At 29.4% G+C, this 115,591-nt stretch overlaps 9 protein-coding genes across 12 annotated transcripts; 8 read left to right on the plus strand and 1 right to left on the minus strand.

Annotated features, from left to right (window-relative positions):
- Positions 1-1,843: 1,843 nt before the first annotated feature.
- Positions 1,844-35,277, plus strand: futsch. Its single transcript, XM_070647910.1, has 10 exons — positions 1,844-2,157; positions 2,330-2,906; positions 14,528-14,626; positions 17,048-17,220; positions 17,331-17,553; positions 17,676-17,834; positions 17,900-29,917; positions 29,976-30,524; positions 30,588-30,893; positions 30,957-35,277. Exons 2-10 carry the CDS (start codon positions 2,681-2,683, stop codon positions 31,124-31,126), a joined length of 13,923 nt encoding a protein of 4,640 aa, XP_070504011.1. The 5' UTR covers positions 1,844-2,157; positions 2,330-2,680; the 3' UTR covers positions 31,127-35,277.
- A 4,673-nt stretch (positions 35,278-39,950) lies between these two features.
- On the plus strand, positions 39,951-42,047 carry LOC139096157 (uncharacterized). 2 transcript variants are annotated; one of them, XM_070647820.1, is made up of 5 exons: positions 39,991-40,028; positions 40,175-40,255; positions 40,349-40,533; positions 40,598-40,708; positions 41,884-42,047. In XM_070647820.1, the coding sequence occupies exons 2-5, from the start codon at positions 40,196-40,198 to the stop codon at positions 42,017-42,019; spliced, it is 492 nt and encodes a 163-aa protein (XP_070503921.1). In that variant the 5' UTR covers positions 39,991-40,028; positions 40,175-40,195; the 3' UTR covers positions 42,020-42,047. The 2 variants fall into 2 exon arrangements, with proteins under 2 accessions (XP_070503920.1, XP_070503921.1); XM_070647819.1 differs by having other exon boundaries at positions 39,951-40,255.
- A 2,956-nt stretch (positions 42,048-45,003) lies between these two features.
- On the plus strand, positions 45,004-48,525 carry LOC139096173 (uncharacterized). The gene is made up of 4 exons (XM_070647847.1): positions 45,004-45,396; positions 47,519-47,909; positions 47,975-48,199; positions 48,273-48,525. The coding sequence occupies exons 1-4, from the start codon at positions 45,198-45,200 to the stop codon at positions 48,523-48,525; spliced, it is 1,068 nt and encodes a 355-aa protein (XP_070503948.1). The 5' UTR covers positions 45,004-45,197.
- Positions 48,526-49,210: 685 nt separating this feature from the next.
- LOC139095758 (uncharacterized) lies at positions 49,211-50,690 on the plus strand. The gene is made up of 4 exons (XM_070647224.1): positions 49,211-49,481; positions 49,543-49,984; positions 50,150-50,374; positions 50,438-50,690. Exons 1-4 carry the CDS (start codon positions 49,211-49,213, stop codon positions 50,688-50,690), a joined length of 1,191 nt encoding a protein of 396 aa, XP_070503325.1.
- A 1,101-nt stretch (positions 50,691-51,791) lies between these two features.
- LOC139096155 (uncharacterized) lies at positions 51,792-57,125 on the plus strand. Its single transcript, XM_070647815.1, has 7 exons — positions 51,792-52,005; positions 52,359-52,746; positions 52,903-52,959; positions 53,022-53,249; positions 53,345-53,766; positions 56,197-56,307; positions 56,737-57,125. The coding sequence occupies exons 2-7, from the start codon at positions 52,555-52,557 to the stop codon at positions 56,870-56,872; spliced, it is 1,146 nt and encodes a 381-aa protein (XP_070503916.1). The 5' UTR covers positions 51,792-52,005; positions 52,359-52,554; the 3' UTR covers positions 56,873-57,125.
- Positions 57,126-58,555: 1,430 nt separating this feature from the next.
- On the plus strand, positions 58,556-59,495 carry LOC139096212 (cilia- and flagella-associated protein 298). Its single transcript, XM_070647907.1, has 2 exons — positions 58,556-58,694; positions 58,759-59,495. The coding sequence occupies exons 1-2, from the start codon at positions 58,556-58,558 to the stop codon at positions 59,493-59,495; spliced, it is 876 nt and encodes a 291-aa protein (XP_070504008.1).
- A 694-nt stretch (positions 59,496-60,189) lies between these two features.
- LOC139096118 (uncharacterized) lies at positions 60,190-62,414 on the plus strand. 3 transcript variants are annotated; one of them, XM_070647755.1, is made up of 4 exons: positions 60,190-60,265; positions 61,368-61,525; positions 61,587-61,974; positions 62,113-62,414. In XM_070647755.1, exons 2-4 carry the CDS (start codon positions 61,384-61,386, stop codon positions 62,396-62,398), a joined length of 816 nt encoding a protein of 271 aa, XP_070503856.1. In that variant the 5' UTR covers positions 60,190-60,265; positions 61,368-61,383; the 3' UTR covers positions 62,399-62,414. The 3 variants fall into 3 exon arrangements, with proteins under 3 accessions (XP_070503856.1, XP_070503855.1, XP_070503854.1); XM_070647754.1 differs by lacking the exon at positions 60,190-60,265 and adding an exon at positions 60,710-60,793; XM_070647753.1 differs by lacking the exon at positions 60,190-60,265 and adding an exon at positions 60,850-60,897.
- A 624-nt stretch (positions 62,415-63,038) lies between these two features.
- On the plus strand, positions 63,039-64,024 carry LOC139096120 (uncharacterized). Its single transcript, XM_070647756.1, has 3 exons — positions 63,039-63,389; positions 63,449-63,622; positions 63,683-64,024. Exons 1-3 carry the CDS (start codon positions 63,166-63,168, stop codon positions 63,978-63,980), a joined length of 696 nt encoding a protein of 231 aa, XP_070503857.1. The 5' UTR covers positions 63,039-63,165; the 3' UTR covers positions 63,981-64,024.
- Positions 64,025-76,080: 12,056 nt separating this feature from the next.
- nAChRalpha1 (nicotinic acetylcholine receptor alpha1) lies at positions 76,081-114,480 on the minus strand. Its single transcript, XM_070647225.1, is given in 18 exon segments — positions 76,081-76,365; positions 80,432-80,658; positions 86,514-86,725; positions 86,786-87,083; positions 87,148-87,154; positions 87,685-87,696; positions 87,768-87,785; positions 87,868-87,993; positions 89,183-89,212; positions 89,435-89,507; positions 89,728-89,805; positions 89,965-89,991; positions 90,070-90,152; positions 92,432-92,461; positions 92,532-92,546; positions 93,251-93,312; positions 93,674-93,818; positions 114,146-114,480. Coding segments are annotated over 17 exon segments (1,710 nt in total). The 5' UTR covers positions 93,801-93,818; positions 114,146-114,480.
- Between the last annotated feature and the right edge of the window lie 1,111 nt (positions 114,481-115,591).

The following is a 115,591-nucleotide window of genomic DNA, read 5'->3' on the forward strand; positions in this document are numbered from 1 at the left end:
AAATAAATATTTAAAACTATCGAAGCTGCATATGAAGACATGATAGCACATATTGAAAAATATTGAAATTGAAAACCAAAACATTTTCTCATCATCTAATATCATGTCGTTTGCTGAATAGCTGGAAAAGAAAGATGAAACAAGAAAATCAATAGAATCAAATTGATTTTGAAATTTTCATCTCCGATTATGCATTACAATGTCATTTGATTGAATAAATGCTTTTAGATTTTAATATAAATATTTATGGATATGCATCATGTTGTTTGTGTTAATTGTGTGATAATTGAAAAAGGATAGCTTTAAGAATAATTTGGTTACTTATTAAAGGAGAAATAAATATTCATACGACACAAATGAAGAAGGCTCCACTTTGGAGTTTTAAAGGTTACGCTCCTCTTTTATTAACACCTAGTGGATGTCGCCTCCATATGGATGCCATATGGGAGTCATTTGGATTCTACATGGAGGCGGCCAAAAGAATTAGTAAGGATCAAATAAAATTTACGGTATAACAAAATTAAAAAACTCAATATATGGATTTATATTCGCAATGTTTTAATATGTTGTTAGATAAAATTTAAAATGATCCCTGTGAATGTTAGTAAATGCAATTTTTAAGGAAATTTGCTGTGTAATACTATAGCATTACACAGTGTTAATTAAAATACTAGTGTAGAATCATGTGTAGTAATGTGTAAATGAATATTTCTCTATGGAGTGTAATTTGTGTGTTTTATGATACTTTAATGGCAAAATTTATACTAGTGAGTAAACGTGGAACAATTTGAAAAATCATATCAAGCAATAGCTTATGGTATTTGCATTTTCAGATTTACAAAATCCGTTGCTGTGTTGGAATTAGAATTGAGGATATTACAATGAAAATTTCAACAGATTAAACAGACATTGTTATGTGAATAATTAATTTGTTAACCCAAACTCAAATAAATGTTTATTTAAAAGCTTTGATTCTATTAACATGAAAAATGTATGTTTTGAAAATAATTTATCTTTGGTGTAGAGATTTCATAATTCATGCGAAAATTTACATTTTTATGGAATATCAACTTATCTCCTGATTTTTGCAGATGTGTTTTTAGTACATTTTCATTTTCACTTGATAGTTCTCTCTTATGTCCATATTTATGTTGAATTTCATGAATGATGTTAATAAAAATACTTTTATAGCTATGTATATACGCACTACATAGTCTCCTATTATTATATTCATTTGATGAATGAATGTAACTTTTTGTGAAGATACTAGGAAAAATGATAAATGATTTTGAATCGGTTTAACGGTTAAAGGTTATATACAAAGTGGGGAAATTTCGTGTCATTGCGTCGAAAATTTTCAATTCGTGAGCGATCGATGTTGACATATGCAGAGCTTTTTTACAACGCCTGCGTGCAGGCAAAAGTCAATACAAACTCGTGTAAGAAGGATAGCAAGATGCGTAATGTTAAAGGAGTTTAAATATATAGCACAAATAAAATTAAAATTTATGTCTTTAATAATTCACGATTTTTAAGTAAATTCTAACTAAAATCGATGCCGGTTTATAAACTATTACATACTTAATGCTAAGAAAAAGTTTTTTATTAAAATTATAAAAATGATTAAAACGTATTTCCATGGTTTTATCATAACAAAAATTAAACCGGCAAATTTTATTCCGCATGTAAACATCAACAGCTGATTATGTAAATTTAGACGTGCGCATGCTTCAAATCCCCACTAACCAGCGCAATAGAAACTTTTGCAATTCACAACGAAACTCAAAAACCGATTGCATTTTCTCTCAAATTTTCGTTATTCCATTCCTCACCGTGGTTAAGATCAGACACGTTTTTAAACACCGGTCGAAAAATTTTCACAGCAAAGAAGAAAAAAAATTTCCATATAAAATTTTCTGAAAGTTTTCAAAAGTAATTCTGGTATTGTTAATTAAATTTGCGGTCTAAATTAAAGAAATCATTTAGCAAACGTTAAGACAGTTAAAGATTATCCTATTAAAACATTATTTAAAGGATAATAAGGAAAGAAAAAAGAGAGAAGGAGAGAAGTGAAAAATCGATAATTTCGTCAAAGGAAGAAGAAGAAAGAAGGAAAAAGGAAACATTGTTGTTGGCGAGAGTACATTTATACATATTGTGAGTGTTGGGTAATAGCAAAGTGCTGTGTGCTTTTAGTATAACTTAACAGCCTGCGAGTGTGAAATAGAAATAGAACATCTACTTACAAGCGATCAAATTCAGCTGTTCTTATTCAATATACGTTTTTCTTTCTTTTCTTTCCTTTTTCGGGTGCGGCCATTATATGCAGACATAAATTTTCTTTTTATTTTTACTTCTTTCTTTTAACTGAAAATTTTCAAAAAAAAAAGTCTTTAAGTTTTACTAATACGTTTGGTAACAAGAATAAAGAGAGAAAAAATAATTCGGTTACGTTGTTGCAGTATTTTTTAAAGCTACCAACCTACTTGTGCTATATTGATTTATTCATTTCGTTAACTTAACGAGCAAAGCGAATTAAAAAAAGTAAAAAAAAAGTTTCTTTCATACCATAGAAAGAATTCATTGTTGAAGACGAAAAAACAATAAAAAGTTTAAAAAAAATTTGAGACAGTTTAAGTTGCAAAAGTTTAATAGCACGTTCAAAGCAGGAATCCATTAAATGGATACGATGGCCGAAGATAAGAATGACTCGATTGCAGTTCCAAGTGGTGGGGATGCGATTGGTGAGAATACATCACTGATTGAAACTGCATCAGAAGGACCTACATCTTTAAACTTAGCAGTTGGTCCACCAAGTCCATTAACTGGATGTTATCTTCTTATTGTGATTGGTGAACCTTACTCTCGAGAGCACAAGGATATTATTCTTCAAAAGCTATTGAAGGGTGAGTTTGATATAACATTGACATAATATTTTTACTTAATGATGCTCATTTACTTGGTATTATTAACTGATCCAAAAATATTTTTACTACATTTTCTAAATGCCATGTTTTGCCCGTTGCCAAAAATTTCCAATGAAATAAAGTTATTTCGGACTAATTTAATTTAATCTTTAAACACAATCACACATTTTCTTTCATTCATTCTTGCATTTTTACTAACCGAAATAACAGTTCTAATTTGCATAATTTAGTATGCCGCATTAACGAAATATAGTTATTTGAATCCCTTTTTCAACTTCTTTGCTTTACTCATTCTGCCTTTAGATTTTAAAGCACATTCTGAATATTAATATGGAATTTCTTATAAAAAAGCAGAAGCAATGATTGTTTGGAAATATTAAATAGCAATTTTACTTTGAGCGATTGAATGTCATTTTTAATGCAAAATTTCTTGCTACGATTAAATAACATTTCGTATTTACTTTTCTCGCATAAAAATAGAGAAATAGAAAATTGGATAAAGTGGAAAGGTAAATTTCATAAGTGTTTGCTCGAGAAATTGATCTGCATGAGAAATGATAAATAGGACGAAAGAAACTCTCCTTGAACTTTTGAACTATTTGATTTTTGTGTCGTAATGTGTATGTAATGGAATTGTTCATCGTTCCCTTTTCGCTTTAGGTGTGGGTGTTTACTTAGGATTAGAATCTTCATTTTATGTATTTATTTCTGTATTTCAATAACTACATTTCAGATAATTTTAACCCTAATATGTATATCTCCAAGGGTGCAAGCACAAAAATTCTTCCAAAAGAAACTTTTTTATGCAAACTTTCTACACGACCGCATTTAAAATTAGTGCTCGACATTTTTTTGATTTCATATTTCAACAGAAATTAACATTAAATTTATCTTATAAACTTTAATAATAGCAACATTCCGTTCCGTTCGTGAAAAATTGTAATTATCGAGCTTTCGTTTCATTCAGCTTTCCATATCTCTATCTTATAAAAAATATATGGGTTAGCACAAGTTACTTAATTATTAAAACTAATTATTTAATCTATAAATAAACTGTAGTATAAACCCATTACTATCAAGAATTAAATTTTCGAGAGTTTTTCGACCCGAATAATTAATCAATAAATTTTAATAATGTCTAAATGTCAATTAATCGTTCTGAGCAGAATGTTTTTTGAAATACCAAAAAATATTGAATTCTAATTTAATTATTTACATGAAAAGGCTTGCCTTCACACCTAAAGTGTTTAAGTATTGTCCGGAAATTCTCTAACTCTGCGTGAAACTTAACGGAATCTATTTAATTTTCTACACGCATATCTCTGTTAAAACGATTCCTCAGCATGTCGACTGCATTAAAAATCAAAAGTCAGGTAGAATTATCATTAACAACTTTAATGTCAACAATATTCGGACATAACTTCATGAAAAGTTTCACAGAACAAGCATTAGGGTGTAACCTTTTCTATAGCAAAAATACACATCTTGTATGCTTTAGTGAAAAAACATTCATGATTTTTCGTACATTAAAATTGTCATTAAAGGTCAATTTAATATGAATTGTACCTTCGTAATTAATTACAGGAAGGGAGCAATAATTAGTTATTATTTTATCACATCAATTATTTCATTAAACTTTTAACAATTTAATCATGTCATGCAGTGAAATATGTGGGGTAGTATGATAAAAAATTTAAGAATTTTTTATGAATTTTGTGTGGCATTTTGTCGAAATATATCAGCTGTCGGAAATATAGCAACAATTGCATGGATTTTGAGTTTTAAAGCATTTCCTATAGGAAAAACTTAACTGCTTTCAAAGATCAAAATTGGTTCAATATTATTTTTTTTTTTTATCTTCATGAACAATCGGGAACAATCATTTTTATTTCTTAATACTTTTTTGCATTATTTCACAACAAAAAAGAACTGCATCTGATCCTACTGCATCATTTTTATATGCTCCCATTCTCACACCAAGTATATTGATATTTAAGTTAGAGGTGGAAGTTTTCAGTATTCCGCTGTCACATAGACTAGAGAGCGACTTTCATTTCACATTTTGTTGGCAAGGTATATTGGATCGATAGAGTCAGAATTTTTTTTTTCAGAATGTAAGAAGAGAATGAAGCGAACAGCCATTGCTCATACATGGAATATGCTCATTTCACAGAGTATATCGGATTTATTTTTATAGTCTTTTTCGTCTTGTATATTTAATGCCTCAATTTGTCTCTACATAGGGATTGAACTTCAGAACAAAGTTTTTATATCAGAATTATTGACATTTTTATAAAGGAAAAAAAATGAAACTCCAGACAGAATATGTTACGTGGTTTGAGAGAGAATTTATAATATTTTTTATGTTTTCAAACCCATTTTCAAATTCTCATGTCAAATAATTTCCTAAATTTATTTATAGTTCTCAAAGCATAAATAAAATCATAAAAAAGAGAGAATTGCGTGAAATTTATTGTAGGCATCAAAGCAAAACTTTCCAACTCAGTGATTCCATCAACCCTGGCTGCTAAATATACGCCAAAAATTAGGAAAGAAGAAGTAATGAAATGAGGAAGCTTTTATGTACTTTTAGTCTCTTTCAAAAAGAAACAATTGATTTATTTGTGCGGCTTTTTGACTTTGAAGGATGACATATCATTTGCTAACGTATTAAATTATAACAAGTTGAAATACCTACCTGCTAGACAGAATTCTATTTCTCGATAGTTGCGTAATGTAATTTTTCATTCTATTTCAATTCATTTCATAACATAAATCAGTGGTTGGCAACCTGTGTGTCATGGTGCACAAAACACTTTAAATATGCCATGAAGCGTATGTCATGTTCTGTTCATGGCTTATCACTAAGGTGTGCCGCGAAAAATTAAAGGTTGTACACCTCTGACATAAATATGTAAACTATGTAAACTTAAGGATAGGTCAATTATTCGAGCTTAGTTTGCATTTACCATTGATTCCATATTGGATAGCTTTTTCTTATAAAACCATATGAAAATTTGAGATTCGATGAATTATGATGAGGAAATAAGCTTTTATAAAATAAATGAAACTTTATTTACTAATGAAATATTCAAAGTGGGTCAGAAAATTTTCATTTTGAATTCAATGCAGAAAAGTTGGGTTAAATAAATCTGCCGATCTAGTAATAGTCCTGATATTCTCATACAATAGAGAAACAAAGTCAACATTTTTCAATTGGCGACATTGAAGGATAAAAAGAGATTTCATAATAATGTGATTTTGTTTTCTTGGCATTAAAGAAAGCATTTTATTGCTTCCTATCTCTAAATATTCCATTTTTTCTTCTTTGAAATCTTTCTCCTTTCTTTCCGAATAAAATTGATTTTTTTCCTCTGTCATGAATTCTTACATCATTTATTATACTAACATGATGCGGCAGACACAGACATACTCCTTCCATACATTTCATTTCCTATTTTATGCTTTTTACTGTTGATGATTTTTCACATCATAAATTTATTCTTTGTATTCTTTTTTCTGGTGAATGAGTCTGTAACAAGAGGAGATATTCCTAGTTGTCCTATTAATATATATTTTCACTTTGAAGGCGTAAAATAAAATGTTGTCAAAGAACAATTATAAAATTGACATACAATTGTAAGTTCTAGTCGACAGGCATTTGATTGTCTAAAAACTTTAAATGTTTAACAATTTTTCAACAGATTTTACACCATCTCAATTTACATTTAATGAAAAAACTTTCACATCATGATGCATCATTCTAATTGAAAAGTTTTTTTTCCCATGCTATTGTTGATCTGTTTTCATGCGAGAGGAAACAGACTTTTCCATAACATTTGTAGGCATTCTGCTATTTTTTCTCATTTAGCCTTTATACTCCCTTCTTTATCACATCACACGATATATTCTTTTTTTTATAAAATTCCTTTCCTTTTAGATTCCAGCACTCAGTATGAATGTTTTTAATGCTTCAAATAAAATGAAAAGAGGAAATATTACATAACTTATTTTCTATGCAATTTTTTCGTTTATTTCTCTTAAGAATGTAATGAAATTTTCTTGTTTACTCAATGAGTGAATGGAAAAATAAGGAATTTTTATGAAATACTCAACAAGGTATTCTATAAAAAGCAAGTAAATTTATTTTTCTGAATTTAGCTTGAAAGCTTTACCTATGAGAATTAATTTATGTTTTTCCATTAAGCATGGAAGTTTCAGGTATAATACTTGAATATAGTGAAAATGTTAAAGAAAGTTGAGAAGGGTAAAGATTTTAAATTTCTAAATCGGAATCTTTGAAAACAAAGAAGGGTTAAAACAAAAAGTTACCTTTTGAACTTTAACACTTTCCGATTCTTTTCCATTCAAAAAGCTTGAATGCAGCACTACTTCTGCCTGAAAATTCTTTTTAAAGTATCTCCTCAATGAAAAATTATTATTATCTAAAAAAAAAGATTATGCGAGGCATTTATTGCCATAACCAGACCGCAATTTTTCTTTTATGCAAGCACCATTATATATTAACAAGGATAAAATGCTAAATTGACCCCTTTATATGCAATCAATAGTAGTACGACTTGTGCTGATAAAAAATATGGAAAATAAAATGTGAAAAGATTTTCTTTTCATCCGGTCTTTTATAACATTTTATTAGTAGAATGATAAAAGCCAGACGACTTTTGTGTTGAATTAATCAAAGTTTCTTCATTATAGTTTTTCTTACATTACTTCTTGTTAAATCAGAATTTGCGATGGGAGAAAAAATCACTTCTGTACTTAAATTTATGTTCATCGTCAACATTGCCCTTACAGACAATGAGCTAACTCACGTGATTGAGCGTTCTCATGAGTATACTCAATTAATATAATTAAAAATATTCAATGATGTGATAATATTCCAAGAATACTCATGAGCATGCTCCTTGTCTGTTTGGGTTGACTAATACGTTTATAGAAATATTTGACATTCATAAAATGTTATTTATGAATAGACTAAACACTTTATCTTTCTGGCCGACAAGGGTTTTTTGTATCACGTTCACAAGTTCTGAAATTCAACGAAGCTTATGCTTTATAATAATATGGATCATTGAGTTTAAAGAAATGATGACAAAAAACTCAAGAGGAGGAAGTAAAAAAATTCTTTAGAACCCCTTTTTCCTTGTCTGCGGCATTTTAATAAAAAAAGAAGAAATTTTCCTTCCTTTTCTCTTTATGCCGGAAGAAATATAATGAAGAGAATAGATATTAATGTAATGACATTTATATAACCTTGGACTTTTTGATATTAAATGCAAAAGTTTTCATATTTTCATTTTTTTTATTACTTAATTTGGCTATAGTGCGAACAATAAATTGTAAATGATGTTTCTGCAAAAAAAAAAAGATTTTATTTACTTTGAAGCATGAAATGGCATTGATATATTTCCGTTCTGTTTTATGTAACATTGTTTACATTTAAAAATGTAACTTGCCATTTCTCTTATGTTTATTACATTAATATTTCAAGGTTTTCTGCAGTTATTTAAACTTTAATAAATTAGCAATTTATTTATGAAGAACCTCATTTGGCACACCAAAATTTTTATTTTATTTAAATTGTATCGAAAAACATTTCAAACGAGTAGGTTTAAATTATGTTTGTGAAATATTTTTCGTGGGATTAGAAAACAAGATGGAGGAATGAAGAAGATAGTCCTTTGAAAACATTAGCAACCTTCACATTCTTTCTGCTAAGCACTGATAATTTCCTTCAGTCTCTTTTCTTGTCGTTCTTTATTCTTCTTATCTTTATTGTAACATTAAACGGACAATCTCCATCATACTTAATGTTCATAAGAATGACAGAATCCACTTAACTTATTCCTTTTTAATCAGCTGAATTTCGAAATATTTACTAATCTTGATTTAGCTAGTTTTGATTTTCCGAATTTTTAATCGTGTTAATAATTGAGTGATAATTTTTTTGCTCCACTTCTTCCTTTATCTTTAACAATACTCGTACACATTAACTGTTATATTTTATTTAATTACTGTCGTGAGCTTGTTGATTAATTAAGTGCTTGCCTTATTCTCAAAAAATATGTTAAATGAAATATATTTTTGAGTAAAACTGGTAAAATAAATAAGGGAATTGCGTGCCGTCATAGAAATTTTGCTAAGCAATTGTGTTAGCTTATCAGTTATGAGAAAAGAGAAAAAATTGTTTTATTTTCGTACAAATTTACATAATTCAAGCTATGAAAGGATTGAAGGCATTTCATGAATTGTATACATCAGGCGACGATTAATGTGTGGAGGTAGATTGTGGATTTGGGCTGTTACGCACGCCATCACAGAGGTATAAAATTCTAATTTGTTCAAATAAATGATGAAAAATTTAATTTAATCATGTCAAAGTTATTCAATATTTAGATTCTAGGATAATATTTCACATAATAATAACCAAATGAATAAAACTAAAAGAGCAAATGAAGGTTTGAGAAAGTATTTTTTGGACTAAGATATCGAGTTTGGGCACAGAAGAAAATCATTCGACTGTGATATCTCTTCTCTCAGCCAACGAAATAAAATGTTAGAGAATTTTATCTTCTTCTTAAGCATGGATTAATTTTAGAAACATTCGCACAGCTGTTCAAGGTTTTTGGGTCTCAGTTGTTTGTCGTCTTGACAAAATCCAAATTTAGCAATCAACACATTAAAACATTCATGTTTAAGTATCAAACAAACTAATTAAATGTAATTTTTACATTGACTAAAATACTCTTAAAATAGAAACAAATGCTTCAATGGATTTTTGTTTAAAGCGGTAACATGTTTTGTATTTAACCACATATATTGTGCATTGAACTTAAATTACACACAATTATCGGCATAAAAAAATTCGTGGCCAATGCAATTTGCGAATAAAATCTCTTTTTTAATATTGCAAATCCATTTGTTATTTCTCTTTAAAAGAAAATAATTTTTTTATTTATATTTCCAACAACCAGATTATTTAACATTTGCAATGCTAACAATATGCTTTGCAATTAAATTTCAATTTGACCTTAATTTTTAAAAAAGCTTTTCGAAAGTACACACCCGGAAAATGAATGAAATTGAAGTTGGTTCAGAGATAATTAAAAAAAGTTCTATGCTTTTACAATTTTGGCTTGAATTCTTTTCTTCATTAAATTCTATTCTGAATTGCTTGTATTAAATCAGAATTTGCATTATGAAATTCCATATTCATATTGTGCAATTTACATCACTTAGTTCTTCAATTAAATTTTTTATTTGGCATATAGGATGAAGGATGCTTCATAAAATCTGTTAGAAAATTGTCTGCTGGAAAAGTGCACTTTATTAATTTAAAATTTTATTAATCTTCAGAAATCAAAAAGTTAAAATTTCTTTTTTGATATGAATTATTTAATAAAGCAAGAATCACAAGTTTTATAATTTTCCTTATTAATATTTGATTTTTTAAAAGTTAGAAAATTGTTCCTTTTACTGTTAAGAAATATCGATTTTCTCATACATCATACATTATGTATCCATACACCAAATAATGATATTTTTTCAGAAGACATTATGTTTTAGGAAATTTTTTAGCACTGCTTAAAGTAGGATTTAACGTTACTATTAAATCTAATGCGCAATGTGCAAATGTCGGATGCAACAAAATGTGAAATTATAATTGCATTAAAAAGAGCTAAAATAAAATCTATAAGATACAGTTCAAAGCGTTTAAACATTTTTAAGTGAAAGCTCTCACATATTTAACCACTTGTGCATGTTCATGAGTGTCCTTTGCTTTGATTACAAGAACTTAGCAAATTATCAATGTCGAGATTTTTCATATTTCATGTATGTATTTATGCAGAGAAACTGCAGTGTGAATTTTATTTTAAGTGATTTTGATGAAAACGTTTAAAAAGTAATATTATTAAAATTGTATTTTTATTACCTCACAACTAACCCATATTATTGAAAATGATGATGATATAAAAATTCGCAGTGAAAACTTTAAAATAGTTTATGCGCATGTATGAAAATAAATGATTTTGGTTTGATACTGTAGCTGAAAAAACAAAATGCGAGAAAGAATTAAATAACTGAAAACTGTTGATTGAGATAGTAAACCTTTATAAAAATTTAATTCCAATTAAGCTACATTATGAACGATAAAAACAGAACTGTAAATTCTATGAAAGTGTAACTTTCGATTTCAAGACGATACAAATAATGCAATACTTCATTAAAATGAACAAATGTGTACAAATTAGATAATTAAGAATGATCAAATGAAATTATGCGTTGAGTGTATTTTTGCGAGATAAAGTATTAATAATTTCGTGTACATATCATGCAAATTGTAATTTTATCCAGACTATTTTGTCGTAACGAAAATTAAATTTTCATTTGAATTGACGTCAAAGGTACGTCAGTTGATTCAAAAGAATGTCTGGATTACCTGAAAACTCATTCTGTCCTATTCATCTTTCAGATTCATTTTTATTCATATCAATGGGGCATGTTCATTTTAAAAAAATCATTCATTGATATTGATGTCACAATATAGAAAAGAAAGACTGATGCTGCTTCTGAGGATAATTGAACGATGACATAATATTTAATTAAACGATTCCCATAAGAATAGATGCAATTTTCTTAATTGATTTTTTAATTATGTAAGATAAATAAAATAAATATCGGTATTTTATGACCGAAATGCTTTTAGTTTGAATTCTAATGAACTTATCAAGCAATATGGTAAGATTGAGTTTCTCTATTGGCTTTCAAAGTATATTATTAACAAAAAATCAGTCTTGAATTTTAATGGGAATGTAATTCGAGAAGTATTTGGAGAAAAAATATTTTCCTAATTAAAGAAAACTAAATGGTTTGATTTCAGAGATCAACTTCATTATTCATAATTTGAACTGGAAGCTGAAGACAAATTTGTACCATTTGTAGCTAAGCATAGCAATTTCGGCGAATTCTGTATGAAGCTTTAATACCACTAATCAATCATACACATACTGCGCTTGTCATACTTGTTTATGTTTTATATCTTGGTTTGAAAATACTCAATTTTCATGCATGATATTTTTCTAACAATTGTTTGTTTTCACACGAACAGATTCATTTAATATTCGTCATGGGGATGTTATATTATAATTGAAGTAGTTATTTATTACCACGATTTAAATGCTTTTAAACAATAGCTGATGTCTATTAAAACAATATTCCCTATTGCCCAAATTTTTGGAGTATGTATGGATAGTCAATCAAAAAATTTTTGACCCGATTATATCAGTTACACTCCTCTTAATTTTAATATCTGTATAGATGACGTAAAAAAGTTTGGGACAGCAATATAAAAGCTCTGGATCATGGATATGGAATAAATTTTCTGCTTAGAACAATGCAGATTTTTGACTTAAAAAACCAGCTTAGTCATAAAAAATTTCATGTTAACAGTTGGGTTCATTTTCTAATAAAAATCATGCAATGAATTATGAAATCTAAGTTTGAATCATTTGAAGAACGGGTTCTTCCAGTGTGTACACGATTAGCATGACATTTTGTCGTTCCTTTTGTTTCTAGTTATGAATCGTTTTATTAAATTCAAGCGAGACTCAATTAAGAATTCATAATTCAATGTTTGCAGTAAAATGCTGTAAATCTGAAATAAAATGCTTAATAATTACTTTCGTCAGATTCCATTTTTGAGACGGCATGAAAGCGAATTTATTGTTTTAGCACTTAAATAGCCGACAACAGTGGCAACGGAAGTTTTTTGCCCATAACTACATTCGATCTTCATTACGTGATTTTAATTTTAATAGAATAGTCATCAGTTTTCTTTCTTCATTTTGCCGATTTTGCGCAATTTTTTCATGCTGCATTGGCATTTTTCTTCTTCTTAAATGTATATTTTCAAAATTTATTTCGCAATGACGCAACTGAGCTCTAAATAATATTATCAATTATGATTGCTTTAATGGCTCTGTCAGATGAAATTTTTTCATACACATTCTTTTTTGTTTAATCGTATTTAAATTCATATTTAATTTAATTAATTTTTTTTACGGAACAGCAAGAATATTTAGACTTGAATCTAAAAATAGTAGAACAAAACGACAATTTAATTTAATGATAAATTGAAATATACAAATTGAGGCGATTTGACAAATGAAAGTTTAATTAAAATGGCCTGATTATGGATATATAAAAAATGATCTACATATGAGTTTAGTAAGGTAAACTGAACAAGAAGACATCTTGAACGTTATAAATTTTTTGATTGAATGATGAAAAAAATTATCCAATTAAAATTCGTAGACAATTATAATTTCACCAAATTGAATGAGATTATCATTTAACACAGTTACAGCAATAAATTGCAATTTATTCAAATATTTTTTATTCATGAATAAATAGACATGCTTAATACACTGGAGAATTATTCATGATATTTTTCACATCAGCAGGAACGTGTAAAATGATTGATAAAACAAATGAAATGTTTTTCATATGAGTGGATTATGGATAAATTTAGTTTCATAGCTTTGCATCATCCATGCATCAATAATCAATGCCCTTTATTTGTTACATTGTAATTTAATATGTTTTTGAATTCAATGGATGAAAGCTTCTGGAATTTTTGAGATATGTCGGAACTCAGAGAATCTCAAATCCCCACATATCCTTGGGGAACATTCAAATTAAAACCGTCCCGAGGGTTTTCAAATTAAATACCACGCTTGGTAGGGTTATATGGTTGTAATAATTTAAATTACTGTAATTATTGCTGCATTCTGACATTTTTAAATTTGATATTTCCATGTGCTTTTTATAGCATTACTTTGGTAGACTTAAATAAATTTAAATAGCTTTAAAATCAATACGAACCGCTATATAATTTTCTAGGCTTACAAAAAAATCTCGGCAAAAGGTTAAAGAATAAAGTAGAAAAATATATACCATACACGGAAAGCCACTTCACGAAAACGAATTAGCGTGAAAACAAAGTGAATTATGCATGGCTGTTCCTATTAAAATAAAGGAAAACATTCATGCTATTTTTAAATTACCCAAAAAAAAGTAAAAACTGAAAAGTGCACTATGCACAACAACATCTACCGGTGGAGGTTGAGATGTCGGGTGGATAGAAAATTTCTCAAAAGGCATTATCGACCATTTTTATTTGTTTTTTGTTTGTCTAACAGTAAAAAGCAGCTATTACAGAATGTTTTATTATCAGAAAATTCATTTGATGTCAGTAGGTGTATACTCAGCCTGCAAGCGAACGTTATTGAAGAGAAAATACAATTTTTGCCTTAGCGCCGCATGTATACACGTTAACCCAATTAGCATTCTATTATTTTACATTTAATATGAAAAAATGGTCGAAATGAAATTTAAGATTTTTATGGCATTTCACTGAAACACGAAAAATGTTAATTAACTAAAAGTGAATGAAAAAATCAAGTAAATGAGCAAACTGTGAATTTTAACAATGATAAATTTTATTTTCCCTAATCATTCAATAGTTTCATTTATTACAATTTAACTAAATCTAAATTTGCTATTTTATTATTTGATAGGACTCTTGTCATGGAACGCAGCAGACTGTCATGTCAATTTGGAAGAAGAATTGAGTACAATTACAGCTTTGGCATTGGAAGGTGAAGAAGGAAAGAATGGTAAGATGAGATTAATGTTATTTAGCAATTTTTTACTATACAAAAAAGAACTGTCAAATGGTTACAAGAATAGAATACAACAAACAGCCAACAAAAAAAAAATCCAACAATCTTGTATTAAATTGAGGGATTTAGATAAAAAATTTATTTACGTCATTTTATTTCTCATTCATTTTCTGAAGTTGATTAATTTCATTTTGTCATATAAAGAGAACATCTAAAGAATTTTGAATAAACTGCGATATAAAGGGCTATACAACTTTTTTGGGGCTTTTTAAGCTTTTTTGATCTTGTTGGAATAAATTCTCAAGCTCTTTTTAGTTAAATGGTCGGACAAACTTTTTGAACTGCGATACCACATTTCTAAAATTGAGATTTCAAGATTGAACTAATGATATAATATGTTGATGTAGAACATTCTGATGTTTTAATATTCCGGAAATTGAAATTTCTGCAGAAGATTTACACAAAAATATTTCAATCAATATATTATATTTAAACCAGATTTTTCTAGATACCTAAATAAAGTATTCAAAACTTTACATAAAGATGTACGTTTTTTCAAATGCCTATTTTTCATATACATGAATATGAGCTTTCAATTATTTGAAATGTCTCTCAGATGTGTAATCCTAGCTCTAACATACGTGTTCGTACATATCTGATCAATATTTTCATGCATAATCGATTTCTGTTCAAACGATTAAAATGTGTATTCTGTGTTTTTTATTCTTCATTTATTATTTTCCCATTTTCCTTTTCCTGTTTACGGAAAAATTATTGCAGGTAATATTTCATATTAATTTCCAAATTTCTTCATACTTCATTTCCAATTTCGTTTCGATCTGATTTTCCTTTCAATAAGTGTAGTATTGTTGAAATCGATAAGATAAACCGGGAAATATTGGAATTGATATAAATACTGTTTATGGATAATTTTTAACGATAAAACACCTTCTTATTTATTTATTGTATTTCATTTTAACATCTTCTTCATAGGCAGTCTTTTATCAATATTTGGATTTTTTTCATCTTTCAACATCCAACATAGCTTTCAATGCGAAAGAAAAGATATCAATTTATTACAATGTTTCTTTTTATTTCATTATCTTCGTTAGATGAATAGAGCTTCTTCTTATTTCCAAAAAAATCAATAATAATGTACACGAAAGTAAAGAAAGACTTTATTGTTTGCGATAAAAATTCAAAAACCTAAAAATAAAAACTGCAAAAGAATAATAAAACAAATAAAAACAGTAATATGCTGCTTGGATATCGAAATAAATTTGTCGGAGACATAAACGATTGACTTCCTGTGACTTATTTATCAAGAATTATTTATAAAAATATAGAAACACAAGTAGGAGTAATTTCAAATGGCGAAAGCTTTTCTTTCTCAAAGTTTATTTCGACCTTAATCAGTGGTGCATAACTTTTTATCTACGCAGCACACTTAGTAATACAGCTCGGCTGATATGTTGTAGGGTTCATGACTTTTTTTGAAAATTTGACAGTACACTTGTGCATCGTGACACAAAGATTGCCCACCACTGACCTAAATTAGGAATTCTTGAGCTGTTTCAGATATAAATTTTTTAGCAATATTTTCGAGCAAAACTTTTTGTTACTTATAGGAGAACGGAGACAACATTAAATATTATTTGCTTAACAAAATTTTGCGTGTGTAGTTCATGTAAAAAATGATGCATATTTTATTGATGTCTTCACGTCGTCTCCATTTTCCCACGCAAAATTTCACTTTCCGTTAGACATTTTCCCTTACTCTCTTAAGTTATTTATAAGAAAATGAAATAAATATAAGATATGTGTATATTTTAACACATGGTTATGTTGCAGGCAGGCTTGCGATAAGAATGAGATTTTACATTAGCTGGATTATAAATGTTTAATGGAACAATTCGTAAATCGGATAGTATACAATTCTTGTTATCTTTGAACAGTCATCTCGATTTGAGTACAAAAGTAAATCATATTTTTTATGAGAATATTCATGCTTAATGTAATGTAAAGTGAATTTGCCTGGAATAGAATCTATATTCAGATCCAATTCTCCTTTATGTATTTAGCAAGTATTAAGACTTTACCATATTATCTAGTTTGAGCTCATCAGCTAAACTTTTAGGTTTCTTTTCAAAAGCTCCTTGATATCAATTTTCAAAAGTTTTTTAGATTAACATGATCTAGATATAATTTATTGCGAAAGAAAAGTCGATGAGAATAACCTAAATTACAAAAATGATGTGACAAAAAGTAATTAAGTAAAAAGAAATAAAAATGAAATTTAATCCAGTTGATAGCATTAACCGATGGGAGAGTGATTAAGAGATATAATGGACAGAAATAATGCAAAAGTTCTATTTCAAATATTTATTCTTATTTTCTTATTTCGTACCCTGACAGGAGAGAAGCTCATTCAGTATGCAAGCGAAAATTTAGTCACGGAGATATTAATACATCCTCAAACGAATACATTTATTCAATGTATGCGTAATTTGCTGAGTAGCTTCACTCGACACCGTCACATTGTTCATGCAGGATACACCTTTACGGGTAACGGCTCATGGATTTTACAGGTATGTTGCATTTTTTGAAACAAGAATTTTAATTGTTATATAAATACCTCTACACTTAGTGGGGTTTCCTTCCAGTAATATTATAATTATAATACATTTATTACTTCCAGGATGGAACATTTTCCGTATTAGATTTCTGTGATGAATTTCTTCAGAATGAAGTTCAGAGGGTGTTGCGAGCATATCCAGATACAATTTCAATTGATATTCACTGTGCTCAATTAGGACATTGGTCTGCATTGCCAGAAAAAAACTTCACGAAAACTTGCAAAATTCGTATTAATCCTGTTGACGTCCTCGACTCGGGAAATGAAAAATTAAATGCTTTTATTGGTAAGTTTAACGCGTAAATATTTAATGCTTATCTAATAAGCTGAGATTTCACTTATAATACTTTTTGATCTGTGAATTCATTAATCATTCTTTTCGTGTCTGCTTTTTTCTACTTCTTTTAGATTATTTATCAGTTATGGTTTATTCTGGAGACTTGTACAACCTACTTGAAAGTTCAGATGTCGTTGGAAATATTCGCTTCAGTCATCCAACACTTTATGTCTTCCCCGGTGGACAGGGTGATGCCGCTCTATTCGGTATTAATGGCTTCAATATGTTAGGTATGTATTACATCTATGCGTAACTTCTGTATAAACACTCATGAATGCTTCTTTGCTTATTGTAGTTGATGGAGGCTTTGCCAGAAAGGCATGCTTTTGGGATTTTGTGCGACACCTAGATCGCTTGGATGCAGTTTTAATGACGAGAATAAATAATAGTAACATTAGCGGTATGAGTGCTGTGATTGAACGTAAAAGTGGAAATTATGTTTATCCACAAATTGGACATTTCTTTGCAAACATTCCTGCAAGCCGTGCCATATCAAGTCCTGATGGTGACAAGGACCATAATTCTTTAGAAATAGATTTGATTGAGGAAGGTAGTCGATTAGTTTCAAACCTTAAGAATATTAATCTTAAACCTCAAATGTGTTATCGTGATACTGAACCTATAAATCTTTATCATAAAGTTGGTCACGGTACACTGGATATGTATATAATAAGCCCCTCAAAAGATTCCAAAGAAGTTAAAGAATTTCTACAAAAGTGGCATGCTAATGATCAAAAACTATTTGCATCAAAAGATTCCAAAGAATTTACATTCCCAATACAAAATATTGTGTCAATTTGTGCACTGCTTGTTTGGCAACCTGCAAATCCTGATGATAATATAACCCGAATTCTATTTCCTGGTAGTACACCAGATTCAAAAATATTTGAAGGACTTGAAAAAGTAAAAGCTTTAGAATTTTTGAAGCATCCAATTTGCACTGTTAAAACAGTTACTCCTTCACTTTCAACAAGCATCTTATCAAAAAAGGATTTAAAAGCTGAGAGGATTATTGATTCAGCTCCAATAAAGCCAATAAAAGAAAAGGATAGAAAAATTGAAAAGGAGAAAATAGCTGATGTAGCAGTTGATGAGAAAACATCTCAACCAGATAATCGATTAATTGAAGAGCAACAACAGCAACAAGAACAACAAGAGCAAACTATAATTGAAAACACAGCTGCTGTTACAGGAGAGATAATTAAAGTTGAAAAAACTGTAACCAAAACTGCTACAAAGTCAAGAACTACTGCAACAAAACAGAGCAAATCAGATGTAAAGAAAACAGAGACTAAAAAAATTATTGAACCAGAACAGACTGCAACAGCAAATGAAAAGGCTGCGTTAATTGAAAAAGAAAAAGGTGATAATAAAGAAGAGACTGATGCTAAATCAACGGAAGAGCCTGAAAAAGTTACAGATGATAAAGAAGAGAAGCCTTTGGCAAAGAAGGAAGTAGATGAGCCTGAAATTAAACCAAAGGCAAAGGTAAATAAACCAAAATCCGATCCAAAATCACATGTAAGATCTCGAATTGACTCTCGTCCACCAAGATCAATTAGTGATAAGAGAACGGCTGCTACAAAGAAGGAACAAGATAAGGATCAAAAATCTTCGCCAACAACGCCTAAGAAAACAAGTGATAAATTAGCAAATGGATCAGTAATGACTGGAAAGGAAACAAAAGAAGAAAAAGTCATTGAGAAGGTTAAAGCTAAGCCACTTGCACGTACAATAAAAGAGAGCCCAAAAAGCACACCGGCAAAAAGCACAAAAGATGCTAATAATAGAAAAGTACTTGAAGCACGTCAAAAGCCAACTACAGTTGCAACAGCTTCAACACGAATAAGTAAATCGGCAACGACAACTCATGAAGAAAAGAAGGAAATGAAAACATTTGAAAAGAAAACAGTTGCAAAAAGGACAATGAAAAAAGTAGGAAGTCCAATGAAAAGCTCTAGAAAAGATGTTAAAAAGGTTGTAAAAGCAGATAAAAATGGCACAACAGATTCTAGTTTGGTATCTACACCAAGTGAAGATGTCCAAAAGAAAATTGTTACGGGTACTGAAACTGATGTTGTTAAACAGAAGGAACTTAATGAATTAAAAGAGGAACAAGATGCTGTTCGAGAGATTGAGGCTGTTTTCAAGAAAGATCAAGAAAAACGCCGCTCACATGGAATTATTTTGGATCATCGTGAATTACATGAAAGCACAACCGAGGCTGAAGAAGAAGAAGAATATTTAATTATAGAAAAAGAAGAACTTTATACCGAAGATTCAATTAATGAACATGAGAGTCATAAGGATGAGGGTGAAATCCAAAAACTTCAAAGAGATCACGACGAAAATGAAAAGAAATTAAAAGATGATTCTAAAGAAAAGGAACCAATACAAACAGATGTAGAAGAGAAGGTCAATGAAGAAGAATTTGAAGAAGACAATGAGAAAGACAATTTAAAGGAAGAAGTTCAAGTTGAGGTTCAAGAAATAATTTCATCAGCAAAAGAAATTGCTATTTCAAAAATGGAAACAAGTGTTGAAACCATACAAAAAACTGAAGATGATGATGATCGTATTAGCAGTGCTAGAAAGAGTGAAACCAAAGATGATGAAATTAAAGATAATGCGAAAGATGAAATCGATCCAATAATGATTGAAAGTCAACCAGAAGAAAAATTCTCAGCAACTTCTGGTGCAACCACAGCTCCAACAATGCCTGAGGATGAGGTAAAGGAAGGTCCACCGCTCGATGAGATCAAAGAAGACTTAGCAGTGGAAGAAAAATATATTAAAGAAGAAACCAAAGAAAATGAAACCCTTATTAGAAAACTACCTAAAGTTTTTGAGCCACTTAAAGGTGATGGTGGTAAATCCGATTTTATAGCTCAAAGCCCACATTTAAGAGATATTGTTAAAACTCCCGATGAAGTTGCTGATTTACCAATGCATGAGGTAGTAGATTATCAAGGATATGTTGAATATGGTGGTAAAAAAGTAGAAAAAACCGATGAAATTCCAGCTGAAGTAACACAGAAGGAAATTGAGGCAAGAGAGGCTGAATTATTGAAAGAAAAAGAACAAATCGATGACGAAGAAGTAGAAGATGTAAAAGATGATACCAAATTGTTACAAGGTGAAGAAGAACACGAAGATGTAAAAATTACTGAAGCAAGGGAAATTGTTATTGAAAAACAAGAAGTCACTAAAGTTCAGCAGCAATCATATGCTACAGAAATACGAGAGACTCATATTACAACTATTGAATCTCCATCAATAGATGAAAAAGCAACTGATGTGAAAAAATCATCATACCAAATTGAGGAGATTAAATACATGACAATTGAGCGTGAAGACTCTGGATTAAATGACATCAAGGAAGAAGATGAATATGGCGTCTCACCACCAAAACATGCAGACACAGAGGAAAAATTGAGTATATCACCAAAATTACCACCGCGTGCACGCACACCAGAAGATGTTATGAAAATTGTTAGTAAAGTTGCAGAAGTATTAAAAACTGATAAAGATTTAGAAGACTTGGTACCAGATTTTGATGCGAAAGAATTTGAACGTCGACTTTCAAATAAAACTGTTGAAGATCAAGAATTGGGACAAGAAGGTGCCGTAACAGTTCAAAGAATGTTAGTAACAGCAAGCAGTGAAGATGGAGGTGTTGAAACAGAAATTTGTCCTCAGGGAAGCATTAACTTTATGTCCTCAAGTCCTGAAAAATTAGCAGAAATAATTTCACCAACAAAAGATAAAGAGGAAAAAGATGTAAAAACGCCAACATCATCAGGTAAATCATCTCCTGAATTAAAAACTTCAACTACATCAGTTGAAGAAAAAGACAAAAATGAATTACAAGAAAAGGAAACAATTCTTTCAAAATCCCCTGAAACTTTCGTCACAAAGATTCAAAAAGAAGAGATGGACAGGTTAAATGAAATTCGTAGAGAATCAACCACAAGCTTTCTTAGCGAAAAAGATTTCACTAAAGAAGAAAGTTCCATTGTAGTTGAAAAAATTCAGTCTCGAAGCCAATCTATATCGTCAACAATTTTAGAACTTGAGCATGACGAGCATGAAAAAGCAGACCATGAAAAACACGGTTTCCATGAAGAAACACAAAAAGAAAAAGAAATATCAGAAGATCAAAAGGACTTAATCCTCTCAGCTAAGTCCGAATTAATGTTACAGGATGAAAAAGAGGAATCAAGACCATCATCACAAGCCAGTGTAGCAAGTGAAAAAGCAGCTCCAGAACATGTCGACGGAAAGTTGAGTTCAGTCAAGGCTGATGACCGTAAAGAATCGATTGCATCAGTAACATCAGACAAGAAATTAGATGAACCAAAAGAAGACTCACGACCAGTATCTCAGGCCAGTGCAGTAAGTGAAAAAGCTGCTCCAGAACATGAAGATGAGAAGTTGAGTCCAGTCAAGGCTGATGAACGTAAAGAATCAATTGCATCAGTCACATCTGAGAAGAAATTAGATGAACCAAAGGAAGACTCACGACCAGTATCTCAAGCCAGTGCAGTAAGTGAAAAAGCTGTTCCAGAACATGAAGATGAGAAGTTGAGTCCAGTTAAGGCTGATGAACGTAAAGAATCAATTGCATCAGTTACATCTGAGAAGAAATTAGATGAACCAAAAGAAGACTCACGTCCAGTATCTCAAGCCAGTGCAGTAAGTGAAAAAGCTGCTCCAGAACATGAAGTTGAAAAGTTGAGTCCAGTCAAGGCTGATGAACGTAAAGAATCAATTGCATCAGTCACATCTGAGAAGAAATTAGATGAACCAAAGGAAGACTCACGACCAGTATCTCAAGCCAGTGCAGTAAGTGAAAAAGCTGTTCCAGAACATGAAGATGAGAAGTTGAGTCCAGTTAAGGCTGATGAACGTAAAGAATCGATTGCATCAGTAACATCAGAGAAGAAATTAGATGAACCAAAAGAAGACTCACGACCAGTATCTCAAGCCAGTGCTGCAAGTGAAAAAGCTGCTCCAGAACATGAAGATGATAAGTTGAATCCAGTCAAGGCTGATGACCGTAAAGAATCGATTGCATCAGTTACATCTGAAAAGAAATTAGATGAACCAAAAGAAGACTCACGTCCAGTATCTCAAGCCAGTGCTGCAAGTGAAAAAGCTGCTCCAGAACATGAAGATGAAAATTTGAGTCCAGTCAAGGCTGATGAACGTAAAGAATCAATTGCATCAGTTACATCTGAAAAGAAATTAGATGAACCAAAAGAAGACTCACGTCCAGTATCTCAAGCCAGTGCAGTAAGTGAAAAAGCTGCCCTAGAACATGAAGTTGAAAAGTTGAGTCCAGTCAAGGCTGATGAACGTAAAGAATCGATTGCATCAGTCACATCTGAGAAGAAATTAGATGAACCAAAAGAAAACTCACGACCAGTATCTCAAGCCAGTGCAGTAAATGAAAAAGCTGCTCCAGAACATGAAGATGAGAAGTTGAGTCCAGTCAAGGCTGATGACCGTAAAGAATCAATTGCATCAGTCATATCTGAGAAAAAATTAGATGAGCTAAAGGAAGACTCACGACTTGTATCTCAAGCCAGTGCAGTAAGTGAAAAAGCAGCTCCAGAACATGAAGATGAAAAGTTGAGTCCAGTCAAGGCTGATGACCGTAAAGAATCAATTGCATCAGTCACATCTGAGAAGAAATTAGATGAACCAAAGGAAGACTCACGACCAGTATCTCAGGCCAGTGCAGTAAGTGAAAAAGCAGCTTCAGAACATGAAGATGAAAAGATGAGTCCAGTCAAGGCTGATGACCGTAAAGAATCAATTGCATCAGTCACATCTGAGAAAAAATTAGATGAGCCAAAGGAAGACTCACGACCAGTATCTCAAGCCAGTGCAGTAAGTGAAAAAGCAGCTCCAGAACATGAAGATGATAAGTTGAGTCCAATCAAGGCTGATGACCGTAAAGAATCAATTGCATCAGTAACATCTGAGAAGAAATTAGATGAACCAAAAGAAGACTCACGACCAGTATCTCAAGCCAGTGCAGTAAGTGAAAAAGCAGCTCCAGAACATGAAGATGATAAGTTGAGTCCAATCAAGGCTGATGACCGTAAAGAATCAATTGCATCAGTAACATCTGAGAAGAAATTAGATGAACCAAAAGAAGACTCACGACCAGTATCTCAAGCCAGTGCTGCAAGTGAAAAAGCTGCTCCAGAACATGAAGATGAGAAGTTGAGTCCAGTCAAGGCTGATGAACGTAAAGAATCGATTGCATCAGTAACATCAGAGAAGAAATTAGATGAACCAAAGGAAGACTCACGACCAGTATCTCAAGCCAGTGCAGTAAGTGAAAAAGCTGCTCCAGAACATGAAGATGAGAAGTTGAGTCCAGTCAAGGCTGATGAACGTAAAGAATCGATTGCATCAGTAACATCAGAGAAGAAATTAGATGAACCAAAAGAAGACTCACGACCAGTATCTCAAGCCAGTGCTGCAAGTGAAAAAGCTGCTCCAGAACATGAAGATGAGAAGTTGAGTCCAGTCAAGGCTGATGAACGTAAAGAATCAATTGCATCTGTCACATCTGAGAAGAAATTAGATGAACCAAAAGAAGACTCACGACCAGTATCTCAAGCCAGTGCTGCAAGTGAAAAAGCTGCTCCAGAAAATGAAGATGAGAAGTTGAGTCCAGTCAAGGCTGATGACCGTAAAGAATCGATTGCTTCAGTAACATCTGAGAAGAAATTAGATGAACCAAAGGAAGACTCACGACCATTATCTCAAGCCAGTGCTGCAAGTGAAAAAGCAGCTCCAGAACATGAAGATGAAAAGTTGAGTCCAGTCAAGGCTGATGAACGTAAAGAATCGATTGCATCAGTAACATCAGAGAAGAAATTAGATGAACCAAAAGAAGACTCACGACCAGTATCTCAAGCCAGTGCTGCAAGTGAAAAAGCAGCTCCAGAACATGAAGATGAAAAGTTGAGTCCAGTCAAGGCTGATGACCGTAAAGAATCGATTGCTTCAGTAACATCTGAGAAGAAATTAGATGAACCAAAGGAAGACTCACGACCAGTATCTCAAGCCAGTGCTGCAAGTGAAAAAGCAGCTCCAGAACATGAAGATGAAAAGTTGAGTCCAGTCAAGGCTGATGACCGTAAAGAATCGATTGCTTCAGTAACATCTGAGAAGAAATTAGATGAACAAAAGGAAGACTCACGACCAGTATCTCAAGCCAGTGCTGCAAGTGAAAAAGCAGCTCCAGAACATGAAGATGAAAAGTTGAGTCCAGTCAAGGCTGATGAACGTAAAGAATCGATTGCATCAGTAACATCAGACAAGAAATTAGATGAACCAAAAGAAGACTCACGACCAGTATCTCAGGCCAGTGCAGTAAGTGAAAAAGCTGCTCCAGAACATGAAGATGAGAAGTTGAGTCCAGTCAAGGCTGATGAACGTAAAGAATCAATTGCATCAGTCACATCTGAGAAGAAATTAGATGAACCAAAAGAAGACTCACGACCAGTATCTCAAGCCAGTGCAGTAAGTGAAAAAGCAGCTATAGAACATGAAGATGAGAAGTTGAGTCCAATCAAGGCTGATGAACGTAAAGAATCAATTGCATCAGTTACATCTGAGAAGAAATTAGATGAACCAAAAGAAGACTCACGACCAGTATCTCAAGCCAGTGCAGTAAGTGAAAAAGCAGCTAAAGAACATGAAGATGAGAAGTTGAGTCCAATCAAGGCTGATGAACGTAAAGAATCAATTGCATCAGTTACATCTGAGAAGAAATTAGATGAACCAAAAGAAGACTCACGACCAGTATCTCAAGCCAGTGCTGCAAGTGAAAAAGCTGCTCCAGAACATGAAGATGAAAAGATGATTCCAGTCAAGGCTGATGACCGTAAAGAATCGATTGCATCAGTAACATCAGAGAAGAAATTAGATGAACCAAAAGAAGACTCACGACCAGTTTCTCAAGCCAGTGCAATAAGTGAAAAAGCTATTCCAGAACATGAAGATGAAAAGATGAGTCCAGTCAAGGCTGATGACCGTAAAGAATCGATTGCATCAGTAACATCAGAGAAGAAATTAGATGAACCAAAAGAAGACTCACGACCAGTATCTCAAGCCAGTGCTGCAAGTGTAAAAGCTGCTCCAGAACATGAAGATGAGAAGTTGAGTCCAGTCAAGGCTGATGAACGTAAAGAATCGATTGCATCAGTAACATCAGACAAGAAATTAGATGAACCAAAAGAAGACTCACGACCAGTATCTCAAGCCAGTGCTGCAAGTGATAAAGCTGCTTCAGAACATGAAGATGAAAAGTTGAGTCCAGTCAAGGCTGATGAACGTAAAGAATCGATTGCATCAGTAACATCAGAGAAGAAATTAGATGAACCAAAGGAAGACTCACGACCAGTATCTCAAGCCAGTGCAGTAAGTGAAAAAGCTGTTCCAGAACATGAAGATGAAAAGATGAGTCCAGTTAAGGCTGATGAACGTAAAGAATCGATTGCATCAGTAACATCAGAGAAGAAATTAGATGAACCAAAAGAAGACTCACGACCAGTATCTCAAGCCAGTGCTGCAAGTGATAAAGCTGCTCCAGAACATGAAGATGAAAAGTTGAGTCCAGTCAAGGCTGATGAACGTAAAGAATCGATTGCATCAGTCACATCTGAGAAGAAATTAGATGAACCAAAGGAAGACTCACGACCAGTTTCTCAAGCCAGTGCAGTAAGTGAAAAAGCTGTTCCAGAACATGAAGATGAGAAGTTGAGTCCAATCAAGGCTGATGAACGTAAAGAATCAATTGCATCTGTCACATCTGAGAAGAAATTAGATGAACCAAAGGAAGACTCACGACCAGTATCTCAAGCCAGTGCAGTAAGTGAAAAAGCTGTTCCAGAACATGAAGATGAAAAGATGATTTCAGTCAAGGCTGATGAACGTAAAGAATCAATTGCATCAATCACATCTGAGAAGAAATTAGATGAACCAAAGGAAGACTCACGACCAGTTTCTCAAGCCAGTGCAGTAAGTGAAAAAGCTGTTCCAGAACATGAAGATGAAAAGTTGAGTTCAGTCAAGGCTGATGAACGTAAAGAATCGATTGCATCAGTCACATCTGAGAAGAAATTAGATGAACCAAAGGAAGACTCACGACCAGTTTCTCAAGCCAGTGCAGTAAGTGAAAAAGCTGTTCCAGAACATGAAGATGAGAAGTTGAGTCCAATCAAGGCTGATGAACGTAAAGAATCAATTGCATCTGTCACATCTGAGAAGAAATTAGATGAACCAAAGGAAGACTCACGACCAGTATCTCAAGCCAGTGCAGTAAGTGAAAAAGCTGTTCCAGAACATGAAGATGAGAAGTTGAGTCCAGTTAAGGCTGATGAACGTAAAGAATCGATTGCATCAGTAACATCAGAGAAGAAATTAGATGAACCAAAGGAAGACTCACGACCAGTATCTCAAGCCAGTGCTGCAAGTGAAAAAGCTGCTCCAGAACATGAAGATGAAAAGTTGAGTCCAGTCAAGGCTGATGAACGTAAAGAATCGATTGCATCAGTCACATCTGAGAAGAAATTAGATGAACCAAAGGAAAACTCACGACCAGTATCTCAAGCCAGTGCAGTAAGTGAAAAAGCTGTTCCAGAACATGAAGATGAAAATATGAGTCCAGTCAAGGCTGATGAACGTAAAGAATCAATTGCATCAGTCACATCTGAGAAGAAATTAGATGAACCAAAAGAAGACTCACGACCAGTATCTCAAGCCAGTGCAGTAAGTGAAAAAGCTGTTACAGAACATGAAGATGAAAAGATGATTTCAGTCAAGGCTGATGAACGTAAAGAATCAATTGCATCAGTCACATCTGAGAAGAAATTAGATGAACCAAAGGAAGACTCACGACCAGTATCTCAGGCCAGTGCAGTAAGTGAAAAAGCTGTTCCAGAACATGAAGATGAAAAGATGAGTCCAGTCAAGGCTGATGAACGTAAAGAATCAATTGCATCAGTTACATCTGAGAAGAAATTAGATGAACCAAAAGAAGACTCACGACCAGTATCTCAAGCCAGTGCAGTAAGTGAAAAAGCAGCTCCAGAACATGAAGATGATAAGTTGAGTCCAATCAAGGCTGATGACCGTAAAGAATCAATTGCATCAGTCACATCTGAGAAGAAATTAGATGAACCAAAGGAAGACTCACGACCAGTATCTCAAGCCAGTGCAGTAAGTGAAAAAGCTGTTCCAATACGTGAAGATGAAAAGATGATTCCAGTCAAGGCTGATGAACGTAAAGAATCAATTGCATCAGTCACATCTGAGAAGAAATTAGATGAACCAAAGGAAGACTCACGACCAGTATCTCAAGCCAGTGCAGTAAGTGAAAAAGCAGCTCCAGAACATGAAGATGATAAGTTGAGTCCAATCAAGGCTGATGACCGTAAAGAATCAATTGCATCAGTCACATCTGAGAAGAAATTAGATGAACCAAAGGAAGACTCACGACCAGTATCTCAAGCCAGTGCAGTAAGTGAAAAAGCTGTTCCAATACGTGAAGATGAAAAGATGATTCCAGTCAAGGCTGATGAACGTAAAGAATCAATTGCATCAGTCACATCTGAGAAGAAATTAGATGAGCCAAAGGAGGACTCACATTCAGAATTTGATGTTGGTGCTGATGGTGCTAAAGCTACTCAGTTTGTGAAAGAGTTAGAAATCGAAAAAGATGATGAATGTAAAGAATCTGTTTCAGTAATGACTTTTGAAAGACAAATCGACGAGGTGAAGGAAAAATCATTTGTTGAATCTACAATTTCACAAACTACTGAATTGAAACAATGTATTAAAACCAAGCCTGTTATTGTTGGATTTATCCGACCAAAGTCACCAGCTAGTGATGGTGAAGAAGCTGAATCTAAGGACGGAGAATTATTTGTTGAAGAAATAGTAATTGATTCTTATGAATGTCCTTTATCTCCTGGAAGTGTATCAAGTCAAGTATCAGAAAAATCTAAAAGTGATAAAGAGAAAGATTATGTAGATATAAACATACGAAGGAAATCATCTGTCTCCATTGCATCTGATATTGAAAATATTGAAGAACAATTCTCAAGACCAGAAACTCCATTAAGTACTGGACATGAAAATGAACATGAAGCACCAAAAGAAGAAGAAGAAGAAATAAAGGCTGAAAATGAATTTTTAGACAGAAAAGAATCATATTCAAAAACAGAACGGCTGCTGGAGTCAAGAAAAGATGGTCAAAAAACTCTTGATGATAGTGTTTGCTCATTTCCGATAAGTAAAGAATTTGATATGACTGAAGATAAAATATTTATGAAAGAATCTCGTTCAAAATCAGTGTCTTCAATCTGCTCTACATCCAGTAGATCAGAAGATTTTGGTAAATTAAGTGCAATCGAAGAAATCATTACAGCCTCACGTGAAGATATTAAAACATTTACAAAAATTCAAGAAGAAGTTTCAAAAATTTCTACAACTCAACATTCACAGTCAATAGAAACAGAATCAATTTTGACAAGTTTTCCATTAGTAACTGATAAATCTGTACCGACGACAATTTCACAAGCATTCCCTATTTTAGATGAAAGCTCAAAATTCGAGACAGTATCTGAAAATTTAATACAAAAGCAAACTACAACAATAGAAGTCACACAAACAATTACTGAAAGTGCAATTGAGAAAACAGAAGGCAAGAAAACTCCGCCAACGGCTCCAATCAGTCCAAGTGTTCAAAAAATATCATCTCAAATTACATCACAAGAAAAAGAAATAACAAAAGCAACAGATGTTATATATGAAAAGTCATATGAATATTCAACTCCACGAGATTCTATTCATTCAGGTAGATCGAGTCCAGACAGTGCCGCATCAAAATCAATTGTATTAGGTCAAGGTTCAGCAGTTGAATCACCAGAATCATCCCCAAAACCCACATCACCTTTCCCTAAAACAATTGATGCTTTAAGACATGATTATGATCATAAAACATCATCAGGAATTAGTACACCTGATATGACAAGAACGTCTACACCTGACACAACCGAGAAATTTGTAGAGTTAAAATCGGGTTCAACAAGTGCTATTAAAGAGGAAAAATCAGAATTTATTTCAAAAGTACACACACAAGAATACAGTTATCATACAGATTCAAAAGAGATTTTCCCCGATCAGACTTCATATCACACAGAATGGACAAGCGGCTTTAAAAAGGATGATGAAGATAATGCATATGGAACTACAGAGCAACAAATATACGAAGAAGAATACGATGGTAAATTTAATGTTCTTATTTTATACATATAATTATAATTTATATCTCCTTCATTCAGATGACGATGAAATTCCACCTCAGTATGACAGTGAAGTTGTAAAGTCCTCCATAACAATCAGTTCAAAAGCATTCAAACAATCGGATCCAATGAGTACATCATTCTATGGTGCCCTACCAGAAACAACAACTACAACAATCGTCTCCACAATGACATCTGAAAATGCTAAATCCGTGCCAATTCCAATTACATCAACTGTCACACGAACATATACAGAATATACTTCAAGTCCAGAAATAGTCGGCTCAGAAGCATTAAGTAAAAAGTACACAAAATACTTAGATGAAGCAGATTTAGATTTTGAAAAGACATTCCAACAGCAGTCAGCCATTACCACAACAGTTCAATCCTTATCTTCTGAAATGGCTTCCACATTATCATCAACATCATCGTCAACATCAAAAACCACAGTCGTAACATCATCAGATATTAAAGAAAGTACCTCAAATTTAACGTCCACTTCAAGTACAGCCACGACAACAATTTTAGAAAGTTCAAGTACTAGTTCTAAGAAAGATGAAACAGAAAAGCTTTGGGACAAACCATTAGGTAAGGAAATACAGGAAAATTAATTCGAATATAAATTTAAACTTTATATTTTTTTATCAAAAGGTTTGCCATCACCTGCACCTGAAAATGATATTCGAACAACCCCAAAGAGGGAGAGAAAAATTCTCGCAAATAAGAATAAATTAAATTCACAAAAGCGTTCACAAAGTCCAATTGCTGGAAAGAAGCTTGCTCCAATTTACATGGACTTAGCATATGTACCTCACCATGGAAATTCATATTATTCTCACGTTGAATTCTTTAAGAAAGTTCGTGCACGTTATTATGTATTTTCTGGAACTGAACCCAGCAAAGAAGTCTATAATGCCCTCCTGGAAGCAAAGCAAACTTGGGAAGATAAGACTTTAGGTAAAATATTTTTGATCATGACATTTTTCAAGACTTTAATTTATTCTAATTTATTTAAAACAGAGGTAACGATAATCCCAACATATGACACCGATGTACTTGGCTATTGGGTATCAGAGAATGAAGAACTTCTAGCAAAATATCACATTGACTTATCTCCATCAGCAGCTCGATGCACAATAAATCTACAGGATCATGAAACATCATGCTCTGCTTATCGTTTGGAATTTTAGGCGACGGGTATTTTCGTACAATTTCCTATATTCCTCAATCCTTTAAATATCCTTACAGAAGAAGTTGAAACAACTAATAAGAAGCATAGTTTGACAGAGTAGAACTTTTTTTATAAAAAATTTAATATTGATTGATGATTTTTTTATTTCAAATCCAATGATTGATAGTTGATCAATCTGAATTCTTTTTGTCAAGGACAAATAATATAGATTACTACAGAGAAATGGTAAAAAAAATGTAATAAGACATGACCCAAAAATCAAAACCCCTTTTTATCCAACTACATATAGAATTTTAGTATTCAGTGAACTTTTTTATTAAATGTATCAGCGATAACATGTTAAAGAATGATAGTCGAGGATGCAGAAATTTTTTTCAGGTACCTCTGATCAATTTTTAGAATAAACGAGCTTAGTAGTAAACCTATTCTATTATAGGAATGATATTGTAATTCAGGCAAATTTAATTTAGTTTCTAGCTCATTTCCATAATAGTTCTCCAAAACCTTTGCTTTTATTTTCTATTAATAATAAAGTGACGATAATGATGATGCATTTATAATGATAGCGGCTAATGATGGATAATGAATGATACTATCTTGAGAGAAATTTGAATTCTTTATTAAGTTTTTATAGTGAATCTCAATTTATCCAATTCTTTCCAATTATTGGATATCAGATTTAATTAAAATAGGCAAATTAATTCATTCCATACTTTTGTCTAGTTTGAGTCGCTCGAGAACATAATAAGTACAACATTCTCTAAAGATATGTAATATTCATTAAGATGTAGTTTATATACCAAAAACATAGATTACCATAAACAATGTGAGCAACAAATGGCTCCATAAACAGCTTTTGTAGACGATAATATAGAAAGCATAATGAATGAACGTGAAAAATTATTCCGAGATTTCTCAGTGAAAGATAGAGAGCTAATTTTATGAAAACATATACAATTAAAATGCCATAAAAGCTAATGTTAAAGAATCTTCCCAAAAATATAATTTTCACTTTGGAATTTATAAAGATACTCAAAATAAAGACACATGAAAAAGTTCATGCACATTCATGCTTTACTAAATCATTTTCATAAGTCCAAATTATGAAGAAAATGCAGTTTCATTTGCATAATTAATCATCGATTTTTGAATAGAAACACTATTAATTTAAATCATAAAGTATTTAACTAGTTTGCAAAATGATGAAGAATTGAAATTCACAAGTATTCATGCATTCTTAAAATTTAGTTTAAAAAAATACAAGCAAAATTAAAACTTTTGGAAAACAAAAAATGTATAATCATAAGTTTGGATATTACAAAAAAGAGCACGAATTTAAGAGTTTCTAGTAAAAAATTAAAAATGAAAGTCATTTTGGAAATGAAAAATTACTAATTGGTTCAAATATGAAATAATAAAAAAAAGTTATTTAACAAAAGAGAAATATTTAATTAAAGTAATTAATTATTGACTCAATGTTACATGTTAAATAGATCAATGAAAAAGTTTAACAAAAAATATTTAAAAAATTACAGTACGATTGGTAAAATGTATGGCAAGGAATGAAGAATAAACTTCATTTTATGATGAAAATATTAAGGAACTGAGAAGTTGTCGGAACTACATCTCTTAAATATGCAAATGTGATAAGTTGCAAGCCAATTAATGTTTTAGAACTGACATTCATTAAATTTTCAACAGCATTGCCAACTTCAACTTCAGAACAACAATGTTCTGTTTAGTTCTATAATTTTACTAAAATAGTACATATAACTTATGATACAACATCTTAAATTTACATTCTAAGAATGGACGCATGACGACAACATAAAAGTTTTCAACATAAAATGAAGTTGATTTTTATTTGATGGAAATGATGCGAATGTAGTAATGATGATTATTATTGATAAAATTCATGAACTGGAAAAATATTTAACTAATTATTCTTTATGCAAAAATAGGAAAGTAGATAACAGTTTAAAATATTGAGATATTAAAATATTACTTAATACAAAAATAATTAAAAATTAACAAAAAAAAATCCCCTCAAAGTGCACAAATCAAGCAACTTATTATCATGGAGTGTTAAAATAGACAGTAAATGGCCATAGAATGATTAAGGAAAAAATGAAAGTTTTATAATGTCCTATGATTATGAATGTTTCTAGAATATTCAATACTTGTGATACTCACATATTATTTTTCCTGCAAGATATAAATAAAGAGACAAACGATAATCGTGATGGTATGGAATTTGAAAAAGAAATAGGATACAAGGGAGTGTATTGTATAGGTGTAAGACACCAAAACAATTTAAAAACTCTTTAATTTTTAATATTTTTTATTTAATAATCGGGTCAATTTTATTTAAGTTTGCTTATTATAAATGAAGATGTAATTAAGATGACCAGGTACAATAAAAATGGATATGAACTATGTGCATGTATAAAATCAGAAATAAAAATTGGTAGATAGCATATATATATGAAAATTTTCTCATTATTTGCATTTAATAGACAATGAAAATTATGATAAAAATAATTAAAATTAGGAAAACCAGGAAATATGGCCTTTAGTTAGAAATGAAAGACAGAAATTATTAGCTTTTATTTTAATTTATGGAATACGGTAAGGACAATGAAATCGTTAAGGATCTAAAAGTCTGCAATTTATGATCAGCTTAGCTTATTTATTTAACCTTATAAGAAATGGATGAGTATAATCATAGAAAATGAATGAAATGAATTACAGCTTTAAAGGGATGAGAACACTAAAAACATTCTGTCACTTTTTTATGCCATAAATATGTATCAAGTTTTTAAAATAAATCAGTGACTACCCATCATTACGAGTATGCAGAATTTGTAGCATAAAATACTTATGACTACATATTTTCATGCTCTAAGTTTTTATAAGTCTAAATAACTCATGAAATATCACTGAAAAAGCGTTGATACATAAACACATTCTTCAAATAACCAATCCCGCTTATGCTTGGTACCTTCAATATAAAAATAAACATTATTTCTCCAACAATTTCAATAAACATTACACGCACGTATTTCATACATACAAATTCAAATACCTTTTACATAAAAGCATAATCGCTGCAAAAGTTTTCATCCCTTGGAAAATAAAGTTTTCAAATGAAATATCTTTCAAAGAGCAAAGTATTAAGAAACGCTTTAAATGTATTCTCTGATTGAATTAATCAAGCAAGATAATATTAATAATATGAGCATATACTATAGCCATTCTATTAAGCAAAAAAATGAAAAACTCATCAACTCTTTAATACTTTCTTAATGATTTCACAATAATTTCGTTTCATGGAAATTAAATAAAAAATAAAACAGGAAAATAAGATTTGATAGAATATAATGCGAAAAATAGGATTGATAGGTGCTAAATGATGATAAACCTAATAAGGACCTGCCTTTTTAAAAAATGAGGAGTAATAAATGGATGTCGTAAAAACTGATAATTGAAAAAAAAAATGCAATTAAGCCAGATGAAACCCTCATTACCACAGTCATGCAAATGATCATTTTTCTTATTCATGACAGAGAGTGACAACTGGATGATTTTGGTATCATGGGGGAGCTTTTTATTTTTCTTGTCTCGAACAGTCTTTTCTTTCGTTTTTTTATGTGTTTCACAACTTTACTTGACGAATATAAACCGTTCCTAATATAATCTGATTTTGTAATTTAAAAGTTGATTTGCGTCATCCAAAATTTAATTTATAATTTATAAGAAAATAAAACTTTGAGAAACTTTCATCTAGAAAATTTAGAATAAAACATGAGATTTGCTTGAAAATTATTTAGAATTTAAAATTGTATTGTTCCAAAGGGTATTACTTGCAAATTTACTAAGTATAAAATTTTGAGAAGTTTTGAAAATTCATCCTGAATTTCTTCTTGAAGAATATATAAAAAATTTAATAGTTCATGAATTTGAGAGAAATTTTTTAATAAATTTTCTGTACAAAAAGATTTTTTTTATATGAAATGGAAAAAATTTAATATTAAAATCGGTGAGGAAATGGAAAACTTCAATAATTTTTTCCAGACTAATTGAAATATAATTTTCTTTTGCAGAAAATTTATTGAAAAATGAAAATTTTCTCACTATATTAGTAATTTGCTTGAAACTTTTCTGAATTTATCTTTGAAAACATATTAAAACTTTCTTCTTAGCTTTGATGTTGAACTAAAAAGGAAAAAAATCTTTAAAAGTATTTAACAAAAAAATAAAGTTTATTAGCAAACCTGCTGAAATTTGCATTAATATCATATTTATTCTCAAAAAAAACAAAAAAAAATTATGATGTTATTCAATGTAATAATGAAAAAAGAAAAATCAAATAAAAACTTCAAAATGTCTAAAAAAAAACATTCAGTTTCTTGATAAGTTGAAAAAATATTTCAGGTGTGTTGAAAAAATGCTGCTAGCCAAGTTTTATTTAAACAATTTAAAAAGTAAGTCATATATTAATACACATTATTTCTTCCTAAAAAGTTAAGCGTCTTCCATCATGCGCTGTTGGTGTGATGGGTGAGCTAGTGGGGATATTTTTTTATTACTGCAAAATTAAAATTTTAATTCAAGAAAAAACCACTATATTTAATTTTTCAGTATTAAGTGATCATAAGTTGACCAGTTGAGTTGTACGAATGTGACGAGGAAAAAATGTTGAGTGAGTACAAACAGCAGGCCAGAGACGATGAAACCTCACACATTATATTTTTGTTTGTTTCGTTTCAATTTTATATGAACAGTTGTTACTCCAATGCTCTTCACATTTCTGACAACCTAGTATTAACCGGACGAAAAACAGTTTGTTTTCAAAATATTTTCTCATATAAGCATTATACGGCAGGCGACAAAAACGGTTCATCGTTTCTCATACTAAATGTATACGATGGGAAAATTAGCCAAATGGTCATCGATATAATTTAAATTTTGCTTTTGTTCAGCCATGAAAATTTGATTTTTTTTTAAATAATTCAATTTAATTTTTATGTACAACAAGGAACAATTTTCTCACATTTACCAGTCATTTAATTGATGCAAAAAATTCCGAACCTTATCTCCTTAAAAATTCAGTTATTTATTTTAAATTAAATTGATATGAGAAGAGATTTATATTGATAGAAAAATACACATTGGCTGTAAAAAATAATGTGAAAGAAAGGCATCAACATTTGTTTATACATATCAAGTGATGGGAAAATATACAGTTAGTAACACTAACAGTTACATGCACTTAAAAATGCATTGACGATCAGCATGCAATGAGCTTACTTGCGCATTATATTTTATCCAATATGAACTCCTAATCCATTGCTGTAAGTTTTTTTCATTTTCTCGCTGAATTTTCCCAACCTTTTTTAATATTTTCAAAAAGAATTATATATAAAGTAAATGAAACTTCTTCAAAAGTCTAGTTTTGACGCGATGCGTCCAAAAATTTTATGCGGCCGACGGTGATAGGCAAAAAGGTATTTCCCCAAAAGTAAAGTACATTTGGAATAATTCGCGGCTTGATGTTTTTTAAATAACAGGCACACATGAGAAACAGCACATTAAATTTTTTCTATATGAAGGAATTTTTTCGTCTTGTGCGTCGAACTGTGCGCAGAAAACCAGTATAAAATCAGAGAATATCTTGCGCGCTTCTAGACGAAAGACTTTTAAGCATGAGAAAATAGACATGCGGACATGAGGTTAGCTGAAAAAAATTGAGACCAATGTCAAGGAAACACCTCAATATGTGTCTTGGCGACTTTGCTCTACTGACATTGATGTTGGCAATGAGACTTTGCTTTCCCAAGGATTTTCTCAATGCCACAGCTCAGGGTGACGTTCAGTTATTCGTATATGAGAGAGAAGCAAAAATCCTTGAAACATTTAGAACTTCAATGATACCGGGTTGTAAGAACATTTCGCATCATCATACTGAATTTTTTCTTTGATTGTTGGCTGTATATTTTATTTTACGCATTCGAATTTAACAATATTTCAGAATATTTTTGCAAGTTTTTTTTGCTTCTCTTTATTTTTTTTCTTATATAGCAAGAATGAAGTAAGGTTTTATGGAAATAAACCAAAGAAATGTTTATGTCGAAAGATTTCTCATTCGAGTATAGATAAAAAGTCTACTTTTTCACTTTCGTTTTTTTCTTGTTCAGTCTTCTTGCTACTTACCACCAGGCTCACATGAAATTAAGCAATGCAATCGTGTTCCCTTTTTCATTTCCCTTCATAACTGAACGTTTTTTTACTACAACTGACAAAAGGAACAAAACACAGAGAAGAAAAATTTCATTTCAGTTTCACTACTCACGAGAATCGATGTTGAAAAGAAAGATTTGAAGCAAGCCTCGTTTGCTTGAAATGTATACAAAAAATAATTTTCTACGGAATAATAAAATTGCATATTTGTCACTACAATATTTTTATTCAAGCTTCTTTCAGAGGTATAATGGATTTGGTTGTCCTTGGATTCGAAATGAAATGGATTAATAGGAGTACATGAAAAACAGCAGGTTCCGTTGGTAGAAAAGTTTTTCAAAAGACTATGAATAATTTAAAAGTCATTAAATCCATACGGTAACGGATGTTTTTATTGACTTTTATAAAAACTCAATACAGTCTTATAAGAAAAATGTGGCGCCATCTATTAGAACATTTCCATTTATAGTGGATGTTAGTATAAAATTTTTTTGACCGTTTGTGAAAACATCCAGCTGTTAAATTTTAATTTCAAACTTTTTCCTCGCACATTCCTGTCCTTGTTTTTTCAGTCCATAGTTTACTGTCTTTTTTAAATTTTAGTGGTATGTACGTTCCTTTGCTTAATAATTGTACATTGATTTTTCTCAAAATTTTCTACTTTTAAAAGGTTTCCGTCACAATTGATAATGATCCAGACACGTCGGCTTGTCTAAATGTAATTTAGTGCGTTTTGTTATATTCGAAAAAAATTAGTTAGATATTATTTCTTGTCTTTGTCGTGGAGAGAATTTCTTGATGTTCTCTATGTTCTTTATGATCTTAAGGCTTATGAACATTTTCAATTTTTAGCTTTTTCTTACGCTTAAATTCTAGAGATATAGACAAGAAAAGTGGAAGTAAGATTAGGAAAAAAACGCGTTAAATATAAAATTCGTGAAACTTGCCCAGAAAATTAGAACAAAGAAGTCACGATTGAGAAGAAAAAATATAATTATATTATCTCCAAAACAGAGAAAGTAATTTGAAGTGGGGATTTCTTAACTCAATAAATAAAATTTTATTATCATTCATAGTCGTTTTAAAGTCATTATATGATAGAGTGGAGTTGAAAAGATGATAGAGAAAAATAAAAGTTTTATTATTTTTATAGCATTATCTCTTATCCTAGCATTTGCAATTCATTTATCCTTGAGCTTTGAAACGAGTGATGATATGAGGGATAATTCAATAATTCCAAAACATAGAGCTAAACGTTTTTTACTGTTTCAAAATAATTCAAGAATTTTAGTGAGTCAAAATTATACAATATAATATTTAATAATGTGATTAATAACATTAAATTTTATTAATTTTTCCAAATCTAGTTTCGTGTCAATATCAAGGATAATATTATCAAAATTAATCAAATTTTTGCACATGCATATGGATTTCGTGCTAATATTGATATCCTTGCGCCGCCTCTTCCACATCATCATGTTCATAGAACCAAGCGAAGTTATGTTTACCAAACTATAGAGCAAATGATGAACCAGTAAATTTTCTGATGAATTTTTCATTCGTTAAAATAAAATTAGCATTTTTTTATTTTTAATAGACAGGGATTTAATGGAAAAGCGTGCATTTATAAAATGTTTTGTGATGCTGTAAAAGAAAATGATGAGGAAAACGGGATGTTTTCAAAACTTTTCAAATTAATTTTTACGTGAGTTGAAATTTTCGTTTACATTCTGTTCCTTTATTCTTTCCTGAATATCAAATATTTCAACGTTTATTAAACTTCATAGAAATTCTTTAAAATACCTTTAATTTCTTAAAAAGTTGTATGAATTTCCAAGCTACTTATTTTTACAACAATTTAACTAATTCTTATTTGAGAATAATTCGGATAAATGGATCAAAAAGAACTATTGCAAAAATTTGCATATTTTACATGCGTTCCCGAAAAGTACATGACGAAAAAATGAACCAAAAATCAAACATAGACCGATTTGGCTATGAACTGTTAGCGTCACGCTGACCAAGGGTCGGATTTTCGGCCATTTCTTCTTCGTGTACCTTTCAGGAAACTTATTTATTCAAAAGTAATAATAATTATTTTTTTTACTTCACAGACATAAAGGATTAACTGAATATGGAGGTGTAAACATTCCATTTTTGTTATCCGATGGATGCAAACATCTTGAAGATTTCTGTCCATTGACATCACTAACTTTATCTCCATACACTGATATATAAATTGACATGCAATTAAATTAAAAAGTTTTAAAGATGTTTCCACAAAAAAATATTTATTCAACTAGAATTTGAGCGTATTATGCAACTTACTAAAAATTTAAAAAAGTTTAGATATATTAATTTAAATAATCTTGAAGTAAAAATACAAATTTATTCAAGTGTTATAAAAAATTTTAAATGTAAGTATTTGAACCAATGTTAATCTTCATAGTAAACAATGTTCTTTACATTCACATTCATAAGTTCTTAGTAGTAGCCACTGAAGAAGCAACAGTAATCAAACGAAAACATTTAAATATGATTGAGTAGGGATGCTAATAGAGTAATTGAATTCAAGAAAATAATAATACGCATCACTTTCAAGTACAGTATTGCAACAAGAGTGTTGACATAAATATAATTTTGTAAACCTGTGATAAAAAGTAATTTTTATGCTATCAAGCAGTTCCAAAAACAATTTGTTCAAATAAAGTTAGACAAAATGAAAATACAACAAAATTCATATTCCTTCTTATTTGTCATGATTATAATTTTTTTGAATTCTAATCGAGTACACTTGTCAAAACAGGAAGCAATTTCAAATTCCACAATGATTGTAAAACATCGCATGAAGCGACAGTTAATATTTCAACCTGGTACGAGAATTATGGTAAGAAAGTTTATCTCGTTCCTTTATACTTCCTTATCAGAAAATATGTAAAATGAGGAAATTTTTTGCACGTCACATTGTTTGACTTTACAGTTCCGCGTGAATACTAAAGATAATATCATCAAAGTCAATCAGATTTTTGCACATGGATTTGGATTTCGTGGCAACATAGATTTGACACAGCCTGATAATATTAATCTTATGACACCAGAGCATCGCATGAAAAGGAGTGTTACACGAAGGGAGGTTTATGAGACTCTTGGGGAATTGATGAATCAGTTAGTTCTACAGTCTTAGATTTAATCGTATTTTTTTAAAACAAATTTTATCATCATTCTGCAGATTTGGTTTTGAAGGTCGTTACTGTATTCAAAGGATGATCTGTAGCGCAACTCACAACATTCCGTTGTCAGCAAAAGGAATTTTTTCAAAAGTTTTCAAGTTAATTTTTGCGTAAGTTGTTCTTTAAAATCTGCAATTTAAACTAATCTTCAATTTTCAACTTTACAATGACCGTAAATCTAGAATAGAGAGAGACAGAGACTGAAATTCAATTAAACTTTTTCTACAGTTAGTCCATGCAAAAAAATTATCTTGATGTATAATATGTAATAAAATGCAGGGTTCAAACAGGAAGTCGTGATATTTGAATTTGAAACTAAATTTTTAATTTCTTAAAGTTAAATTAAAGTTTGAGAAATGTCGACTTCAAGTCGATTTGATTCAATTCTAAGTTCGAGTCGACTTCAATCACTGATAACAAAATATTTAAGGGAAAACATGATTGCATGTTCAACACTGTCAAAACATCCCAGAAAAAGGTTCACCAAAGCATTCGCTTCTATTTTAATACTACAAACAATCCATGAGAATGAATAGAATGGAATTATTCATTCTATTATCTCAAAATTTCAAATAATGTATAAAAATTTAGGATTTAAGTTCCGGAGGGCAAAAAAAATCAGAGTGGAACGTGAAAGGATCAAAAATATATGTTTATAGACAAAGAATAAGAGAGTTAAAGCTTATAAGCACGGAAATAACTCCTTAATTAAAATTCACTTTATCATCCTCTCCATGAATCAATTCAATTTACCATTAAAGTAAAAACAAAAGAAAAAGTAGAATAAACATTTGAGGTTGAGAAAAATAGTGCAGATAATGATGATCTGTAGAAAATAAGCGTTACTAAAAAAATCGAAGCACGAATATGTTTCGGTTGGTATAAACTTACGAGGAAGATATAAAACAGAATACAATCGGGAAAGAATAAAATTGAGGAAAAAACTAAAGGGATGGTAATAACAGATATGAAAAGCTTGATTCAAAGAAAGGAAAAGGATCGAGAAAGAAAAGGGTGAAGCTTTACTTTTGCTTAAATTACAAGAATTTTAATTTAATACGTTAACACAAAGAGTTAAGGGAATAAAAGCTCGATATCTGATATTGCAATTAAAATAATTTTCGGCAGTAAAAAAGGGTATCTTTAAACTTTCGGCTTTTATTTAAACTTTTAATTTAATTATTGTTATTATTGTTTTTCTATCTCGACTCAAACATAATTTGCAATTCAAATGATTTATGTCTGTACAGTATATTATTCTGAAAACATGAATTTATATTCGCAGCGGAGGCCAGTCAACAAAAGGCTTAAGGAGTGACGATGAAAAAGATTATCCATATTTATCCTCTGATGATTGCAGTAAATTACTACATCATTGCCCCTTACATCTATTCGATATATCTCCATTTACGGACATATGATAATTATATTATATTAAATTATTGTTAGCATGCATTCATAAATATTAATGTATCATGTTATGATAATTCAATAAAATTATTAAATACATAAAAATCAATATATGTACTTTATACACAAATTTTGTAGACTTTTTTCCATGGCAAAAAACACTATTTTAAGCTTTTAGGCTTCCGCAAAATTGACTTCACTGGAGTGTTAGAGGTAGATACAGATAAAATCTAAGCGAGTTCATCACAATTGATTTGTCTGGTCAGCGAAATAAGTAAGTCATAAGCAATTTACGCTTTCACAAAACAAGAATCCATTCCCGATGATGGAGGTAAAATTTAATGGGGCTTGATTACTCACACGTTGAAGGAAACCTATAGATACAACGTGATAAGCTTAATTCTGTAGAAGAGGATTTTTATTGGTTTTAAAAATCACAGTTACTTTTTGTCTATTTAAAAATAATAAAGGTCCAATGATTTCTAATAAATTCTAAATAAAGAACTAATAAATGAAATTTGTGCTCGACTTTAACCTTAAAAATTTTTATTTCTAAAGGGAATCGTTTATCCTGATTGTAACTTTTTAAAAAATTTCAGAAGAAAAAAAGTATTCCTTTTGATGAAAACGAAGTCTATTTGCATTACATTAAAAATTAATACAATAGAAAAACGGATAATTAAGGTTAAGAGCTCGAAGGTGGTAAAAATTTATTCTTTAATGATGTCTCGATAGACACTATGGTAAAAAGAACGAGCTTCAAGCATTTGCTTTATTTGGCATTTCCTTTCATCTCGCAAGCATTCAACGGTGTTAATAATTTATCACTATGCAAAGTGGATAGGTTTGAAGACTAAAATGTGGAACAAGGGAGATGAAAAAGTAAAATGTACGAATGATCTGGTGAAAATTTCATGAAAGAACTTAATATAAACATTTACTGTCTGACATCAATTTTGATGTTTGTTGATGTTCTCATTCTTATTTGTCTCATCAATTCTATTGAGACTGATGGTATAGCTAAAATATTTAATTATTAATTCATAACATTTCAATGTGAGACATGATTTTGTTGAAGAATAGTGAAAATCCGCGTTAATTAACTTAAGAAATTGCTAAAATCTAAGGAAAAAACCCTTGGGTAAATGTCTACACTTATTCTAATGAGAAGTTTTCCTGTGAATCATTCAATTCTATATCCCACAATCATCTGTGATATCTGTTTATACCGAGTTATTTCACACAAAAGGGAAATAAGTAATGAACTTACGAACGAATGCTATCATTTTATGTCTCATCATCAATTTCTTTTCCTCTTGTCTATCTCGTCCTAAGAATATATATATAATCTCTTTTGCTGATACTATGTTTCATTCCATTCTTTATTCGTACAATAAAAATAAAACACAACAATGAGAATAGAGTGAGGAAATGAAGAAAATGTTATAAATATTTCACTAGATGTAGTTTTATGTTGAGCTCATATGTAGTAATGGTTTAAGGTGAATGTCAGTCACCTTCTCATGACTTGTGCTATTCTTCATCATTCTATCTGCTTTATTTCAATAAACTAACTCTGTTCATTCATATTATTATTTACATAAAAAAAATTTGTGTCAAGTTTAGCTAATTGTTATAGTCGATATACATGACAAGTAAAATTTGGACATAAAATTTACAACGTTAAGTTTAATCAAGAAGTCTGAATAAACAAGATTATATACCATTGGGAATATGATACCGCCAATTTGTGTGAAACAATAATCTTTGACTATAACAAGTGTGGGGCTAGTGCTACTATCGATTTTACAAGACTTATGAATAATGTTCAACAAATTTATTAATTGAACTCTAAAATAAAATATGATTTGATTTCTGCAAAATACAAAACTCATAATTTGAAATATATGTTTTTTAAACAGCATAATGCATTTTATAATTTATGATGATGATTTAACAAATAAATAAATAATTATCATCCTATAATTCTATTTTAATGATTATGAGTACTTTTTGTTTTAATTTATAGCATACATTTATTTCCAAGAATCATTCTTGGTATTCAATTATCAATACACCTAATACACTTTCAAATAAATAAAATGATTTATTAAGTTCTTAACAAGTTTTTAATTAGAATTAATAAGATTAGAAATTTGACTTGAACATTATGAGAACTCAAGTTATAGAAAATAAAGAGGAGCAGTTCATTGACTTTAAAACCGAAATCTCAGTTCTTGTGGATTTTAGGTCATCTAAAAGGTGTAAAATTTAGCACCAAACCTTATATATGTTAGAAAAACAAGAACTAGTTTTCTAGAAGTATATGTGAATGTTTAACACATACATTCAAGGAGGAAAAAGTTTAGCACTACTTCCTCACGATTGTTCTACTTCGAATTTTATTCGTTATAATTCAATTTTTCAATTCAAATTATTTTGATTGCTCCTGATTATTCTAATTAATGCTTAAAATGTATAATGAACCAATTATGACATCGATCTTTTGTGCCATTAAAATATTTTCGTGGGAAAATTGCAATAAGAGGAAAGGATTGCTGGGATATAAAAGTCATTTTATTTTCACATAGTAAGTGAACTGCTCTTAAAAATTAAAAATAAAAAAATTATAATATGTACTCTACGTATATTGTATTCAACCAATATCATCAACATTATTTGACTTTTAAATTTTCGACATTTTGATTCCAATGAGTTGTCCCGCTACCCAATAAAAATCACAATTGTTGCTACAATTACACTCTCAATTGCTCGTATTTTTTTCCGTTTTCTCCACTTGAAAGAGTCAAAACATGTAAATGTACAAGTAAAATTTATAAATGGAAGAATTATTCAACAATGCAGTTTGACAAAAAATATTCAGAACCAGTAGTACTTTTTTATGTTCTGTTCTCTTCTGTTTGTTAAAGTGGAAAAAAATTCAAAAAGCGAATTTAAAAGTGTTTCTTTCTTTTTAAAAATTGTTGAGGTTTTGTTGATAGCAAAAAGTGCAATAGCAATAAATATGAAAGTGTTTTCAAACGGAAAATGTTTGTTGTGTTTTGTTGCAAAAGTATATAATATGAAAACTCTTTGAATGAAGTTAAATTAAATGCCTCTGTACAATATTTATTCTATGAAATAAAATACTACATTATTATTAAAAATTGTGATTCCTCAACATTAAATATGGTTAAAATGCGAAAACGTCTGTTGCAAATATTCATATTTTTAATCATTCTGCTATCTCTTGTACGCAACTGTGAATGCAATTGTAAACCCAAAAAATCTTCAAATAATAGAATTGATTGTGGAAGCGATGACAATGTACTACTATCGAGAAAAAAGCGTGCACTTACATTTCCTCCAGGCAGCTCCTTGCAGTTAGGTACGTGAATATCAGATACAATGTAGTCTTCATTCGGGAATAAATTCTTTCTTATATATCAATTTTGTAGTTGTCACTTTTTTATTTCGTAGCAGATATAAAATAAATTTATCAATAGAGTACTGCATGAAATAGATACTTGATTTTCTTTTCTGTTGCATTTCTTCATTTCTTGCTTCTTGTGTAAATTAATTTTAAATTGCACTCAAGGAATCACTTATTCAGAAATAAAAATGAGATTTTATATTGGAAAGATACGAAAAATGTCAATGAAATTTCCACTCAATAAGTCCTGATTGAATTACATCTGACTCCAACGAATGGCTCAAAGATGTAGAAACAGAATACTTCCTCATATTTCCTGTAATGTTCACCACTATTAGAGATGAATCCAAAAGGATAAAATACAGGAAGGAAAAATTTCAAATTTCCGTTTTTATCTAGCATTCAAATATTGCAGCTGTATGTCATGCAACTCTTTTCAGATTTGATGAACTGAAAAATTGTGAACACGTAAAAAATCTGGGTGATACCCGTTTATATTTACTTACTTCGCTGGTCGTACAGATCAATTGCAATCCATGACTTCCCTTAGTCATCAAAGTTGGTTCTATCACTGGTTTCCGTCAGTCATTTACCGTTACCATCAACAAAATTTCACATAAAAAACTTACTTAACGGAATTTCACATGTCTCCTAACAACATGTCCAGTCCACCGGAGCCTGTTAACCTTGATTCTTCTAACGATATCAGTTTATCTATAGACCCTCGTCTATCGCATGTTACAAAATTTTAATTCGCGATTTTGAAATAATTTGGATCATAAGAATCGGAACATAGTCGACACTGGTTTTCCTAGTACAAAAGATGACAAAAGAGACATGAAATTTATAACTAAATATATTTTCCAATATTTAATCGCCAATTTTCTGCTTCACATGGTTCAAACTAGCTGTGATAACTTCATGCTTTTGTGAGCACAAAGAAAAGGTAAACAAGAAATGTTCTAGAAAAGGAAAAGAAAGTTCTGATCAAGTTCTGTACATCATTCACTTTTTCTGTTAAGGAAATTCTCTCAAAACTTTGTGCGCTTTTAAAAAAACACATTTTTTGATTAAAAAATTCTATTTGCATAACATAGCAATGTTAGCATTAACATTGTATACGACAAACACAAGAATTTTTCATGCTTTTTATCTTTTTACTGATTTTTTTACACGAGAAATTTTATCGTAGTTCTCGCTCTGCTTTCAATTGTTTGTTAAGAAAGTATAAAATGCAGAAAGTAAGTAAGAGACGGAAAAATTAAAACAAGAAATGAAATGAAGAAATAAAGTCGACATATGTGCCATAACAGCACACTTTTAATGTTAGGAGCAATGTATGAACAATGATGAACTTTAATAACTGAATGATGAAGAAAATAAAAAAGATTGCTTGTAATTACTCTAATTATTTAATTTTTCATTCTACTTTAGAGTTCTACGAATAATAAATAGAGAAATGAATGTAAACTTTTAAAATGTTGTGTGAACAGATAAATAATATGATGATGAAGATGATTTACTTAATTGAGAAATCAAAATAAAAACAAATTTCTTCCTTATACTTAAAATAAGGATAGAAAGTTTTTTGAAGAAATACTCAAAAATATGATAATGACAACATGTGCTTGGAAATGAAAAAAATCATTCCTAACTTTACACACATTAATATTTTTCCTTCAAGCATAGAACACTAAAGAAATGCTATGAGAAATTCCTTCCTTTGCCAATATATTTATAAAAGGAATAGCAAGAATCTCTTTTAAATATTTTGTTTTCTTTGTTTGCCTTATGGGCATGTTCTGTTGTTTCTTATATTGTTTTGTAAGGCAAAGGATGTATGATGTTGTGTATGTAATAGAACGAATATTAAAGCTTATATTTCCTTGAAAATGGCTTAAAGGAAAACTGTAAATACTTGAAAATGTTTATCAAACAATGCTGCAATAACTAACTTTTATGGATCCTTGCATCCTTTGTAAATTTATTCAATAAAGAAATTTTGTAAAGAATAATATGAAAATCATGAGAACATAACCACCATCAATAATATAACCATTAATTAAATATTTTTCAGCTTATGACCAGACTATGCCTATAGCTGCCGCCCAATTATTATTCACGATAGGAGTAACTGTTGCTTTAGCATTTGAATTACCAGATAAACCTATAGGTCGTATTACACAAGAGCTACGAGACAGTTTGCAAAAGCGTTTGCATCCTTCATCAACAACAGCTGCTCCTGATACAAGCAACAGTAGTGATAGTGATCATAGTCGAATAGATTACAACAGTAATAATTTGAAGTACATTTACAATAATAAGCAAGCATACTACAATAATATGAATAAGCACAAATATTATTATGGCAATTATGGATTTAAGGATAGGATAGACGACAATAAACCTTCAACAAATAAAAGTGCTATTAATGATGATGACGTTGAATCTAAGAAAGTAGTGAAAACGTATGTGAATCTTTAAAATACTTTATGTTCTGTTACTCTATATTGCTTTATTTATCAAACTCTAGCTATACAAATAAGGATGGCCAAAAAGTCATCACAATGAAAATCAAATATGGAAAGAAAAAAAAGAAGTTAGGCAATTTATTTTTAAGAAAACACAATCGAGTTTACCCAGTTTTTGGAAAAAGAAGCATTGATGATAATCTAACGCATGATAGAATCTTATATTTGGATCATCATCGAAATTCACGATTTGATGCTTATGAAAAGATTGAAAACTTCCTCATTGGGTAATTTAATATTTTGTTATACCTAATTATTATTAATCTTATTTCTTTTTTTGTTTAAATTGATTTAAAACAGACAAGGTAAAAATGGTACAGGATGTGTATTACGAGCACTTTGCGAGACAGCACAAAAGAATCAGAATAATGAGAAAGCGCCATTTTTAATTGAAATTCTGCGAGCAATTTTTACTCTACCGCATCAAGTGATGCCTTATAAAAAGGATTTGCATCATGCTTATGATGATGCTCATTCGAATTTGTCTGGTGACTGTGCGGAACTATATCCACAATGTAAGGACAGTATATGGTCTTCGGATTTCCGTTTTTAATGAATATCTAATTAATATTTTAAAATTTAGAAATAAATTTAATTCAAGCTATGAAAATGCAGTTTTTCTTCTCTGCCTTGAAATGATAGTATTAACAGCTCATTCCCACTTGACTGCTCTATTACACTCTTTCTCTTTTCAGCATTGTTGCTATAAAAACAATAACTATGTTTTACAGTATAACGCTAATGAATGTGTCACTCACGCGATTCTTTTGTTTTCATTTGTAAGATTAGCTATTGAAGTATTTACAAAAAAGAACATAAACGTAAAGATGAGCAAGTGAAAATTATAGATGAAGTATGCAGTTAAATGAAAAAATATTCAGAGGCCAGCAGCAATTTTTATGTTGTGTTCTCGTCTGTTTTTTGGCTTAAAGTGAAAAAAAAAATCAGAATTTTTGAATACAGAGGTTAAAACATTTTGCTCTAATTGGCTTTTAAAAGCAACAAAAATTGAATAAAAACGTGTAATAAAATTGAACAAGTTTTTAAATAAAATGCAATTGTTCAACAGTTATTGTTTTTAATTGAATAAAAAAAACTACAGTGCAATACAAGAATTTCAGTGAATAAATTAAAAAAGTTTATGAAATCAAACATTCCGTCAATATTTGACGTTGATTCCTGTTCAAAAAGCAAACCTTAAATTCAAATATATTTATTAAAAAATTAGTTAATTAATAATGTGGAATTTCAAAACAAGAAACACATCTTCAGTAAAAACATTAAGTATTTTAAGGATCACAATAATCGTCATCATAACTTTACTATGTCTTCTACCAAATCATAAATGTAAAAGTCATGATCTAATTGAAGAACCTGAAATTGATTCACACACCGAAATTGTCTATATTGAAGACGATGATGATGATGATGTTGAGGATATTTCAGATGTTCCATTATCAAGGAAAAAACGAGCACTTACATTTCCTTCGGGGAGTTCCTTACAATTGGGTAGGACGAACTGTAAAAAAATCTTTTGATACCAATCTAATTTTTCATTTCTAAATCTTAGCTTATGATCAAACTGCGCCGATTGTAGCTGCACAATTGTTGTTTACTATTGGTGTAACAATTGCTCTTGCATTTGAATTACCAGATAAGCCTATTCACACAATTACTGATCAATTGCGTCAAAATTTTCAAGAACGATTGCATGGAAAAACAACACCTGCACCAGAGCATAATAGTACCGATTATATTCATAGTACTGATTATATTCATAGTGGTGAAGATATTCATAGTGCCGAAGATATTCATAGTCGAATAGACTACAATAGCAATAATTTGAAATATGTCTACAATAGTAAAGATGCATATTACAATATGATGAATAAGCATAACTATTATTATGGTAATCACGGATCTAATGACCGAATAGATGATAATCAATCAACAAGAACTAAACCAACAAATACCACAAATGGAGATATAATTTCAAAGCAAGTTGTCAAAACGTAAGTGTCTATTTGATTCTCTTAAATTTTCTTAGCTTGAAACTTAAGAGTTTGATTGATTGATATAGTGATGCTTTGAAAAAACCACAAAGTTTGATAATATTCAGCTTTAATGCAGTACATCTTTTATTGATTTAAAATAACTCAATTTTCATTAAATTATAGACATTACAACAAGGATGGAAAGAAAGTCATCACTATGAAAATTAAATATAGTAACAAGAAGAAAAAACTTGGTAACTTGTTCATGAGAAAGCATCATCGTGTATATCCAGTATTTGGTAAGAGAAGCGTTGATGATCACATAACACATGAAGATTTATTTTATCTTGACCATCATCGGAATTCTCGTTTTGATGTGTATGAAAAAATTGAAAATTTTCTCAACGGGTAAGCTGAAAAATATATTTTTGAATTATATATAAAAGTTGTTTAATATTTGAATTATAACAGGCGTGAAAAAGATGGTACAGGATGTGTATTGAGAGCACTTTGCGAGACTGCACAAAAGAATCAGGAGGATGAGAAAGCGCCATTTCTAATTGAAATTCTACGAGCAATTTTTACTCTACCACATCAAGTTATGCCTTATAAAAAGGACTCTCATCAAGTTTACGATGATGCTCATTCGAATTTGACTGCTGACTGTGCAGAACTCTATCCACAATGTAAGGACAGCATATGGTCTTCAGATTTCCGTTTCTAAAAGATTCTATATTTTTTGTTTTGCAAAAAAATGCTTTTTGATTAAAATAAAATTTCCTTTTTCGCTTGAAATTGAATTTTTTAACATTTTCTGCTCTATTTTCGCTTTATTTACCAAAAAACTCGGATATAAAAATATGATAAGCGTTGTGATGAATATTTTTATATATGTAGCCCTTAGCTAAAAAAAGGCTTTTTTATTTCAGAATTGTTGCTGCATACTTATTGAAGATATTTTGAGCAGACAGATAGTATCAATATGCCAGATGTTGCATCTTACATTTTTTAACATAATAATGTCCGGATATTTTTATCCGACTTTTTACAACACCCTAATTTTCGGAAAAATATTAATTTATTACGACTTCTATGGAGATTAAGGGCTTTTATGGAGATTTTGGCACTTCAAGAGAATATAGGGCTTTTATATTATTGGGGCCGTTCCCTTATTACGTTTCTTACATTGCGCCGTTCATTCCTTACCCTAAACGTAATGGGTTAACTGCCCCATATCGCAAATGAAATTTGCCACCTCCGTTTGACTTCTATTTAGTGTCACTAAAAGATGTTTGACGAAGCCTTTAAAATTCCATGATGGAGCGTTCTTCATTTGTGTTGCTCGGGGACATAAACTATTCTAAGAGCGGTTAGATTCATATTTCACTCATATTCTTTATGATAGATGTTGATAAATTTCTTTAAATTTGTTTCCATCTCATGGATTTGATTAACATCTTCAACTATCAAAAAATTAGTTTTAATTTGATATTAATAATTTGAAAGCTGTAAATACTTCACAATTTGATTCAAGCATTTTCAAAGAATTCAGAACAAGAAAAGTAATAGAAAAGAGATCGAGATTTTGAGAGCAGACAAATTAAAAGTTTAAATAAAGCATCAACATCAATTGACACCTTTCACATTCTTTTCAGTTATACACTTTGCTCATACAGACAGAGAAATGCGTAAATGTGTTCGAATATCAAAAAAAAAATCTACAGCAAACCCATGTTTTTTTATATATTTTTGAATCATCTCAGCTGCTTGTTGTCATCATACAAAACATTCTTGTGAAAACTTTTTCGATTTACTTTCCTGAATCAGCAACAAAATAAGGAAAAAAAGGCTAAAGCAAGAAATCTTAAAAAAAAGTAAAGTGTACTTCAATCAATTCCTGTCAAGAATCTTTTTTTTTTGTAAGAGAAACAGAAACTTTTTCGTCACTGAGGAATTGATTCTAGTTCGAAATGTTCAGATTGTTATATTGTGTGGCATATAATTTGTAAAAAGTTGTGGCAGTTTGTACCAATTTTGCTGTAATTGAAGTTTATGTTCTTATAAGTGAAAGAAAAGTGATAAAAATTTAAAATTGAAGTGTGAATTATTTTAAAGCTAGTGAATTAAAAGTTAATAATTCTATATTGCTATAGAAGTTAAGAACTGAATCAGAAAATCAATAAATCATTTCATTTTAAATTTTTATGTGGATAAGGAATCATTCATTTTTGAAATGCTCAAGTTAAATGAAATCATTTTCTTTACATTTCGATATGATATATGTACCCTTTTCAATTTGTCTATTCCATAAAATATATTTCCTTGTTATCCTTTTCACACTCATAATTTCATGTTTTCTTTTTTTCATTTATTTTTTTATTTCTGTAAAAAGACTATTCGTGCTTCGGAAATAAATATCGGTTTTGAAAGCGAAATAAAGATTTCATTTCTTCTTCATCATTACTTTAGTAGACATTTTTTTCTCTACTTTTTATGGAAGAAGGAAAACGCAATTGTAGAAAAGGAGAAAGAGAGGAAAACAACTAAAGAAAAGAAGAAAAGAAAATATAGGAAGTTAATCAATCACAATGAAAAATAAATTATTGAATTTTACAATTTGTCAAGCTCTTATCATAATTGGAATGTCGCTATTATGTGTAAAGTGTCAAGAACAGAAGCTATCGGCATCTAAAAATGTGACAGTATATGATCGATCTTTCCATAGAGTGCTGTCGCGTCGTAAGCGATTCCTTTTATGGCGACCTGGAAGTAATATTTTGGTAAGATATATGTATCTTTACTTGATGTGTGTTTGTGTGTATGGATAACCCAATGATATGAAAATTAAATTTTATTCATTTTATGAGCATTTATAAATGATGAATGATGAGTGGCATTTTTCCTAGTAGTATTATATCGATTCTTCTTATATACAGCTCACAGCATCTCTTGTAAAACCTTTGGCATTCACACGTCCAACCGGACATAATTTGGTAATGATAGTGAATACTTTGATTCATCTGTTGGTACTTATACGTTTAACCTTTATCAACAGATTTTAGAATGGGATATATTCTATCCATTACCTAGTAGTTGGCGTTTACCAAAAAAACCAGAGGAGAAACCTCATACAACGGAGATACCAATAGAACCAGTAGAATCGTGGACACCACCAGGAGAAGTTTGGCAACCTGAAGGTGGTTGGACGAATGATGTTATTGAAGAAATCAATAAACACAACAAAGATGCTATAGGCCGAAGGAACTGGCAAGTTCCAATAAAAGTAAATTGATTACAAACTCTATCTATAAATTTTCATTGTTCATTATCTTAAATTTCCTTTCCTTATCTACTTTTTTTATCATATAAATTGTGTAGCAAATGGCTCCAAATCAACAACTCATGGACAGACAATGGAAAAATAACAATTTATATAAGTCGAATTCAGCACCAACATATCCCGTATCATTAAAATTGAATCCGCTGCTTTATAAAAATCCTTGGCAGCAAACGCAACGAAACCAAAATGATTTTAATTTCAATCGACGATACTACCAACCAAAAAGTCAATTGCCATCACCATCATCAGCATCACCATTTCCGACCGCTTCCAAACCATTTGATTTCTCATCAATTTCAAACAAAATACAAAATTACTTCAGAAAAACTCGCTCAGTTAATGAAGAATTTTCTAAAAATGAAGAAGCTAAAGCTGGAGAAAAAGATGAAGATTGGAAGCATTACTATGCACACAGAGATCGACGTGATTTATATGACCGCATTGTAAATGCATCACCAATGTAAGTAGGAAAAAAAATTCTATTTTACTCTTTGCCAATATTATTAAGTTTCATATTTTAACCACAACACACAAAAAGCATGAAAGGAAATAAAATGAACTATCCCTAGATAGTCATTAAGGAAAAGAAGTGGAATAATATAAGTGTTATTAATTGCACTTGTTTTCTGTTATCATGGGGATTTGATCTTGTTTTTTAGTCTTCCTCTTCATCTCTGTCCTACCCTTATTCTCTTATCATTAATCCAGATGGCTGGAAAGTCAGCCTGCTGAAATTAAAGAAACCCATGAGACACAATATCACTCTTAGAATGTATATAGACTAGGCATTTCATCTGTCTGTTATTTGCAATTACGTGAGACTAAGTGGAAATACACAGTTGGAACTTGATTTTCATTTATCATTGCTGCACCTGACTTTATTTTATACCGAATATCCTTCATGTTGTTTCAACATTAACATTTTTTCTGGCTCTGCTTATCTGCTAATTTTCATAATCCTTTTCCGCTTATTCATTATAGCATTACTGTTGCTTATTTCCTTTCATTATTTCCACATTTCTTTTTCCACTTTAACTGTGTAGATGGAATATAAACGAAAATCAGCAGGGATAAATGACTTTAGATTCTGCAAGCTGTATAAATGTTGAATCTCTACAATTTTAATTTTTAACTTATATATAATGCAAAAAAACTTTTTAAATAATTTATCATTAAATTTAAATTGAGCAACTTTAAAGAGTTGTTTAGCTACATTTATGCTTATGTGTACTTATGCTCTCAATAATGATTGATTTTCCCATGAAAGGTATTTACAAAATTTTAACGATTAAAATTTCTCTAATAATTTCTATTTTAAACGATCCATTATTCTAAGTTTTGAGGCTATATGATTAAGAAACGTTCATTGAAGCATCCTCTTCTATTTAACAACCCTCTTCTCCCATTTATTTTAGTATTAATGTTGCTATTTTTATTTATTTTCATCACTCACTCTTTATCATTATTTTTCCTCATCTATTCTTTTTCTTTATATTCAATTCAGCTATTTGCGTTTTCATTATTTTAAAGGACTCCCGTGAAGTACAATTTATTACACTAATTAATTATTTCAACAAGGATCACAAAGGTCCACGTTTTGCTGCTGCTATTTTCATCTTCACCTTACTGTTCTTAACATTTAGCTTTATAATCTCTCTACTTCAATGTCACACAGTCGCTTACTTTTTTTTTCTTACTTCTAACACTAATTAAAGTCGGATGAAAAGTTGCAACAGAGTGAAGATTTGAATTTCAAAAAATGTCTTCAAATTTAGTGAATGGTTAATCAATTTCAATTTGATTCATTACTTCTCATTCATTGCTTTTCTAGTCTATTCCAAAACCAACTTTCGTCAAGTCTCTTTAGGGGCCGTTCACTTATTACGTTCGCTTTTTAGGGGGGAGGGGGGTCTAGGATTTTGTAACAGCCTCAACCAAAAATTTTTTTTTGTAACGACATTTTGTAACGAGGGGGGAGGGGGTCTAGAAATTCGTTTTTTTGCGTAACGTAATAAGTGAACGGCCCCTTATGATCTAGAAAATTTTAACTGATTATGAAATCTGTGTTTTAAAATTGAATTCCATCTAAAAATTGCAGAAACTTAAAGAATTATAGAAATAATGGCGAGAAGAACTTGTATTATATAATTTAAAATGACTGACAGTAAAAGTAAATGTTCAAACCTATATCCTTATTACATTGAAGGAACTGTTCTATAAAATGCTGAAGAAAGAGAAAAATTCGACTTGATTGCCACGCTGGCAGTTTATTGAAAAAGAAATAACAATAAAAATCGAATAAAAGAAAATGTCAATAAATCTACTAAAAGAGTCGCCAAATGTGTCTTTATACATATATTCCCATTACTTTTTGTGTGCGTTCTCGCGTCTTTTACCTAAAATTGAATTAAAGTAAAGTTTCATAAATTTTTATTTATCACATTCCCGAAAAAAACTTCAAACAGCAAAAGATATTATTTTTTTACGATTATTATCAAGAGAAATAGAAAAAGCTATGGAAAATAATAAATAGGATTAGGCGAGAATTATTAATACACTCTTTTTCGGCATTTGTCATTCCGTTTGTATTTTGCGTGTCCGTTAAAAAGTTCTTAAGCATATTTTTTTACCAATAAAATATTTTGATATTGATACATCATGCTTGACAGGGTACTATTCTAGTTTTCTAACCAATTTTCACTTCCATGGACTTTCATCTCTTCTTAGACATCTTCTTGCCTCCAGTATTTTGCACACAAATATATAAGTATGAGAATTGTTGAGCACCTTAAACGTTTGCTTTCCTAATAGAGGAAAAATTCAGAATAGAATTATGTATATTGAAAATGAAATCGAGCATGTATAACATAATTTTTTTGTACTTCTATAGGAATTCAAATTTCGTACGAAACTGTTTATTGAGAACAATGTGTGAAGTTCAACATTTTCTACACCCCAAAGGCTATTCACTCTTGCATGATATGCTTAGAGTTATTTTTACGTAAGTAAAATCATTTGAATCTTTCTTTTTCTTTCCTTTTATATCCACAACAATGAGCATAAGGCTGTTTCCATGGAAAAAATAATTTGATGATTTTAGGGTGTTATTTGCTTAAGGCTATATAAGATTTACTTATGATTCAAAGTAAACAAAACTTTTTTTAATGATGTAAAAGTCTTTTTTAATGAAAAACATAAAAATTGCATTATAATCACAACTTTATATGGAAACAAATATTCAAAACATTGACTGTTACATTTTCCAATATAAAATTTATCGATCGATTGCAAATTTACATCAAAATATTTTTTCCTCATTCTTCCCATGTTCGTTTATTGATAACATAAATTTGACTAGACATTGAATATAAATTAAGGATGTATTTTCGATATGCGCAAGTATTTATTGAATATACCATAAATGTTCCAGAATTCCCATTAAAGATGACATGGATGATGATTATAGTAATGCAGTGCGAGCAGGCGATCAAGATTGTGTTCATTTTTATAGCGAAAATTGTCCCGTGAGCATCTTGGCACTTTTATTACATGCAAAAAATGGCTAATGGAATTATGGTTTTCGGTAATGTGGATACAATCAAAATCAAAGTTAATAACATGTACAACACTAAACAGAGGGAAGTGAGTGCAAATATGATGACAATATTTTTATGACTTGTCGTCAGTACGGTCATGAACTAGATTAGAAATTTGATAGTCCTTTTATTAATATTATTAATAAAATGTTGATTTTTATTCTTGTGACTATAAAAATCAATTGAACTCTGTTACACTTTAATTAATAGGAACATTTGTAAACATTTGGTCAAATTTTCAATCTCATCAAAACTCTCATTACCTTCCCTCAAACTCTGAATTATGGAATGTTTATCGATAAATAAAATTATTATAATTTAATTGGAAATAATTGTTTTAATCCTATTTTCAGAATGAATCAATCTAACATACATGAATAGAGTCATGCCACATTCAAAGTTCTCATATGAGCATCCATACCATGTACCGTAAGAGCATGATGTGAGCATGAGCTGTGAACGAGAGCCTCCAATGCTCTAAGCATGTTCACTGTCTGTTTGAGTAAATTAGCAGATTTCCCGAATGAAATTACGCTTTTGTGCATAATTGTACAGACGGATAGTCGGTCTGTTTGTATACTTTTGTCTCCTACGAATGGTCACATTGCAACCAGTTTCATATTATGCCTTCAACAAATTCTTGATAAATTCAGTACTAATGACATAAATTAGACAGGATTTAAAGCTAATTCCATGTCACCTTATGCAAATGTTGATTTAACTGAAACATTTTGATAGTTTTAGTGTGAATATTTATTAAACAAATGTTTTAAACTTTTAACTAGGTATGTAATTTTATCACTGTAACAATCATTACAAGCAGAATAATGAAAAATGACACATGAAAATTAATTCACACTTTTTCTGTCATGTTGATATGTAATCTTTGTTCTTATATATAATTTATTAAATTTTTATTCCGTTTTTGCTGACAGTGATGACATAAATTGTTTTGCTTGTAAATGATGTAAACTGTTTTTATTTTGTGACATTTTACATAAAACATTTGGTTGATTTTTCGTCGTACAGGAAGCAAAATTTTTTGGAAAAGTCAAATAATTTTTATCTCTTGAGTATTTATGTCATTTATTTCAGTGACAAATCAAATATGGTTGAAAAGTTAAACAATATTAATTTATTGATTTTATAACTTTTTGATGAATTTCATGAGAATTCCTTGTTTCAGATAGGTACCTAAAATACTAAGTATTTAATATCTTTGATGTTAACGAAACTAGACAAATCCTTAGAAAATAAATCAGCGATACTTGAAATAAAATCTCAATCAAAAATGCTTTTCATTTAATATCAAATGAAAATATATTTCCAATTTCATAAAAGGATAGAAAATACGAGAAAAAGTATACGTCAATAAAAGAAAGCGAGGAAAAAATTAAGTAACCATAGCAAACATAGAAAATTCTCGTTGCCAAGCAAAATATTTATTTTCAATTCAACGTTGTTTGTCAGACAGAATAAAAAGGAAAACGAGAGAAAGAAGTTCTTCTTTACAAGCCAGAGAATTTATTGATCATTATCATCATTGAGATTAGAGCACAAGTATATCACAATCGAATCCACTTTTTTCAATTTTCCACAAAAAATAGAACGATAATAAAAAGCAAATAAAAAATCGAAATCAAATCTTTGAGGATGGTTTTGCTGCACATCAAACGTGGTGAATCTAGTCTGTTTCTCTATGAAACATCCATTCGTTCTGATATCAGTAAATTGACATTTGAAATCGTGACTATCTTTAATGGATGCCTGAAAGTTCGACGCATTTGTGCAGGTTTGTTTATTTTTTGGCAAATTCAATTCTGTTTCATTCACTATTCACTCCATATTGTGTTTAGAAATGGAAGAGCTAGCAAATTATGGATGTATGTTGCCACCTGAAATGATAGGCTTGACTAATGAGCAAATTGAAGAGCTAAAATTATTTGATACATGGGCTGAAACGTGTACACCATCTGGAGGATATAATTTAACAAAAGATCCAGTTGGACGTCGTAATGGTCGACAGCCGTTGCCTCAAATGCAAACAATGTTACGTAAAGCTATTTCTGATGCTTTGGCAATGATTGATAAGAAGCTAGTCAGTGAAAATAAGACGTTGTTACAGAAAAACATTAAGGAAGCTTTAGACTTATTACATGGTGCTGTGACAATCGTTTATCCAATGCAATTACCGCCACATGACTCCATTCGTAATGAATTTCAAAATACTGAGGATTTGAGTGGAACGCAAGCTTCATTAGAAGTTATAGAACCGGTAAAAGCACAATTATGGTTTGCCGGCAAACAAATGTTGCCAGATAAAAAACTTGCTGATTTCATTGGAAATAATGAAAAATGTAAAGTCATTGTTAAATTACAAAAAAGTGGCGAGGGTGCACCCGGTCGTGAACCTGTCTTTACTGAAGAAGAACGTAAACAAATGATGTTACATGCATATCGGCGCCAGGAAGAAATGAAAAAATTGGAACAAGACGAAGACGATAGTTATTTAAATTCATCATGGTCAAATAATATGAGCTTGAAGAGTCAAATGCATGGAATTGCTGATGTCAAGTTCCGCATGGGAAAATAAATTCTATTCTAATGCTTTTTTAAAATTAATTTTTTGTGGTGTTCTTTACAAATAAATCAATAAACGAATGTTTACATCCTGAATTGATTTTTTTAATTTTTTTAACCCTGAACATGCTGTTGTCATGATTATGTTCACAAAATTGAGCATGTTCAATTAGATGGATTGAGTATACTCATGAGCACACTCATTTCGATGAGTATGTTTCTTGTCTGTTAGGGTATAAGAAGCACACAACGCAGCGGTGACTAAAGAAATGGCCATATTCCATTATTCTCTGTTTGTTTAGGAATGAACTTTCGTTTCCGTAGAAATGTTAAAATAGCGCTCTAAAAAAACTCTAGAATGTCTTGAAAGTAAAAAATTCATCACTTCATAAATAAATTTATTGAGGTTATGACGTGACTAAGTTTAAAAAAATAGAATAAACGGAGAGATAGACACAATGATAAATGTTGTGGTACTTGTGAAAATTTAATTAACAAGTAGAGTAAGATGTTGAAAATGAAATGAATTTAGGTTTGTAGATAACTGATTTGAATGTTCTACATTAATTTGAAATATTGGAAACGTGGAATTAGTGCTGTGAGAATATTTTTTTACATGTATTGGAAATATTTGCCTAGTCTAGATTTTTAATGTGTAAAAATTTTGTTACTGAAAAATATGCGAAAATTTTATAATTAATTTTCTTGCCTCAACCACATCCGAGTCGTTTATTGATCAAAGTCAAGAGAACCCTTTGTGCATGATTGAGTTAATTACTTGCGGTAACAATTTTGATTGTTTTTGTAGGTTGTTGATTGTTGCTGAAAATTTCCTTAAGTTAATGAAGTTAATTAAAATAATTATCTTAAACAAATGCTGCTTGCAAAAACAATCATCTTATCGCTTATTTATTTGAAGTAAATTACTATTTTATTAGACTTACGATAGGACAAACTTAGTTAAACTTCTAAATCTGTTCTAAATAGTTTTTTAACGAGTTTTAAAATCAATCAAATTTTTAAAGAAGAAAGAATTAAATTTTTTGTATAAAATTTTTCCTAGAATTTACACCACATTGCGTCAATTAATCTTTCTTATTTTATTATATATTTTTTGTGGGTATACCACTACTTCTGTTTTTCTCTCACCATCATTCTTTTCTATGCTATACTGTTATTCAAAACTTTTTAATTGCTTTTTTTTGTTGCTCTAAATTCTTTGTTATTAGTTAATATTGTCAAGTGAGCACCTTCTGTTTTGAGACAAACGTTAAATTCTTTCTTTTATGGAAGTGATTAAAGAGTTAAAAAGTTTGTACTTTTATAAAGTTTAATAAAAAAGTAACAATATTTTCTTATAAAAAATACCTAACCAAAACATTGAATGAATTTTATTGAAATAATTTGTAGAATAAGTAAGTTTATGTACATTAAGTCGATAAAAAAATTGAAAGCAAAGACGTACCGAAAACCGTATCGGAACCGGGATTTAAATTTTTCGGGATTTTCCTGAATTATTCTCCGTAATTACCTATCTTGAAAAATTAATACTCTTTAAATTCCAATGAAAATTTTTTCTCCTATCCTTCCGTAATCCTATTATATTAACTAGGATTTAATCCCGTCAAGCATTACGGACAGACTTTTGTATGCCTCACCATGTTGCGTTTCTATGGGGATTATTCATATTAAAAGTTTAAATGGAAGTCAATTTTATTTCTAATCTCAACGTTGAAAAGTTTTACTAAAAATCTATACCGAAATTACCTAAACAATACAAAATCTCAATTTGAGATTCTCTATTATTAAAAATGGGAGCATAGCTTAGAACGGAATGACTGATGTTCACGATTATATTTATAATTAATCGATTTTGTTTTTTCAGAAAATCTAGATTAAATATGACACGAATGACAATCGTATTTTATATTATTTTGACCTTGTTCACTATATCGCAAAGTGTAGAACAACAACAAAGTCATAAGAGCCAACAAAATCAGAAAATATTATCGAGAAAAAGGCGTTATCTTATATTTCCAACTGGTAACTCGATATCATGATCACCTTAGAATAATTTGATATTAAATTGATTTTTTTACTCTAGGGTCGTCTGTTTCTATTGCTACTTGCATGACCGTTGGTGTCTATGGAAATCCACAGTTTTCAATATGGAGTTGGGCTGTTAATTATGGTTTTGCTTACAATCTTCCAACAAATTCAACAGATTATTTACATCCACCGAAAGATGTATCTACATTTCCATTTTATAGTCCAGAAGAACCCATAACTACGACGACAACAACAGAAGAACCTACGACAATTCCCGGTGATGATCATTGGCATAGTGAAGATCATTGGAATGCTGAGCCAAGTTGGGCAAGCAGGCGTAAATTTAATGTCTATAAACAACCGATGAAATTTGAAACTCAACCGATGATACATCGACGTTATCGACGAGATATGTACCGAAATATTGAAGCAGTTATTGACAAGTGAGTATTGTTATGTCATGCTAGAAATGTATCATAACATATTTTTTCCTTCTTCTCCTCCTTCCGATCTATATCAATTACTATTACTCATTTAACATTAACATCATCAAATATAACAACAAATATGAAATGGATTAGAATGGGTTATAATGGACGAGACTGTGTTCTTCAAGCACTCTGCGAAAGTCCAACTATGTTTAAAAAGAAGAGAAGGACAATGATACAGGAGATGATTAAAACAGTTTTTACTATGCCGAAATCGAAAGTTCTACCATTTGAACACCCTGAGCTATTCATATATGATGAGGCTTATCGTAATGGACAAAAGGAATTGGACTGTAAGACGTCTTATTCCAAATGTAACTTCTCTCTGATTAACCTGATTTTAGGCAAATATTCAAATCCCTTTACTGCCTTTATGTAAAATGCTCTGATCTTTTTAACTAGACCTTGTTATTTTGACAATTATAAGCCTGATGAGTAAATAAAAAATACATATATAAGTGAAACTTTAAAATAGTCAAGACTCATTAATATTCTACATTTATAAATTAATTCCTGAAAAAATGTCTTGCAAATTTTAAAATCAACATACAAAAAAGACGATATTTTTATTTATTTAGGAATAAAGCCTCTTGCTACTTTCATTTATACTGTACATCTGCATCAAGAGATGATTTTGTTTTATTTGCAAATTTTATTAACAAAAATCTTCTCAAATTGCATCTTGAAAGATTCTTTTTCTGTACAGTTACTCTACTACTCGTTATCTTTCCATGGAAATGTTCATTTTGATTCGTTCTCGTTTTCTCTATTGAACTCGTTCTTGTTGTTATTATGTAAATACCATAAGTATATGTGTATATGAAACTAATCTAATAGAGAATGAATCTTTGGAAAGAAATCTTTTTCAATTCTGCATCATTCTGGTATGTTTGTGTGTATGTTTACTCTGTAATAATAAAAGTACATATCTAAAGTGTATGTAAAGTGCTCTCGTTTATTATCCCATTAACGAACTTGTTCAAAACATTTCATTGCGGTAGTTAAGTTTTGAATTTCTTGTGGAGAAAGCTGTGTATCAATTCTTTAATCCATTTTAACTTACATAACTTGCTGGAAAATTGCAATTGCAATTTAAAAAAGAACTTGAATAAATCAACTAGGGCATGAATCAATTTTGAATCTAAAATGAACTACTTCAAATTATCAATGATATTTTTGTTCTTATGGACAATTAGAGGCCAAACAATAGATGGAAATTCGACAATTGACTCCAAACAAGAGATAAAATCTAGTGAAAAAATTTTATCAAGAAAAAAAAGATATTTAATTTTTCCACAAGGATCAAGTTTTTCAGTAGCTGTTTGTTCTACCATTGGTATTTATGGTAATCCACAATTTTCAATTTTCAGGTGAGTTTTGTAAAGAAAAAAAATATTATTTTTTGTAACCAAAAATTTAACATTTTTAGTTGGGGAGTGAATTGGGGTTTTGCATATGATTTACCAACAAATGCTTCACATTATTCAAAAGAATCTGAAACCAATGCGCTTAGTCGTGTTGAGAGGTCAATTGAAACAAAGCCAATGATACTTCGACGAAATCGGAGGGATTTATTTAATCGAATGGAAATCGCAATGAATCAGTAAGTTAAGCACATTTATTTTAAAAGTTTCAATTAAAATTGTTAAATTTATACTTTTAGAATGGGATACAATGGACGTGAATGTATATTGAGGAGTTTATGTGAAGCACCACAAATGTTTGGCAAAAAGGGGACACATTTAATAGCCGAAATAATTCGAACAATTTTTACCTTTCCTAAATCAAAAGTTCTTCCTTTTGAGCCACCTGAATTACGAATTTATGATGAAGCACATAGAATAGGAAAGACACAAAGTTATTCAAAAGCAGAATGTCATAAAATTTATCCAAATTGTGGTTTCTCATTAATTAAATTAGCATTAGGCAAATACTCAAAACCTTTACAAAGCTATATGTAATAAAAGAAATATTTGTTATGGTTTATAGCAATGCTATGATAGTTTTCCAGGAATATTCACTTTCAGATCATGCTCTGCTTTGTACCTTAAACTTATAAAACAAATAAATTGCTGCAAACATTCACAACATAATATAAAATTTTCTCTTACTAAAATCAAAGTATTACTGTCATCTGCATCTCTCATTCTGTAATTTGAACAATAAAAGAACAACCAATTTTGTTAATTTGTTAATAACGCATAATAACATTTATTCATAATATGTTTATATTAATAATTCATCATCATTTTTACTCAATTCTTTATACAATTCAATGTGGTTTCATTTGTTGTTCACTTGAACTCTGTATCAGTATAAGAAAATTCAGAGTGAGTACGTTCAACATAATTTATGTTATTTCCACTTCCTATTCAATTTCCAGTTTTTAATCATTTTGTTTTCATTTATTTATAAATATGCGTGAGTGTATAAATGCCTTAATAATTATGTTTCATTTTCTTGTGTTTTTTTATAATTATTATATTAGTTTTCCTTACTTCATTAGCATATTGTTTTCTCAATTGTTACGAGAAAGGTATGCTTTGCATTATTATTTCTATTCTAAAGCCATCTCGCAACAATTTGAAGTTTTTTTTCACATTCCATCAAAAAATTCATTTCTCGTTAATTTTTGATTGAAATTCTTTATTTTAGTTCGCATTCATTTTTGACTATTATATATAAATTATATAAGTGCAGTGCCTTGCATTTCTTCTTCCTATAATTTATATATAATTCAAGATTATTTTTATTTATGTTATATGGTGTTTTTTCCAGTGATTTTCAGTTTTTGTTTATTTATAAATATTTTCAAAAATTCTTTTTTTTTGTTATTTTTTTTTTTTTACTATTTTTATTAAACTTTTTCTTCAATATTTATCATTTAATTGCTTTAACTAACAACATAGTTACAAAAATCAATAATTGATTTATTTCTGTTTTTCTTACATCGACATTAATATTGCCATTTAGCAAAGAAAATTTTTCTCCTCTTTCTTTATAGATTTTCCCTCAGCTTTATAAGTTATTTTTTATTAGATCTCAAATTAACATGCTTACATTTTTATTAATTTTTAGTGCTTTCATCTGCATTTTGATCTTAGTCAGACAATATTCGACTGTTTTATAACCGACTTGTTCTAACTTAGACGTAGCTAGATTAACACACTCAAGCTGCTCTTTACTGCATACTGGTTAATAAAATTGCTCAAAATCAAAAAACTTTACTAGGAAAATCAATTTTATATAGAATTTTTTGCTTAAATCTGCTGATATTCCAGAACTGGATTATTTCAACATAAGTATGTGAGTGGATCGATTTAGTTTTAATCTATTTTTGAAATTTTAATATAATTCATTCATTTTCTATAACATAAAATTATTGAAAAATGTTATTATTAACATAGGTAATAAAATGCGTCTTCAAGGAAAACAGAAGACTGCTAAAGTTTTTCAGTCTCATTTTTTGTTATTGAAGGAAAATAGAAAGATGAAGAAAAATTTTGGTTTATATAATTTGATGGCTCGTTTCCAGCAGTATTCAGGAATATAAAATAATCGAATGAAAATGAAGCAAAGTAATAAAGTTAAAAATATTCTTCATCTTAATTATAAGCTCTTTGCATTTTAGTACAGCTAACGGATTTCTCGAATTGTTCTAAAGAAAATGTATTTCATCTTCAGGCGAGGTTAAAGTAGAGTTTTGATTTGGAACTAAAAATCTGGACTTAAACCTGGTAAAACTTTATTTTACTGTTTTGATGTCAAATTGAAGGTTCACAAACTTCATTTTCATTCGATTACAATTTTCCATAAAAATCTTAAAATTCTAAATTTTCTTAAATCACTTTTTTTTTGTTCTAATAATGTAAAAAAATTATTGGCAGATTTTCGAGTCTCGGTTAATTTCAGATGTTCTAAGACGAATTTGAAGAATTTATTTTGTCTAAATCAATTTTAAAGAAATTCAAAATTTAGCTTATAATTAAATGTTAATTAAAAAATCATTAGTCGTGTCCTCTTCATTCGTTTGTTAAAAGTATCAAATTTCGAGAAAAAAAAATGTTTTTAACAAGAAAATTCTTCGTAGTTTGTAAAATAAAAATATTTATTTGATTTTATACAATTTCAGAGCTTCTTTTTGATTTCCATTTCATATGTACACAATTATGAATTAAAAATACTTTAATTAGGATTATATTCAACTTTTTACAAATATGTTTCACCATTTTGTTTTCAAAATGTATATTTTTAGCCTAATGTTTTATAGAATTTATGCTTCACATTGTTTTATGTTATTTTCCATTCTTTGAATTTTTATCATTAATATTATTTTTTATTTCATTAATAATATTCTTCCTCTCATCTCTTTTTCATTATTATCTAAAATATGTAGTAGAAACAGTATTGTTGTGTTTAACCCTATTTTATATACGTTTTATTATGTCTATACGTGTATGCATGTGTGTGTCTTTTGCGAAAATGGTAATCGTATATAAGTGTGTGCACAGTTTCTAAAACTATAAAATAAATTCAAGAGATTTCTATCGAATTTCTCGATTTCTCTTGCTATCATCGTTTACGCTCTTTTTGTTGTGTGATTTTTTGTGATATAAAAATAAAATAAAAGCGAGACATACTAAAAAAGTTTGAAAAAGTTTTCGTTTATTTTATTGCGTCGCTTTCATTTGACTTTATAGTTTTAAAGGGGTGGATTTTTATGCTGTATAAAAAAAATCAGTTTTCTCTGCCTAAAATTTATTTTTGAACGTGAATAAATTTTCTTTCAATTCTAAAGTTGTGAAACTAATAGACTTGGAATGTTTTAAGTTGTTCTGAAATAAATGCGTCCATAACTTTTAATTCAAAAAGGTTTCAAACTTGAACTCATGTGAATGGACACTTGAGATGTTTAATTTATGTTATTTTATCTCCTACTGATCAGATTGAAGTTAAGATTTTTTCTTTTCAAATTTATAGTCTGATAAGCTTCTTATTGATTTCTCAACTTAATGTTTATAATATAGAACAAAACTTTTCTCCCCCTGTATCTGACTTTTACTATAACGATTATAGTTCAGAAAACTTTTCCAAAACCTATTGAAAATTAGAGATAGAATTATGAAAACTCGTTTTGTGAGTCATAAAATATTTAACTTTTTCAAATGTTTGCAAAAAAAAATTCTTTACCTCTCAACCTTTTATGAGTTTTTCATATGAACTACTAAACAAAATTATTATGTTTTTGTCGTAAATGCTGTGTGTCTGTGCGTGTGTATGTATGGTAACTTATGTATGAATGTTTATCACTTAATCTCACAATGTGTTTGTTAATATATATTTTAAGTAAATAACGCACTTTACTCTTTTCATAGAGCTTTTTGGCTTTCACAAATGTCCCATACACAAAATATTATTGTTAATATAATGGTCATGAAGACATTCGGGAATTTTAAAAGTTTCCATTTTTAAAAAAAGTTATACGATCATTATTACTATTAATAAGTTTTTTCATCTTTAAATTTTACCCTTGAAAAATGAGAAAAAATTCTGCATCTTCTATTCTCAAATGTGAGCAGTGAGTAACGATTGTCCCTACATTAAAAATGTATGTCTTTTGTGTGAGCGAGTGAATTACCTTAACATTTTTTGCTGATAATTATTTGTTATTACGTCATTATATAGTGAGTACTTAGAAAGATGTAGAAAGAGTATTGGGGAGGGAGGGAAGGAAGTGTGTGAAGAAGAATCCTAAAGAAACTCAAGCCATATCTCCGTTTGGCAATTAATGATTAATTCAATTTCAGTTTATTTGATCAGGTTAATTTCCTAATTTCTAAATAAACATTAAAAATCTGTTAATAAGCTCTATAACAGTTTGCGCTGATTACAGTTTGGTTTGAGTTGAATTGATCTATTTTGGTATGCGATAAATTTTCAAATTCAGGTATTTTTGAATTAGCATCGAATTGAAAAATCAATTATAAACTAGGACTTTTTGAATACACGACCTTATTACATGAGAAATTTTGAAGAGGTTTTGTTACTGAAATTGAAATACTAATTTGTTCGAAACTAAAAGTCACTTGAGTGACACTTGACCGACACAAATGCAGGAGATTAAAATGAAAGCCACCTCTTTTTGGTGGCGTTTTTCTTTTGTGTCGCTCGGGTCAGCACACTCAGTAATATTTTTCTTAGACAACTTGAACATGTATTCAAAGGATATGCAGATTTTCTGCGAAAAGTTTATGTTGTTGAATTTGAAGCTTTTTTGCTTGAAATATTTTCAACTATTTGCTCATTAAGTAATCACTCCAATAAGAGAGATTAAACGATTTTACAGAAAGATCGTGAAATTTTATATTTAGCTGTAAACATTCATTTGTAGAAAATTCCATTCATTTTTTACTTTTATTAAATAAACGCAGAAGTACACAGAAAATTAAAACAAATATTTGATGAGCAAAAGTTTTTCTTCGTATTTCCAAAAGGAATGAGAAGTTTCTCGACAGAAGAAAGAGAACAAAGTTTAAGTATTCGTAGCCATTTATGTAAATTGAATTCAATTCTTGGAATAAAAATTACAAATTAAATTTTCTTCCTTTTTAACTTTTTACTTTCTTTTCAAATGTACAAATAAAGTAAATAATTTCATTTCAAAACCTGTCTTTCAACTCACTTAATTTCTTTTATTTCTTCTCTTGATGCGCGCGAATGATCTTTTTTTCTAAACAATAACTATAAAAAATTTGAGAAAAAAGGTAAGGAAAAATAAAAAGAGAGCCTAAATGGCATCATGAAGGACGATTATGCATGTGTATTTCTTTTAATAAACGCAAAGTTTCTTATCCTTCTTCTTCGCTTTCTCATCTTTTTTAATTTATTTTCTCGGTAAAAATGTTTTGAGAGATCATATAGAAAAACACGACCAGGTAATGGAAGACTCACGATTAATGAAATCAGGGTCAAGCCATAATATTCAAAATTTTACAATTTTTTTTATTCTTATTTCATTTTCATTTAAAATTTAAATTTAATTCAAGCAAATTCTTTAATTTTGGTATCTTATGCAGCTAACGGAGTTTTTTTTTTGTTTTATTTCCGGTTATCAGTTTTTCAATTTTTTTTTTTCGTTGTGTAAAAATTTTTTCCTAGACGTTTTTTTTTTGCTTATTTAATAATTTTAATCTATTATCAGCTATATATACAACCTTAAAGTTTTATCCTAAATTTAAAATGTGTAGATGTATGTGTTTGTGTATCTTAGTATGAATAAAATCTCAATTATGCTTAACTATTAGTTGCCTTATCAAATGAGTTTCTGTGTTCTGTCTGTAATCTACAAAGTACATTGCAATATAAAATCATACTTCTTTATTATTTATTATGTCATTTTTTTAAAGTGGACGAATCGAATTGACTTTTCAATAATAAATACTTACAAATATTTTTGCATTTCGCGGAATAATTTACTTCTATTAATTATTTTTTAACTTAAGAATAAATTGCATTTTACTTTTCTCAAAATTAAGTAAAGAACAAACTTTTAAACACAAATAAATTTTCTTAAATTTTGATATATTTCAATTATCATGCAGAAACACGACAAAGATCCTTTTCATTATCCTCTGTAACTTTCATGGTTCTTCAGACAACATGACTATCGCACCTAACGACAGTTAAAGCCGACAAGCTTGATCTATTTGAAAATTGTTATTAAGTTTCAAGATCTAGGTTTTCTAAATTTAAAATGAGTTGTCTTTTCAAAAGCATGATATGCATTTGAAAGGAACTCGATGCATGACAACTCTCTGATTCTCTTGTTCTTAATTCCTTAGAATTAAAGACATAACCCTTAAGCTGATTTTATATATTTTAGATTGATATAATTTAAACTTGCTCAGAATTTTGTTCATTGCTCTAATCATGTTCTTAGTCTGTTAGGATCTTTGTGTACCACTTAAAAAAATTAGGGCAAAGAACTTTTGTTACAACCGAGGATTATTTTTTGTGGAACTAATGCATGTGCTGTCAATTTATGAATTTGGTTATTTAATTAAATCATTTGCAGTATTTCAGTTAGACTCTTTAAAATTTTGATTCTTTCTCCAGAAAAAATATGATACCAAATAATAAATAGTTGATGAGTTAAGATTATCGACACATTTATGTTTTCACATTCATCTCACATAATCGTTCTTAATGTTCTTTATATGTTATGATTAAAAAAGCTAATTTGATCTTTTGTTTATCGAAAAATTTCCTTTCTATCTTCTTCTACATACGTTATTATTACACTTGTTATTTACTTTCTTATAAAAATCAATTCATTCGTCGTAAACAATTAGTTACAATTTTTTTTTGAAGATTATTTTTTAAAGATTTTTAATAATTTTTCTTGTTAACTTTGAGCACGTTTTCTTTTAAAGATTTTTTTTTATCAACGAAAATATCAACACGTTTATATCAAATTTATTCCACTTCGTTTTTATCTATACACAATAAAATATAATTTTTTATTTCATTTCTAGTTTTACTTATATTTTATTTATTATCTACAATCATGTTGTTGAATATGAGCTTTGTGTAGCTGTATGAATAAGTCGAAACCTTAGTCCTTAAAAGAAGTTAATAACGCATTGATGTAGTTTCGAATGATCTTTTAGGTTGTTGAACACATAAATGAACATTATCAATTTAAATCAAATTTGATATTTTTTGTTAATTAAGTATAAAAATCATAATTTTGAAACAAAGATAAGATTTGACTCTGACAGGAAAAGAGATGCGCTCAAGAACTTGCCGTCCTGAAATCTACTAGATGAGAATACTCGCAAGCTTATTCTGTTGTTCAGAGCACGCTTTTTGCCTGTTAGGGTGAGTTTATTAAAGATTTTATCCTATTAGCAGGCCAAATTGATTTAAAAGGTAAATTCCAAAAATGCTTTAATTGAAAAGTTCGCTAATGTGTTCAATGAAATGCGTTGTTGTTATTCCTTTAATTAACGATGATCTTATTTACGATGATTGCGTTAAATCTATTTGACACCCGTTTATATTTTTCTTAATAATTATTTAATTTCCTTAAGTTTTTTACAAGCTACGGCCAGTTCTGTTTTTGTTTTATGTTTTCATATTTGATTTACTTTTGTTTCATCAGAAAAGACAAGAGATATTTTTACAGAAATTTTTCTTCCTTTTTCCCCTATTATTATACTCGAATTATTATTAATTAGATTCATTTTATTGTGCTAATCTACAAGTTGTCTTTATGGTTTTCTCGTTAAATCTCATCTTTTGTTCTTTCATTCTTTTCTCATAGGTTTTTATAAGAGAAAAGTGCTTTGAGGAAAAATAATCTTGTAATGCATACTTTTAATGAGCCAATTAATGTTTAAAAGTATAGTTTTACTGCACATAATTTTTTTCCTCCTTTTTTTTCATCTTCACTTATCCTCACAAACAACTTTTCAATTAACGGTAATGAACAGCTTTAGCGATGATCAACATAATATATTTTTACATTACAATTTTTTTTATTCATCTACTTCTTCTAATAAAAAAATCTTTTTCAAGTTTTATAGAAATTAGAGGATGGGAAATGAAGAAATTATGGAAGTAGCAAGTAAAAAAATATTCAATTTTATTATTAAATAACGCCATGGCCAAGAAGAGTGAATACATTATATAGGGAAGAACGGAAATAAAAAGGAAGAGAAAGAAAGTTTTTGGATAAAAAAAAGCAACCAAAACAAGAAAATGCGTAAAATTTAACAGCAATAGCAAGGAGTAGGGAGAATAGGGGGTAAGGAAATGGCGAAAAGCGAAAAATGGAATTTCGAAAAGGAATTTTTCTGCCTTTTCATTCTTTATACAATGACAATTTACTGGGCGTCGCTTTTCTGCTGAATGCCATGTTGCAGTGAATGAAAAATATAAAAGAGAAAAGAAAAAAACTTTAGAGACAAATGCTTTCAGTTCTATTTTCGTTATTTTTTTTTTTTTGTTTCTTTTACTACAATTCAGACATTTGAAATCATTCTCTCGGTTCCGTTTATGAGGAAGAGAAAATAATATAAAATTATATTACAAATTCCAATTCTAAATATTTTTGCTGAATAAAATGGGATTTAAAAAAAATCAATTTTTAAAGATTTTTTGTTTCTATTTCTTGAAGACATGTTTTATTTAAAAATAGCATCCGTCTCCAGTTTTTACAACAGAATCTGAAAGTTTCGATAGACCGATAAAATTTGTATTCTAATACTATCCATCACTTCTTAACAGCAGATGTTAAAGTTTTTAAAACTTTGTGAATTTTCTTTTACCTTTTTAGCATTAAATTTATGGCAACGATATTATGCATGCTTTCATATCCACAGGAGTGTATGTAAGCAAAAAATTTATTATTTAAATATAAAATTAACGATTCATCAATCATCACAGGATAGCAAATGGGAGGGAGAGAAATTGAGCATGAATATAGAAGTAGATGAATTTTTACTTTACTCATGAGAGTATGAAGTAATGAGAGGAAGCTGTGGAAAATGAAAAATAAAATTAATGGAAAATATGATGACTGAGAAATAAATATAGGATATACAATAAATGGAGCTTAAGGTGCTGCAAACCATACGCGAAAGACAATGAAGACAATATCCAAAAACACGGAAAAAATACAGAAAACAAATAAATTTTTGAGGAAATGAGCCAAATGGGAATTAACAAGAAAATACGAATAAACTAAGGAGATTGTTTTGTGTCCTCTTGAAAACTTCTTCTGCATTATTTTCATTTGAGTACAACATGACTTTCACAATATTTTGAAAACGATTAATCTAATTAAATTAAATTAAGGGCATCTTCTCACCTTTCTACTCTATATTGAACCACATTTTGCTTTTCAAACCACTAAAGTTAATGAGAATTTTTTTCTTATTTGAAACAACAACAACAACATTCTGTTGTCGCAACATAACACAAGTCACATTTCTAGTTATGGTTTTGGTTTTAATGGTTAACATGAAACGATGAAGAAAATGAAAACGAAGAGATAAATCGAGGAGAATAGGAAATATTTTAATGACTGTACATCCGGGATGATGTCTTGGAAAATAAAGAAAATATGCATAAAGTATTTTTTAATTATAATACTTCATGTTTTTGGTAGTATTTCTGGTCATCGTATTAATTTGTATTTGGTTTTAAAACATTAAAAATCTTATATCCTGTGAATAACAGAAATGAAAAGAGTCTATATAAATCCATATATTATAGTCGTAGACTTAAATTATGAATATTCAAATGAAATACATCCATTTTCGCCCAGAATAATATATACGTAAGTAAAATAAAAAAAGACAAGTTTAAGCAAGCATAACATGGCATCAGCATAAGCATGATAAAAGCAGATCCTGGAAAGAAACAATAATTTATGTTGTCAACTCATATTCTCATATTTTCGCAATATTATCGTTTGCCATTTTTCACTTTACATTTTTATCTCACTCTAATTCGCGTTTTTATCGTCGTTGTTGTTGTTTTTTTCCTATCAAATTTGTCTCCTTCTTAATTTTTCCTCATTTTAAATTTATTTAATTACACAATCCTTTTAATTTAATTTTACTTTTTTTTGTTCATGTTTACATCATCATGATTTTAAAATGTTTATAGTTTCCTGTAGTTAAGACACTTTAATTACGATTTTTTATATAATTTTATTTTTCCTCGTGAAAATGAAACGTCCATTTTGAGAAAGACTGCAATAGGAAGAATTAGACATGCAACCGAAATTGGTTTTATTTTGAACGTACTGATTTTGAGCTTAATACATAATTTGTCTAGCAATATAATGAATGAAATTTAGATGATGACATAACAAATTTAGTATAAAAAGATTTACATCAATTATTATTATGTAAAAAAGAGTCAAATATTAGTTAAGATAAAAATTTTAAATTTCACTAATAACAAAAGAGCGAAAAAATTAACAACTTTGAAAGTTTATCTTATATTTTTCTCCTATACGTTCACTTCACTTGCGTAAAAAAGTGGTAAATTTTTAATATTCTTATTAAGTGCATTGTCATTATTTTATAATTTATATACGCTCATTATTCGTACACATTGTCTTGCATTATATTGTGTTTTTGCTGAAGAATTATTTATATGTACGTGTGTGTATGTGTTTTAAAATTCCTTTTGTATAACTTGACGAATTGCATTTTAGTGTTTTTTTTTCCTTGTGTATGTATGTGGATGTATTGATTTTAAAAAATGTGAATAAAAAAAATAATGAGAATTACTCTTAGTGCATGGCAATGTGAAAATTTTGATAATAATTCTTCTTTTTTTTCAATACAAAACATTAATCAATCTATATTTCCAATTATTTAAATTTATTTTGATTAATATCACTTGGATTTTCATTATTATTATTTATCTTTTTAAGTCAATCGTAAATTTTTCTTTTGCCAAAATTTTTTTACTTACACTTATGTATATATTATTTATTAACAATTTATTAACTTTTTTTTTCATTCAACACTTACATAGAAAAACAAACATTTCATTGTTTTGCTTAAGTTCGCTTTTCTCAATTTTTTTCTTTCACAATTATTGAATTTGTATTGATAAGGTAATGGAAATCAAATATTTTAGCTAATTCAAATGGTGTTATTGTCTTCTATAGATTAATTTTTTTTTTCATCTCAATAATTTAGGAAAATACTTGGCAGTCATAACTTTATTTAATAGTTTAGTCAAATTTCTAAAATATTTGAGATTTTTTTTACTAATGATAGTTTTCAAATTTGCTAATCAATGTGAAAAATAATGCTGAAATTAAAGTTTGTCAAAATTTTCGGAATTGAATTTTGTTTGCTTAAAGAAAACAAAGAAAAAGTAATTTTAAAATTTTCCACACCTTTAAATAAATACAAATTCAATTTCTCTTATTTTTTTGAACAAGTTTTTCGTCTGTTATTGTTAATTGATATTAATCATATTCCTTAGTTTCAGTTGTCTTTTTCAATTTCACTAAAAAAAAGTTATATCATTGTCGTATTTAAGTTTTAATTTCATTACTAGTTCTTCTTTGTTTAATTCCTCCTATTTCTTATTTCATCACGGCACAAATGATGTAATGAATAAACCGCGATGTATACGAGACAGCGGAAAAGTTGTTTTGTGCGAGAGAGAAAGAGAGAGAATGAAATGGAAAATGGAAGAAATTCTAAAGAATTTATTTACTTAATAGAGTTAAAAATTAAACATGCAGCATAACACTATTCCATAAATAATTATAGTGATACAAGAAATGAGAAATAAAAATGAATTAAGAAAAAGTAATGAGAATGAAAAAAGTTGTCTGTGCTGCACAACGTTATTAATGACTATCCACATAACAATAATCATAATCATAATTTTCATTTCATTGTTCTGTTTTCTGCTCATTTTTATTACGAAAACATTTTCTCTCTCATATTTATTTATTTTTTTTTCTTTTCTTATCTTCATAATAATCATCATGTATTGTTGAAATTTAATTAGCTTTTATAATTGTATGAAATATCATACGAGTACCCATATTACATAAAAATATGATTCCTTGACATACCATTTCAGATGGATGGATGGACAATGGTTGAACTACTGTAGAGCTATCATCATCATCATGATCATAATACAATGACTTTTTCGTTCATTGTATTATTTCTAGTTACTTCTAATATCCTTGAGCTTTTTTTTCTGCTTCTTTTGAGAAAATGTTGTGCATCATGGTCTGGTGATTTTGAACTCTCGCACTGCCACCGTTTTTTCCATTTGCTCGTTGTACTTCTTATTATTTCGCTTTATTTAATTAATTAATTAATTGTTATAGTCATTGTTATCTTTCAACACGAAACAATGTGAGTTTAGTAGTTTTAGCTTTAGTTGTAGTAATAAAAATGGTAGTAGTATTGACTAAATAACAGCTAACTAAATCATCATCATCATCGTCATCGTCTTCAATTTTGTAATAATGATTTATTTTGCTATAAATATTATTATCATCATTTAGTGGCCATCTTGATTGGCCAGGGTCCGAAGCCAGTTTTGGAATATACTCCAAACGCCAGCAACGAACCCAGGCGTATGCTAGAAATCACTGCTTCCCATTTTCAATAATTCAAGTTTCTTCTTTGCAATCTTTGAATATTGAATATCTATAGGATTTGTTGTATCGTATAATGATGGCGCTTGGAGAATAATTAGACATGTGCCAACGACACAAGCAATGGCAAATATCCATAAAAACAATCGATCTAATACCAATGCTACGTACTTCCAGTCTTCTTCAACCTGTACATATCCATTCAGACAATGAATGGACATTGTTTTAGGGAATTGATAAAAAAGAAAAGAGAATTCGTTAATAAAGTTATACAGTTTGGCATGTAATATAGTTTAAATTATATGAATTTAATTACTTTCAACTTGAACAATTGATACAAATTATGAATTTAGGAGGATCAAATCTATAGCTAGGGTGAAACCAGCTCATTTATAATTTTAAAAGACATGAAAATTTTAGTAAATTTGAAATTTATTTTCTTTCACCTAATAGAGAGCAAAAAAATTAACTGTGACTTTTACACCATGCAGCATCATGAGATTAACATTAAAGAGATGAAAAATATAAACTGAGATACAGTAGGAGTAACAGAGAGAAAAGACAGCAAGAGCAGAAAAATCCATTTAAATTTATCTTGCTGCTTAAATCTGCTTTTATCCTTATCAAATTTGTATATGAAAATGAGAATCTATGTTGGAGCCCTTAAAGCTGTCATTTCCTTTTGTCCCCCATTTTCTCTTTTGCTCCTATCTTTATCTTACTTACTATAAGCTTGACTGTTTTTTTTTTATTTTCATTTCTTCTCGCTGTTGAGCAAATAAAGCTGGTGTACATTAAATATTATATTAATGGTTTGGAAAGGGATTGCATGAATGGCACAGTAATACACAAGGAATGGATACTTTTCTTAAACATAATAAAATATTCAATTTCAGCTAATTTTGTATACATTTAAAAAATTTAAGCTAATTATATTAGATACTTAAGTATATTGGAAGCGATTTTAAATTGGGAATTATAATTTTTTAAAGCATAATGTGAAGTGTATATTCGAGACAAGCTCACTCTTGTATTGCAAAAATATTTGTTCTTGTTAGCCAAATCAGATTCCTCATCGTAATAATTTTCAAGGATCAATTTTTCTTGAAAGTCTCCAGATGATGCTTTTGATTAAATGCGAAATTTAACAACAACAGTTTTGATTAAAAAATGAAACTCTTTTAATATTGATAAAAATACCCAATTATTTCGGGGTTTTCGGAGGTACCCGCAAATAGTTTATTTTATATATGTATCAATTATTATGTATAATAAGCAGAATACCATCAATTTTTAACATATTTTCAGATTTTCTTTCAATTTTTCTTCAAATCAAATTCAATCCAAAAGGAGTTATATCCGTAGTTCTAATGTTAAATAATAAATGAGATCGGTATTGTAGTTTAAAAAAAGTTTTAGATCACTGCTAGAAAAGTGTGTGTTTTGAAAGAGTAGACGAGGCATAGGGAGAAATTGTTGTGAAATTTTGAACGACAAACAAACATAATTTCAAAACTTTAAGATTATTTTTGAATACTGAGGCAATTAAAAATAAAAAGGATATCAAATTCTATGTATTCGATTGTATGTATGTACATAAAAAATAAGTATATACAAACAAATTTGTACATAAAAGGTTCCATGTATGCACTTGAATATTGAAATTACTCATTCCATCTAAACATCATCCAAAGTTTTGTGAAGCGAAATGAATAAATTTTCATTCATTTTATAAATGGATTGAAGCATGAAAGGAAACCCCTTTTTCGCTATTTCTTATTTTCTTCATATCAATATGTACAAGCTTGTTGAAAGCCAAAGCCAATTTTCCGAGGCAAAAAAAAATAATAAAAGAGGAAAACAGAAAAAAATGAGAGAAAATTTCCCTTGATTCCTCAATTAAACCCGAAAAAGCGGATGGGAATAAAAAGTAAAAAGAGGCATCTGATCTTTAGCGAAATAAGCTTTTATTCATCTAGCTCCTACTCTTTTCCTCTTTCAAAATATTTTTTATTCATTCAGACTATTTTTGCGTCTGTATATTGAATTTCCTATACATTTAGTCTTCATACTGAATATTTTCTTGCATTCATTAAATTAAATTGATGTTGTTAATCACTCATTCAGTGCTGTCTTTTATTCTCCTTATCTCTCAAGTACTAAATTTCTTTAAATTTGAAAGATTTATTTGATTTACAATATTCTATTAAGAAAAGAGACTTAAGATCCAGTAAGACTTAAATCGTATACAATTTATGCATCATTTTATGAATTTAGAGTTGATAAAATTACAAGAATTTTTTGATTCAATTTTAAAGTTATGAAAATATTGGAAAATCTTAATTGAAAAAATAAAGATCAAATATCCTGTAATACTGATTCAAGCAATATAAACGTATACATGTGGCAAGTGTGACTTTTAATCCCTTTAATAAGAATGAATCATGACTGTAAGAAAAATAAGAAATGAGAATACTATTATGTACGAGAATTAGGAAAAGAGAATAAGACGGCAAAAATAGGATGATTCGCTGGATGAAAATAAAATTTTAATGTGACCTACTTTGCGTCTTTTTTGTCACTCTATTGAATCCATAATGTCGTTTTGCATTTCCACTGAACACAAAAAATTCCCACCCTTCCTTCCCATTTTCTTAGCTCTTCTCTGTCTATCTTATTCACTTTCTCGTCTTCTTATTTTTCTCTTATTTCATACGCCCTTGTGATTTTCAGCAACCATCATCTAAGCAGCTTAATATCTATCTTTCTTTATTTCTACAGCATTATATTCTTCATGTTTCTACTCGCTTCAACATTTTTTTTTCTTTCTTTCTCCTTAGTTCGACTTCTTTCTTTATGGCTTGATGATATTTTTCATATGAGAGAATGAATGAAAGCTTTCATGAATGCAAGAGACATTTTTTGCTTCTTTTTCAACTACATAATTTGGATTTTAGTGAAACGATAAATTTTCGTATATTCTGCATTGTAAATGAGACATTAATTAACTTTTTTTGTTCATTCTCTAGGATTCATTTTCATTTTACGTTCCTATAAACATTATGAGAAAGAAAAAATAGATAAATAATAATATGTGGTGGTTTTAAGCACAAGAATTATCTTTGTAAATGACATTCTTTTAATTCATTTTGAAAGAAGTCTGTTTTCGCTTTTTACATATTGCTATGAAGACAAAGTAAAGGAATTACCATTTTATTGTTTGCATAAGTGGTTGAAGCGTATATTTCCTTTCAGCTTTACAGCCTATGTAAATTAATATTTCGTATTTAGCTTATCAAACTTAGGTTATTAAACTTATGCATATTTTTTGATTGTTGGTAATAATTAAGTTAATTGAATCATATATGGACTCATCAAAAATCAATTCGAGATTAAGTAACAACTGCCATGTCATATGAACGACCGTGAGCGTCGTGAACGGCCGTTTTCCGATTTTTGGTAACAACTTTAAAAAACCACTTACTGAGAGAGGATCAATAAGAACGAAGGAATAAATAAGTCTTGAATATTGGGGATGAAACTTTTTTGATTATTTTTTGTTGCTAATAATTTAATTCAGAAGCGTGGATAGTCTTTCATGCGGGAAATAGACGTTAAACTTAAACACAACAATGGAATGAGAAAGCAATTAATTTTTATATGAATTTCCAACATCATCAAGCATTAAGGATCACTTCTATTAAGTTCTTTGTTGCCATATAACGCTTCAAACTTAATGAAAATAAGGGAATACGATTTAATGATTTCTTGAAAAACAATCAGCAAGCAATTCAGAAATTTATTTACAATATATTTTAAGCCATGAAATTGAACTAAAATATTTCCGAAAAATCTCATTTAGGATCTTAAATCTTGGTTAATAGAAAGCATTCCGTTACTTTACTCTTTTGCTTATGACTTGCAATGTGATAATTCTCTATTCAATAATGTACTTTTTTTCTAATACACATAAGCATAAAGAAGTCAAAAAAGTGGAGTGAGAAAAAATGTATGAATGAAGATAAATTTTTCCTTCTTTTACTATTATAGGATATATCTAGTAAGATTCTTAAGAAGGGAAAAATGGCACGCTGGTCATTAGGGTGAGTCAAGTTAATTAATGTTATCCAAGTTGGAAGTAATTAATTTAATTAGATAAAGAAATGGAATTTATTAAAAAAGGAAATAAAAGTATATAAAATCAAGTGCTGATTCCGAAAATAAGATAAATAACAAAATTCATTTTGTACTTACTTTCTCAAATTTATCTTTATTTTTAACATGCTGCGCTACAAAACGTGAAGCTTCCATCGTTTTCTCCATTTCACGATATGATGGCTTCTCGAATGTTGGACTCACGTCACCACAACAATTTGGACTCAAATCATTGATTCCGGGACTAAAAAGTTCTTCGTCACCACTTGATAGTGGCAATGGCAGTGCTGGCAATGGGGGCTCACCAAATCGTGATGGTGGCAGCGCTAGAAATGAACAAGAGACAATTTAATTAAACTTTTTATTCGAAAAAAACAATCAAAAGCTTTGGAAAGTTCTTAAAATTTCCATTCAAAAATGCAATTGTGAAAAGATTCAACAAATTTACACGGATCACATAAAATTTGTGTGGATCGTGCATATTGCAAATTACGAGACCAATGTTTCCATTATTAAATCGAGAAAATTTAATTTAAACTTTTCCCCAAGCACGATTTGAGTAAATGTATGTGTTCTTGATGATAGTGAAAAGAGAAAGAGTATAAAGGAAATCCATTGAATTGCTATTTCATAAAGCGCATTTCTAAATGCAGAATTGTTTTATGTACAAAATTAATGCTGTAATTTATGTTGAAATTTTGGTAAACTTTTCTGACAATTAAATATGTAAACCTCAAAAATTTAAGATTTTATGGTGTAATGCAAATCCAGCCAAACTTATTAAGTCAATTCACATTCATAAATACAAACTTTATAGAAAAACTTGCTATACACATATTATAAAACTGGAAGCGAGAAAGCAATCGAAACAAAACTTTGTCATTGAATCTCTCAGCATCCTTTTTTATTTTATTAATTTGCGTCCATTGTCTCTCTAAATTTTTGGCTGTTTTGTTCTCAATTTCATTTAATCTTTATCATAGCAGACGTGAATTTACATATGAATTTATATAGACATGAATATTATCGTATGCCTTGGCAATTCACATATAGAATATTTCACATGCTGAGTTTTCTAATTGCCAATTTAACTCCAGGCTTTAATATTTTAATTCAATATTATAAATTACATTTTCCATATTTTTCGTTGAAATGAATGATGAAAGAGAAAGGAGTGGCACAAATAAATCTCAGAATGAACATATTTTATTCGTTTATCATAAGCGACTAATTGGAATGGATACATTAATTTTCATATTTCTCCCAACACCACAATCTCTTCTCAATAATATTTATGGAACATTGCCTCTTAAATGTTTCTATTAAAGCGAAAGACGCTTTCATATTTTGTATGGAAAGAGATGAAACTGATGCGAAAGAAAAATGGAAAAATAGAGAGAAATAGGAATGAATGAATCATTAATTGTTCGTCATTTCTTTTTTCTTTCCTTTCTTTTGCGAGATTATGCCATTTGAGAAATTGAATGATTAATTACAGTTTTGACCTAAGGCAACTACCATTAGGAATGTGTAAATTGATTGACAAGGTTAGTTATGCAATAGTTGGTTGAAACATTCAAAAATACTTTGTAAAACTTTTTCTTTACAGAATTCTGTCAGACATAATGATGAAGCAAAATTTCAATAGAAATTTGTAGCTAGAAATTTTTTTGAGTTTTAGAATTTCATTCAATACGATTATTTTGATTAATTGAATGCTATACTTCTACATAATTGCTTCAACAATTAATTGTCAACTTATGAGTTGTGTAATTTAAATTAAATATTTTGAAGGATTTTTGGAAACGATTTCCTAAAAAACCTTTTGTCTCAGTATAAATAAATTAATAAAATAACAAAACAATTCCATACATTGGTTCCATTCAATTTTTAAAAACCACAAAACCATTGTTTCAGAATCTAATATTGTGCCATAAAATTGATTTTTAGAATCTAAGAAACCATTACTTTTTCAATTTCATTTTTCTTGATTTACACCACTGATATAAAGTTCAGTTTGTATTAAATTACGAGTTTAGATTATCTATTACCAGTATTTTCTGTATTATCGATAAAATTTATTGCACATTCAATCCATGTCACCACTAACTATTAATTTCAATGAGTTTATCGACCTCACAATCAATCCATATTATGGAACAATAAATACAACCTTGCTGCACACATTACTTCATCTCATCATCGATCAATTGAAACTGTCGTCGTGTCTGGTTGAGTTTCATGGGAACGGAAGTGCATTGATTGAAAATCAAATTTTATGCAATAAAAGTTATCAGTGTGGATTGAAAATAAAGCAGTTTGAAGTTGAACAGGAAATTGACGAAGGAAATTCAAATGGCAATGAATATAAAAATTTAAAAAGAGGGAATCGAATTGAAATTGAGGAAGGAATAGATGAGAAGAGAAAATTATTTGCAATCGCAGATATTTTAGAGCAAAATAATCAATCCTCCACTCCTATCGGTTATCCATTAGAGCCCATTCAACCAATATCGATTGAAGATTTTAAATCGTTTGAAACCAAAGTCAATAGCATTCATGATATAATTTCTAATGTGATGCCAAGTGATAGCACTATTATAGAGGAAAATGAGCAAACTGGTAATTCAATGAAGGCAATGATTGATCTAGTCAATGCTTCCAAACGCATTGATGCTTTAGAAATTGGATTACAACACATGGCAGAAGTATTAAAAAAGGGTCAATGTGAAAAACTTCAATTTGACGAAATTCATAAGAAAATTGAAGAAATTCATAGGAAAATTGATGAAAAGATTTTAAAAATTGAAAATCGCGAATCAAAACGTGATTCTAGGGCTAAAGATATCCAAGAAGATCATATTGCGGCTACTAAAGAAGCATTTGACACTGTAAAACATAAATTGAATTACTTGGAGGACGCGATAGATAATATAAATTGTAAGTGCAATGACGATGATTTTGAGATTCTTTTGTTTGATCATTTTTATGAGAAAATCGTGACGAGTTTGGAACCAAAATTTACAACTATAAAGGACGATATGGAGAATATGCAGAATGATTATAGTGATAAATATGATGAGTTGACAGCTGATATAATGGATTATAGAGAATCAATTTCAGAACGTCTACAGAAAAATGAAGCCAATTTATGGAATTCTCTAAAAGAAATTCAACAAATTTTTAATACGAAATTAAACAAAAGTGAAATTATTGAATTGAAGATATACATTAAAGAAATTTTGAATAATTTAGAGGAAAAGATTAAGAACATTGATTGTAATCGAGCCATAGCTGCGGGAATTAAAGAAAAAATTTTCAAAGACATCACTTGCATTTCATGCGGCGATAAAGTCATACAAATTGACGATCCTATGGCAACGACAACACAAATGTTTAGCAGGGTTTCTTCAAAGCGGACAACTGCAGTTGATAATCAGCAAATTAACCTTTCTGAATTGAAAACAAGGATGTGCGGAGGAAATCATACGATAACAAAGCCAACGGAACGAATTTTTCGGTCAGTATGCAAGTCAAAAAATGAAATATAATTTCATGAGAAATGGAACAATCCTTTTGATTAAAATTTGGATATGAAATAAATGTATGGAAATGAGCTTGGCAGCTTCAAATTTATTTCTTTTTAATTTTTACATAGCCTTCATTTTTTTAAAAAAATTTATAAAGAAAAATTTGCCAACATTTGGATCCCCTTCAGCATTAAAGGGATTCGGCATTTAGATATCTGTAATCTGTGACATAACAACGTCAATAGACATAAACTATGATAATATTTCTGGATTTATGTAGGTAATATGTCAGAAAATCCTATTTAGATAAACTATTGAAAAAATATGTAAAGTTAAATATAAATCTTTTGAATGTAGTATTCGACTCCGTGTCACAGAAAATATCAAAAAGCTTCAGCAAAATTTAATATATTCTATGAATGTTTTTATGTGTGTATAAATGCTCCTCTTCTTCTTCCCATTTTCATTCTTTTTTTTCTATTTGACAGCAGAGGCATAACAACATTTTCAGCTCGTTATTTAATTTATATTTTAATGTGATGGGATGTCGAGAGAGGGAATGGTTGAAATGTGTAATATAACAGAAGAGCATCACAAATCCTTGACACAGAAATTATTCATGTTTTTGTGTATGGATGAGTTTTTGTTTGTACGATGCCGCATGTACGATGGTTTTGTATGTGATGAAAGAACTTGGCGCATCAGCAAGAATAAATTGTAATACATTCATTCACATAAAAATGCTTTTAAGGAGGCCGTATGAGACCAAGTCGACCCTTTCTAGCTAAAATCTCCATCCCACCCGAATAAACAAACATGTAGAAATATTTTCATCCATTTATTTCATATACATGTATAATGCAAAAGAACAACATTAAAACTGCTACTTTTTGGCTGGTACTTCATTATATATGTCTTATGCTGTATCCATAATGTTAAATTAAGTTGAAATACTGTCTACATTCTAATATCTAATAATGTTATGTTATGTTGTCTCTCTTCTAATCTTATTAGATTCTAATGTATTATGTCAGGGTTAGGAAACCTTTTTACGAGCCACGATACACTTTGACATTAGAAATTTGAATAAAGAAATTTACACACACACACATACACTAGAGTGCCGTGAAATACAGGTTGCCTACCACTGTATTACATGAAAGGCAATTCATGTATTTATTTATGTATAAGCATTCATTTAATTTCTTCATTCCAACACGCTATTTTACTTTATTTATTGGATGTTTATTTACAATTCCTCTCTTTTGCACACACATATGTTCATTTCTTTTTATTATTGTTATTTTTCCGCCTGAGTTTGACATTTGGATACACAAAAGGGAGTGATCTGGATATATGCTTAACTGCTGTAATAGTTTAATTTTTATCTTGGAAAAAAAACTTGCGGAAGCTATGCTTAAAGCCAATAATAACAGTTTACTCATGCGTAAAAATAGATAAATCGTATTGCTCTATTAACGAAGAGGATCAAATCATATAGTATTGTCGATGATTAGACAATGAAGAATAGAAACAATATATTGCATAAATCTTGTCTCGATAATTTGGGTTAGTTTTACTTAAGATATATCGATGCTCTTATATTAAAATCTTGACGTTTTTAACAGTCAGTTGAATTTTTTAAGCATATCCGAGGGACACAATTGAAGAAGACTTTGCCATGAAGCTTTTAAAACTCTTTCATAGCTCTTTTATCAAAATCACATTTCGTGTTTGTTGATTGTAGCATAAAATTTTATTCTAGGTAAATTGGACATGCAATTTATATTACATAGTTCTTATATTGTTGTGTGTATCAAATATAGTTCATTGTTATTGATCAAAAGAAAATAATTAAGGATAACCAGAATAAAAAGGAAGAAATAAATAACAAAATGTAGATACTGCTCTATGTATAGTTCCTATGCATTCACAAGATGAATGGTTCGCTTTTTGAGCAAGTGAAGCAAATGAAATTGGCTGAGAAGATTAAAATGCTTGTTCATTTTTTTCCTATTTCTACAAGATGTATGTAAAAGTATATAGCTTATGTACAATTTTTGTATGACTCATATGAGAAAATAAGGAATTTCTTTAGATGATGATTTTATATTATACAAGGAAGTAATTTAATATTCTCATATGCTTTTACAAAAAATAAATAAAGAAACGGCTGGAAATGAACTTGAGTCTCATTAACTCTCATTGCATGATATTCCCATTGCTTCATTTTTCCGTTTCATATTATACATCGCAATTACTTAACTAGGATTTACTAAGTTTAATCAATTTCATGTATGGCTGTGTATGAATGTACGTACATATATGTGATTTTTGCTAAGCTTCATTTAATGTCTAATGAGGCCATTTGTGCGCTTAAATCAAGCTTTCTTCATACTAATTTCATTTCATTGTGATAATTTTTACTGACTATGGTTTTAGTATGAACAGCAGTGCTTGCTTTGGAATTATACAGAAAATGTATAATCTTCAACCAATCCAAGTTGGATGAAACCGCAATTTAACAAGATTTTACCCCAAAAGAATCTAAAAACTCATACATATTTTGTTTGCATCATAGCCATTGGATGGCAAGGCATATTAAATTTTTAACCAATTTAAAATTATAATGTGATAACTGTTAGACCTACCTGGTATATCAAAATCAGTACTAAATTTGTTTGTACAAAATGGTGAATATTTTTCCACATTAGGTGGAACATGGAACACATCGGTTAACACTTCTGGCGGCTGTTCTTCGTGCGCCTCATCATTTTTCGGTCTTTCTATGCACAATATTTTAGGTAGATAGTCGATGAATATTCGTTGAACCCATGGCGCCATTTTGTGCGTCACCGGCGATCTATTGTAAGTATATATATGATAATTTGATTTTCTATGAATAGTATGGCATGAGACTTACCGAAAATTAACATTTAACACAGCAATTGTAACTACTACCGAAAGTGTAACTAGCATCATAGTAAAGAGTAGATATTTTCCCAACAATGGAACAGTTAATGACGTCGGTGGAATAATTTCAACAAGCAGTAAAAAGAACACGGTGAGTGATAGCAAAATGCTGATACACAATGATATTTTCTCGCCACTATCCGAAGGTAAATAGAAAACTAGTACTGATAACATTGATATGCCAACACATGGTATAATTAAATTAACCGTATAAAACAATGTTTTCCTTCTAATTGTTATATTAAAAACTGAAATTGAAAATAATTTTTTAAATTAATATGCGAATTAAATTTTATAGTTTTCAAAACTTACTTATATCCTGTGAAGAAATAAAGATTAAAAATGGAAAAAATAGAATAAATGATTAATGTATTGACGCATTTTAATTTTATAAATAGATTAAACATTATGCTGTATTTGTCCTCCAATATTCGAATTAAATTATGTACATAATGCTGAATAATTTACAAAAGAGATTTCTGACCACTCATATTTTCTTCATTAACTGCTCAATAAATTTTCAGATGGCAACATTTCGAATTTTTACATAATAAATGAAGTAAAAAATAACACCGCATAATAATTACAAAATTATCAACATCATCCACTTTTATCTCTCTCGAGCCATGAGACTTAATTAAATGCATTAATTACGAAAAAATTATTTATTAATTTGAGTTCAGTAATGCATTAATGAGATAAATACTATTCAAGCCTGTCATTTAAAAGTAAATGACATAAAATCGATGAGTCTGGTCTCAAATCATTATCATTGCAATAATTCGAATATTTTACTTGAAATGGACAAAATTTTAATCAAATTAAAAATATTTTTATGGTGAAACTCACGGGATAAGGTTCCTGTAAAGCAGATGTAAATGAAAGGATAATTAGTTGCTATTCCTAATCAATTATGCAATTAGATTACATACCTCACAACATGAGTAGAACTGAATGAATTGATGATAAAGAAAAGTAGAGGAATGTAATTAATTATTCATCCAATCAGTCATTAATTGCATTAAAGTTTACCTTCTCATTTCTAACAGCAGGCACCTTAAGGATTTCCCATTCAACTGATATATAATAATCCTGTAGATCTATTCCTACATCAATAACATCTGAGTCAGGCGATTGAAGTAAATGTCGCAGGTCAATCTTTTAATATTGACAGAGATTATTGGGCCATTGCGTGTAGATGAAAAGATGATAGAAATAAAAATGAGGATTAAATTGAAGAATTACGAATTTTTTTAGTCTTGTCTGCACAGCAGGTAGAAATAGTTCAAATGGCTTAGAAAATCTTCCTTTCAGTTAGTTCATCATCAGTTTTAATATTGTTATGTTCAAGAGTATCAACAGCAAAAAAGAAGACTTTGGGGGAAAATGAAGTTATTGGAATGTTGAAAACAATAATCAAATCATCAAATACGCACATCATAATTTATCTTTCATCATAATCATATTTCACTTCATCAATCGTCAACATAAATCTCCAATGAAATCTCAAAATAAGAAACAAAAAATAACGCACGAAGCAAAAGGAAACAAAATGAAGTAAAACTTTTTATCATGAATATGTATGTATATCTCTATTTGATGAGTGCGTGCATTAATCAAGGAATATGTAGAAGAATCTATGGTTAAGTCTATAGACTCACTTATAGTTCGTACAATTGTGGAATGTACGTGAGCCCTTCTGATTAATTTCGTATATTTATGTGAAAGTTTTCTTCTCTTCCATTTGTATTTTTACTTTCCTTTCAATCTAGAATAGTAGCACAAAATTCAATGTACTCATAATTAAAGTCCTTTTTTGTTTATTCTTCTTTTTTCCCTACCGTATATATATGTGTGTATACTGGTGATTTAAGGATTTCTGCTTAATTTTCATTTCGCCCCTCCACTTAAGAAAACATGACTTGATGTTGTGTATACATTCACAATCATTTTATTAATGTATATGCCCTCAAATGTATATGTACATGAAATTGAATTACAAAATCAGGAAAAAAGAGAAAAAAATGGCCTAAAGTCAATGTCTTTCTCCTTTTTTTGCTCTTGAATTCTTTATTTGGTTTGTATATAAACATACATAAACCGAAATGAATACTGAAAGGCTAAACTAAGTCGAGTGATTGGCTGGAAGAAGTAAAGGCATCATTAAGATTGATATACATTCAGTCTGAATATGGTGCCACAGGAATTGCTTTACTTCTTGATTGACCAAAATTTGAACTCGTTCCACCCATCAAATTCCAATAGTCAGAAACGAATTATTATATAACATAATGTATTAGAAATACCTTAACGGTAATAAAATTATTATTATTATTATTATACATACCATATAGCCATCATAGGTCCATGATCCAAACTAAAAATATTATTATCATCATTATTGTCATCGTCGTCGTCATCATCGTTTGAAGATTATAGAAAGGAATAATATATAAAAGGACATATAACATATTAGTTAAGTCCGTTATGCCACAATAAACATCAACAGAGATACAGAAAAAAATGCTTTAGGGAATATATGAATGAGTATTTATTTCCTCATTCTATCCTTTTTTTTGACTACATATTTGTTACTAACCTTCATCAGACATGTTTGTTCGTCAAATGGAAAGTACTCTACATCGATTTCGCAAAATGATTTATAGATTGCTCTGTGGATGAGAATGAAAAACGAAAGTTTTGGGAATTATAATTTTCAGTTCCATTGGATTATTGTATACTTGTTTAACAAAATTTGAAAGCTTATTTGTATAAATCTCTAAGATCTTTTAAGTCTTGAGATGTTTAATTTTGTATATAAAATACAATAAAATTTTAAATCCAGATCTTATGGTGGAATTATATAATATTAAAATAACAAAAGCTACTCACGGTGGCTTCCAGAGTACTTTTCCTGTATGGTGAAGTATTGCTTTTGTCATTATTGTTACTTCATAGTTTCCATCCGCACTGATTATATAAAGTGAAGCATTTAAAGGAAAAATGGAATTAAGAAAATTATTGTTAGTGTAAAATTGAACAATTTTGCTTTTAAGGGTGTTGAAAATGGCACAAACCTAAGTGCTGAGTACATAAAAGTATTAAATTGATTGAACAATTGATACTTACTTATTGTATAAAACGATATCAGGAAGCCTGCATGAAAAAGATATGGTATAACGAGAATGAATAAAATGTGCTAGAGCTGCATTTAAAATTATGAATTTTACATACCATATATGTTCAGATGGTACATGAAGAGTATCTACACCACCATAATCGTCTGGATTCCATTTTAATTTATAATCATTCCACTCCTAATGAAAATAATTGTTAGTAATGTATTTATGTGATAGCGGTTACATCATCAGAGTCATCATTGTCATCATTATTTGATATAAGAAAACAAAATTTTGACAAGATACAAAAGAAAGAGGAAAGGATGAAAAGAGAAAAAGTCATTTAATGGAGATGTTTTAGCGTAATCTAATTGAATTTTCATGCGATGTAAACAAGATTTTCCTTTTTGCCCATTCTTTCTTCATCTTTTATCCGAAATATGGAAGTACACAAATTGCCTTAAATTCATTTTCACTTTAAGAATTCTCATTTCATGCTGAAGGAAATTAAATATAAGTAAATTCTTTATGGTGACACAATGACACATCACTTTTTATTTTTTACTTTTGGTATAAATATATTCTATTCCACTTCTTGTTTTCCATTGAAAGCTTACGCAGCAAATATTGTGGTAAGAAACGTAACAAAAATTCAATTAAATATTTGAAAAATGATAAACAAAAGAGCTTATTCCTTTCAACAATGAGAATTGGATTGTCAACGAAGATTTTACGAGAAAAGAATAGTTCCCTTGAGAACATAAAATGAAATTATCAAAAACAAATTGCTTTTTCATGAAAAACAAAAAAAAGAAAGAATTTTCTTTTCGAAATCGAATTGAATTGAAACGTAAATTTTTAATGACTATGGTGTTTTCATTATTCAAAACAACCTTTTGTTGAGCAAACAATAGGAAAAAAGTTTTTAATATTGTAGTTGTAGATTGCGCCAAAAAATTTAACTTTTTATTAAATTCTATTTCATTCGATTGAACTTTTCAGCATTTCAATAAAAAAAGAGTCACGTTTTTAGTTCATTTTTGTAAACTTGTTTGTTTGTCTAAAATTCATCGCGTCTAAAATTTATTTTCTGAGTATAATATTGTGAGATTGTTGGTACATTCTGTAAGGTCATATATTCTATTGATTTTGGTTTAAGTTATCTTGTTCAAAATTATTGGAAATACTTTTAACAATGCTTATCATAGAAATCAATGGTGATTTTTAGGCACAAATATATTTCCAAAAGAATACAAATTCATTTTGTTGAAAAATTCGATTCAAAATGTAAAATAAATTTACACGGAAAGATAAATGAAAAAGTAAATAGGAAATGTGGCAACAGAGAGATCCTTAATTTAAAAAAGAATTTAATATATATTCAGGAATTTTAAATTCACAATGAAAAGAATTTTTTTATACATTGGACTTTTTTATGGAGGTATTCAAAAAATTCAATTTTTTCCATGTCAAAATATTCGAATAAAAAAGGCTTTGAAGTAAATGTATATATACTGACAGATAAAATGAATGAAAAAATTTGTAAAGGTAATTCAGTTAAGAGATTTTAAAATATTGTTTCATATGTGCGATATAATATTGAATATGCAGATGAGATTTAACAGTGCAAAAAAAAACTTGATCATCATTAAAGAGATAACTTAATTTCAATACAGGAGTTTTAAATCTCGCTTGATTAACAGTAATGTTGGACTCAACGAGAACTTTAATATTTTTACTGAAACAGTTGAATTAATCTATATTAAATACTATTTAGAGGTGATGTGGCCAAAAAACTTTAGACTGTGCTTTTTTGCCGAAACTATGCTTTAAACTGTTCAAGTACTGTTGTGTCTCAAAGCCTCAATTCATGTTTTCTAAGTACTTCAGAATTCAATGTCAATTTTAAGATTTTAGTTGAAATATTAAGAAAACATAAATCATAGCACTTAATGCACAGATACACAGTGTGTTTGAAAAATTGAGAAAACATGATTTCTGACCAATCTAATGCACGCATTTGCGTAGAAGTTAGAATAAAATTATGGCTGCTTTTCTTAAATGGATTTCAAATTTTTCTTCCTTGCTTTTTTGTTATTTTTTTCATACAAATAAAATCAGTATAAAAAATTAATTTCATTAATAAAAATTTCATTATCATACTTCTGTGTACGTTTACAAAAGAGAAAGTATATATGAATTTTACAAAATATTCTGATAATATTCTGCACAGTATTGTGTTTGACAAATGGTTCATTGTAGAATAATCTTTATGCAAATGTTGCGCCTCATTCTTCTCGAGATCGTTAAAATTTCATGGAGTTATATATGAAAATTTTCATTGCTTATGTATGTGAGAGCTCAGTTTTTAGTAGCGCAAATGGTGGGAAAATGAGAATAATAAGAATGAATGAGCGTTGGAAAAAACTGTGAGGTAAAAAAGTAAAAAGAGAGAAGAAAGGAAACTCAATACTCACTTGCTCCACCCAGACATTTGTTGTCATTATCTGAAGTAAAGTAAGAAAAAAAATATTTTTTCAGCATCACTACTGTTGTTGAAAGCAAGCATAATATTACCTGATTTTTAAGATTCTGTGATGGAAAATTGCGATGACGTAAGGTGTGATGAAAAACAAATTTAATGTTAATTGAATTCGCATAGGAAAGAAAAGAAAGATGTTATGATATTCAAGTTAATATTCTGTATATCGGTATACATTATAAAAATTTGAAAAAATAAATTATGTGCAAATGTGAATATAATAACATCATATCATATTCACGAATAACATTAAACAGAAAAATGAAAATGAAAAAATGTAAAAATAATAACTTTAATAACAGTCAAAAAATTCTGTCAACTTCACTGAACAGAGTGTATATATATGTAGAAGTGATGATAATAAAATAAGAATAATAAAAAATGAAAGATGAAAAAGTTATTTCAATTTGTATGCAAATAAATGAATATATTATAACCGTAAATTGGAAATCATTTTCACACCAGAAAAGTATTCAGCAAATAGAAATAACTCCAGATTAAATCGTATATATAATTCACTCTCGAATGTCTTTTAATTTTTAATTATCATATAATTGATTTCATTTTTAATTTAAGTTCTGTTGATTTTAATAAAGTGCGACATATTCACACCGTTTCATGATGTGAATATCAAAAAGTTCTTTTATGTAATGGTGCGAGCATGTTTGAAGAAGCGTAAACTGCCTCTTTACCAGTTTACTTTTATAAATGTGTCGAAATTACTTCTAAGTTTTGGAAAATCAACACTACTTACGACTTCTATCAATTGTGATAATTTTAAACCCATTTTCACCGTTAAACGATCCGAATTGTTACCTGTGAAGCAAGAATAATAAAATGCATGAAAATCATGTTTTGAGACTATTAAAATCACTGTTCAAATATTATTAAATCTAATCAAAGATCTTAAGTAGTAATGAACGCCCATGTAACCAGAATGTTCCATATGCATTACATTAACGTTCGTAAGGAACATTGTAATACATTTGGAACATTTTGGTTACATGGATGTGATCTTTAGATTTCAATTTTAAAACCATTAAAGTTATCCAGATAATCTTCCAACATTCACATGTTTAAAGAGTATCAGAATAATTGTAAAAATCCAATTAAAATTACTTCCCATATCGTTTGACCAAAATTGGCTCAATTATTATATATTTAATGTTATACATACCCACAGGCCTTATCAATCGATTGTAATTGCTTAATAGATCGTCATATAAACGTTTTGAATCTGGATTGGCCTTTCCAATAGTAAACTGTAACGCTATGAACACAGCCGCAAGAAAAACGCTCCCCATTTTAGGCCAGGTCCACCCCTAAAAATAAAGAAAGAAGAGAAAATTAATGAAATTTAATTTTTAAATGAATTTTTCTGCCAATTTATCTTTACGATAACAATATTTGCATCCTTAACTATTTTAATGAAAAATAAATATTCAAAGCCAAAATCAAAATCATTAAATTTTCAAAGCGCTTTCTTTTTCGATGATGAAAATCCAATTATCAAAGTATGGCAAATATGAGGGTAACTTGATGAATGTATTAAAAACATGAGCCGTAAAGACGAGTCTCGATAGCGAGAGAAAACAGAAATCCCCGAAAGTAATTAAAAATCTCAAAGAATTTTTTTAGCATAAAACTTTCAACATTATAATTTTAATATTTTTTTCTGACATTTTTTTTACTTTTGTTCTTATACCCTCATGCTTTTATCTTGATATTTTATACGAAAGTTACAGTTAAACTTTCTTTTTGTTTGTGGTGTTGACGTTGCTAGATCAAATTAATATTCACATAATGAAAAATATCAAAATTCAGTATACTTGTTAACGAGTACACTCTTTTTTTATGGGAGAGTTATATCATTTTTATTAGTCTGTCTCAACTTGTAACTTTTTTATGCATCCAAAGCATTTTTGTTACCCGACACATGTGTACAATTACCACCTGACTAATATCAAAATTCAATTTAAAATTTCATTCTTATTATAAAATTAATGCACAATTTTATGCGCATCTATACATTACTGATTTGCATTCATCTTTACTTCTTTTTACGAACGCAACAGAAACTTAATTTCCTTTTCCCTCATTACAAAATATAATGTAATAATTTATGAAGCTCACGAAATCTTTTTCATGCACGTGCTTTCGTTTTATTTCGATGTTTTTTTCTTCGTTTCTTCCATTGATGTACTTAAAAAATGTACATAAATTATTTACTGCAGGAGCAAAAAAAATTATAGCTTTGATTTTGAGCTTCGAAAATCATGTTGATAATTGAAGAATCAACTCAAACTCTTGCTTATAATATGTTTACCTCCTCAAAGTTAGAAATGTATTTGCTTTTAAAGACAAACAATGATTAATGATCAAGTGGGAATGTATACAGAACATTAAATATGTATATTAAAGGAAATGTTGCTACACAAATCCAGGGGAGTAGCCAGAAATGAGGACGTGAACTTTTGGATTCCCTAGAAAATCAATGAGTTTTGTCAAAAAATAGGTGGGTTGATCCCCTTCTTCACCTGCCTGGATACGCCACTGCAAAGAGCTTTGCACAGACTTTATCGAACAAAAGTTTATAATACCTAATTAAAATTTTTGTCTAGGTAAATCTTTATAATTTTAAATATCAAACTTAAATAGTTGCTTATTGTGCACTTCTTAAAAATCTAATTAAAAATTTTCGTCATGCAACATTAGTAAAACAAAAATGGCATATTCAGTATCATCTTAGTAAGAAGTGTAACTTGAAATACCTTTGAAATTCTTCTCGTCAATTTACTCGACACTCTGAGAAAATTAAATTTTTATTCTCCTTAAAAAGGTTTTAGACATTTTACGCATGATTTATATTGTATAAAAATACAACAATAGCAACAAATGGGAGAAGAAAAGGAAGAAGAAAAGAACAAAAAATAAGAGAAGTTGTTACTCAACAACCTTGGACGAGGAGCTTATTAGATATTTTAATTCTCCATGATTACATTTTCAAGAAACGTCTGAAAAAACAAATTTAAAATTTTATGATTTTCGTCCTTTTTCCTTTCTTTTGGCTTTGTTTGCATTAACAATGTATGTTTGAAATAAAAACACACAATTTAGTGTACCTGTTTAATTTCACTAAGCATCTTTTATCTTTAAAGAGAGAATTTTTCGTGGTATAAGGTATAATAAGAAATTGGACATTCTTTTTAATTTTTAATACCGTTCAGACAAATAATAAATGAGGTTAAATTTTAAAGTCTATACAGGAGGAGTGTGAAAATTGTTGATCATACGAATTACTAGTTATAATAACAGAAACACTATTCAACATCTGCAAATATTCCTTAAGTCGCTTACAATATTATTGTTTAACTTCCTTCGTGTAGTTTGATTGTATATTGATCCGTAAAATGGAAAATTGTATAAAAGGGCAAAAAACCTTTTAAAAATTGCAAACTTAAGGTGATGCATATTTAATAAATTGTTCTATTTTTAGGGTGAGGCCGAAACCACTCCAACTTTTATATCCTTTTTTTCATATCTCAAGTTACACACACATACAGCATGACGTGTTTACTAAAGAACGATGGTAACCTTTTTACTTTGTTTCTATATTTTGCCTTCATACCTGTTTCATTTAAGTTTCATTGAGCTAGATTTTCATGAATCTTACATACAATTTTTTTTTCATAAAAGGGTGAAATTTCTTTTGCAAAAGCAGAAAGAAAATGGAAAGGAAATAAATTTTTATAAAAAATGCGAGTACTTTAATTTAATGCAAAAGGTTTGTTCTACCTTCATTGATATTTATGAAGATAAAAATGATATTCGTAGTGAAAGCATGTGAGAGGTTTTGGTTTAATTTACTATATCATATAACAAAAATGTTTATATCTTTTCATATACCTAGAACTTGATTAATCATTATATAAACTTAAAGAACTATGGCTCAATTTATTTCATCTACCTCAACAAGGTTCAAAAACCTTAAATAAATTCACAAAACTTTTAAGCAGAGCTCATAAAATATAAAGCAATTTATCTAGTTCTTAAAATCATAATTCAAACAGTTCTTCTTACGTCTTTTGCAATATCAACCACTAAATGGGAATCATAACGATTTAACATGCTGCATTAAAGAAAGAGACATCATTTCCTTTTAAATGGAAAGGACAATGTTCAGAAGGAAAAAAAAAATATAGAAGATATAAAAATGATATCATAACAATAAATGACAGAAGTCCCTGGCTGTGAGAACAATAAACTCAAAATAGATGATCTAATTTTAGAGGAAGAAATCTAAAATAAAATTTTTGAGGCAGTTTAAATTGCTTTATAGTCAGCCATTAATCTTAAGTACTTTTGTTGAATTTAAACTCTGCATGAGTCCGATTAAAATTTTTTCTCAGTAGCCGTAAGAAGGATGATTTATTATTAATATATTGTACGACCAGACAATTTTCCCTACATTTACATTTTCCTCTAATTCTCAATAATGTCATGATATTAACAGTTATAAAATTTCTCTGTCTTGCTTACTTTCATTTCGAACAACGTAAGAACTCGTACTCTAAAAGATAATGAGTATAATCATTTAAATTTGGGTGCTTATGAGTATACTCAGTCAATATATTTGAACATGGTCAATTTTGTGAAAATACTCATGGAAATGGTCGTTATTTGTTCGGGTTAATCATGAACAGTTCTTTACCTTGTAAAAAGTGACTTTTCGAGTTAAGTTCAATTATATTTAAGTAAATATTTAGTCAGTTTGGCAACTTGAATGTGAGAATAATAAAAAAAGATAAAGGAACAAGACAGCAGCAAATCTATTGTGTAATTTACGACCCAAATTCGTCATCGTCATCATTTTTTCATTCTTTTCTTCTGACTTTATTTTCATTCAACAAAACGCTCGTCGTCGCCTTGTTCTTTTCTTTGTACTGTTGCTGCTGTTTGATCAACTAAATGAACTTATGAAGGATTTCCGGGATGTGTTGTAAAAATATCATTTTTTTATCATATGATGTGCTTTATTTCATGAATTTGATTTATCCATCAATATGTATGAACTAATATATATGAATTCTGTGAGTTTTATGTTGAAATCATAAAAAGCATGTCCCCTAAAAATACACAAAATTTTATATGATTGGCAAAAGTTTGTCATTCTGTATAAATCACTGTTTACGTACATATTTATAACTTTCCGATAGTATGTTTCACACTCAACATGAAGCATGTTTTAATGTCATTAACGCATTGTTGGTGGTACAATTTTATGGAAATTTGGTACACAAAAACCTGAAAAACTTTACTCTCGCATACTCTCTTTTCTCTTGTTCGAATATATTTATCGCTATCGTTTGCGTCGCAAAAATGTCAAGTGTAAAAATTTGCATATTTAAATTTTCATTTCCCTCGCCATAATGATTTTTATGATCATCGGTTGTTCTTTGTCATCATCATAATCATCATCGCACAAAAGTTATGCAATAAAAAAAATTTTATTATTGTCTTGTAGAGCAAAATAACAAAAATATGACTCTTCAATATACACATGATTTCACATCATCGTGCATTATTGGAGGGTGAAAAATATTGGATAAAAATAGATTCATTTTTGATGGGTTTCTTGCCTCTTTTTATACTTTCGACAATGTCGATAATGATGGGTCTCGATCACTTATATGTATTTAGACACTTGATTGATTTTCAGTTTAACCGTTATTCGGCATATATTGATGTATTCACGTGTGCTAGAAAAACGTAGTTCATTGTTGGAAAAATCTACGATCATAAAGATAACTTTTTATTGATGAATATCCTGAATGAAACATTAAAGTCTGTCTTCCTAGAAATACAAAACGTTCTTTATTAGCGACGAAAGAAAAATCATTAAATGGATGCATCATTGCGGAAGAGAAATGTTTTAAATATATATTGTCATCATCTCAGTTCTTCCCATTGAACTCATCAGAATTGATAGCTTCGTCGAGAAATTGTCGACAGCTATACATTTTCTTTCTATACCTTATCATCACATAAAATTAAATGTTTGGTGACTTTTTTAAAAAAAGAAACAAAAAAAAAGTAGAAACGAGAGAAATGTATGAATATCAATTTTTGCGAAGCCTTGAATTTTGCTCTTGTTCTTTTCTGAATGATGGAGGAAAAGTTATACAATGTCATTTAAGAGTCGACTGAGCACTTATTTGTGATCCTTTTTCTATTCAGTTTGATACGCTTTTTTGACAATGAGCGACCTACATTTTTCTTCCCTATTATTTGTGTCGATTATTTTTCCACACAATTTCCACACATTTTACTGTATTTTCTGCCGAAGATAAATTAACCTCTAAAAGCAAATTATCAGATCAGGCTTCATATCAAGTCAACTTTAGTAGAGTTTTGAAGGAAAAATTTGAATTATTCACATTAATTTTGAGAAAGATTTTTCAATGTCATATTTCATTCATGATACATTTAACAGAAGCACAATTTATTGCATTGCTATTCGACAGTTCCCATACTCATCGTACTATCAAACATTATTGTCTTATCTTTTAGGATTGATGTAGAGATGAGCGAAAGAAAGAGCATAAAAATTCCATTTAGTTATTTCATGAGCTTGCTTCTTTTTTTTCAATCGTGAAACAGAAGAAGAATATGTTAGGATAGTAAGAAGTTTTTATTTTTAATAGCTGTGAAAAATGCATTGGAAGAAAGAAAAAAAACTGCTTAACATTCAGCTCAGCCTTTGCTGTACTGAGATAGTAGTGGAAAAGGATAAGTCGTTCATTCACATGTCAGACTATCAAAATGGCACTAACACTGCATATTACATTCTTCGAAATGTTGACTAAGCTATAGATTTATTATCAAAGAGACTTCACTGAGAATCTAATTTATGTCACGTTTTCCTACAAGGATTCACTTTTACATTAAACATAGAAGAATTTCGGTTATTCATCTACTACATCACTGAGTGAAATCCATTGAAAAATTAATGAAATGAATCTCTATCAAGTAAAACTATTCAAGTATATAGCGAACGAGCATGATAAAATGTGATTGGAATCATTTTTTGTGGAATCAGTAAATATTGAAAAGTTTTGTTAAGTAAAGCTTAGTATAAAACAAACGTTTTAGAACAAAAAAGTTTTTATTCCATGCTTTTGCTTTTTATTTACTTTTACAAAAAAATTCACTTGAACGAAAAAGTTACAGAGAAATTTTTTTATTAAAAAACTTTAAAGAAGTGGGTAATTTTGTTGCCATGACAAAGCATCTTTTGAACATAAATTTCAGAGAATATTTGTTAAAAAAGGATTATCTTTGAGATTTCATTAATTAGCTTATTTTAAATTAAAAAATTAATGTTTGACATTTGCTCTCATTGGGATTCTAGAAGCATTGCACTGGGATGCAGAAATGATTTTTTTGCAGTTCTTCAGAATGTTTCATAGTCGTGAAATTATATTAGATAAGGATTTTTTTTTAAAATTTTCTTGTAATCTTATGCTGCATTAAAAATAGTTTGTTGAAGTTTTATGAGTATGCACTTTTTTACCCATATTGATTAAAACATACACAAATCTTTTTTAGATGTGCAGGCCCGCAGCTTTTGACTGTTCCTTACAAATCATGCAAAACTGCAGGTCTTTAATCAATTTAATGAAACTTGAAATGTTTTGGACACAAACTTTTAGGTTCACAATTGATTTATTAACTTTACGACGCTATTTGGACCATATAATAAGTTTGAATGTATATTAAAATAAATAATTAAAATGTCATGAGAGGACACAGTGAAAGTTATATGATAATAAACATTAAAGTATAAATGCCCATATAAAAACAATTTATGAAGTCATTTTACGAGATTTTTTCCATATTTGTTCTTATTCTTATTATAGCTATATATTTCAAATGTGTTATTCCAGGATGAGTGTAAGAAATGGTTTGCAATTATTACTACAAGATTCATATATCATTCTGTAAAAATTGCTTATGCTTCCATGTTCATGAGTATTGTATATAAATTTGTAGTCGTTTACCGCAAGATGATGCATTAAGATAATATTCAATAATCCACATAATAAATTTTCTTTTTTCCTTTTTTTCTCGTTTGCTCTATCGAACTATTATACATTCTTATATTTCTTTTTGATAATACAATTGAAAAAATGGATATTTACGCTTGTACATATGTAGACGTCCTTATGAGTGCACGAAATATGAGAAGCTTTATTATTGAATTTCATTTTTATATATTTTTTTTTGCAAATGTCAGCAAAACGTGAACAACCACATATGTATTTGTGTGTATTCAATTACTGCGAACGGAATGAGAGAGTAAAAGATAAAGAGAAAAAAAGTCGTTATCTTTCTAGTGGATTAAATAATGGTTCGTAATGCAGATCATCAATAACAAGAGAACATGATAATCATCATGAGGAAGACTTCAGCAATTTATTTGAGACAAAATTTATTCTCATTCTTCTTTGTCTCCATCTTTGCTTAGTAAAAGTAAACTGATTGAGCCTCCATTTTAGTTTCTTGATAGATCACATACGATGTTATTTATTGTATGAAGCAGAAAAAACATAAATTTATGTGGTGAACGTAATGACAATCTGTAGATTTTATTTCAATTATGGACTTTATTGAAACATTTCCTCTCAATGAAATATGAAAATCAATGGGTGTCCAGTCATGGAAAATATATCTATATAAAATCTAAGCGTCATCAGTTAATCCTCTCAATCGTTCTTCTTACATAATAGTGGTTAGTCCTAATACTCAACATTTTACTTTAGTGTTTTTTAAAGCCTTAAATTTATCTTACAATTTTTCTTGCTTATAAAAGAGAAAAGTATGTATATAGCCAGAAAAGAAGCAAACGTCCTACACAAGCAGAAATTTTTATGAAAAGATAATTAAGTCAGTCAAGTTTTTCAAATACAGAATAATTTAATTCGTATCCCCTTGAAAATTATGAAAAGTGCTTATGATAAGCATGAATGCTATTAATAAAATTCGTGAAAAAATCTTCAAAGAAATGAAAAGAAACGCAAATTATACTTTTAGAATTTTTCAATGACAATAAACCCGTTTTCAAATTAAATCATAAAAAAAGTCTCTTCATAAATATTAAATTTTATTTGACAAGCTTCAAAATCCCTTTTTTTCTATTACGAAATGGAACCTAATTTATCAATCTACTGCTCAAAGAATTGAATGATTATTATTTTCAAATATTGAATTTTTAGACGATTCTATACTTTTTTCCCTAATATAAATATTCGCACATTTCTCTTTTATTTTCTTTTTTCAGCATTAAATAAATGGCTATAACAGATATATAGCACATACTCATTTTTTTCTGCTGATGAATGCCGAAAAGCAACCATCAACACCAACAGCATGCGTATTTCAGAAAAAAAATAAAAATGTGCCTTTTGTGACTCACGCCGCGGTAGAGGATCTGAGTAAGAGAAAAGGAAAAAAAAAATATGTATAATAAATTTTTTTATATACATTCGACGCACATATCCGCCATTATATTTTCCGCCATATATATACTTTATGTACGTACATGTATACCCGTCCAAAAAGTAAAACGATGGAAAGAGATGAGAATAAATTTTAAATGGAAAACTTATTGAAAATGTCGATAGTACATTGTCATTTCGATTCATCATCATATAAAAGTGTTTTTTTATTTCGTGACATTCTCTATCATCTCACCTTTTTTTATTTTATTGTGTGTCTGTCTGTGTATTATTCAATAAGTGTTCACCAACTTTTCCTTTTTTTTCACCATCAAGAGCTCAAAGAAAGAATAAGAGAGGAAAAACTCAATTTTCTAAATTGATTTGTTTCAAGGAATGTTACGAATGACGAGAGAAATGTGAGGATATACACATGAATAAGCATAAGAATATTGTTACTATCATCAGTTACATTCAAGTGTATGAAATGGCAATTTTTTGACTTATTGCTGGGAATTTACTTTTTTTTACTCTTAGTTGTTGTTTTTTCTGCTTCCTCACTTTTCACATTTTCATCATCATAATCATCATCATTGTAAGGGCATATCCGAACCACAAGAGTGTATGAGTAACGCAAAAGGCATTTTGATGGTTGGATAGTAAAAATATACCATCATTTATAATAGGATTAATTCCAGGACGGTCATTATCATCAATTGTATACAACAATTTTTGTTTCATTTTTAGGGATCTTTTGTTACAAATCCTGATAAATGCCTCGGTGGTTAGATTGGTATTTATGTCGCAATTTATATATCCATCTATTCTTAAGCACACATAAAGCAAGAATATAACAACAATTTTCTTGTTGTTCCTTTCAACATTTTTCCATATACTTCTTTCAATTTATACGTCACTTACTTTTATGCCTATTTCGCAATTTACGTAAATTATGCCAGCAATTTTTCCCTAATATGTTTTACATCTTCTACATCGTTTCTATGCTGTTTCTATGGCTAACCAAAGATTTAAAGTCTTGAAATGCATAATTAAAAGTTCTAATTCATACAATCAATTACAAAACAAAATCGATACAATAATGCCATGTTCTTAAGTTTTATCACGATGCCTAAGACATTATATAGTTGAAATAAAAGAGATAATATAGCATTTGGAATTGGTAATTGTCAAAGAATAGCCAGCGATACAGTCAACTTCGGATAGCATCTATGGTAGGTCATGCATCACAATAGATCTGTATGACCAGCAAAGTAAGAAGATAAAGATGAAAAACAAGATCTCAAGCATCTTATGCTTGATTATTACAGAAACTTTAATGAAATTAATTTTGTTTTGAGAGATTCAATCATTATTAAATTAAAATATAATTTATAAATTTTATCAAAACTTGATATATTTAGGTATTGAAACTTTTAAGGTGAGGAAAATATTTGCTTCTATTTTTTCATTATTCTTCTTTACAAAATCTTTCTTATAAAAATTTAATATTCTTTAGAAACTTTCAAACTTATTTATTTTTTCTTTGAAAATGTTTAGAACAAGATTTCCTTTTTTGCTTCTGTAACTAATGATGGTATTAGGAAGGAGATGGAAATTTAATATTTTTCAATCAATAAAATATTCTGGCACCTTGATATACATCATAGGGAAGCATCTATATCATAATATCTGAAAATATATATACTGCGATGCCACAATAATGTACAGAAACCACTAAATATAATTGATTATATTAAGTTACATTTTAGAACGACTTAATGATTATGCTTCCTTTTTGTTCGACAAAAAGTCTTTCTATTAAGTTGTTGTTCTTTAAACAATGTAAGAATTTCATCATCTACAACCAAAAAAATCAATTGATTAATTACCATATCGTCTTACTAACTTGTTGTGTGTATTTAAACAAACAAAACAACATGTTACAATAATTTGTTGTTACAATATGTGAAGCAATGTGGAGATGGAGGAAAGTCTTTGAAACTAAATGGATTTTTTTGCATCTCATTTTCATCATTAACATTTTCCTCGTTTAAGTAATAGCAAGGAAAAAAGCTTTTGACTCATTGTTCCGGACATATGAATCACTCAAAAATATTAATGTCATGTGACAGCAATAAATTTATTTCCTAAAAGAGAAAAATCTCTCGAAGGGAAAGGAAATAAGAAAAGAACCACAAATTTAAATTGAGTCCTTTTTCTATTTTTCGTTTTATAAAAATGGGTGGAGTGAAACGGAAATATGTTTTAAGCCAGAGAGAGAGATACAGAGAAGAAAAATTTAAAATTGTCGGTCGCGCATAAAATGCAAGAATAGAATGAACCCAAATCAGTAAGGATCATTGCTTTATGTACGCTCATAAATAGCATACTACTCCAATTATTCAACGGAATATTTTTATGACGGTAAGGAAAAAAGCGACTTTGTTTTTCTTTCTTTCTTTTCACTCAGTCACTTGGAAAGAGAGAGAGAATGAATAAGAAACTTTTTTTTTGTTCTCCAATTCCTAAGCTCTTAAATCACAATATTTTCGAATGATTGTTATAGGAACAACATTAATCTTATTAATTTGACATGATTTATATTCAATGTATTTTCCATATAACAAGCAAACGACAATTTTTCTGCCTTCTTGCTTTTATTCCGCTTTTCTATGTAAACGCATCAAATAATGAAAATTGGAATTCTTGCTTGCTTGCTGTCCTGCCTATTTCCTTCTTAGTTTTTTGTCTTCTACCCCATATTTCTATGAAAGGGATGTCGTCATTTTGTCTCTCAGGAATGTGTCTATTTATGATTTCGATTATTTTCCATTCTTCAGGCTGAAAAAGAATCTCTTGCATGATTGATTACTTCCTTATTGCGAAGTGAAATCTTTAAGCATCAAAATATTCTATTTTGGTAACAAAGAATACGGTGTTGATTGTAATAATGAAATTTTTCATATAATACATAATGTATCAGAATGTATCCATATTATGTTCTAAGGAAACATGAACCAATATGTTCCAACAAGTGAGGGTTTTTTTACAGTTTGAACCAGTGATGTCTAATTTTGGTTTTGAAAAATTTTACGCAGCACAACATTTTTTTAACAAAATATTATTCAGCACACCAGTAGAGTGAAAATTCAAAAAATTATTAAAAAAATTGTGCCGTGGTCCAGGGTTTGGGCTACCCTGTTTTAGATAATGCTCATCTTCATTATCATTAATTAAATTACCATGTTTATAGCAAAAACAAAAAAAAGTTTTATATGCAAAAGCTTTTTATATTCACATAAGGGATTTTAAACTCTCTTTTTTCATGTATCTTTTTTTACTCATTGAAATATAGAAGTTATATTTTCCAAGCTACTAATGCAACGACTGGTGTCTGCGTATATTATTCTAATGATATAATTATTCGCTTATGTATAATATTTCTTAATAATCCATTCATATTTAACTTCTTTTATGCTTTTTATTAATTTGTATTCGCTTAGAAAGCAGATTTTGAAGGGGCGTAGCCAAAAAATTTGCAGAAGACTCCCAAAGGCTTCCCTTTTTAACTTCGTCCCTGCTTTTTAGTATGCTCGATGAATAGTGTGATTATCTAGTCCTTTTGATGTATGTTCATTGACCATCCTAAATTGGACATCAATATGATCTCCATTTGCTATGATTCTAATATGGTGCATGGTATCCTCATCATTTTTGAGGTCATAGACAAATTCATTATATGTCCATGTGTCCATTAAGTAACCAACTTACATTCAAAATTTGCATAACTTTATACAAGGAGAATTTTTATGCAAATTAGAATAAAAATTAATTCAACTTAATAAAATTTGAAGAAAAAAATTGAAGTTCTTTTGAATGACAGGAAAACTTTCAAAACAATGTTTATGCATATAAATGAGTGATTCTGGATTTTTTGATTTTCTTAACTGTCATGATGATGATGATGGTGATGAAGAGAAGCTTCTTGACTTTTTACTTCAACTTGAAAAAAGCTATCTCACATTTCCATTATTTATCAATGAGTCGAAGACGAAAGGAAAACTTTTAATTGAATACTATTCATTAAAAATTAAAAGTAAACTCGTGAAGTATCTGGAAGTTTCGATTTTGCATTTAAATGCTTCCCATCTTATTCAATTTTCCTTAAAAAATTTTATATTATATATACTATACATACATTCTGCTTCATACCATTATATTGATTATGTAAGGAAGTAAATCTCTTATTGACATTCGTTGTCTTTACTTTATCGTTATATCATGATTGAAGAGGAAATATCCGTGCCTGAAATTTTAATTACATTCCATTGAATGATCGAAGAGATGGAATTCTATTCAAATTAATTAATTTTTTCTTCGTTCATCTCAATAGATGAAAAAAATTAGATCTATCTATGACAGTAGTGGCTAAAATTTTCTTTCTCACGACACACCAAGTGGATTATCAAGTTTTAAAAGATTTTGCAACAAACTCTTAAAATAGCAGCATTTTAAATTTAATTCTTACTTTATAACTTTCGAAAACTCAATAGTCATATGAAGAGGCAGGAGTTTAATCAGAAGATTTTCGAAATAGTTTTCCAATTCTTTAGAATGGGGTCGATTTGACAACCATAGCAAATTGAAGAAGTTTTTTTTTATCGAGAAGCGAGGTGTTTGACTTTTAACGCCCAAAACCCTTAGTTGCTATTATGCTATTCTAGATATTTTCAATACAACAGTTAATTTTTTTCCTACTCTTCTTGTCGAATGCTTTGGTTAATAAAACCAGAGTAAAGTTTTTTTCATTGGAGAAATAATATAACAGCGGCGGTAGAATTTTAGACCCTTTTCAGCATTCTCTGTCTTTCTCATTTAACTGTCACCCCATAAGAGTGTATGTGTCATTGCAGTGGAAAGAGACAACAAAAATTGTTCTATCTGCTTTTAATTAAAGACTCATAAAAACTGTAACATCCTTATCCTTTTCCTTCTTTTACATTCCATTTGTTTGCCACACAGCTACTGCTTTTTTCGTGTGTATGGAAAAGGAGAATGGAATGGTAAATGGCAAAAAGTAATGCTGTAATAATATTTTATTATTTCTCGCCTTGGGAGATTAACTTTGTTCTTCAACCTATTATATGACGAGGTATACAATTGTACTTCAATTATTGTGTCTTTCTTTTATGTATCTATGTGAGTATGAGTGTGCATTTAATGAAGAAAATAAAATAAGGCATAAACAGAAGGCAGTTAATGAGCAAATTCTAATGAGCATCCTCTGGAGCTGCGCATTCTGTCTTACATCATATTTAAATATTTTTAACTCGATTCGTCGACCAGTGGGAAATTAATTAGGCATAAAAAAGTTGTTTTAATTTTTTGTCAGTAACTGCTAATCTTTTGATATTTCTTGACAGAAAATCCACAGCATCCCATTGTACTTCAAAATTAAGTAAAAAAATCAAAATGCATTTGTAAATTAAGAATAATCTAACTTAATTTATGGACAGATAATACTTTTGAGGTTAGTTCCTTTTCTACAACGAGTCAGCAGTATTGAATGGTAATTTTTATAAAAACGATTTTCATTTGAGAAAAACAGATAGAAAAGGTGAATTAATGGAAAACATTTTCTTCGTTGCTAAAGTGCTGTTCTAAATTCACAAAGTATATTCATTTCGTGCTTGTGCACAAATTATAAATTAAATCGCATTTGATCGTACACACATAGGAGAAAAGGTATGTCTGTCTGATGTAAAAACGAAGAGTGTTTACAGATATGTAGGCAGATTGACAATATTCTAAGTAGAGTGTCAAACAGAAGGAGAAGCATAAATTCATAAATTGTGCAAATCGCGTACGCCATTGCGTCGACTGAAAAGTTTCTTTTTTCGTGCTATCAATATTTTGATCCCTACATTATGTGCAAGGATGTATATCGTTATAATAGTTGATAAAATAAAAGAGGGGGAAGAAGAAAAGTTGTATTATCTTCATCACTGTCATTACTACCATCATCATTGATTTGTACACATCTACCCACATGTATTCGATAAATGGCAAAATATATTTGCACAAAATTCTCGAATGTTTACTTAATTTTATTTTCGTTGTACGTATTCATTCATGATGTTGATGAGAAAATCATTTGGTAACGCAAAACAAAAAACGAAGTTTCTGAGGTAAAGTTCCTTAAAAACATGCCATATGAATAGCGGAATCAATCAAAAATTGGCTATTCTTCAAGGACATTTCTCAACTTGCTATATTTTATGTGGATGCTGTTGTATGAATTCATTGTCAGCATACAAGTCATATTTTGGAATACAGATAAATTTCTATTTATTCAACATAAATAGAATCAATCATTAGCTACTTTACCGAAAATTTATGAGACCTGTGCCTATATGTTTACGCGCTTATGATTCATGATAAATAATGAGAAAAGAAATATGTATAAAGTATGGCTCAATACACCTTCTAACTTTCTGCCGACGTTGTACCAATTATTAATGACCTATTGGATATTAAAATAATATGCTTAAGCTTTCTTCTTTCAAGCGATTTTTCACTTTTACTAAATAATTTTTCACCTTTCTTTTCCTTCATTTTGCTCCTTTTAGATGATGAATTTACAAAAAAAAATTAATAAGCTTTTATTACTTTTTATTGTTGCATTGAAAAATTAGAGAACCTCCATTTGTGGTAATTTAGGATCTGGGCAATATTTTTTAAACATAAAAAATGTCCCAAACAAGAAGTTCAAATGTCAACATTTCAAAAATTAATTATGAAAGCATTTTTCTTCCTCTAGATGTGTTCGTCAACGTTTATGGCAAATTATTCCAAATAAAACTTTATTAACCTTTGTACGCCTACAAAACACCTACTTCGAACGTTTAACGTAACCAAACCTCAAAAGATTACAACTTTTAATAAATTCAATTTCCAAATATTTCTCAGAAAATTTTTCTAAGGCTCAACAGAATCTCAGCTAAAATTATTTATAGAAAGCAACTGAAAGAAAATTATCATTTAAAAAGCAGCATGATATAAATAACCTCTCATAAACAAGTAAAAATGACTGACAGAACAAAAAATAAATTTAAAATGTGTCCATTAAAAATTGACATAAAATAATAATGTACTTTACGGTTCCTTTTGTATAATTTTCGAGAATATAATGTGTTTATTCGCCCATTGGAAGAGAGGAAATGTTATCGATGCAATCAGATTCTTTTGCAAATTTAAAAATGTTCAAGACACGCAAAATGGAATTTTTATAAAGGAGAAGTGGTAATAGCACTGATACCACAGTGGATATCATAAAATTATATTGAAGTTTTGGCACATTATAAAACTTTATACGGATGTTTTCATTTGTACCATTACAGGGAGGAGAGAATATCTTGTAAAAATATATGTACTAAGTAAAAGTGAACGAGTGAGGAGGAAATCACATTACGGAATACATGGCACATTGGATGATGATACACCAAGCAATAATTGTACAATATCCATTTAATTAAACATTTATTGCTAAATTTCATATAGAACAAGGATGTACATGGATAGAGCTTTCATACGTAATGTACACATAACGATCGATGTTGCTGTGTTTTCCTTTTACAAGACAAATGCTGACATGGCAAAAAGGAAAAATAAAATGGATAAAAAAATCTAGTGGGTGTTAATTTAATTAAATTGCTATTAGTCTGAAGAACTTTTTGACCATTGATATTTTTGAGTTTTTTATGGAATTTTAAAGGCGCATACATTTAAGAAATAGTTGTAATATCTGAAGTTAAGCCAAAACTCTTCAATTTCCTAGGGTTTATCGTGAAAAAATTCCAAAATCACCTTCACATTTTAACGATCCGTAAAAAAATGGCTATGCCCCAGTTCCTTATAATTAATTAAAAATTGAATAAACTTTTCGAATCTTTATCAGGAACTTTCTCTAGACAAAGTTGATTGCAATCAATTATTGACAATTTTTAATATTTTAAACATGTATCTCAACTTTACTAGCAAGTAAAGACTGAAACCACTCAAATGGAAAAATTAATTTAGTTTTTCTAGTTTTCCTTTAGTCCATTTTTCTAACGTAACACTTTTTGGAAAATAAACAACAACTTTGTCTTGTCTGCTTCAATATATGTGGTGATGATAGTAACATCAGAACTCAAAAATCCATTGACTCTTTGTTACTTTTGTGTCGTTATTGAAACAGCTTTTTATCAATTATCAAATTCAATGAAGTGTTTTGTTATCATGTCAATGAGAATGGAAGTTTTGTTCTTTTTTGTTGATAATTAAATCAATAATTCGCTATTTGTTCTCATTCAAAATATTAATTAATATTGTAACTATATAATCATCATTTATCGATTGTATATTTTGTTTCTCCATTATACACAAGTGTGTCACGAGAACATGCCATTGGAGTTTTTGGTATATATTTTAACTTTTGAAAATTTGTTGTTCTGCTTAACTAATGCATAATAATGGAATTTATTTTGATCACAAGGAATCAAATTCCTAAAGATTGAAATGTTTTTGGAATTGGGGGATTTGTAGAATAATTTTTTTCTTTTTGAATAATTAAATTAAAAGAGCAGATTAAATTTCAATGCATGTCTCCTTACTCAACAATATTGAGGAAAAAAAACCAATTTTTCACTCAACTTATTCATTGCTTTTTCTTATTATTTATATTCCTTTATTCTTCATCTTATTCATTTCATGATTCTCTTTCTCAATCTCCTACGGAACACTTTTTTTTATTTTGTTTGCATGTGCTGTCATTCACAAAGCGATGCCAAAAAAATTGTTTGTAGGAAATCACATTTGTGTAAAGATAGAAATAAAGGCAAATGCGTATCTTGATGTCTGAAGCAAAAATAAAGCAATCCTACAGAGAACTTTTAAGAGCAAATGGCTGATGATCAAAGGAATGAATGTCTATGAATTCGAAATCAAATTCGTTTAGTAATATCATCGTCATCTTTATCGAGAATATATATGTTTGCAATTCACCTCTGCAGGAATTTCTTTTGCTTGCTTTTTCGGAAAGATAAAAAATATTCGGCTTGTATTATGCTATCTAATGAAAATGTCAGTTCTGTATATAAATAATAATAAGCTTCCTTACATTTTTTTTCTTATTTTTAAGCTATGTAGCAATATGAAGCAAACCTGTACAGACAAAAGGATTTTCTTTATCATAGGATAGATGAGAATAGAGCACAAAAAAACGAAGGAAATGAAGAAAAAAAATCTATCGTGGGAATAGTGACATGTGTCTTTTATATACACAAAAAAAATCCTACTATTCTCAAAAGTATACAATACAATATAAAGTATGTATATTAAATAAAAGGAAGCTTTTCTTTATTCACGACAAGATCAAAAGAACATGTTCATATAATATTGAAAATATTTTCAAAAAAAAGAACAATATTTCTGCCTTAAGGAGTAAGAGAATGTAATATTTCTTTATTTTTGCTCTTTTTGCTCCAATCCACTTGACTTGTTCAAAAAAAATACAAAATTAAAGATTTTTAGATCAACAACAATTTATATGACTTGGAGCAAGAAATCCCTGGCAAAAGGGAAACCGAGCATGTGAAATGTTTATTTACAATAAGACTTCTCAAAACATTATATGATCAATAATATCTTTTAAAACAAGCTTTATCTTAACTCTATTATCAAGCACACTACTACTGTAAATGGCAGTAGAATGAAAAATGGAAATAATAAAATAAAGGCATAGAAGAGAGAAAAATCGATGTAGAAATGTCTTTTTGGCTCAAAGTGCCTGTCAAAGTGTCACATTGGCGCCGATGAAAATTTTCCTTTTTCTCGCTCATTCCTCATTTTTACTAAAGCTACATCAGTACCAAAAGCAGTGGTAACATCAACTTCAACTAAAAGGAAACACTCTCATCGATTAAACTAGATTTTCTCTTCTTATTCCATATTTTTCATATCTATACTTTGTCTTGTTTTAGAGATATAAAAAAGGAGTGAAAGGAAAAAGTTTTCATCTTCTTTTGATCCGTTCTGAAACAACATAAAAATACAATTCATAATACTCTGTAAAATGTTATTTTCTTGTCTCCAAGCGAAGATGTAGACAAATCAATATATTGACTCTTCATATTCTTAATTTATTTTGACTTTGTTTATATTCGATAATTGAAAATTATCAAAACTTTGTAACAAACAGCTAGTTTCTTGATTTTGACATAACAAACAATTGATGTCATAAGGACATAATGTCATGATCATAATCCAGAGGATGACCAACGGAAAGCATGGTGTTTAAATGTCCATAAATCTATCCCCAGGTCGATTTGACTAAGGTTTGATACAGGATGTTATCAAATTTGTCCTGGGACTGTAGTCAAGTTACTCTGGACAGGATTTTTTGCCAATTCTTCAGCATATGCCTTCCGGGTAAAGTCTAGTTAATTATTTTTTGATGAAAAAAATCACAACGTTTGTAAATTTATTATTTTTCATTCTCTACAGCAGTATCTAGTTAGTTCAGACTACATCTACCATTGTTAGACCATTGTCATAAACGACAGAATATTTTACATTCCTTTATACTAATTTCCTTGTTGGTGATTTCTGAGAACAGAAATAAATTTTTTACAGTCTTGCTTAAGGTGTTTTATGCAGACATTGTGTGTATTCATATATAAAATACGAAAAGTCTTTATGTGCTTGTTCTTTTCCTCCTTGAACAAACATAAATTATAGTATTATCTATGGAGCTACAAAGTTCACATATGAAAAGAATACAAAATATATTGTAAGATTCTGCTGAAGAATATTGCATGAATCGCAGTGAAACTCAAAAATCAATATGAACAATGATGCTATAGTGGAAATTGAACTTTAGTAATATTGATTCATAGGTTGAAAAAATTATTTTTCCCCAAACTCGACGGATACAAGAACATAATAAAAAAGAAAAAAAGAGGGGAGCTATGCTCAAACCTTTGAACGCGCATTGATGCAAAAAAAATCATTTTGGGTCAAAAAGCGGATATAAAAGGAAAAGAATTTTTCTTCATCTCCCCTCATTTTCCTTTCTTAGACTGTTGTTACACGGTAACTTAAATTTATAACAAGCTACATGGATGTATGCATGTGTATTAGCTCAATATACGTGAATAGAGAGGAAAATCGTAGAATATGTATTTATTTAGTTGCATACTCTAAGTTTCTTGATTTATTATCATCTCAAACGGAAGTAAAGGATTAGTCTATTTAAAGGTGGTGCTTAAGCAGACATAAATTTTATTAAGATGATGAAATCGGATCGCTTTATTTAATCCACACAGAAATTGCTTTAGAGAAAAACTTTTAATGCTTAAAATTCAGTATTTGATTTCCTAAAAACAGCAAATTTTGGAAATAAGTTAAATACGAAGTCTCGTCTCAAAGAAAACATTTTCAGTATATTCAGAATATTAAAAACATTAATTGCATGTACACATGCAATTAACTTTGTTCCTCAACTTTTACTAATTCAGATTTTGTTTGAGGCAAATGTATGTTTTCTACAAAATTGTATCATATTATAGAAAAGCATGGAAATATTTACATTTAAATGCTACTTAATGTATTCTTTAAGTGATAAATACTTAACAAAAGCATTAAACTCCTTCGTATAGGATATAATTTTCAAGATCTGTATTTATGATATCAAAAAAAAAGTATATTGAATGCTTTTTTAGCTCCTTGAGTATTGTGTTTAAACTTTTTATTCACGTTTCACATGTTTATCGAAGTTTTCCTCATTTTACGGTATTTGACTTTATTTTAAAATATTCTACGTACACACATGTAATGTGTGTGTTGTTTGAAACATACAATTTTTTTTATCCTTTTGTCATTATGAAGATAAATAGCTCTTTTATTCCTGTAAGACTTTCGAATGTACAAAAAAAAAGGTAGATATAAGAAGCATCGAGGCTCATGTTTGTAGATTACACAACTTCTTCATCTATCTGCATGTTTATTTATCGTTCATACATGCGAGATATAATAAAATGCGATTTGGCTTTGAATACAATTCTATATTAGGCAATAATAAAGAAGAATATTTTAAAAGTTTATGTACTTACGGTCGATCCGCAAAACGGTGCATTGCCTGCAAATGACAGCAGTCTTCCGCCTCTGGTGGAACCACCTAGTAAAAAGAAGGTGGTGCCGTTGGCTCAAACTCAAAATAATTTTTTTCACAATTTTTCTCTCCTTTTTTCCTGTTTTTGATGGCTGTAAGCGCTTTCTTTTTTCCTCCTTCTATCTCTGCGTTCTTTTTTGTGTGTTACAACTAATTTATGGTTGCTACGATGTTTTTATCAGTAAAATGTACTGAATTTTTTTTCTTGGCTATTCTTTAGTTCTTGCAGACGTTTTTATAACTATTTAAGTTCAATGCAATATTCTTATTTCTCTTTTTCGATTTATTATGTCCAGAAAATGAGCTACGAAGATATTCTTTTTGTATCACTTTTTCAGAAAATTCGTTAGATTGATTTTTGATTTATTATTTTTATTATTATTATTATTATGTCATATGTTGTTGTGTATAGAATAAATCAATGTGTAAATGTTGATGCAGTTGCAAATTAATTCCAGTTGTTTCTCTTTAAGTTATTCGAGTATGAAATGAAAAGTGAGATTCAAATTTAATTTACAACTAAATTGTTTGTGTGTTTTAGTTTTTATATTGTATTATAAAGTCTACACTACACATATTATTATTTCTTTAATGCTTTTTTTAGGTTATAAAAACGTTCAATTGAATTTCATTTATATAAAGTATGCACATTCACTGAATTAACACTTATTTATTAAATATTCGTAGTAAAAATACTTTTATTAATTTTAATTATTGAGTTTTTTAAGGAAATTCCAATTTTAGTAGAAATGCTAACCTGCTGTTCCAAATAATTTAAAAATGAGCCTAATTTTGGCTCTCACTTCAATACATAATTTATTAGATTCCATTAATTTTTTGCATTTTTTTTATTATTTTTATTTTCACCACTAATGTTCAATTCATATATTATTAAATTTTGTATTTACTCATTATAATTGTTAATTAGTAAAAAAATATTTCAAACTCTGATTCAAGTTTAATTGAAGCTTGTTAAATGTGTATTATATCATCCCTATGATGAATATATGCCTGGAAATAAATTGAATAAAGACATGATATAGTATAATAAATTATATAAATTTCATTAGAAATTAATATATACTGATTCATTAAAATTATGCTTCTGAAGTCTAACTTGAAATACATTTTGTAATAAATTTTTACAAAATCCTAAGAATCATATTTAAACCTTTGATGTTAAATTTTCCATATATGAAAGTGATGAAAGATTTCGCTCACGCCAAAAAATATTATGATTTTGACTCATTTGAATTCATATTAAATACATTTGACAGCACATTGTGAAAATTCAAATGTTATGTTTTCAACATAAAACCTTTTTCAGTCATTCAATGCTGCATTTTGATTAAAAAATTCTTCTCGCTAAATTTAAAGATTTTCCTTT

This window comes from Chironomus tepperi, unplaced genomic scaffold (assembly GCF_022539635.2).
Source record: "Chironomus tepperi strain 1889 unplaced genomic scaffold, CSIRO-AGI_Ctep_v1 contig_376, whole genome shotgun sequence".
In the NCBI taxonomy this organism is placed as follows: Eukaryota; Metazoa; Arthropoda; class Insecta; order Diptera; family Chironomidae; genus Chironomus; species Chironomus tepperi.

Excerpts from the sequence above, each read along its gene's own strand:
- LOC139096120 (XM_070647756.1), top strand. The coding sequence starts at position 63,166 with ATGAACTACTTCAAATTATCAATGATATTTTTGTTCTTATGGACAATT. Across the intron at positions 63,390-63,448 it reads CCACAATTTTCAATTTTCAG|TTGGGGAGTGAATTGGGGTT; the intron begins GTGAGTTTTGTA and ends TAACATTTTTAG. Across the intron at positions 63,623-63,682 it reads ATGGAAATCGCAATGAATCA|AATGGGATACAATGGACGTG; the intron begins GTAAGTTAAGCA and ends TTATACTTTTAG.
- LOC139096212 (XM_070647907.1), top strand. The coding sequence starts at position 58,556 with ATGGTTTTGCTGCACATCAAACGTGGTGAATCTAGTCTGTTTCTCTAT. Across the intron at positions 58,695-58,758 it reads AGTTCGACGCATTTGTGCAG|AAATGGAAGAGCTAGCAAAT; the intron begins GTTTGTTTATTT and ends TATTGTGTTTAG.
- LOC139096157 (XM_070647819.1), top strand. The coding sequence starts at position 40,088 with ATGAAAATACAACAAAATTCATATTCCTTCTTATTTGTCATGATTATA. Across the intron at positions 40,256-40,348 it reads AACCTGGTACGAGAATTATG|TTCCGCGTGAATACTAAAGA; the intron begins GTAAGAAAGTTT and ends TTGACTTTACAG. Across the intron at positions 40,709-41,883 it reads GTTTTCAAGTTAATTTTTGC|CGGAGGCCAGTCAACAAAAG; the intron begins GTAAGTTGTTCT and ends TTATATTCGCAG.
- LOC139096118 (XM_070647755.1), top strand. The coding sequence starts at position 61,384 with ATGACACGAATGACAATCGTATTTTATATTATTTTGACCTTGTTCACT. Across the intron at positions 61,526-61,586 it reads TTATCTTATATTTCCAACTG|GGTCGTCTGTTTCTATTGCT; the intron begins GTAACTCGATAT and ends TTTTTACTCTAG. Across the intron at positions 61,975-62,112 it reads ATTGAAGCAGTTATTGACAA|AATGGGTTATAATGGACGAG; the intron begins GTGAGTATTGTT and ends GAAATGGATTAG.
- futsch (XM_070647910.1), top strand. The coding sequence starts at position 2,681 with ATGGATACGATGGCCGAAGATAAGAATGACTCGATTGCAGTTCCAAGT. Across the intron at positions 17,221-17,330 it reads ACGGCTCATGGATTTTACAG|GATGGAACATTTTCCGTATT; the intron begins GTATGTTGCATT and ends TATTACTTCCAG. Across the intron at positions 17,554-17,675 it reads AAAATTAAATGCTTTTATTG|ATTATTTATCAGTTATGGTT; the intron begins GTAAGTTTAACG and ends TACTTCTTTTAG.
- LOC139096155 (XM_070647815.1), top strand. The coding sequence starts at position 52,555 with ATGAAAAATAAATTATTGAATTTTACAATTTGTCAAGCTCTTATCATA. Across the intron at positions 52,960-53,021 it reads GTCCAACCGGACATAATTTG|ATTTTAGAATGGGATATATT; the intron begins GTAATGATAGTG and ends CTTTATCAACAG. Across the intron at positions 53,250-53,344 it reads ACTGGCAAGTTCCAATAAAA|CAAATGGCTCCAAATCAACA; the intron begins GTAAATTGATTA and ends TAAATTGTGTAG.
- LOC139095758 (XM_070647224.1), top strand. The coding sequence starts at position 49,211 with ATGTGGAATTTCAAAACAAGAAACACATCTTCAGTAAAAACATTAAGT. Across the intron at positions 49,985-50,149 it reads TCAAAGCAAGTTGTCAAAAC|ACATTACAACAAGGATGGAA; the intron begins GTAAGTGTCTAT and ends ATTAAATTATAG. Across the intron at positions 50,375-50,437 it reads ATTGAAAATTTTCTCAACGG|GCGTGAAAAAGATGGTACAG; the intron begins GTAAGCTGAAAA and ends GAATTATAACAG.
- LOC139096173 (XM_070647847.1), top strand. The coding sequence starts at position 45,198 with ATGGTTAAAATGCGAAAACGTCTGTTGCAAATATTCATATTTTTAATC. Across the intron at positions 47,910-47,974 it reads TCTAAGAAAGTAGTGAAAAC|CTATACAAATAAGGATGGCC; the intron begins GTATGTGAATCT and ends ATCAAACTCTAG. Across the intron at positions 48,200-48,272 it reads ATTGAAAACTTCCTCATTGG|ACAAGGTAAAAATGGTACAG; the intron begins GTAATTTAATAT and ends GATTTAAAACAG.